The sequence below is a fragment of the Mya arenaria genome, chromosome 8 (genome assembly GCF_026914265.1).
Source record: "Mya arenaria isolate MELC-2E11 chromosome 8, ASM2691426v1".
Taxonomy (NCBI): Eukaryota; Metazoa; Mollusca; class Bivalvia; order Myida; family Myidae; genus Mya; species Mya arenaria.
This window is the reverse complement of record NC_069129.1, coordinates 1,963,164-2,107,342: the sequence shown is the minus strand read 5'-3', so window position 1 is coordinate 2,107,342 and position 144,179 is coordinate 1,963,164. Positions and strand designations below refer to the sequence as shown.

Below are 144,179 nucleotides of genomic sequence, written 5' to 3'. Positions count from 1 at the left end.
AACCCTGCCCCCCCCCCCTCCCCCTCACTTCACATCCACAATTCAATGCGGCACTTACAAAAGCGTCAAACAATTGGCAAAACCCTAGGTTTGAAATTATAATGTTTAGTATTATTAATAAGTACATTTACTGCATTAAGACCCTTCCCTGCAATGGTTTCTTGGTTCAATATTTATGCGAAAAGCTACAGAAACAAGAAGCAAAACGTTTAAACATAAACCCGGTTTAATGGCACTTGGTAAACGCCAAAGACATAGAACATAAAATCACAAACAAGAAATATGTAAGAACAGCACAAATCTCCACAAACAGCACAGTGCATACATACTATGTATTAAAAAACTAGGTGTGTATATCAAGAAGTGTTAGGTACCGCCTTGGAACGGTCAGTAAAATGTAAATTTACTGGGGGTTTAAACCAGTTAATGTACACAAACCTCAATCTTATCCCAACAATTCTAAATAAAGACAAAACGCAAAAGGTATATCTTATCAAAGTATGCATTAACTTGAGGAAACTTAACAATAATACAAATAATAATAAACTTACAGGTAAACCCTAAGTACTTCTAAGATAAGAGATCCCAACTCTATCTGCAGACGGAGGAATACAATTCAGAGCACCTAATGCAAAAACATTTCAAAGATACGATGCAGTCATTGTTTGAAACTATAAACATCACACACAGTCTGCATTATAAAATAACAGGTTTAAAACTGTGTGTTCATAGAGTTTCATAATAAAAAGCATCATTGTACTAAAACTGGAAACAAATAAAGAAACATTACTAAAAATAAAAGCGACATGTATTGGCTAATCTTTCCTTCCAAATGATTTGAAAAAGTAAAATATTTGAAGAAAATGAAGTCACATGCCAAAATACTCTCCGAGTCAGCCAGAAACGTTTTCGCCAAAAAAGGTTTTAAAGATAACATGAATTAGCTAAATCTTCATGAAATGAAAGGACTGAAAGCTTAGTTATGTAAGTATTCTATATTCAACCCTATATTTTGTTTCAGTAATTCATCTTTAAAAACTAGAAGCCAAGTGCTCTTCAAAATATTGCCTTTATATGACAGTGCACAATAATCAGACCATTCACATCAGTTGTCGACACTATTAAACATTATCAATACAATGAAAATCATGTTCTTTTATAATAAAATAATCTGAAACAAATTGATCCCACTTGAGTCATAAAGGTAAATGATTCCTTCTCATGAAATAACCGACCGTTAGCTATACGCAAGGCAGTGGATTTACATAAATGTAATATGTTAACCCAAATTGGTTATTTACATTACCAATAGAACTTGTGGACAATATATGGCACTGGGTAAACGCCAAAGACATAGAACATAAAATTCATAAACAAGAAACATGGAAGAAAAACACAAAACTCCACAAGCAGCACAGTGCATACATACTACATATAAAAAACTAGGTATGTTTATCAAGGATTGTTTGGTACCGCCTTGGAACGGTCAGTAAAATGTAAATTTACTGGGGGTTTAAAGCAGTTTGTGTGCACAACCTCACTCTTATCCCAATAATCCTAAATAAAATAAAAACGTAAATGGTTGAACGTCCCAGGTGTTTCTTAAACACTTGCTTTGTAGATTTTGCCATATCTCACTTAAAATAGGACTTCTTTAATTTTCTATTCATAAATAAAAAAACTAGGTGTGTTTATCAAGGACTGTTAGGTACCGCCTCGGGTACATAATCGTCTTTATCTATAAAAATGGTAAATCTATCACACACAATATAGTAACGTGTATTTCCCATTCTCGCATTCCAGTCGCCTGATAATAAAACTGCCTTGGGATTGAAAGTTCCCAATATCTTGTTGTAGTAAATCGAAAAGTTTGATATCAACAATATGATATGCTGGGAATTTTCTGGCCATATGTAAAGGCCAGCTTATTTTATACCTCTGTCCAAACATAATAAATCTTTAAATAGCTTTAACCACACAAAAGTATCGTGTCTATTCCAGACTTTATCAACTCCTTTGTAAATAGAGTTATTAATGAATAATACGAGACCGCCACTACATCGTTTAGCCCGATTCTGTAAAAGAATAAACATTTATTACCTGTAATATAATAGCATGAATCTAGATTTCCCCGTGATTAATATAAAAAAAATACATCATATTTGCACAGCTTATTAAAAAAAAATCCGAACCATTTAATTTATCACGTATAAGGCCATTTATATTCCATGACACTACATTCACACCTGCCCCCCCCCCCCCGCCCCCGCTACTCATCACCGTACCTAGGTTGGTGACCGTTTCTGTTGCCCTTTGGTTCCTGTCCCCAACGCATCGGATCAATGTTCATATGGTCGCCCTTACCTGAGTCGCAGCGCCCCATGCATGGTATTCGTCCTGTTGTCCCCGCATGCCTGGAATCCGCCAGTTCTCTCAGCCCTTCCCGCTGTGCTCGTCCCTGGTTACCGTCACTTCGGTCTATTCGTCTTGCTCCGCCACGCCCCTGGTTACCGTCCAAGTCAACGCAAGGGGTAAAGTATAATATAATCTACTATAAACAATACTTAAACATATACTGTGTGCTACGGCATAATGATAATTCATAAACATTAAATACAGTCATATATTGTAATATGAATTGTTTCATCATTATCAGATTTAAGTTTATTAGTCGTTAAATATAAATGGCATTGATAAACAAAACAAAACCTAATACAATATTAAAGATATGAGAACATGCCAATTATAGCGCCAATCGTTTTTATCGTATGCGATAAGCATTGTGCAACAAGCAAACACGCTAGGCCACATTAGACGCCCTTTATTTCAAGGTCGCAAGTTTGCCGATGAAAACTCGTTTTTCAGTACATATTAAATTGTAATGGACAATCCAGCAGAAGGTTTGCAAACAGCAAACACAACCGAATTGTCTGGGAAGTATCCAACGATGTTGAAGATAAATGTAATAACAACCGCCAAGAATAACAGAAGTTTTCGTCCATCGAACTCACATAGCTGCCAAGCCACGAGATTGCCCACCAGTATACCTGTAATAAATTGGGTCATACTCAAAAACGTTACAGTTCTTATTTAGTGTATAATCTAACAGCAGTACGATACATTTTATAGCATCCGATTAGTGCAGGCAAACAGGGGTATGCGATATGCATGTTAATGTCACTATCCACATAGCAACGGTTTAGTTAGCTATATATGAATATCATCTATTCAAACGGGTAAGAAAAGGTAAACATAAGTAATTTCAAAGTGACCAAAAGACTGGTGGAAGAAACAGACCAGCCTTTTTTTGTTATTTGGTCGACATCAAGGTTGAAGAAGTGATTACCAGAGCAAAACGTAGGAAATTTTAGTACTTGTTTATGATAAACACTTAGTAATGCGGCGAGGTTTCATTTTATTAGGCCAAGAACTTGCCACACCGGATTTGAGAGATCATAAAAATACATTTAGAATTTGTTCTTACTGTTAATTTCCATTTTTAAGTAAACACAATTATCCACAAAGGTAGTATTCTGTATTAAATCCAATTGTTCGTTAAAGTTTAAGTATATATTTTAAACACCTTTTTAATCCAATATAAACTGATAAATGTAAGTCCAATTAGTCCAGTAATATGATCTCTATGGTACAACTGCACGAGGATTGCTGATAACATGGAAGCACATGCTTACGGAGCAATGGCTCCGGTGAAAGTCGTTATGTTAAACAACGGTGCAAACATATAAAGTAAACATAACAAGTGATGGAAAAATACAACGGAGCAAAAATAAACATTATACTTTATTTTAGCTACCAAATATCAATGTCATAATTATTAAACATAATATTCAACATGAACTATAACTTATTCAAAGATATACATGTTTAAAAACATATTCGCCGAGATCGCGACTAGTAATGAAAATGATTTTTTAACACATAAAATTGAGATTTGGTGATATTCCGTGTATATTAGCGTATCAGAGGATAGGTGTAACCATACATGCATGGTTTGATCCGAATACAGTTTTTTTCTATTTAAGAAAAATACATACGCTTGAGGGTTATTAAGAATTGAAAGGACAGGCAAGTCAGCACCTGAATGTAATAATGTAAATAATAATTTTAATAATAATAATGATTTTATGCCAAACGGTTATATGCGAAGAAGTAATCAGAAGAGAATGAGTAATTAAGCAAAAAGTGGAAATGACATATTAAGAAGTATGTGGTAGTGGTTTATTTTAGTAAATGATGTTTATGAGTAAAAATATCTTGTCTTGTTGAGAAATGATTGAACACATATGAGTCACGTTTGTTTGGTCATTTGCCTCTCCTATCTCGCGTGATATATCGCACAATATGTGTCTACAATATTCATGTATGAACAACTATTAGCTTCCACCACCCATTCTTTTACGAATACCAAAATGCACCTTTTGCATTTGTTTGTAGGTCATTCATGTATAACCAGGTATACGATGTGTATATAGCGGCACTTAAACTGTCTCGCTATAGAGTTAGCTTTTATAGCGAGGCGGTAGAGACTCTGTCCGCCTGCAGAGCGAGAGGTCGTGGGTTATAACCCTGACAGGTGCACATAGCAATTTGTGCAGTCTGTTACATTTGGCCCCCAACGGGGGGCGCCAAATGTAACAGACTGCACAAATTGATATGGAACCCACGACCCCGAGATTAAGAGTCTCGTGCTCTACCGACTGAGCTAGCCGGGCCTCATAAAGTCACTGTGGCCATAGGAGGTCAAAACCTCGTGGAATTTCATATCAATTATGATGCTTTCGCCCTTGATGTCTCTGTGGGCGACGCCCTTATCTTGGTGATATTGAACGGCACAACTTAGCTGTCTAAAAATATAACTAGCCAGGGGCTCATCTAATTCGGCTGAATTTCCGAAAATCTCCAGGTCGATTCCAGGACCATGCCTTTTCAACGTTAAAGTACTGATGCGGAATCCAACATGCACACCTATTAGTTGTACAATGTTCGGATGTTGAAGATTCTTCAAAAATGGCAGCTTCGAGTGGCATTAATTTGCCATCAGTGACCCATCTGTGCACTTTTCTCGTATGGACAGTCTTTAGCACATCTTCCATGTCAACTGGTTCGGGTGCGAAAGATCTCATGTTCAATCCCGGATCGTGGCATTCAAACAACATTGGTACCGTAGCTCCATTATCTGGGGATCGGCAGTGGATGGGTAGTGTTTGGACAATATGAACTCAGCACTGTTTAAAAAATGGTAGATGTATCCCTTGTATCGATGATTTACACTAGGCACATAAAAGAACAAATGGTCTCTTTGAAAATGAACAATAGGGTTTAGGGAAAACCATTCCTGTATTACCTTATTGACTAGTTTAATATATGCGTGAGTTAGAGATGTAGACAGTGCATCTCACTCTGTTTCTGCAACTCTGTTAATATCTATCCGGTAATAATTTAAAGCTCATGCCACTGATGGCAATTATCTCTTTAATTAAGTCGTAATGGCGTCACGGCGGTTGTTAAGCCATTTTTCAGCCCATGGGCGCGGTCAGTCAAATGATTTACAGAACCACATTGCATATACGCTTTTTAAAACTTGTATTGCAAGCCCTCCTTAGTAGTGTGCACATTTCTCTAAAATATTTCTTATGAAGTACAATTGGACCGCTAATTCTCTTGATTTTCGTATGTGCATAATGTAGAGGGTCTGAGTTTATCAACGACACTTTTCGGGGTTCTGATTTTTTTATGTATTGTAATAATTGAAACCATAATGCTTTTTCTCATTGGTCGATGACACATTTCTCCATTTTAAATATTAATTAGATAATACAGATTTTTTTGTGCTTTTTCAAAATCTCTTTATTCATAATAAATGAGGGGAAAACTTTTATTACTGACATACCAAACATCAGTTCTGAAAGTTCAGCTACCAATATGGTTTCAAAATACGCGATTAATTCCTTTGCCTTTTGCAACTGGAACCATGGCATCGCGTTGAACCTACACAAAGCAACAGGCAAATCCCTTACAGACAAATAAACGCAGTTAATCCCATCATTTAGTTGGAGAAAGCTATTTTAATGTACATTTTGTCTGATGATGGTTTTTATACGCCCTGTGTCTCTCATCCAGTCTATTTTGGGCCCTCACATTGGCCTGTGTACACGGCTTTGATGCGATATATTATACTTAAAATATAAAACAGTTTTGTGATAGACTGAGTGTTATATAGAAAAATACTGTCAAACTTTAGAGGAAAATAGAAAGTTAGCTTGGTGCAGTGAAGATATAAATATCGAACAATAAAATTGTAAATTAAATATATAAAACTAGTATAAGACATCACCCAATACAGAACATTGTACAAACATGAAGATTACATGGACTGAACGAATCACAAGTCCATGGACAGTAAAATTTACAAAACAAAACGGACTGCTGGGGTGGAGTTGACCTGTCTACATTCTCCCCCACTTTATTTAAAATGTCTCCGACAATTCTAACTGTAAATTACAAATAAACGTGTAATGTGAAATGTATAATATTCTTAAGATTATGACGGGCTTTGAATTTGAAGTATCATAATAATGAATGTATGTAACCCTGAAAATAATGTTTTCAAACAAAAATGGCAAGTGAACTAATATCACACAAGTTTTACAAATAAATATAAGAACAACTAAATCAGAAATAGTTTCTCATTGAATTAAATGCATTAGAATGAATTATTTTGCAATTATTACTGAATACATCAAGTACTTTAATAATTCCATCGCTGGGTTGTAAGGCCCACGATGAACCACTGCCCAGGATTTCTGAAAAGACCTTTGTAGCAAAGAAATAGCAAAATCGTTGTACATGAGGTTAATAAATTAAAAGACAATGAAATAGTAGTTCAGAAAGTGCTACAAGTTTAAATAAACCATCTGCAATAATGGCATGACAATAACGTGAACAAGCTATTGAACAAGCTCTGTGTATGGTAAACTATTATTTTGCACAATGATTTGTTAAAGGGTAACCATGAGTCTTGACTTTTGACTTATGTTTATATTTAAGGCAGTTATACTTAAATGTTATTTTTTAAACTTCATAGACGTGTAAAGTAGTATCTACCTTCAAGTATTGCCAGTGGTCTAGCATATGCTTAGTGGTTTCTTCTCCAGGGCGGAGTTGCCCAATACCTGTCTCTCACGGAGTTCGCCAGTTCACCTGGTCAAGGAGGTCATACTTAAAGTAGCCTCTTTTTGCCCCTTGACGGATAGCATTGGTACATGTTTCGTTCTTTAAACCTCACTGTGAGGTTAAAGCCTCACCTGTAAATAAGTTGAAACCTTGGAGTGTTTGCTTATATTTATATTGTAAACAGTTTTAATGATTTTCTTTTATTGAAATTGTATACTTCAGGTTTATTTGAAATCATTGTATAATTTACACTCCTGATTTGAAACATGATTTATGGATAACCCTGTAACATATGCTGTCGACAATTACAGAAATAAAGTCATACATAACATGCTATTTAAGAAGCATGCTAATTATTACAAGGCTGGCTGAATTGTATTTCAAATAAAAGTCAGTTTAGAAATGAAAATGTTATTTATTTATTGCATAGTCACAAACTTCTGAGCTTGAGGTTTTATTTGACATTATAGTATCATAACTATATGATTAAACAAACAGGTTTAACTAAATTTATAGTGTTTCTTGCAGCACACTCATTTGAATGTGGGGTTCATTATTTTCTGATAAATATTGTTAATAAAACATTTTGTTAGTAACTGATATTACAAAGATGGACTCATTGGGGTAACATCGACTCCTGTAGCAACCGTTTGATTAACATTCTGTTATTTGTATAAAAATAATCATTTATGAGCATGATTATGTTTCGGGAGGCCAGAAGACGTGATGACAGAAGGTTAAGCAATATTGAAATGTATTCTTACCACTCAGAGTTGCCTGGGGTTACAGGAGTGGAGATGGTTGACATGAGTTTTCTTGCGAAGTTGACCTTCTAGGATGCTCCGATAACTGTATTAGTAGTTTGATTAATTGCAACAATTTCCTTATAACAGTTAAATAATGACTTATCTTTAGTTGTTTACACAATCCATGTTATTTATATTATAACTGTTCTAATATCGACCCTTATTTTATCTTAAATAACATTTTTATATACTATATGGTACATGTACACTAATTAAGCCCTTCGAGAAAGCCATTTAATACCTTTGCTGCGAAATCTGTTGATGGAGTCATCATGCAGTCGAATTCTGCGTGTGAATGTGGCTGCTGAAATATCAAGAAGAACGAGTTATTTCTATTTTATAAATTTATTTATTTTAAGGTTGTTGTTTTTTAAAGTGAGACGAAAACCATTATTCAAGCATGATGTAGAACTTTGTTTTTATTTATACGAACTTATTAAAATGAATATATTATATACAAACTCGACAGAGTACGGCAAGTTTCATTATGATAACACTGACAGCAACTACTCGGAAACTTAAGAAGAAAGCCGACGGTTAGTGCTGATAGCTTTTTCTTGCACATATGAATTTCTTTGTGAAGTTTAATGATTGCGAGATGCCACAGATAAAAAGGATAAACTAATGTTTTTTCGTGTAAAAATTATGTAACAAGGCAGAATATAAGTTAGAATGGTCGTAATAAACATGGAATGGATACCCAACAAAATATTTTGTAAAGCATAAAGCAACCGTTATCGCACAGAACTATTACTCGATTTAAATCAAACAAAATAGTTGTACAAGTGAGAATAGACAAACGTCAGTTCAGATGCTTAAGTACTGGTAAAACGAATAATAGAAAAGTTACCTCCATCTTTCATGACCACGTACCACTTCGAATTGTTGCTTTTGAGTATCCTCTTGTCTCACACAGCATATGCATTTTATTTCGCGATTCAAAATTTATAAGAATCCTCAAGTCCGCGTCATTTTCATCAATCACGGCTAATGTTCCATCTTTTGGAAAATACACACAACCGTACATTTATAACTATAACGTTAGTCAATCAAGTTCAAATGTTTTCTTGGTAGAAAAGTAGTGTACATGATGGTCTCGAATCGAATGGAAGTTAATGATGTATAGCCGATTGAATCGAGTTTAGTTCAATTGTTATAAGTGATTGATGTTGTAATATCTGAAGAAGTGTCATAAGTAACATTTTAAGTGGACTTTTAAAGTTCATGAAAACTGAGTGTAAATCATGGGGTCAAGTATATAAATACGCCCGTAATTTGTTTACGCCAAGAACTTCCAATAATTTTACGCCCAGAATCTACCAGAAACATGTATAGATATCGCGTGGATTAATGATTCCGTCCATACTTTAGCCGAAATTCACTGATTCCGTGTCGTTCCGCCTCGAATCCGCCCCTTTATTTCGTACGGGAAGTCACGAAGAAAGGATTTGACATCTTTCGACGTTACCTCATCCCTCCGACGAGAACCGGAATTAAGGATGGAAATGTCCTTAGCGATGTCTCGATCGCTCTTTCTTCCAGTCTACCGGGTTGGATGCTGGAATAGGATTGACAATCTCTTCACTGGCCAGTTGAGGAGCTGTCACAACAGATACACATTCAACAGGAGAAATAAAAACAGATACACCAAGACAAACAGCTTTTATCTCATCAGAGAACAAACAAGGTTTACGCCTTAACCCATCATATTCGGAATGAAGTTTGCCTGACTTATATATGATATCAAAATCATATGCAGACAGAGCAGCAACCCAACGATGACCTTTAGGATCTAACTTGGCAGTAGACAGGATATACGTTGACGGGTTGTTGTCCGTAGTGACTACAAATTAATAACCGAATAAATAGTCATGAATTTTGTCGGTTAGCGACCACTTAAGCGCGAGGATTCTAACATGTGTGCGGGATCGTTACGCTCACTACGACGAAGACATCGGCTTGCATAAGCAACGACTCTTTCGGTGTGATCTTCTTGCTCTTGGAGAAGTACTGCTCCCAAACCAGACCCACTTGCATCAGTATGGACTTTGAAGAAAGACAGCAAAAGCAAGAACGGGAGGAGAGAGTTTCTCCTTCAAAAGATCAATGGAAGACTGCTTGGGCTCACCCTAGACCAAGTCAACTGTTTTTAGCTCACCTGAGCACAAAGTGCTCAAGTTCAAGTGAGCAATTGTGATCGGTCTATGTCCGGCGTCTGTCGTTCGTCGCCCGTCGTTCGGCGACAACAATTGGTTATAATCATCTTTTTCTCCTAAACCCCTTGGACAATTTTAATGAAACTTCATAGGAATGATCCTTAGTTGGTGCTTTTTCAAAATTGTTCAAAGAAATTAATTCCATGCGGAACTCTGGTTGCCATGGCAACCTAAAGAAAAAGTGTCAACAATTGGTTATAATCATCATCTTCTCCTCAACCCCTTGGACATTTTTAATGAAACTTCATAAGAATGATTATTGGTTGGTGCATTTTTAAAATTGTTCAAAGAAATTAATTCCATGTAGAACTCTGGTTGCCATGGCAACCTAAAGGAAAAATTACAAGAATTATTTTGGCAAATACTATTGCTTAAATCTTTGGTTTGAACATTGTGGATTGGTTATCTACCATGTTTAATCACATTGGCCTCAACCCGTGGGCTACAAGTTCATTATAAATACATTTTGTTAAAATCTGATAGTTGGGTGGATGTGTGTCATATCAGGCATCAAATTTAGCATAATATAAGTATAGAATAATCAAATGGTGCAAAATGTGATTTTTAGCGTAAAATATTTGAAAAAAAAAAAAAGTGAGAATTTCTGGAATTTGCCAATAACTATGTCCAATTTTGCAAAATAATAACCTGAATTATTGTGTTTATTAGATAATAATTCATACTTTTGTTTACATTTTTTACCCGAAACTTCCTATTTCACAACAGATGATGTGTATATACATTATATATGCTATCGTGCTGTATACTCTCTAATAAATAAAGTTATTCTGATATTTCTATTGATATTTTTAATTGTTATAGACAAAATTTAATCCAAGCAAATCATTCTTTTGTTTACATTTTTTAACATTTTACCCCCAAAAATCACATTTAACAATATAGGATGTGCCTTAACATTAGGTATGTTATGATGCAGTATAATATCTATTAAAAAGAGTTATTTTTTGTTTTCGTATTGCTAAATCTAAATTTGATACAAATTCCAGAAATTCACAATTTGCACGGTTAGATTTTCCAACTTTTTTCCACATACAGTATATATCGAACAACACAAATATGAAAAAATAGTTTCTGTCAATGTGTTTACCCTTTTATTTGCATTTTCAGCCACAGGGTCACTGGACTATGAGTGCCAGTTAGCACAGACTTTACAACGTTTTGGCCAAACGCTGAGTTTCAAATCTAAATATTTTCAGCACCACTGTTCTTTAGGCACTTTCCAATACAGTTGAGATATATATTTTTCCATGTGGAATGAGCCCAAACAGAGTATACGATTGCTGAACTCTGATGAATTTGTCATTGTTACTTCTCAGGCGATATGATACACACCTTTATTGCAAGTACATCGCAAGAAATTGCTAATTGGTCTGCGTCAAATTGTTCCAGAATGCATTGGAAATTCTTTAAGACGTGTATATAGCTCTGTATTCAGTAACAGACCTCGGTATTAGTGGCAAATTTCCTACTATATTTAACTAATGTTTCCTGACATCACAACCGTCAAGTTAAATGTACTCTAAGAAGGAATTAGCTGGTCCTTATTTTCAATGCTAGCTGACTCATCTGCGATATGTGATAAATTCATTCTTGCAAACTATATCTTGTTTCTTAATGTCATATTTTTGTCTATTTCAGTTTGATACATATCAGCGCTCATTATGTAATCAGTTAGCAAACAAGGTTTCATGGCGGACTTTTGTACTAATAATTGCTGACATGGTAATTGCTCCTGAAATACTCTCCTCACATGGTGTATATTTATTTCAGATGTATTTGGTATCTTGGTTCTCTTGGGACAGGACAGATACAGTGTTATGACTCCCTTGTATTACTGACAGTGTCGTTCTTCATGATTTAAGTTATCGAAAGTTGCAATTGAAATATTTATGCAAAAAGCTACAGAAACATGCTCAGTAGCAAAAAGTTTAAACATAAACCCGGTTTAGTGGCAATGGGCAAACGCCAAAGACATAGAACACAAAATCACAAACAAGAAACATAGAACAGCACAAAACTCTACAAACAGCACAGTGCATAAAATTATATACATAAATATAATCGGTATTGTAAATTTTGTCGAGTCAAATTGGCTTGGAAGTGGAACTTGACCCTGCCTTGGTTCAGCAATCAAACTAGCCGCGTCAATGTGGTACTTTTGTGCTTCATTGTAGCTTATAGACATACCATAATGATTGCAGCTTGTAAAACGCTCTCTACTTTTGCATTTTTCATATATAGCTTGTGCATTCATCATATGGAGTGGAGTCCGTCTAGAGCCATTCTGAACAATGAAATACAGTATTTGGTGAAGTGCTTTCGTTTATCGCCTTTTTCTTCTGATATAGGTAGCTCGATGTCTAACAATATCATCCTGGCCACAATTTTTTTCATCTCAAATACCACTTTTCTAACCAATTCACATATCAGAGTACTACTACACATGCAAAAAATCAACGAAATATAGATCGACTGTTGAAAGAAGATAAGCAATATTTTGTACATGAAGTTATATTGAAATACCTATAGTTCAAAGCATTTTATACATACAAGAAAGTTTTATTTCTTCATCTTGCGTTTTAAAGGAAAAGTGTCTGTATTTTCTGTTATGGAAATATTATTTCAAGGGGTAGAAACCTTTTGAAGAAAAAATACTTTAGTTATTAATACTACAGTTTCAATTGCTTTATATTATTGTATACAAATATTGTTAAATTTGTTCTCCAGTATATAAAAACTTGCATTTTACTCTGGAGTTTTAATATTTTAGTATACTAGTATACAAGTACATGTAGATCTAATTATGATAAAAAAAAATCAAAAAGTGTAATAAAAATGTAAAATTACCATGTTTTCGTTATTATATTTGAAAAAATAACAATTAATTTTGATGCTAAATCATGTTGAAAATAAAGAAAAAAACATTTGTTAAGAACAACAATGTCCCTCAAGAGTGACGTGTCACTAATATCGAATAATTGAAATTCGGCCCATTTTCATGTCAAATTACCCCACCCACTTTTTTGGCTTTAAATTACAAATTTATATTAAATGTGGCCAAATATCGTCTCATCATTTACATTTATCTCATACAGAATAATAACTACTATTTAAGGATATATCTTGCAAGTAATAAAGATCTTTTGTCACCATTGTTACATTTTGGTGGCATTTTTTGGATAAAAATTGTAAGAATATATTAAAAATTGTATTGTTTTCCCACTTAAAGCATGATTCATAAGGTATCACCATGTTCTGCAAAGAAGTAAAATGATAAATAAACCTAACCTGTACAGAAAATGAGTATGTAAAATGCTGAATTATTGCTCATGCTGATCCTTCAAAAATCGGCGGCCATCTTGGCCGCCATCTTGGATTTCTCGGTTATGACCATGATGCGACACGATCACCCTCACTTTTTTAGCACCTGTGCCAATCCTCTAACAAATCCAGCAATACTATTGAGGGGTTTTCATGCACACAGAAACCACCTCAGGGACTAGACTATGAAGGTGTTGAATATGATCTGATATTGGATTTTTAGAGCTTAAGGCTGTCAATTGATTATATTGGATAGTGCACTGTTTGTTGTCTGTGTATCTATACTAAAAGTTATTTCAGTGTGCAAGCAATTTAACATAGTTTTGTCAGTGTGCAGGCAATTGAACAAAGTCCTGTCAGTGTACAGGCAACTGAAAAAAGTCCTGTCAGTGTGCAGGTATCTGTACCAAGTGCTGTCAGTGTGCAGTCAATTATCAAGTCCTGTCAGTGTGGTGCGCAGGCAACTGAACAAAGTCCTGTCAGTGTGCAGGTGAAAATCAAATTATGTCAGTGTGCAGTTAATCATCAAGTCCTGTCAGTGTGCAGGCAACTGAATAAATTCATGTCAGTGTGCAGTGTATCACCAAGTCATGTCTGTGTGCAGTAAACTGTGACAAGTCCTGTCAGTGTGCAGGCAACTGTGACAAGTCATGTCAGTGATTATCCAGGCAACATGTTTGACCAACATGTTTTTATGCCCCCGAAGGTGGGCATAATAAAATGGCACCGTCCATCTGTACGTCCGTCTGTCCGTCCGTCCGTCCGTGTGTCTGGCTGAATAACTCGTGTCCGTCCTGTAACTTTCTCTTGTATGGACAGATATTAATATAACTTGCCACATGTTTTCGACAAACCAAGACGACGTGTCGTGTGCAAGAATCAGTTATGGCTGAAGTTTTCTCAGGATCAGTGGCGATGCCTTGTTCAGAAATAATATGGCCAAGATATGTAACTGATGATTTAAAAAGCTCACACGTTGAACCTTTTAGCTTGAGACCTTGAAATGAAAGATTGTGAAAAACGTTGTCTATTCAGATCACATGCACATCGAAAGTCTCAGAAAATATCAAAATATCATCAACAAAAACAAGACATTCACGGAGTAGGAGATCTCCCATGGTTCTCTTTATAAACCGCTGGAAGCTCGCACCTGAATTTACTAAACCAACAGCCAAACGAATGCACTCGTAGAAACCGAGATTCCCCATGGAAAAAGCATAGAATTGCTTAGAATACTCTTCCATTTCCATCTGCCAATAACCTGAGCGTAGGTCAATTTTAAAAAAATAACTTTGAACCAACGAGAAGATGGACAGTGTCATCAAATCTTGGAAGCATGTATGATTCTTTACTGGTACGGGAATTCAGCATACGGAAGTCGATGCAAACATGCAGGGATCCATCTGTCTTACGAACAAGAACAACGGATGGCGCCATAATCCAACATATCTTTGATGTGCTTCCGAACTTCCTCGTTTGGTATTGCTGCTTGTAGGGTGTACCATCTGAAAAGACAATCTTATGCCGGGTGATGTTGGTGCAGCCAATGTCCACGGGACCAGTGGAAAATATGTTTTTCCAGTTCCCAAGAACCTGGCGAACACGAAAGAAGCTGATCGGAGGACAAGTTCTCTGTGTCAATCTTAACACCAAGATGATCAACAAAATTATCAGAGGGTGTAGATGAAGGAGAAGGAAAGAAGATGTGAGGTTATCTAAAACATTTACTCCATTGACGACGCAAACGTCAGACCTCGGCCGAATAAAATGGGCCTAGTAATCATGTTATTAACTCTGACAGGGATTTTAGCATACTTACTGTTCTAGGGGACAGAAAGTACTTGTGTTCTAACAAGATATGGAGAATCAATGTCACAGTTCTCTGTTACAAATTTCTGAATGTTGCTACAAAGACCTCTGACAATAACGTTGATGGTCAGAGTCTCATATGGTTTTTTCTCAATACTGTGCTCATTAGTGGACTTAACAGAGACAGGATGACAAACAAGAGTATTGAATTCAAATTGCCAAACTTCTGGCACAGTGTTCGCGGAGGCGGCCGCCACCGGCTGACAACACCGAATGATATTAGTTCCCAAGATAACAGGACAAGTTTGGTTACTCTCTGTATCTGGTACTTCTAAAATGGGAACTGGTAATTTTAATTCAAAATCAGGGATAGCAACTTCACTGTAGCCTAGTATGTCCACGGTATGACCACTGGCTACTGAAACGTTTACTGGCTACTGTGCCTCTTCTGACAACTGTTGTCGTGAGTTCTCTTCACCAGGAGTCTGCATACCTGGATCTGGGTCAGACATGGTTGAGAAAAAAATCAAAGAAACAACAAAATACAAGAAGAGACCGATCAAAGGGAATAAATGTGTGTAAATGTACAAAATATACTATACACAAGCACAGGGAATATGAATGATCTGGAATATAAATGAATGTTTTATTAGAAAACAGCTGAAATAGTATGTGTATTATATCATAGATATACATATATCTGTAAGATGTAAACACCTGCGCTGCTTCAAATCTGAAAACGATGAGGTTGATGTCAATCAACTTGAATGAGTAAAATAACAGTTTAAGGAATGTAACACTGTCTAGACAATTACGTTAAGCAGAACGATACGAAATAAAACAAGGAAAACGTCTAAACAATGACCACAAATATATGGTTATGTATACACAGATATCTACATGTACAAATATGTGTTACCACTGATATTTACTATTCAGTGATGGGTTCCTAAGACATGTTCTCATAAAACTATATGACTTGACAGATAAACACGAAAACATAAAATGAACAACAAATAAATAGATGTATATCACTCGCTGAGATATTCTCTCAATCACTTGAAAACAGTATTTAAAATAAGACGAAATATATTGCAGAATTTTACATGCGAAGGGGAAGGTAGAGACAAGAACGGAAGCGATGAGAATAAAATGTAAAACTTCACATTATTTTGTCACAACTATAGGTACACGTGTGAGTATGATCTTATCATTAATAAACGCTATACAACTAGCAAAAAATCAAAATTTCCAATAAACGCTATATCAGTAACTTAATTGTCAAATAAAACCATCTAATATTGACGAAACTAACTAAATATCCAGCAATATGTTATGTCACAACAAAGCAAAATATTTTAAATGAATAGTATTCAATATAGTCAAAAGATTCAATAAATTTGCATGTACTGTATTATTGTAAACATACTGTGATGATGCAATATTTAAAACAAATAAGGGTTTAAACAAATTTATATGCACTTTACTTAAAACAATAACAACCACTCAAAAACGAATGTGGAAACTCAAAGTAGGTCATGGAAATATATGCAAAAGTGAACGAATCGTCATTAACATGAAAAATAGACGTTTTTTTAACAAAAAATACATTAAATCTGCAACGAATACTATGAAATTGAATAAATTCAACCACAAACTTTGCTATCTTAATAGAAATTTAACTTTAAACGATGATAAACGTGTGTGTAACAATAAATCTAGATACTGACACGTTTTGGTTTTAAACTGACTGTGTACAAAAAATATAGGCGCATATGAAAAACAGCAAAAATCTATCAAATATCATGAAATAGGAAAATGTACTTACAGTTGTCCAATCCAAATAACCAATATTTATACAAATTACAATATGAGCTTACACAAATAGCACATTTTACACAAAATCCTTCCAGAATCACATTAACAGCCGATTTCTGTTTTTGACACAGACTTAATGTTTATAACTGTCCACAGATCGAGGAACTCGAGTATTAAAAAACATGTTTTTAAAATAGGGAAACGGGAATACAAGTATGAACATGGCAGTAATGGGCTCGACAGGGTTCGGGAATATGATGAGAGGGGGGGGTATACCGCTTCAATAGTGGTAGAGTGACCCGCGGAGTTGAATTGACGTCTTGCTGCTCGATATGGTGGACATGGCCAACAACATTCCCACCTCACCGGGTCTTGGATGAACTATATCCTGGCCCGCATGAAACTCTTGTCGGGAAGCCAATTTGTAGGTCTTAGTTTAGTAACGACACTTCTCCGGGTTCTGTTATTTGTTATTTAGTTTGGTAATTGAAATCAGGATATGATGCAATATACTATACTTAAAATATAAAACATTTTGTGATAAACTGAGTGTTATATAGAAAATACCGTCAAACTGTAAACCAAACTTTACAGTTTGACGTTTAGGTCATGAGGCTTTAGAGGAAAATAGAAAGTTAGCTTTGTGCAGTGAAGATATAAATATCGATCAATGAAATTGTAAATTAAATATATAAAACCTGTTTAAGACATCACCCCATACAGACGATTGTACATATATGAAGTTTACATGGATTGAACGAATGACAATTACATGGACAGCACAAGTGACAAAACAAAACGGACTGCTGACTTAGAGTTGACCTGTCTACATTAGATTTGCTGCTGTGCATGTTGATCTTTAAACTGTGTTTAGTCCTGTCAACCATTCAGATAAAATTATATTGATAGGTCATACGCACGTACAGCCGTGGTGTTGAAAGGTAATTAAGACTAATTATTGTATTCCATGATCTTGGACCACGGCTTACCCAACCAATGCTCAGCGGAGTCATCACAACGTATGTTAATACATTTTGTGAGGTAATGCAATCATGTTTTGTTTAATAACCCAGAATTCCGCGAATCGTATGTTTCGCCTATCGGGAGCGTCCTATCATATTTTGGTATAAACAACCATGACCTTTACCTTTGACCTACAACCGTTATATTAATATGGTCATCTGCTGATCAATTTCAATGTAGTTGACGATTGTACATCAAGTCGAAATTAATTTATCTGACGACAATGCCTGATGTAATTTTAACTCAAAATCGTCGACTAAGATAGAAAACAAATGAGGTATCATTACCTCTCATTCAGTCGACCATCTGCGAAAGTATTCAAAATAGTTGTAATATGTTTTCACCCAGGATAGACATATTTTGTACATATCACGATTAATTTTACGAAGTTTGCCTCGGATACCACAGCTCTACCTTTTCAGCCATTAGACATTTCTATAAATATATAACAAAACATTCATCTTATCTACACATGTAGCATTCAATCGTTTTGTTTTTTATCATTTCAATAGACATAATTACTCTTTAAGTCATAAGAATTACAAATTCCATCATATCTACGCATACAACATACAATCGTTTTTTATCATATTAGTACATTTACACCAAGGAATAAATATTCATATTGCATAAACAGTCGATTTTCCTTATAAATTCGAATTGTGAATCCGAAATAATGTTATGTTCATCACAAAACGTTTCATTGTTGTTGCTTTTACACTACAGAATGCTAAAATTGACAAAACCTAACGTCTTTACTTATAAGCGTCGTTTACACTTCCCTTTTTTGCAATTGCATTATAATACCTTAAATCCATTTGTCAGAATAAAACTCCGTTTTCAGAATACAATTCAATATATCACATCAACGTATGCCGCTAATACATGCATCATTTTAATAAAGTACTCATTTAGTAACTAATCACTATGAAGATCCTTTCGTCTTTTTGAAACACATAGCGACCATTACAATTTCGTGAATTTTAATGGTTTGATCAAGTGCTTGATTTGGTTTATTAAAATCATCATTTTTGCAAAACGTCTCCGGTCAATTGTACAATTAAAGACATCACTACTGAGACTTTAAATATTCAAGATAAGTATTAAAAGTTACGGTATTTGGCCTAGACTTATTATTAGTGTCGACGTAGCCCAGTCGGCATATATTTTTAATTAGGATCCGTTTGTGTAGAGTAACCACTGTAACAAATCAAAATATCCTAGATATTTTATTATAACAATAATGTGACTGGTCACTATAAAATCAGGAAGGCAAGTGCAAAGATTAACACACTCGACACCTGATGACCAATCACGCGTGACAGGTTAGTACGAACAATGGTAGAATAAAATGTAGAGTAAAATAATGATCACAGGACAGCTTGGGCGGAGTTTAGTTGGATCAAGGTAAGGACAAAAGTAGAAATATAGGAAATAAGAATAATACGAATATCGTGGATGTAATAAATACAAAGACTCCTGACTTAATGCAAATTTAATATATTTTATTAATTTATTCAATACAATCAACACACGTCCTGTGACATACTCCCCCTGCTTAATAAAAAGGCTCCTGACTTTTCCGTTATACAGCCTGAAATATATAAAATACTGAAAACATGCAAATTTAAAAGAATAGTAAGCACACAAATAAATCAATATGTGCACGCTGGCTAGGCTACCGCTCAATAATATGCACATTACCTAGAAGGTTAAGTATTAAACTAAACTAGAGTAATTGGGGAACCCAACAACTAGAGCAATCTCTACTACATACAGATCATACGGTAAATATGGACCTGTACGAAATGCAACTTATAACTACCCAAGGTAAGTATAAATATCTACTCATGCAGATCTAAGGGCGATCGACGGACAACTACCAAAGGTGAGTATCAACTACAGGTAAGTACTCTTCATACCATACTTAATACATCAGGTAAGTATTACAAAAGGTAAGTACCTTGTATCAAAACCTACCAAACTCATATCTTCTTCTAGATATGGGCTTGAAAATCACACATTTCCACAAATAACAATGACAACGTATAACATATGTCAACATTAGCAATTTACACGTATCACGCATACATGTTATCATTCACACCTTCTGCTAAAATAGTAAAGTTCTTTAAAATCTGTACTCCACTTAACACCACTCAAGGGTCACACATCACACTATCCAATCACCTGTAGTCATCCAGGTCGGCTTCTTCCGTATTCTCTTCGGTCTTGGGTTGATACCAATATCCTGTGGATGTTCTCTGACAGAGGTAGCAAATCTAGGTACGGAATCCACATCGTTGTCGTCATCATCATCCTGTACACCGCCATTATTATCATCTTCCCGTTCATCCACACAAACACTGACATCTGATGCCTCATTGTCATCCGCACTAACATCATCTACAAGAGCATCCCTGTCAGTGGTAGACATGAACGGAAGGAGTAGATTACGATGCAGAGTCCTAGACTTCTTATACCGTGCTCCTTCGCGTTTCACCTCATATACAGGTATGTCATCAATGGGCTTGTCGATGACAATATACGGATGTGGCTCCCATCTATCTGCTAACTTCTGTTTTCCCCTGATGGACACGTTGCGGACTAGAACACGGTCTCCTGGCAGTAACACAGAACTGCGGGCACGGCTATCGTAGGTGGCCTTGTTCGTCGACGAGGTCTTCGCTGCTACCTCCCGGGCCTTGGCGTAGGCGAACTGGAGACGGTCTCGCAGCTTACCAAGGTACTCCGAATGTGTGCTCGACGACAAGCTGTCAGTGGGGAGCCCAAGAAAAGCGTCAATAGCGAGCCTGGGGTGCCTCCCAAACATCAGAAAGTACGGAGAAAACCCTGTACTTTCATGGTGCGTGGCATTATAGGCGTGCACCAGACCCGATACATGAGACTTCCAGTCAAGCTTCTGACACTCCTCAAGGGTCCCGAGCATCTTGAGTAGCGTCTGGTTAAACCGCTCGACCATTCCATTACCCATGGGGTGGTAGGGCGTAGTGCGTGTCTTTTCCACACCTGCCAGGGCACACAACTCCTTGATGAGCGCAGATTCAAAATTCCTTCCCTGGTCACTGTGGATTCTTGCGGGAAAACCATAGTGCACGACGAAATTTTCAAACAATATCCTGGCGGTGGTCTTCGCAGTCTGGTTGCGTGTGGGGTAAGCTTGAGCATACCGGCTGAAATGGTCTGTCAATACAAGGACGTTCTCAAAGCCTCCCTTGGACCGCTCCAATGACAAATAGTCGATGCAGATAATGTCCATCGGAGCTGTAGACGTGATTGGGCACATCTCTGCCACAGATGCGCGGGACTTCCGGCGAATACAACGTCCACAGTTCCTGACAGCATCAGCGACAAAACTGTCCATCCCAGGCCAGTAGAATCGCTCCTTGAAGAGTGCAACCGTCCGGTCGCGTCCTTGATGACCAAGGTCATCGTGAAGCGCCTTGAATATCTCGGTACGGAGGTTCTCTGGCAACAGCAACTGGAGGCGTTCTTCTGTATGGAGGTTGGACTTCCGATACAGGACACCCTGAAGCACAATAAAGTGGTTCCACTCCCTCAAATATGTAGTCATATGTCGGTCCATCGGCGTAGCCGGTCGGGTTCCGCGTGATATATGGTCTGCAATCTGTGAGAGGGTCGAGTCCTGGGCTTGTGCCTTGTGCCAATCCGTAGAGGATAGACTATGGGCACTGAGTATATCATCTGGAATATCCACATGATGACTGGGTGGTGTCGATTCCGGATTGCGTACTGTCTCTGACAGCGGTACTGTCTCTGCTGTCGCAGCATGACTGACGGCGTGAATGACATCGGTCGGAATATTCCTACTGAGGCCATCAGCATCCTGGTTATTCGCTCCCTTCCGGTAAGAGATCGTAAAATCATAGTTGGAAAGCGCAGCGAGCCATCGATGTCCAGTGGCATCCAGCTTGGCAGTGGTGTTTACGTACGTGAGCGGATTGTTATCCGTCACAACCTCAAATCTCCCGCCATAAAGATAGTCGTGAAACTTTTCAGTGACCGACCACTTTAAGGCAAGGAATTCGAGTTTGTGCGCTGGATAACTGCGCTCGCTCTGCTTTAAACTTCTGCTGGCGTATGCTATGGGCCGCTCCTTCCCATCATGACGCTGGTACAATACGGCACCAAGACCAAGTGACGAGGCATCGGTATGCACCGAAAACGGCTTGCTGTAATCCGCGTAGGCCAACACTGGAGGGTTTGTCAGCTGTGCCTTCAGCTCCTCAAATGCCTTCTGCTGTGATTCTGACCATTGGAATGGTACTTTCTTGATCTTTCTCGGGGTCTTAGAACCCGTCTTCCTGTTGGTCGGTTGACCAATCAAAAGATCATTAAGAGGCCGTGCTATAGTCGAAAATCCACGAATAAAGCGCCTATAATAGCCGGCGAAACCAAGGAACTGCCGGACTTCCTTTGTGGACTTAGGCGTGGGCCAGTTCTTGACGGCTTCCGTCTTGATCCCCTCAGCTGATACAACGTGACCGAGGTACGTAGTCTCCTCTTTGAAGAACTCGCACTTGCTAGGCTTGATCTTCAGGTTATAGTCGGCAAGGCGTTGGAATACGGCATCGAGTCTATCAAGGTGGCTATCGATGTCCTGACTGAAGATGATGATATCGTCCAGATAGATTAGGCAGTCTTTCAAGTTGAGGTCTCCCATGCAGCGTTCCATAAGGCGTTGGAACGTCGCTGGCGCATTACAGAGGCCGAAAGGCATACGGTTCGCCTCATAGAATCCTAGACCCCAAACTTGAAAAGCTGTCTTCTCTTTATCATCTTCTTCAAGTTCCACTTGCCAGTAACCTGACTTGAGGTCAAGTTTAGAAAAATACTTCGCTCCCGACAACATATGTAGTGTGTCTTCGACGCGTGGAAGTGCGTAGGCATCCTTCTTGGTGCGGGAGTTGAGTTTCCGGAAGTCGATGCAAAATCGGATGGTGCCATCCTTCTTCCGAACGATCACGACGTTGGACGAAAAGGGGCTGCTTGATTCTCTGATCGCACCCATATCCAACATGTCTTGCAGGTGGTGTTTCACTTCCTGGAATAGTGAAGGAGGTACTCTTCTACACGCCTCTTTGAAAGGTTCTGGATTCGTCAGTACTATTCGATGTTTCACTGCTGATGTGTTTCCTAGATCGAGTGATGTTTTGGGAAATATCGACTCCCACTTGTCGAATAACTTTAATACCCTTTCCTTTTGCTCTTTAGATAAAGGAGAATCATTCATGTCAACGCCGTATTTGACCTTTATTTCACACTTTGTTTCATTATCTATGTTTTCTTTTTCAGGTGCGGTTTGCTGATGGACAGAGGCGGAGGGAACTTCAGAGGTAAGTATCTCATTTTCTTTTTCATGTTCTTCGGCGTCTTTCTTCTTTTCAAAAATTGGTGCTGATCTAAGCACTTTCACCTCTTGTAATTGACAGATAGGCGTCTTAGCCTTGATTTTCAAAACCTTTGCTGAAAGGTTACACACACGTACAGGCACTCTTGTAGTTTTTCCTGGGTTACTAAGTGTAACAACTCTTGGACCTATAGTGGGTTTATCTGGACCTGCATTATCGAAGTTCTCTGTTACAGCAGATTCTATCTCTGATGTTTTTCGTACCAAACCTGTAACAGTTCTCACTTCCATCGGCTGTAATAAAAAATCTTTGGTAGCCTTAACTACTCCGACACTAGAACAACACGACATTTCAAAGGCCATGCTCCATTCATCAGGAATGTCGTCTACATTCTCGCATTTACACCACACGGCACATTCACGAATAACATTCATGCCAACTATTGCAGGTACTTTTCTGTTATACTCTGTGCTTTTAACAATGAGCAGAGGTATTGTTAATGGTGGCATATCAGTGTTAGGTAAACTAACGTTGGCCTCAATGTAACCACTATATGGTATCTGTTGACCATTTGCTCCTGTAACGTTCAATTCAAACTCATCTAGGCCTTTCAATTTAGGCTTTTCATTCATGGACAAATAAAACTCTTCTGATAGTGTACTTATCATAGATCCCGTGTCTATCAACGCTTTAACTATCTGCCCTTCTATTTCAACAAAGTTCTCATTCGACTTCCCTACTAATCTCTCATGTAAGTTATTCTTTGAATTTCTGATGGGGCTATCTACTTTTTCGCTTCCATCGTGCCCCCCGATGAAAGCTTCTTCTCGTTTAAAGACTTCTCATTCTGCTCTGGTCCTTTTTCTGTTTCCTTGTTCTGCTCTTCTTTCCCATCGTCACTTCTACCTCTGAATCCTCTATTTCCACCTCTGTACCCTCCTCTAAAGGGTCTTCTGAAGTTACTGTTGTAATTATTTCCTCTATAACTAGTACTTTGCCCTTTCAACCTTTTCATTTCTATCTCCATGGATTTCAATCTTTCTAAGAGTTCTTTCATTCCACTTTCATCCCTTATCTGATTTACAGATGCACTACGCGTATTCTCTTCTCTGACTTCACAATTATCTTCCTCTTCTTCTGACCTAGCCTTTCTCCTTAAACATTCAAATGAGTCTTTACTTTCATATGCCACTCTAGTGGTCATTCGTAACTTTTCAGATCTCAATCCTCTCCAAAATCTTTCCTTCAACTTCTTATCTCGTTTCTCTTCATCAATTTCACCCTTTTCAACAGCCTGTTGAAACAATGTTTCTACTCTTACTCCCCAAGACGAACATGATTCTCCTTCTTTTTGCTTTGCTGAATAAAACTCCGTTACTACTCTATCACCTGTTTTCACATTACCATATACTTCTTTCAACTTATTCACTATCGTTTCAGCACTAGCAGTGGGTTTAAGAGTCAAGAGAACTTGTCTTACATCTCCTTGCAATGAGTTTCTAATTGCTTGTACTACAGCATGATCTGGATAAGCATTACTTTCTAGAATACTACAAACATCCACTTTCCACTGCTCAAAATGCTTTCCGTTAAAGTTTGGTATCTTTGGTGAACCAACTTTATACATAACGCTTTCAGCTTTATGTTCTCTACCTTTCAATCTTTCCTCTTTCTTTTTGTTTCGATCATTAAATTCAGTTTTTCTGTTATCAGCTTTATCCAGAAGCAACTGTTCTTTCTCTTTCAATAATATTAATCTATGATTCAATTCCTCTTCATGTTCTCTCCTCATTTCTAAATCTCTTTCAATTCTCTCATTTTCATTCCTTCTTTTATTCAGTTCCAACTCTTGTTGCTCTAATATTTTGATTCTTTCTACTAACTCATGTTCCGCTTTTCTCTTCATTTCCATTTCATAGTTCAATCTCTGTCTATTTTCCATCATAAATCGCTGCTTTCTATCCTCCTCCATTTGTAACTGTTTCAGTTTCAAACTTTCACGCTCATATCTACTAGACTGACTTTTAATTTCCTCTTGGTCCAATCTTAAACTTCTTATTTCAGTCTTTAAATCACGAGGACTTTCGTTTTGAACACTTTTGTGCTTTACATCTTTCATCACATCATACCTCATATCAAAATCTTTATAGCTACCTTTCAGTTTTGTTTCACTCAAATCGTCAAAGTGCCTGAGACGTTTAGCTTTTTCCATTTCTCCCCTCTCCCCGATGGAATTAGCCCTAATTCCATATTTACTCATAGGCTCGGTTGTAAGCTTCTGATCAAGCAAATCATCATCGTATCTAAGCTCTCGCAAAGTTTGCTCTAACCTTTCATAGTGATCATCAAGATATTTTAAGTTACTTTCATTTAAGTTTTCTTTCACTCTGGTTTTTGAATCCACACTTCTTTCCATGGCCCGTATCTCCATTGAAGTACTCTCGTGAAAATATTCATCAATCGTGTTCAAATCTGAGATGTCACTTAATCTATCCATTTCAATAGCATGTGCACCATGATCATATGCACCAACATAGCTTTTACTTTCACTTAAACGTCTCCTTACATCACTTTCGATATTCATTCTGTCAGGCTCAGCACTTAACTCTGTATCCCTCACTATGTTCCGACGAATCAATCTCTTTTCACGTTCACTTAACCCTTCAACCATAATTCACAATTTACACAACACTAAATGCACTTCAAACACAATAACTTTATTTCGCTGGTAATGTGTCTGTAAAATGTTAAGTTCATTAAAACACTATTCGGTCACTTAAATTCCACATAAATCCATTTGAATCACAGCACACAAAACACACAATAAAGATAATCACATACACGCAAATCAATCAATAATAATACACACAAAGCATATCAATATCAACACAATAATCAAAGTACACCGTGCAAAGTCACATAAACTAATATTTGAGACAATTAATGACTATATTAGAAACAAGGGAAGCAACTCACTATTATTGGCTATCATGATAATTTCACGTTATCTGTAGAGTTATCGTTCCTACCCACACCATAGCAATTAGTACATCATAGCACTAGTATTACTTAGAAGCTATCATTACATTTATACATACAGATTTCTGCAGAATATCTAACTACCAATTTTTTAATTTTCAACCTGTCTCTGGCCGGGGTCGAACTCATGAACTCAGGCTTACAAAGCTACCGTCTTAACCACTAGGCTATCGCTCCAGATGCTTTAAACAGATACAGGATACTACTAATTTACAACTATCGGCTAAATTTCCAGTACCTTTGTGTCGAAAGAAATCAATAATTTAAACCTCGGATACCAAATCCTTAAAATATATGTAAATTTTCCAGATATTTAAATCTGCAAACTTTTACAATATTTCAAGAGAACGCGAACTCAAAAATACCGTATGAAGGTTTCTGCGTATTTTGTATAAGTCTACCTTGCAAGGATTGTATACGCAATGATCTACTTCCAATGTAAAATCAGATATGAAATCACATTTGAAGTAAACTCAAACTTGTGATCTATTATTTGCTTTTCCACAAAAATGTCTTAATGCATGTACTTCTTACATCCAATAAGAGAAAAAAAAAATATTAAAAAAAATCAGAGAAAAAAAATGTAGAATGACAGGATTTCGAACCAAGGACCTCTAGACTGCGAGCTCTCAACGAAACCACAGGGCTATCGGGACTGATATTCAGACACAGGTAGATAAATGGATATGAATAGGTCAATGAGAGGAATGAGAAAATACAATGTAAGATTAATATGCTAGTTAGTATCGTGCAAGTGAACCTACATGCCTATTTATCAAACCTTAAGAATCTGAGGCAACAATTTAATTAGCACTTAAAAAATGAAACACTTAATCTAATAGCGAGAAAAAAATATATACTAATGCACGCGTAAATGAAAGACTAAGTCAATCAATTAACTCTAATATCAAAATCTAGCACACTTAAACTAAACAATATAAACACAAACATCTAAAATTGCATTTTATAATTAATAAAATAAATCTTACCAGTCTAATCCTAAATCCATACACAAATAAACACATTCACAACACAAACACACTGTCAAAGTTAAATGTCAAAGCACTCAATTTCACCGTAGGTGAAATATAAATCCAAATGTCTGTGGCACAATCCTGCGCGAAGAACCGCTGCTCCTCACGAAGTAAATCCAACTCGACGTCTCGAGTTAACCATGGAACAATGTTTAAACGGGCCCAAAAAAAATAACGTTGCGCACACGTGACAATGTTTATATCCGTAAAGGTATATTGGATACGATATCCCAAATATGGCAAGCCGCTAGAGGCTAATCCAATAGAAGCGATCTTTTTTCACGGCGGAAAGGTCGCCGGGTTAAATGCATAATCGCGCACTGTGACCGTCCAATAAGATACAATCCTCCGGTCAACGTGATGAAGTTCACCAGGTCAAGTGCATAATGCCGCACTGCTATTAACCAATGAGAATCCTTCTTTACAACACGACACTCAATTCGTGAATACTCATTAAATCCGAGTATTGGAAATATATGTACACACTGGACTGTCCAGGTAAACACAGGTATAACACGGATACACCTGTGTAATGTACACTGATGTACAAAATGTGGTTATATCTCAACAAATGTCCACTTCAGTCCAAGACGTTGAAGCTTCACACAAAACCAATCGTTGGGCGCCAATGTCGACGTAGCCCAGTCGGCATATATTTTTAATTAGGATCCGTTTGTGTAGAGTAACCACTGTAACAAATCAAAATATCCTAGATATTTTATTATAACAATAATGTGACTGGTCACTATAAAATCAGGAAGGCAAGTGCAAAGATTAACACACTCGACACCTGATGACCAATCACGCGTGACAGGTTAGTACGAACAATGGTAGAATAAAATGTAGAGTAAAATAATGATCACAGGACAGCTTGGGCGGAGTTTAGTTGGATCAAGGTAAGGACAAAAGTAGAAATATAGGAAATAAGAATAATACGAATATCGTGGATGTAATAAATACAAAGACTCCTGACTTAATGCAAATTTAATATATTTTATTAATTTATTCAATACAATCAACACACGTCCTGTGACATTAGTCTAAAACTAATTCTAAAACTATTTTGTAAAATAGAGTTCTCTATGTCGGACCTTTTGTTAAAAGCACGTTGATTTGTACGTGTGTTATTCGTACTATACATCTTGTGATCACATAAGTTTAATATTCGTTAACTGTTTTACTACAATTAAACAAACTTAAACCTTCTATATAAACATAACAATATAACGCTTGATATGAAAATAAGTATAAAATCTGTCGAAACAATAATTTCATTCATTAATCTTGATTCATTATGCCTTATCATGATAGTGACTCGTAATATTCTGTAAATTTGCATATTAATCGTTTGCATGTATGAGAAGTGCATCGTAAGTAATTCACGATATTAGCCTTGCAGTTGTTATTGCATTTGGTGTTTGGTAGCGTTAAGGTAGCATACATTTTGTGCTCAGAATAGTTTTAACTTGGACAATTAGTGTGATTAAAGGTAAGTACCGTTCTTTTTGAACAAATTGCAGATCATGTATGATTACAAAAAGGGACTTTTCAAAATATATAATGTATTAATGAAGGTCGTTATTTGAGTCAGTGTACAAACAGTTTACGATAAATATTCCAAACTGTATCTGAAGGTAAGAATCAAAAGCGTTTATTTGAATATTTATACAGACTGAAAACGAATTTAAGCCTCCAGAAATACGAGAAAATTAAAGTATTTCATTTTGCCAAAGACAAAAAATCAAAGATTCAGCATTCCTTAATGGAAATAGTAACATTACAATCGCATTTCACTCGCAGTCATAATCGCATTAAGTTCATCTTATGAATTCGTGCATTTGCTTATGCGGTTAAAATCGTGAATTTATAAAGGTTTACGTAAAAAAAACAAAGTTGCTAATTCATGACGTTGTAATTGTGTTATTCCCAAATTATGAAGTTGAACATCGTGTATGATGAAGCTGAAAGCGCGAAATTGAAATGTTGTGTCTGTTACGCAAGAGTTTCGATGTCATTTTTGGTGGTCATCAATAAAGGAAACGGAATACGCACACACTTCACGCATCGTGTATATCTTGCCGGCTACCACCTCATATGGTCGTAGAAGATGGCATTTTGGAGGAACAGGCTCACGTCATTGTGTTTTTAATGCCTAGTTACAGGCAACGAACTAAAACATACTACTGGCGCTTCGAATAACTCTTGTCACTTAAAGACGGAAAAAGAGTTATGTGTTAATTTAAATGTTTAACACATAATGTTAAATGTCGCATGCATATATGTATTTAAAGCTGCACTCTCACAGATTGAACTTTTTGACAACTTTTTTATTTTTGTCTTGGAACGAGACAATTTTTGCGAAAATCCACGGAAACCAGTGATATAAGACTGCTGACAAAAATCAGATCGCAGATATTTATATAAAAGTTCTAATATTCATGTTTTATGCATTTTTCTTAAACCGTTAGTTTTAGCCATAAAACATTAATTTTCGAACAGAAATATACAAATCTGCGCTCTGATCTTTTGTCAGCAATCTGTTATCATTGGTTTGCAGATATAATTATGCAAAAAATTCCTTTTTTCAAGACAAAAAATAAAAAAGTTATGAAAACGGTAAATCTGTGAGAGTGCAGCTTTAACGATGTAACATGTAATGATACCGTATTATCACACGTACATGTCATACCTTGATATTCTTACAGGATGGAAGATAAGGAACTCACTCCTGATGAAGTTATAGACGAGCTAGGAGGATGTGGACGATTTCAATGGCGGATCAACATAATTTCTCACCTTATGAAAACAATAATCTGCTTTAGTATAACTGGCATGATTCTCATATCGGCAACCCCGAGGTTGCGATGTGCGGACAACAATTTGTGCACGAATAACACTCTGATGGAATCATTTAACGAATCTATAGTTTCCGTTTGCCCGATTAAAACGTGTTCCATTGGAAACTCTTCATGCAAAACTATTCAGTTTGATGTTGGGATGAAAACTATGGTTACCGATGTCAGTTTGTACCATCGGCAATAAAGATTTCAGTAGGCCGATATAAAACCAGTTTGGGTCCGGAAACGGTGTGTGTGCTGCTGTTGTCCTGCTTTAGTAGCCATGGGTACATGTTCTTGATAAGGCTGAAATGTGATTCGTTACACATATACTACTGGATAAACCATTCATTTAAGAGTAGATTACCATTTATTATTGAATGTTTAATACCACTATTACTTGTATAACGTAACGTCAGTTTGACTATCATTTTATCTTGTTTTTTCATTCGTAGTTTGAGCTGGTGTGCGACCGAGACTTCATACCAAGTACAATAATGTCAATACAGATAGCAGGCACGCTTGTTGGCAATGTGGTAGCTGGAAAATCTGGAGAATTGTTTGGAAGAAAACGTCCGTTTTTCATAGCGGTACTTTTAACTATGGTCTTTAACGTCGTTGTTTTTTTTTCAAACCACTGGGTTGTGTTTGCTGTTTGCAGATTTTTTATTGGACTTGCTGCTGGTTGTTTCATGACAATGAAATATTCATTGTTGTGCGAGTTTTCTCTGGCGAACTGGCGGTCTTGGATAATAGGATTTCCTTCATGGCCTATCGAAGCGTGTATGTTTACTTTATGTGCATGGTTGATAAAGGACTGGCGTTATATTCAAATCATGACAGCAGCCATTGGAGTCCCTTGTTTGATAGCGTGGTGGTTAGTATGCATTTGTTCAGGTTCAATTTTTCTTATTTGGTTAATCATTTCGATTTATTAATTAGACAATCTATTTACTAAAATTAAAACATACTTATAACTTTAACTGTCAAATAAATGATTCTTGTAAGTGTTTTTATACAAATACTATGGACGTTAGCTGTCTGGACTAAACGTTTGACGGTCTGTATCTTGACCATGCATTAAAGGATTTAAAGAAACTTGCCATGAAAGTTATCCCACTATGATGAGACGGTGTGTCGCTCACAAGATTTAGGTCAGATCTGTCCTTCAAATGTAACACTATGAAATGAGTATAAGTGATCAGACAATAAATTGGCCAGGCCGCCCCTTGATCAACCATTTCAAGAGTTTCAATATTTTTGGCAAGACAATTTATGAAATAAAGTGGTGATACGCATGGATAAGTCCCAGATCTAAACCTTAGAGGTCGAGTCCGCATTTAAAGGTCAAAAGTTGTAATGAGTACAGTTCATAAGACTGGTTTTTACCATGGCCAGGCTTCATCTTGATTATGCATTGTAGGATTTTCCAAAAGAAATCGCGAAGGTTCATCATCACGAATCGGTGTTTTGCGCACAATACCAAAATGTCAAAGTGTCACTATAGGAAGACAAAATGAGAACTATTAAAAAAAACTCGTTCGGACGGAGCCTTGTCCGGGCTGAATTTTTACCATGCAATTTAGAACTTTCTGTGTTATAGGCTTTTTTTAACGGGCTCGATACCCTTTTGCCTCTAGTTAATAAATACAATGGTGTGTATACTATGTTTGGTTTTACGATTGTATTCACCATCCGGAATTAGTCGCCTTGCAAGATGGGCTTATTTCCCCTTGCCGTCATGTTCGCACGTATTTAATGTGTTTTTGTAAAAATTAATGACTCGATCGTAAATCGATTTGTAGAGTTATTTTTATAAAAGTTCAATATTTCCTTAAAACTTCAATGATGAAAAGCGAAGAAGTCTTCAACTACGTATTCCTTGTTTTTTTCCGGACTTGTTTTAGCTCACCTCAGCGTGAGCTTTTGTGATTGGTGTATGTTTGGCGTCCGGTATGCGTTCCAAGCCATTGCTTATAAATATCATCAACCGCCAGGATACTATTGATTAAACTTCAGATTAACCTTTTGCGTTTTATCTTTTTTAAGAATTGTTGGGATAAGAGTGAGGTTTGTGCACATAAACTGGTTTAAACCCCCAGTAAATTTACATTTTACTGACCGTTCCAAGGCGGTACCTAACAATTCTTGATAAACATACCAATTATATATATAGTATTTATGCACTGTGCTGTTTGTAGAGTTTTGTGCTGTTCTTTGTTACTTGTTTGTGAATTTGTGTTCTATGTCTTTGGCGTTTGCCCATTGCCACTAAACCGGGTTTATGTTTAAACTTTTTGCTACTGAGCATGTTTCTGTAGCTTTTTGCATATATATTCATAGGGATATTCCTTAGGTGGTGCCCTTTCAAAATTGTTCAAATAAATGATTTCATGCAGAACTCTGGATACCATGGCAACTTAAAGGAAAAAACTTCAAAGACATTCTTGCAAAATACCATAAAGCCTACAGCTTAGTTATTTGGTGTGTCCATCATGTAGAAGTACTCCACCTTGTTTATTCAAATAAAGCCCCATGAGACATTACTGACCACGCTCTTGGTTAACTTTTTATTTCAATTTTTAAAATATTTCCTCAAAAAAGTCAAAAAGTCAAATTTATTGAAACTTCTCAGGATACTTTGTTATGTGAACACCTACTTAAAATCAACAAGGCATCTCGATTGACATAAGACAACAGTCGATTCTCATTTATACGTTAAATAAATATATTTGTAGGTGCACTCTTACTCCCAAATAAAAATAAACTAATTTAATACAATTGTTTTAATATACCAAAAAGGATAAATAAAAGTGGAAAACAACGATGCTTATGAAGGATACCGAATTAAATTTAAAAGAAATGTGCAGAAAACACGGTATTGCTACCTTATGTGACCATAGTAAATCGCAGTAAATATTTACGCATTCACCAATCATTTAATATTTTTGCGTTTTCAGCTGTTAAATATACGGTTTTCATTTGTATATATTATTTTTTTGTAACAGGTGGATTCCAGAAAGTTTCAGATGACATGTAGCGCACGACAGGCAGGATATTGCAGAGGGCATTATTCAGCACGTGGCTAAAGTAAACAAGAAAAAACTAATGGCTACTGATCATATCTTACGTAACCCTGAGACGGGTGTAAAGGATCGAAAACACACACTACTTGATATGTTTGCCTCCAGAGAGCTCATAATAGTCTCTACTTTCAGCACTAAATTGGTATTTCGTTCAATATATGAATAATCTCTTGACTATACACATCGATTTCTTTTTATTATTTATTAAATTCTTAATTTAACTCACGGATTATTTAAAAATGCGATTGATGATGATATGAACTTATAAACATCAATATTAGCGTTATTATTTAACGCTGTATCCCATGCTCAGGATATAAATCAAAACTTTAAAACGAAAGCTTGGTTCAACGTTTAAAAGTAGCTTCACTACGTTTTCCCTTGTTCTATAGGTTGGCATTGGGTATCGTGTCTTACGGCATTTCGTTCGGGATTCAAGCTTTGTCCGGAAACATATTTGTCAACTTTTTTTCTGTTTAATGTAGTCGGAATCCCCTCTAAGGCCATAGCCATGTGGCTTCAAAACAGGTTTGTGTAATTTGTTTGTATTCAATTATAATAGTTGTTGTTTACAAGTGTATTCATCACAGATACATGTAAAAACTATAAACACAAATAAAATATACACATTCAGGTATTGCAAACAGTATACATTTTACCATGAAAGAAATATTCATTTATATAAACTCAAATGTTCCTTACATTAGTATATGATAGATTTAGATATTAACTTACGACGCATAACCCAAATATAGCATATACAGTCACAAAAAGGTTTCGAAGGAATGGTATATTATGTTACATTTTGAGAACTAAATTGTTTAAAATTTAAAGAGAAATAAGCGTATAGTCACTTATCCAGTAAATCACTGTATTCGATAGTACGATATAAATCTCTGGAATGCTGGAAACGTCATCTAAATGCAAACGTTTGGTTAACGCGCACTATATATCCAAAGTCGATAAAATAGTTTTGACTAAAGTTTTTGAAATCTATTCTTGTTGACAATAAGATATAGATGTGTTACGTCGTCATCACAAATGAATCCGGCTAAGGAAAAGGCGACTTTATATAGCTGATAAGCCTTTTTATCATGCAACCAATATTTTGATTTTTTTAACATAATCAGTTTTGTAATTGTATTTAAGCTGGTTTTTAGGAAGTATCACCTGGTTGAATTTGAGGGGGTTTTTTAAATACAAAAGTAAAATAATTTAAAGAAATAACTTTCGCTGACGAATTCAAATCATTTTTGTCCTTCTGCCATAGATTTGGACGGCGTATAACAGCAGTAATTTGCTTTGTAACGGTGGCCGTCGAAGGGCTCGTCGTAGGAGGTGTTCAATCAGCAGGTTGAAAAATTCGTTGTAAATCTACGAATATAATACATTTGTCTGAAGTTCAAAACAAACTTAACACAAACATCAACTTTATCAAACGAGTGAGATGCGGTATAAAATCTGCATTGGGAATACTTGTGTCTCAGATGTATTAAACATTCTGACGAATAATTTGTTTTTATAGCTAATATGGGCATTGTAACTTGTTGAAGTAGTATTGTCTTGTCATTACCATTCAGATGCACCTAACAAGGATATGTTGACGAACTTTTTTGCCTTGATAGCAAACATTGGCATCACTACAGCGTGGGGTCCAGTACAGACGATGACGATCGAAATGTATCCGAATGTTATAAGGTGAGAGCCCGGGTCCAGTACAGACGATAACGATCGAAATGTATCCGACTGTTATAAGGTGAGAGCCGGGGTTCAGTACAGACGATGACGATCGAAATATATCCGACTGTTATAAGGTGAGAGCCAGGGTCCAGTACAGACGATGACAATTGAACTGTATCCCACTGTTATAAGGTAAGAGCCGGGGTTCAGTACAGACGATGACGATCGAAATGTATCCGACTGTTATAAGGTGAGAGCCGGGGTTCAGTACAGACGATGACAATTGAACTGTGCCCGACTGTTATAAGGTAAGAGCCGGGGTCCAGTACAGACGATGACGATCGAAATGTATCCCACTGTTATACGGTGAGAGCCGGGGTACAGTTCAGACGATGACAATTGAACTGTGCCCGACTGTTATAAGGTAAGGGCCGGGGTCCAGGACAGACGATGACGATCGAAATGTATCCGACTGTTATAAGGTGAGAGCCGGGGTTTAGTACAGACGATGACAATTAAACTGTGCCCGACTGTTATAAGGTAAGAGCCGGGGTCCAGTACAGACGATGACGATCGAAATGTATCCGACTGTTTTAAGGTGAGAGCCGGGGTCAAGTACAGAGTATGACAATTGAAATATAGCCGCCTTCGGACTCCACACACATTGACCAACCCAATTGCGTTCATACCACGATAATGACATCAACCCCGCAATTCATTCCTTAAATACAGGTAGCTTGGGCCGGTTGTTGGGTGGTATATCAAGTCAGGTAAAATAGAGGTTTTTGTTGATTTGTGTCGTTTGGCATTGTTTGTCTTCTTGTTTCAGATGTTCCTTTATCCCACATGTTTCCTTTCGGTGCTTTCTTTGATTTGGTTGTCTTTTTCAAATTGTCTTTATATTGATTTTTGTCCTTAGCTATCATGTATTGTACGTGTTGGTGTTTCCTTCTCTCACTTGTTTTAGTTGATTTACTTTGTTGAGTTTCTTTGAATCTATTTTGCTTCTGGTAACTTTCAGTTTTCTTTTAATTTTTCTCTTTTCGGTCTTTCTTTGTCTGCCTGCTTTTCTTGTTTTCAGTTGCCACTACATTTGGTGAGTGAGGTCGCTTAATGTGCGTTTTTGAGATTGACTTTTCTTTAGAGTTAGATAGAGTGCGGATGGGATGCCGTCGCTATTACGATTTGCTCATCGTTAGTTGGAATTGAGGCATCTGTGTATCCGAAAGTATAACCCTTGGAGATGCTACAAGTGAAATCATTGGAGGATGTTTTTCAAAGTACTTCTCAAACCTTTCCTCAATTGAGGGTCTTGAAAGTGTAATTTTTCGTGAAGTGCACTTAAACTATTTACATTCCACTTATGGAACAGGTATTCACCAGTAGATCCAGTGTCTCCCGTACAGTTATTTACAAGCACAAATGAGGTTTCCCGACATTCGTGACTCCTGTAGGCACAGGAAACAACGGCGGAAGATAAGGTACATTTGTGTTTTAAACCAGAGTGTACTTCAGTGGTCTGCCTACTGAAAGCAGCGAATGACGCATAATAGTTAATGTCGCATATCTTGCATTTTTCCTAAAAAAAGACAAGACACAATTTTGTTACAGTGCGTTCATTCAAAACAAGAAAGAGTTAGTTATGTTGAGGTGCGAAATGAGGAAGATCAAGTGCCATTATACTTATTCAGGCGGTCATGATGAATTACTTTTTTAATCGAACGAGGGTTTGGCTGTATGCGGAAAGCTACACCATTGAAAGTTCCAACAACCGTGTATGGTATGAGCCAATTGCGCGAGAGTTTCCGACTAACACCTTGCCTAAATTGGTTATTGAATAACCACACAACACCAAATCACCAACACCATAAGCAGCAGAAACTCAACCATATTGTATTTTGAATGGTTTGAAAAGGGCATTAATTATCTTGAACATATATTTGACTATAGAACAAACATCAATTAAATGAGGTACCTTTACAATATAAAGGGTAATGATTTCGTAAAATATCAAACTCTTATTCGTTCATATTGTCATGTAATACAGAGGCGGAATTATGATACACGTGTGATGTTTTCTCTTTTTCACAAGGACACCCAAGAGCAAGATCCACGTGAAGATTGAACTCTCGCCCGAAAATAAAAAAGAAGGGGAATATCCAGTGCTCTCTTGTACACTCGAGATGTTTGCCATATGTATCAATGGAACAATGGTGTCCCGATTACGCTGATTGTCGGAAACAAATTTTGATTATATGATGTAATTCTATTCACCCTTTCCACAAGTAGGCTTGTGATCGAATTGATGTGGTTTGTTTTCTTCAACCCAGATGTTCGCACTTCTATGTAACCAACTGAGACGTGAATTTTTACCACGATCAGTATGGAGTTGTAAGTAACTCCAAAGACGGATAAAAAACTTTTCGGAAATGCACTTGCCACGGTTGCAGACTCCTGATTAGGTAGGGGAACGACTCCCAACCACTTAGTAAAATAATAACAAATCACTAAGACATACTTATGGCCATGGTCACTGGTTGGAAAGGATCCTTAAATTCATAGCGAATCTTTCTAGAGGAGCGCCATTTATATACCGTTTCATTATTGTCTTAGCCTTCTTGGATGAACCATTCTTGGCAACACACACATCACAAGTATTTAACATTCCTAACCAAAATAATCATTAAAGTGTTCTCTTTGCGCCAATAAGTCCCGCAGTAGAAGCATCGTGTAACTCGCGTAGAACTTGTTGCATTCCAGTTGGAAAGACGATCTGTTTAATATTAGATTTTCCCACATGTACCCAGTCATAGTATAAACCATCATCTTTTGACAGGACAAGATAACCCATCCGAGTCCAATAATACTTCAACTCAACAGACTGTGTCACAACTTTCTACCAGTCTGTTTTTAAAAGGGCTACTTGGCTTCATCCTATATTTACACTGGTTTTATTAAGGCTACTTGGCTTAACCATATATTTACACTTGTTTTAAAAGGGCTACTTGGTTTGACCCTTTATTTACACTGGTTTTGAAAGGGCTACTTGGCTTGACCCTATATTTACCCTGGTTTTGTTAGGGGTACTTGGCTAGACCATATATTCACCCTGGTTTTATAAGGGGTACTTGGCTTGACCCTATATAAAAAATATTTTGTTAGGGCTACTTGCCTTGATCATATGTGCCTACTTGTCTTGAGTATAGGTTTACACTAATTTTGTTAGGGCTACTTTACTAGACCTTATATTTACACTGGCTTTGTTAGGGCTACTTGGCTTGACCCTATATTTCTCTGGTTTTGTTACGGCTACTTGCCTTGGCCCTTTATTTACACTGGTTTTGTTAGGGCTTCTTGGCTTGATCATATATTTCACTGCTTTTTTAAGCGGTACTTGGCTTGACCCTATATCTACATTGGTGGTGCAAGGGCTTCTTGGCTTGACCCTATATTTACCCTGGTTTAATAAGGGGTACTTGGCTTGACCCTATATTAAAATGGTTTTGTTCGGGATGCATGCCTTGATCATATATTAACCCTGGTTTTATAAGGGGTACTTGGTTTAACCCTATATTAACACTGGTTTTGTAAGGGTTACTTGACTTGACCTTATACTTACACTGGTTTTGTTAGGGGTACTATGCTTGACATTATACTTACACTGGTTTTGTTAGGTGTACTTGGCTTGACACTATATTTACACTGGGTTTTGTTTTGGATACTTGACTTGACCTTTTACTTACACTGCTTTTGTGAGGGTTATTTGGCTTGACCCTTTATTTACACTGGTTTTGTTAGGGAACTTGGCTTGATCCTTTATATACCATGTTTTCAATAGGGTTACTTTATTGGCCATATATCTAACCCTGGTTTTATAAGGACTAACAATTGCCTTTGTACTATTAAAATACTTAAATCAATGATTTCATTTTCTCTTCAACACTGTTGGATACCGTATGGCAATTATCTCAAAATTGTTAAATGTTAATGCTATAGTTATCTATGTGTTACAGTAATGAAAGGAGACGAAATCGTTATATTGATGATACTAAAATCATCCACTCTTATAAACAAACTTTTTTCTAAGTTTTCATATCTAGTATTTATTGGTTAATGAATAATAGCAAGGTAAAAACTTCATCAATTCGGCAATCAAGCCAAACAATCACAAAAAACAGCAGTTTTAATATACTAATCCAACAATGTTTTAAGCTAATCAAAATTTAAAACATTTCATTTGCTCTGTTTTCCTTTGGTTCAAACTACTGCAATGATTTGATCACATGTCGTTTGTATGATATCATTCCACCAATCATAAACAGCTCTAGTAATATGATGGCCACGAGTCCATACACCGACAACCAGAAGTCCGACTCTTTCGTACAAACAGGATTCTTGTTCTTTATAACACCTAAAGAACAACAATAGTAATACACATACATTTAACTTAAATATACAACAACGAATGCATAAGGTTTATAGCGGTAATTAAGGAATGTACATACAATCGAACCATTTTGGCCTAAACTCGCAAGGACAGGCACAATACCTGGAGCCAAGCGGGATTTCTTACATTCAGTGGAAAAATCAGTCCTATCGAGTTGACGCCAACAAGGTTCGACTGTATAGCAAACCCTTTTTATATCACTTAATTTGCATGCCGCTTATATAAACCATGCAGGTTTATGCATCATGTTTTAAAAATGCCAATAACATAGTCCCTTAAAAAACATAAATATAATTATTTTCGTTCATAGATTCAAGCAAACAGGTAAATATAATACAAATATTTGAAAGTGAGCTATTTGCTTTGATATGTTTTTATTTTGCAGAAAGTTATAATAAGCGAAGCTCAGGATATGTATGGAACAAATATTTTCTAAGCAATTTACCTGAGTTTTCCTGATGATACTCCTGATAATTGCCTTCTTTGGTTCCGTTTTCGCTTATTCGAACGTGAACAGTTGCAAAGTGTTCAGAATCATATCCAAACGCGTCTCGCCTTTTCCTTCGCTTGTCGTCACACTCACTGATCTGTAAAAAATATATTTTAGGATTGAATTCACTGGTTTTGAGGTTCATTGGTGTATTGAAACATTGGGTCAGTGCATGTCTTCACAGCATATGTGCATTGGCTAACTGTTTTCATACACAGATGAAAAGTAATTCTTAAATATTCAATGTCGATATGTTAACTCGTTTTCTGCATTTCCTTGCAAGGATAGTTCCACTTCAACGGTGAATAATAACGAATCTTGTGTTAGTGTAATTCAATTTTACTACATAAAAGCATGGTCTGATTTAAATTCTTGCATGTTTTTATACTTTGTGATAAACGTTTTTCTCTGCGCATTTGTTGATAAATATATTTTGTCAATGTATGTCAAGGAAACGTCTTTCCAGAGCTAAAATACAATTGTACTCATATTGCTTATTTATCGTTGCGAAGAAAAATTTATCGTTACCTTTTATATATTAACAATTTCAAAGACATTGATATCTCTGATTTAATAAGAAAACACAAACAGGCAGTTGAATTATTTTAGCGACGGTTTCTTATATGATGCAGTATCTTCTCGGTAGAAATTTCGTATTAATAATTCACCAAGACAGTATGTAATGCCAACAATCTATTTGATAACTTACAGTGATAAAATCGACAGTTTTATTTAAAGATATACTTATGCAAAAACATAAAGATATCACAATAAACACACAAAGACAAAGAAACTTTTTCGATTTTTATTGATTGTTTAAATGCTTATTGCTGAAAAGTACTCCACTATGTTATCGAGATATTCCTTACTTTTGTGTTGCAATATAAATATATATTTTACTAATAAATACTTTAGTAATATTGGAAATTCTTCCTAAAAGAAAGAAATTTGTAGGAACAAATGTTATCATTTTAGTGTGTGTTTTAAGTAGCACTTAACAAGGAATAAGATAAAACGTGACCAAAATGACAGCAGCGTTACATGGAGACCTCAAGTCGCCTGAATGCTCATTGTTCCATAGAGTAAAAGGATAAACATCAACATAAAATACATTTACATACCGTTTCTTGAGCACATGTTGTCGGTAGATTTCCGTCATAACAAATATCATACACTGCTCCGAAAAACAGCTCTGATTCTGACGTTACCTGGAAAAGAAGGAGACAGCGAATTATTACGAGCATGTTCACTTCAGTTCCAAGCGCAGAAGCCATATAATTCACGAGGCCGATGAGAAAGTGCTTAAAAAGGCCTTACAATTAAAGAGAGACCTATAACGATACAAAACAGCAACGTCAGAATACATTTATTAAAATATCTTTCTTGATACTTCTTGGGTCACCACCTTAGAATAGTAAGGGACATTTTCGTATTCAACCTTATTTTAAATTTGAGTGAGGCTGTGGTCCTATGCATTTGTTGTTTGTGTTCGTTCCTCGTTTGCCTTATGTCATGATGTCAACTAAAAACAGCAAAGTGAACGTTTTCGCAATGGCCTTGTTCCTAAAATCTAAATAAAAAATGGGTACAAATATTTTCTGTTATAGAACAATGTTGTTGGATTTGAGCTTTGCGTAGATAAGAAAGAAAATGAAAATTTCGCAAATGAAATCGTTCAAATTGTTTTCCAGCCCCTTGCAGTTTGACATTTGATATTGAAGTGAAAGCGAGCTGAAATTAAACAAAAGATAAATATCAAAATTTTGTAACACAAATATCATTTTCATTTCACTGATACATAACTATGAATAACGGCAAAGTTATAGTAAATAGATGATAGTTGTTTGTTTTAGTGATAAATATTAATTTTATTCCATCGAGTGAGCACCACGAATAACATTTTCACTAATGGTGAAATCCCGAGTGAAAACATGAACATTGGTCATCAGGAGATAAAATGAAATCGATACTCGCTTAAACGAACATTTATTATCTATTTATTTGTGTGCTTTTAACGAAGTGATTAATTCTATGACATTGACCTACGGGTTGAATGCCTCTTAATCTTATTTTGAACGCATGACTGAATTAGTCATGTGCTTGCCAGTATAAAATAGGGCTTAATTGCAAAACACAGTTATTCGTAGCATGACATTTTATAAACACACCATAACCAAACAATAAACAGGAACACTACATACTGATCTTTATACAGGGAACTTTTTGGAATTGGTCGCAGAGCTTAAAACATCATCTAGGTTGTGATGAATGAATAAAATAATAGTGTGAGTCACGGAAAACTTGTCACATGCGTTAAGGCCAAAGAATTGGAATAAAGCCTACACATCAATGTTTAAAAGCGTATGCTGACTATAAACGTGGAAGTAAACAAGTTGCCACTGCTTCTTCTGTCGGAAATGATGCGGATTATTTTGTACTTGCGGGTTGGAGAGTGATCTAGTTGCAAGTCAGGCGAATGGCGAATTTCTGGTGACCGCAAAATGTATATGTTTTGCTGAAAATTAAAGTTGCGGGAATGTTTGATGCTGTAAATGATATCTAGCTGCTCGAATTTTTGTGAAGAAATAAGTGCATATAGTAAAATCAGGCTAAGGCCTAAAAAAATGTCTGTTTCCTTCTGAAAAAAGATGGGTCGGTAGGTAGGGATTTTTTTTTAATTCTTGATTTAGAATGTTAGATTGATCCAATATTTATGTTTATATCAGGTGAATTATTTTAAAAAGAACTCAGTGTGATATATAAATTCAAACTTTCTGCCATTAATAAACTTAAACTGCTAGCTTGACAGCCATTGTACATGTATTTCAGTTGTAGAATGCCTCCTTTTGAAGGGCAAGCCATGGGTTCGACTCCCAGCGGTGGCAACATTATGTGCAATTTCGAGCATTGTCAGTATGTTCACCAGGGAAGCAGTTCATCTATACACTTTTTAAATATTACCCAGTGAAAAAGTGAATCAAATAACATTTAGACAATTTATTTTTGGCACATGTATTAAACAAAACTTTCAAAATGCATACTTTTGTAGTGAAAAAATATGATATTATTGCACAAACTATCTTAAAATAGACTGTGTAATAATATCAAGTTGTATTACAATTAAATGTACATGACAACTATTATAAAATAAAATGCTGTTACACAAATGTACAACAAGGACTGGCAAGAATCTCCACAAAGCATATATTAATCAATACGTCGAATGACAAATGACTAGAATCAATGACTAAACCATTTAACTCCAAGAGTGCTGTCAGAATTGTACAGGTCTTTGGGACCATGGTCTACGCTGTTCACTGCGCGGACACATAAACCTTACCTACTGACTCGGCAGCGAACAGTGTAAAATGATATACTCGACTGGAATATGTTTAAATAGACTAGAATCAGTATCAAAAAAACTTAGACAAACTGATCAAAAAGTCATACCATTTTCTTTTATAAAACAGTAAAACAGCAAAACTAGTACACGTACAGTACCTTCATTAAATAGTTTCCACAACTTATTTTTTAACAGTTTCCAGTGTTTTAAAAAGATCTGCTGTATTAGATCCACTGTTAATTCTTTAAAAATCTCAAGCACGAGGAAAAATAATCAATATAACTTTTAATAGAATACCTTGTCTTATCTCCTTTTCTTGACTTGACTAGACTACTGTGGTTAAAAAAATCCCAGTGTCAAAATATGTTCTGACTCTGACGAACTTATTATTTAGTTAATGCATCTTGGTTATGTAACCCAATGCATCCTTGTCAAATTCCAATATGCACCAGCGATTGTTTAGTTGCAACGACATCTTTCTTACTTTAACTTTCACGTTTATCTTTTTTTCCGGAAGTAAACAAAAACATTCAACGTTCCTATTGCCAATATTGCAACATAGTATTTTTCATAAATGGCATAACCATAACCATACAATACTGTTTTGTTATAGAACTTAATTAATTTCATTGATTCGAAAAAAATAGCATTCTTATGTCAATTATGTCACGCTGATCCAAATATGAAATTTAAAAAAGTCTTTGACAACAGACTTTTATCGTTTATATCACAACCTATAAAAGCTCAGGGATTTATCCCTAATATATATAGAATACTAGGTAAATACGAACTCACATCATACTTATCAGAATTTTCTAAGTCTTCCGTGTTTCCAAACAAATTCGTTTGGAAAAGAATTTGCAAATCAGCCATTGATGAACATGTGACAAAATCGTGGAAAAGTAGAGTACACGATGACGAAAACCTCATACTATTCTCCCTTTTTCACTCCAATTATGAATTTTGTCTGATATGGCGATTTCTAAAAAGCTTCTCAGTCTATAAAAAGCAATGTTTCTCAATGTTCGGTTTATTATGCAAATTATTTGCAAGGAAATATTTCATTACATGCTATCATTGTAATGCAGTAACAAATGAAATTGTTCTGCATAAGGTGTTCTTTTGTCCATATTTTGAAAAATGAACGATGCCGGCCATGGCCCAAACTTATAAACCTCTTTGGTGAAGAACAATTTAGACGCTTGATTTTATTAAATCTGACCCATCAACTTGTTGAGATGTTAAGAGGATTCACCAATCTCGACATTACTGATGAATGTCGAATCCAGTGGTTTATTGTAGTGTCAAATTTTGCAAGAAATATAAATTGACAATAAATGCCATTGTAACCACAACACAATGGTAAACGTTTATTTCAATCAAACGATAAGCGTCAGTTCCTGTCAAATGACAGAGGCAATGTATTGTTTGTGTATATTGTAAATAACCTTATGCTTTATATGTGTCCATAACGTTTGTGTGTTTGTTTGTTTTTTGTTGTTATTTTATCTATGTCTATACTTTGTTTTGTATTGTATATATTTGTGTATATGAATATAAACTATACTTCTCTTCACATTTGGAGGATAAACAGAATAAACTAAACTGTTAACTCATTAAACACTCACAAGAATATTTTTTTAATTAACCGGAGATATAGTAAATCAACTTAAAATAAATGAACAAAATATATCTTTAAAATAGCATTGTTGTTTTCCAAAACCATCGCACTTAGCGAAAAAGCGGAAGGTATCCCTTAATTTGCATAATGGGATGAGTAAATTTTACGTCATTGATTTTGAGTGCTGCTAATTGACATGGTTACCGATCAGATTCCAGATCGATAATCACTTAACACAATTACTCTTGCGGTTTAAAGAAACATTCAGATCATGCATTAAGGCTCCTTCCAATTGATACCGACTCTCACACCGAAATATCCCGGGTCAAAACTGACGCATACTACAAATGTATGATGCGTCAATTTCGGGTAATTTACGATTTCTGTGCGTCAAAACCCGGGAGCTCGGGTCAATTGAAAGCCCTGTAGTTTAATGTCACAGACATTAAGAGTTTGCCATTGTTTTAACTTTTCAAACCAGAAACGTTTGTAACTATGCGTCGAGTTCGGACACTTCTAAATAATTTAAATTATCGTTGTCATCACAGGCCAGAGATCGCTAAAAATCTGACTTTTCGAATTTTGGGGCATACAAAAATTGCGGTCCGCGGTAAAAAATTAGGCCTTATGAATATTTGCTGGTTTCGGGCAGCTTGGTCTCCACTCCGGATTGATGATGACATTTACCAGTGAACGCGCTCTGATTGAAGGTCGGCTTTTGGGTTTTATCTTTATTAAGGATTGTTGGGATAAGAGTGAGGTTTGTGCACATAAACTGGTTTAAACCCCTAAGTAAATTTACATTTTACTGACCGTTCAAAAGCGGTACCTAACAATTCTTGATAAACATACCCATTTGTTATATATAGTATGTATCCACTGTGCTGTTTGTGGAGTTTTGTGCTGTTTTTCTATGTTTCTTGTTTGTGATTTTATGTCCTGTGTCTTTGGCGTTTACCCAGTGCCACTAAACCGGGTTTATGTTTAAACCTTTTGCTGCTTTTAGCTTGTTTCTGTAGCTTTTTGCATAAATATTAGATAAGAAATACTCTTTTTTTCTATAGCGCTTCTTGGAACATATATGGTGGTAATATTGAATTTTCTTGTAATATTACTTTTATAATCAAGAATAATTTATAGTCACGATGATTTTATGGATTACTTTCCGTTCAAAGTAAAAAAAAACTCATAATTTTATTTTGTTTATTTTTCTTTTTACGTTTTCCATCAAATGGAAGAAAAATGATATGCTAGTGTTCTCGAATTGACAAATTTTCAGACGACTGTTCTTACTCGACAAATACATGCCACTTTGACGGTCTCCAATCATTTCATGTATTTAAATGTTGTTTGATACCTTATGCAACTTTAGAATGTTCGCCTATAATATAAGAGATACCATTACATTATTCTAATGATAAGAAAATAAAATTTTACATTATTCGACGTGTCAAAATTTTAAGACTGGACAAATTGATGTCATTTTAGTTAAGTATGCATTAACTTGAGGAAACTTAATAATAATACAAATAATAATAAACTAATAGGTAAACCCCAAGTTTGAAACTATGAGCATCACACACAGTCTGCCTTAGAAAATAAAAGGTTTAAGACTTTGTGATCATAGAGTTCCATAATAAATAGCATCATTAGCTAAACTTCTCTTCCAACCTTAAACATGCTAAAGGCGTTGGTTTCAATAACCCAGTAGTCGTCAAAAACATCGCTCAGTGCTGTGTTCAGGGTGAAGTGGCCAATGTTTGTGGTTTTTGGTTCGAACGTTTGGCAACTGAAAAATATAACATGGTTAAAGAAATATTAGTAATAAGACAAAATGAAAAATACCTTTGAACATAATTTTAATACCTCCAACCAATACTCCAGTGTTAACGAAACAAGAAAACTATATCGTGTTTAATCACAATTTTGAAACATAAAGTTTAGTTAACTCTTGCAAAGCATTGTGAATATTCGTCGAAAACTTCACTCTGTACCGTGTTATGAGTGTGGTGTCCAACGTATGTTGTCTTTGGTGCAAACTATTGGCACTTGCATACAATTCGCAAGCTTTAAGTCAAAGATCATGTTTGTTGAATATTATGCTTAGTATAACCCTTACGTCTAAATCCTCCAAACAATGATAACAAGTCAAGGTACAATATTTATACGAAAAACTACAGAAACAAGCTCAGTAGCAAAAAGTATAAACATAAACCCGGTTTAATGGCACTGGGTAAACGCCAAAATTTAACCGTGATACAAGAAAAACCTTCCAAATGAAGCCAAACCCTGAAGCCAAACAATTAACCATAATCCAAAGAAAATTACAAGGACAAGCCAAGAAGAAGAAAAAACAACAACAAACATGGAATTGAAAGAAATACCAAGCAGTCGCTCTCTTTTGTTGTATTGTAAATAGAATACTTGACGTAAATATAAACCGCAATGGGTTGCCGTTGTTTTTTGAAAATAAAGTGATATTGTGGTCTGATTGGATATGCACATCGTTATTTAACCAATGGTATGCATAGTAGCAAGATCTAAGGTTTTTTTTTTAACAGACCAACCCGTTGCAAGGAACATATCATGTGTAGTATAAACCTTACTACATGTATATCGTGTAATTGGCCCAAGGATCAAATCATTTGTAGCATACATCTTACCCCTCTTTTAAAAAGTAACTCGGTTCATGAAAATTAAATGTATAGCATAAATCTTACCAATCGTCCATTCTGTATTTATTTCGACACAAGGTAAATGCTCATTTGAAGCATTTATCATACCTCTCCTCTCTAATGTAACTCGGTTCATCAAGAACATGTACTTTTAACAAAAATCCAACTCCTCGTCCATTATGTAACTCGGATTTTTTTATTGAAGCATAAATCATATCCTTCGTCCCTAATGTGACGCGGATAAGGAAAATGTACTTTATAGCATAAATCTTTCTCCTCGTCTATTATGTAACTCGGCGCAAGGGAAATAATACCTCTCGTCACTGTTGAAATTTGTAACACGGTTCAAGAACTTAATATCATAAATCTTACTCCGCGTCTATAATGTAACTCGGCTAAAGGAACATTTATTTTGTAGAATAAATCATACCTCTCGTCTCTTATGTAGCTAGGATCAGGAACATGTACTTTACAGCATAAATCTTTCTCCTCGTCTATAATGTTACTTGGCTCAAGGTACTTGCTCGTTCGTAGCATAAATCATACCTCTCGGCTGTAATGTTACTCGGTTTAAGACCATGTACTTATACCTCAAATATGACGTGTCTAATGTAACTCGGTTTAAGAACAAGTAGCATAAATCTTACTCATCGTCTACAATGTAACTCGGCTCAAGGAGCATTTATTTTGAAGCATAGATAATACCTCTCGTCTCTATTGCAACTCAGTTCAGGAGCATGTACTTTATTGCATAAAGCTTAATCCGCTTATATAATGTAACTCGGCTCAAGAAATATTTGTAGCATAATCCATATCGCTCGTCCCTAATGTACCTCGGCTTAAGAAAATTTCTTTTGAAGCATTAATCATATATCTCGTCTCTAATAAAACCAGGTTCAAGAACATGTTCTTTAAAGCATAATTCTTACTCCTCGACTATAATTTAACTCAGCTAAAGGAATATTTGTAGCATGAACTATACCTCTCGTCTCTAATGTACCTCGGCGCAAGTAAAATTTCTTTTGTAGCATAACTAAAACCCCTCGCTTCTAAGGTAGCTCGGGTAGCATAAGAACATGTATTTTATAGCATAAACCTTACTCCTCGTCTGATATGTAACTCGGCGCCAGGAACATTCCTTTTGTAGCATAACTAAAACCTCTCTCATCTATTGTAACTATAAGTCTATATATATCTTCTGTTGCAAAAATCTTCTTTAATGCAACTCGGTTCAAGAACACATTATTGATAGCATAAATCTTACATCTCGTCTTGAATGCAACTCGGTTTAAGAACACATCATTGATAGCATAAATCTGACCACGGGTCTATAGTTTAACTCAGCGCAAAACTTGTAGAATAACAGTACCCCAGTATACTATAACTCGATCCAAGGAACATATTTTTCATATAAGAAATATTACCTATGATCTCTAATGACACTCGGTCAAAAATCCATATCAATTTGAGCATAAACCTTACTCTTCGTCTTTTATGTAATAAGGCGAAATTAAAATAGCATTGGTAGCATTTATCTCTTCCCACAACTATAAAGAAACTTGGCCCAAGAAAATATTAGAAGAAGCACGACTATCACCTCTACAATAAATTTAATTCGGCCCAAAAATATACTTTTTGAAGCAGAACTCTCATCCCTCAATTAAAATGTAACTCGGCACAAGAACATAACCGTTGAAGCATAAATCTCACCCCTTACGTATACTGTTACCAGGCCAAAGTACATACCAGTTGTAGGTTAAACCTCATTTATCAAATATAAGTTATTAGGCCGAAGTACATATCAGTTGTAGCATAAATCTAACCCTTACCTGTAATGTTACTCGGCCCAAGTACATAGCAGTTGTAACATAAAACTCATTCCTAATGTATAATGTTACTCGCCCAGAGAACAGAGCTGTTGTAGCATATATCTTACAACTAATGTCAAATATTATCGGCAAAAGAACATAGCAGGTATAACATAAATCTTATCCCTCTCGTATGATTTTCCTCGGCCTATTGCTCATATAAGAGGTAACACTAATCGCATCCCTCACGTGAAATATAACGTGGCCCAAGGGTCAGGATCAGTTGTAGCATAACTCTAACCACTCACGTAAAACTAACTTGGCCAAAGGTACATATAAATTGTAGCATGAATCTTACCAATAAGGAGTAATATCCCTTGACAAAAACAATATTATTAGTCGCATACATCTCACCCCTCGTCTAAGATGTTAACTAGACCGAAGGGAATAACATTTGTAGCATAAATCTTACCCATATTGTATGATGTAATTCAGCCCATTGAAACCCGCGTCTATAGCATACACAAGCTCAACAGCCTTAATGCCTCGTTCTGAAAATAAACATCTATAACATAAGATATATACCCTAATGATGATGAAGTTTCATTTAATAACTCAAAGTTACTAAAACCTGATTGAAATAAATACATGCTAAGAATATGTTAGTAAACGGTAAGTTAATGTAAAGTAAATGTTAAGTAAATGTAACAAAAATTAAAGTAAATGTTAAGTTAATGCTTAGTAATGGAAAGTAAATTGTATCTTAATTGTAAGTAAATAGTAAATAAATTAAAAGTAATTGGTAAATAAAAGTTGAAAAATGTAAAGTACATACTAAGTAAAGGGTCCTTTTTTAATTAAAAGATATATAGAACAGAACTTTGACGTTTGCGCTTGATATTTTTTCTAGTTCATAATATCTAAACTCTATTATCTTATGTTCATTTACATAGATATATATAATGATACGAATTATTTTAGTTTACTTATTTCCTAAACTAGGCAGTTGGTTAAAGGGTACTCTCCGAAGAAATTTGTCACATTTTCAAATTCGAAATAGTGCATATAGAGCGATTTAATTCTTCTGATATTGACATAAAAAACATGGACGATTTAAAACGGCATTATCAAATAGGTATTGTCAAATTGCATGTTTTTTGCAAGATATTGTCATCAATTATTTGTTAAAGAAATATGCTTGGACACCAAATTAATGACAATGAGTACTTCAAGTACTTAAATCACTTACGAAACAATCCTGATCATTACAAGATACATGATAACCCTGGATAACAAATACAAATGGTATTGGAGGAAACATATTATTCATAAATGAAGGCACATATGGAAGGCAGTGCACATACCACGTCGTTCTTATATCATAGGTCAATTTACACTAAAATCTCGGATAATGTTTTAAACATGATCGATATTCACTAATGTCATCTCGCAGCGAAGCGAAGAAATTCGGAAACAAAGGTAGGTAAGTATTTGTTACTCGTGTTGGGGGCGGAATCTGGCGGAATAGAGGATTCGCCGTCAGCGGCTGCGTAACATAAGTGGTAAAGCATTGAACATGCACCCTGTCACCTTCGTACGCACATGTATTTTTTTCTATATGGTTTTCCGAGTGTATGATTGTAAGTGGGTGTTTAGGGTTCCGCCACCATTCTGGTAAGTTTGTTCTCCTATATTGATATACAAAAGATCACCCAAAAAGTGTTTAAAGGAGGCTATCACCAACGTAAGTGTGTAGACATATTCTTTCAGACATGAAAGATTAAACAAAAGATACATATCGAAGTTATGCATACACAACGTAGTGAATTCCGCGATGTGTAAACAGACTCGTGGTTGGAATTTCGGATTATGAAAATCATTTTAACAGACAGGATCGATAGCCATTTTTCTTTTTCCACAAATCAATTGCAATTTACAAACGTCATCAAATGATTACATCATAGATTTTTGGTGTATGTAGGTATATTCTGATTAAAGTCATCAGGGCTTGACCATGTATCCGCTCTTGAGGTATTGAAAAGCTTTGATAACTTTATAAATCGTATAGAAAAACAACAATAAGACCAGCCGACCGTCTTTAGGTCTCTGCCGACCGTCTTTAGGTCTCTGCCGACCGTCTTTAGGTCGTTGTCGTTTGCAAACGAAAACGGTATTGAGGCTTTGGAAAACAAACTGCTGAAAGAAAAGTAAGGAAAGAATACAAATGAAACACTTAAACATCAACATGTTTGAAATAATACTGACCATATATTTCCCTTAGAGCCAAATCTTCATCGATCTTACCATCTCCGTCATCATCTGAAAAAGATGTTTAAAGCATTGAACATTAAAACAGTCCTTGTATGATCCTGTCCGTAGATTAAATACTTTAAAATGTACAATATCACTACTTGTGCATTAGACACATCACCGTATGATTACAATCGTCTAGTATTTTGTTTAGGTAAAACCTGAGAGTATTACTTAAAATAAGACTAAACTTTCGTATTACAGGAGAAGGTCATAACTTTCATAGAATTAAACTTCCAAAATATCGATGCGTTCGCATACAATTTTGCGCGCTTTACTGACAAACCAAACATTATCTTTTTACTTTTAATTTTTATTTCGCATTTCACAAATATAAAAGTAAAAGTCTTTAAGGCCACAACAAATTGATCATTTGTTCTACGGATTTTGCCCAAAAAAAGTAGGAGCGAGCGAGCGAAAAAAAAATTAAATTTTTTTTTTTAAATTTAAGGCAATTCAGAGGCGAGCGCAAGGCGAAAAATAAAATAAAAATTAAAAAGTTTATTTCTTACTAAATTTATCATGCAATATGTCAAGAAATGTTTTTTAATTGCAAACATAGGTTCTTAGTTTAAATATAAATGAAAAGGTTTTGATTGTATCACATGAAAATCTGTCTCAATATATAACAAATGGCAATAAGATCCAGTGCTTTACTATTACTTAAGACACTGCAGATTAAATTGCGGGACAACACAATTGAAGCAGTATTAAACAAATCTGCAAATGTGGCACCGGTCATTATATAAGAGCAGGTGGTGGAATAAAGATGTTTCCCTTTCAAGACCTCGCCTCTACCACGAACCAATGGTTTATAGGTCCGTGCCTTGAAAAAAAAATCATGACACCCTCCATAGCTTCAATGCCCGTAAGAAACAGGCCACTTTAATAACAGGCCACTTTACTACAAATCGATCAAAGAAAACAAGTGGATAAGAACAAAGAATTGAGAAAATTAAAACAGTCATTTTACTTATAAAAGGTTTTATTTTCTGCCAACACGGGGGGGGGGGGGGGGGGGGGGGCATGGTTACAATTGAATGGTGCATAAATACAGACTGTTTCTGAAACATTTACAAGTCCTTCTATTTTTATCAATAACGAGTATAAAACTGAGAAATGCATTTTAGAATTTAAAAAATAACTCACGAATACATGTTCATTTGTTGTAAGTCGAGTGTCCGTGTATTTTAATATAAGTTTTGCACTCAAAATCTGATTTAGTTATTATTTAACATTAACTTTTGAGTACAAAACAATGAATTACTTAAAACACACATAAATAATTATTGCCTTCGACGCTGTGAAACTGTTGTTGTTTACTGAAGACTATAATCCATTGACTATGACACTGATTTTCAATTAAAAATGTGTATTTTACATTAACGAAAACTGAAAGTATCCTGCAAATTAATACCGGAAATAGATAACAACGGTGCGTCCTGCAAAATATTCCCGACAAAAAAGACTGTCAACAAATATCGGCTGTTTTGCGGTTACCCGGACCTGATTTTGTCCTGACACGAGGAAAGTTTGCTCGCGGAGAATGTAAAGCATGGAAATACCTTCAAAAAAAAGGCGAAGTCGACGTTGCAGGTTCAAATTTTAAGTAAAAAAACTTCAGAAAATAGAGGAAATTGAGAATTAAAAAAAAATAAATAATATGCGCGGCCAAATAGTAAGTGCGGGCGCAAAAAAAAAAGTTTTTTTGTTTTTTCGTTTTTCGAATTTTAGGTGCGGCAAATCCGACGAACAAATGATCAATTTGTTGTGGCCTAAGTGTCATATCGCAGTTTAATTCACCTCTTGAACTCATTATTGATTTTGTACTGAAATTTAATTATATCCTCTGTACCTACTTCGTTGCACCTTTGTTACAATCCTTACTGATAGGTGTAGGTCAAACTGGTCTGACTTAAAAAGTAAAGCTGTATATTTGGGGAAAAAACTAAGAGAGACGGAAAACATGTCACCGTCTTACCCACTCCATTCAACATCTCCTCGTCGGTAAATCCATCGCAGTCGTTATCTAAGAGGTCGCCTGGCTTCGTGGAGAAGGAATCCGCAAATTGGGGAGAAAAGGTATGATCGCTTGTTGTGTCTGTGCACTGTTAATTGTTGAGGGGGAGAATTATTTATTATGTCATTTATGTGTAAAGTGGTATTCTCGTGAACCAATTTAAAGTTTAAAACCCCTGGCTAGTGAACTCCGATTTTCGTTTACGGTTCAAAGCCAGTTACCTTAATAGTGTGTGTTTTTACGAAATATGCATTGTGTGTGTGTGTGTGTGTGTGCGTGTGTGTGTGTGTGTGTGTGTGTGTGTGTGTGTGTGTGTGTGTGTGTGTGTTAAAGTACCCTCACCTTTAAACAATAAATAGGTTATCGTTTGATTTGCGTATCTCTCCAGTTTAAACTGTATCGTTTACAAGATATACAAGATAAACAATTTGCAACAGTTGTCATAGAGAAATAAAATGAGTATAAAACGATCTGGGCGATTTGTATTTACATACAATGTGTAACGAGTTGGATAAATTCTTTTACCGAAAGACTTTCAATATGAAAATATTCCATATCGTTATGAAACTATTTATTTAGGCTGAAGCTACATTCATTGGAAAATCTTAATTTGAGGCCGTTATTTAAAATCAGTATATACTCACTTATATCAAGCATGAGTTTTGAGTGATGAGCCTTTAACTTCATACTTATTTATGCATTTTGGAAAATATTAAATACTGATTGTAACCATGTATTTAATAGGTGATAACGCACAAATATTAAATGACGGGTTTGTGTTAAACGATTAAAAGTGATAAACTATATTCTCATAAGGTAAGAAAACCGTGTTTTCTGCATCTCAAATTAAACACGGTATCCTTCGTACGAACCATTGTTTTCGATATTGATTTATAATTATCGGTATATTAAAACGATTGTATTCATTGGGGTACATCTTATTAGCGAGTAAGAGTGCATCTTTTAAATTAATGTTTTTAACAAAAGCATTAGAAAGAAAAGACTTGTCAATAATGTGTTCGTAAAATATATGTTTTGCTTGAAAACGATGTAGCGAGAAACGTGACTTCAATAATTACTTAACAATATACAAAAGAAAATACTAAACAAGCATTAGCATAATAATATGTTCCGTTCATCGAGATTGCAATAATAATGTTTTACTTTAAAATTGGGTAGACATCGATTAACACAAATAAACAAAATTATGATCCTTTGTACGCTTTAAAAGTCTGAGAAAAAGAAATTCTTCATGCGTTATGAATCAAGTTTTTTACAAGGATGAAACTGAGACCGGATAAATGAATTCGCTTTTTATTTCATACATCTCAGTTTCGTATATTATCATAGTGTGACGTAATGGACCAATATATGAATCAACTAGACTATGCAGGCTCAAAAGCAAGTTCGAGAATCCGTTATTAATAGATAATCCCTTCCAAAGGATTCATTGTCGGAATACGAATTGTTTCAAGAAACCAATTAAAGCAACATTTGACATTTTGTAATTAAATTAAAAACAAGCAACCACATGAATTGAGTTAACCCTAGTTCGTTTTTTCTTCATCATTTAACACTTACAGAGTTAATTGGTGGAAATCTTATACCGAAACCCAGGTAGGCTTCGTGCAGGACCCCAGATGAGCTTTTCTCGAAAATAATCAGCATAAACGGCATGTTAGGGGCGGCTGCAAGAAGGCACAATAAACAAATTTAACTAACACTCAGGTAAAGGGTTATTGCATTTAGTGATTGTTTTTACTGAAAATGGTTCAATGAATACCAAAATATACACCGTTCTGACATGCGTTTGTGGAGCGAGAAGCAATGGTAAACCGTTCTGACATGCGTTTGTGGAGGGAGAAGCAATGGTAAACTGTTCGTGATGCATTTTTCGTAGTTTTACCTACCTTGAAACTCGACCAGGCCACTTTCAGTCCGATAGTCGTCCGTGTTAGTTACTTCAAAATCTATATGCTCATAATATTCAAATCTTGTGCCGACGCCGCTTTCGCCTGACAAATATAAATACGAAATAAACACGGATATAGGGACACTATAGGCAAACAAGTTGTTTTAGTTTTTTGCATAAATATTAAAAAAATAGCCGTTGTTGGTTACACAAGCCTTTGCATTTTCATGAATTAAACGAATTATTTTCATGTTGTTTAGATCGAAAAAAAAATTGAATACGTTTTGACATAATTGTGTGATCTAAACTGTCGAATGCTTTTTTGTAGTCCAAAAATGTAAGGCCGTCCATATCTTCATCATTTACAAAATGAATAGCTCGTTCAAAGTATCATATTGGCAAATGTTTTAAACGTTAATTTATAATCAGTGTTTCGAAAAGAAATATCTATTAAGAATAAATAAAAAGTAAAGTAAAAAAAATAATAAAGTAAAGTTATTGATTATGTCCTTGTCGTTTTGGAATATTGTAATGACGCTTCATTTTTGTGGCTGAGTAAAATTGTCGTTTTTTAAAGAACCACTATATTGAGTGATTTTTTAATTCTATTTTCATTTCATTTTAAAAGTTCTATAATTCTGCAGTCGAAGGCCAGACCCTGGACTTTTGTTCCTATATCATTATGTTCCTATTATATTATTATTATGTTATATTATGTTCCTTGTTCCTATATTTAACAGTGCTATACCATTCAGCTTCCTTAAAAATAGTTGGGATAAGTTTTTTTTTGTCAGTAATAAGATTTGATAAGTTCGTCAAAAAACGTGATTCTGAGGATGTCCGTTTATTGTCATTTTGCTTGTTTGAAGTTTAAAAGTGATCAATTTCAATGATTTTTATCGATATACAATTATTACTTGTGCTCCATTCTGTCATTTTACAATTGTTCATCATTATTCATTCATTATCTCATTTAGCACCTTCGAAATTGTCTATACCATATTAAACAAACACTACGCAATATCGTTTATTTACATATTTTTTTTGTGTTCTGTTGTTATAATTTTTAGCCACAGGGGCACTGCACTACATCTCATGAACCAAGAATAAACAGAAGGAAACAGAAACGCCTTTGACGAAAAAAAATGACTTACTCTGTACCCGAGTTACTTCCGATGTTGCAAAGCCTGTTACGCCTCCCAAAGTAGAAACACCAAGTGACGTTGCGATAGTCCCAAGCTTGATCTTTAAAAAAAACGATTTAGATTTGAAAAATTAAGTTATGATGACAATATAGTTAGTAGTATAGTTGCTCGCCACTCAACCTTTATGTCAAAGGCAAATTCTCTTGTCCTCTTGACACAGTCAAGCTATCGTCTATTAAACACATCGCATAGTTTACAAAAATTTAACTACGATTGAAAAACATAACACATTCAGGCAGGGTCGAACTATCGCATTATGATTGTATACATAGCATTATGTTTTATTCCAGACCAATAAATAATTTGAGATTAAGTATTTGCTTTGCTCTCTTATTTACAACAGAGTTCAGTATTACAGAAGCATCTTTAGAAACAATAAACATATTTTAGCTTAAGTGTGAAATCTGGAATCGTTAAAATTCTTCTTTTTTTTAAGACTTTAATGAAATCCCTTTTATTTTCCCCGAAACATATGCGCTACCAGGGATCGGGGCACCCCTGGCAACTCTTACAATTTTACATAACAAATGAAACCAATTAGTGTTTCAACAAAGTTTACCTATATCAGTTACGGCTCACATTCAAGGGAATTGGTCAACGAGTTTTACCAAAAACAACAACATTAACGGCTTACAAGCAAGAGGATGAGTCATCGAGATTGATAAATTTAGTTACGGCGAACATGCAGGGGGTTTGGTCTATGGGTTTGGCTTATATCATTTATGCCTACATGCAAACGGATCCACGGGCTTAACCAATATTAGTAATTAGCCTACATGTAAGGGGACGGGTCTATGAGTTTTACCGATATCAGTTAAGCCTTACATGCAAAACGTTTCACGAGCTTTACAAATATCTGGTACGGCTTATATGCAAAAGACTTGGTCCACGAGATTTACCAATATCAGTAAAGCCATACATGCAAAAGGATGGGTTAACGGGATTTACCAATTTAAGACACGGCTCAACGGCAAGGGGATGGGTCCATGAGATTTACCAACATCAGTAACGGCTTACATGCAAAGAGTTTGATCTATGCGTTTTACCAATTCAGTTATGGCCCACATGTAATGAGATTAATCCATGATTTTTACCAATATTAGTAACGGCCCAAAGGCAATCGGATGGGTCCGTAAGTTTCACAAATATTACTAACGGCTCATAGGCAATGGGAGAGTGCGTGAGTTTCACCAATATTAGTAACTGCTTGCATGCTAAAGGCTTGGACCACGAGAGTTACCAAAATCAGTTTCGCAATTCATGCAAAACGATAGTTCAACGAGATTTACCAATATCAATTACGGCTCAACGACAAATGGATCGGTCCATGTGTTTCGTCAACATCAGTAATGGCTTACATGCAAGGGGATTGGTCCTTGAGTATATCCAATATCAGTTACGGCTAACATGCAAGGGAATTGGTTCACGAGTTTTACCAAAAAAAGTAAGAGGATCGGTCCATGACCAACATCAGTAAAGGCTAACATGCAAGAGGATTTGGCCATGCGATTAACCATTATTAATAACGGCGCACATGCAAGGGGATGGTTCTATGAGTTTCACCAATATAAGTAACGACTTACATGCGTAAGGCTTGGACCACGCGATTAACCAATATTAGTTACGGCGAAAATGGGAGGGTACATGGGTTTTACCAATATTAGTTACGGCTTACATGCCAAAGGCATATGGACCACACGATTTACCAATATCAGTTTCGCCATACATGCAAAACGATAGGTAGTCGAGGTTTACCAATTTTGGTTACGACTCACCAACAAGGGGATCGGCCCATGAGTTATTTTATCAATAGTAACGGCTTACATGCAAGAGGATTGGGCCATGCGATTAACCAATATTAATAACGGCTCACATGCAAGGGGATGGGTCAGTGAGTTTTACCAATATCAGTTACGGTTTACATGCCTAAGGCTTGGACCACGAGATTTACAAATATCAATTTCGCTATACATGTAAAACGATAGGTCAACGAGATTTACAAATTTTAGTAATGACTCGCCGACAAAGGGATGGGTCCATGAGTTTCACCAATATAACTTATGGCCTACGTGCGAGGGTAGGGGTCCATGGGTCTTACCGAATAAGTTTCGGCTTACTAGTATATGCGAAGGAATCGAACAAAAGTTACGGCTCAAATGCAAGGGGTTGGGACCACCTTGACCAACAATAGTAATGGCTCACAGGCAAGAAGATGGGTAAATGACTTTTTACCAACAACAGATACGGCTTACATACAAGGGGATGGGTCCATTAGATTTACCAGTATCAGTTAAGGCTCACATGCATGGGAATTTGACCACGATATTAACCATTATCGGATACGGCTTGTATGCAAGAGTGTTAACAATATCACAAACAAAGGAGTTTGATCTTGTATTTTACCAATACCATTCATTACCTTCTCAAATTGAATCGGACTACGAGTTTTACCAACATCATTTTCGTCACATATACTCAGTCTAAGAGTTTGTATCTATTTACGTCTTGAGACTAAGAGTGGGATTCAAGCTTTTGATAACATCATTTTAATTTTGTTGAAGAAATTCTATAACAAGAACTAACTATACTATGTCGAAATCATTATAAATCTGCAAACACTATTTTGTACAACCATGCCACATATATTTGAAAATGTGGTAATAAAAAGATGATTTGAAATATGCAAGCGCAGAATTTAAGAGTCAATAAATTCTGTATTCCCATAGTATTACGTATAGTCTAAAAATTTGCAAACATAAGAAAGTGTACTTTACACCTTCTAACCTTTATATTTGCCATGTTGCCTTTGTATGAGACGAAATGAAGGTCGTATTTCTTTCCCTCCTCCGCGTAAAAATATTGTCTTGGCGACCACTGTTCAATGGAGGGAAGGACAAAACCCGCACGATCATCCGCATCTTGTGATGCTGTTGCTTAAAACACAATTAACAGCTATTTAATTACGGACGGAATATATGACAAGAGTTATACTATGATAATGAATGGCATTAATATTAGTAAGAAATACTACAGAAAACAACAAAAACACGTCGAAATTATAAACATAACTCGCGTTTAAATGGCACATTGTCAACGATAAATACGTAAAACACAAAAAATAATCACAAACCAGAACCATGAAACCATAGCACAAAACTCCACAAACAACTCTGTACAACTATACTATATAAACAAACTATGAATGTTTATCCAGGGATTGTTAGGTACTGTCTTGGAATGGTCATTAAAATGTTGATTTATTTTGGGGGTTTAACAATCCTTAACAATCCTGATTGTGGAGTTTTGTGTTGTTCTTCATTGTTTCTTGTTTGTGAATTTTTGTTTTTATGTTCTATGTCTTTGGCGTTTTCCCAGTGCCATTAAACCGGGTTAAAACATTTTGCTACTGGGCTTGTTTCTGTAGCTTTTCGCATAAATATTTAAACTAGTTTGTGTGCACAACCAAACTCTCATCTTGAACATTCCCGAATAAGTTAAAACGTAAGTGACGGATATTTCCGTAGTATGCATTAGCTTGATGACACTAAATAAAACAAACACTCTTCACTAGGGCCCATATATCCCCAGTCTGAGTAAGAAATAGTGTTATACGTACGAATTTTCGTCATATTGCAATTAAAATATTTCTTTTTGCTTAAGGTAATTATATGTCGTATTGTTTAAGGTAGGAAAATGACATGATATTTTAAGTAGGTTATCGTTATGTTGAAAATAAGTATATGACACGATATTAGAGGTAGGATATCGTGTTGTTGAAGGTAAGAATATGACCTGATATTGGAGGTAGGTTATCGTCATGTTGAAGGTAAGAATATGCCATGACATTGACGGTAGGATAGGTAGGATGTCGTATTTTTGAAGGTAGGTATTTGACATGAAATTGAAGGTAGCTAGTCGTATTGTTGAAGGTAGGCATATGACATAAAATTGAAGGTAGGATGTCGTATTTTTGAAGGTAGGCATATGACATGATATTGAAGGTAGGGTGTAGTCTTGTTGAAGGTAAGCATATTACCTGCTATTGAAGGTAGGATGTCGTGTTGTTGAAGGTAAGTATATGACATGATATTAGAGGTAGGATGTCGTGTTTTTTAAGGTCAGTATATGAACTGATATTGAATGTAGGATGTCGTATTGTTGACGGTAAATATATGACATGATATTGGAGTTTAGGATATCGTATTGATGAAGGTCAGTATATGACCTGATATTAAAGGCAGCATGTCGTATTGTTAAAGGTAGGCATATAACTTGATATTGAAGGTAGTTTGTCGTATTGTTGAAGGTGAATATATGATATGTTATTGAAGCTAGTATGTCGTATTTTTGAATGTGAGTACATGTCGTCTTGTTGAAGTTAAGCACATGTTGTATTGCTGTAGATAAGGATATGTTGTCTTGTAATAGGTAAATAAATGTTGTTTTGTGGATTGTTTTATGCCTTTTGTAGTATGAATCGTCTAGTTGAGGGAATGTATATGTCGTCTTGCTGAAGGGAATATGACTCCTTTTGTAGAAGGTTGATATATTCCGTCTTGTTTAAAGCAAGTATATGTCGCTTTGTACAATTAACGTCCATGTCGCTTTGTAGAGTATATAGAGTAAGTATATTTCGTTCCCCTGAATGAAAGAATATATTATTGAAAGTTAGTATTGTCGGTTTGTAGAAGGTCACTTTTTGTATCACGTCGAGCTCGGAATGCGGGCTTTATACGCTAAACGAGACGTGATGCATGTCCTACACATAGCCGGCGTACATAAATACTTCCGATACTAAAATACCCGAGCATCATCATTTGAATTACTCAAATAAATAATACAATAAATCACAATACATGAATCTAAATATAAACAGTATCATGCAGAGGAAAACATTAAAATTAATAATAAAATAATTATGCAAGCACACTATTTCAATGTCCTAATTACTTCTTGACAAAATACCACTAATAATGATGGCATCTCAAATATAAGTGTTTTGTGATTTTAAGGTTAAGGATACGATAATATGTCAAAAATATATTTTACTTGGGACGACTGCTTGCACATGTACTGGGTTGGTCGACCTGATCTCTATCGCATCTGATGTACTTTGCAATTGTCCTTCTGTGAAAACTTGGCTGCCCTCTGTTCGTGTCACTGTTGAGCCTGCAATCATGTTATTTATATTGAACGGGCAGCACACGCAGGCAAAATTATCATTGTGACTTTAGTTCGTAAAAACGTTTACCATAGTGCCTAATGAATTTGTTCTAACTGTGATATATTGAATATTATGAATGTATTCTATTTAAGGTATTCCCTGCAAAACGATGTGAATGTTAATCGTTTAAATCCGATTGTATGTGGCTTGATTGTGGAAATTGTAATTATAGTCTTATTTGCAAGAACAAGTTTATAATAAATGTCAACATGGACGCATTTTATCTTATTCTTAAACAGTAAATGTTTTACTAGTCTACTGAAAGTTTGCAGAATTCCTTTCACATTGTTAAGAACGTCCCGTGAAATGACGTTTGAAAGCAGCGGACTGACGTCATGTATACCTCTTGTTCATGAAATTGCTCCAAGCAGCGTTGTTTAAATAGTTTTAAACGCGATTTACTATTTTCTTTTTACGGCACTTAAACATTTGTGTTACACCAAATGACAGCACAATCAATGCTAGAGTTAAAAGGCAAGTGCAAAATATAGCGAAAAAAGGAAAGTCATTTTGAAAAATAAATTTTCATACGGAATCTCCATGTCTATTCTAGAACGGCAATACTACATAAAGTCTGTGAACGAGAACCAAAGCTAATTATACAGCCATATACTTAAACTTCCATGCACTTGTTTGAATATTGCCGATTTCGAATGAATTTTTTTAGCGATAAGTAGATCCAAAAAAATGACCATGCTGGAATTTTTTATCTTGCCTAACGGCACAGATAAAACAAGTTTTCGTATGGAACTCCTTTTTCATTGTCATCACACAATTACCCCTGCTACAGGCCGTATATTTTATGGTTATGTGTGACCTGTACTTGTACAGTACGGTTGTAGTTTTCAGGAAGTAAGGTAGCGTTTTAACGGTAGTTGTACTTCCGATTCCGGTTTTCTATTGTAGAAGTTTTTCAAATTATAGACAGTAAATATATCTTATAGTATCGAAGTAAGTTTGCATCCTATTCATGTTTTTTTTTTTATATTTCATAAGTTGAAATGAATAATTGGTCTCTTCTTCCAAGTTTAAATAACGGTTCTATTTAAAATAATTATATGTTCATTTTTTTCGGAAACTTGGGCAATCGAATCTCTTAGTTTATCTTATGTCTCACAAAAACTTAAATACTGATATGCATGTTTGCAGCAAATAACCAGATAACCAGTTACAGAGTAACCATCCCTACACTGCCTATCACAGGGGAATAGTTTGAACGAGTCTGAAGGAGCATTTCCTAAGTAAGTTTGTTGACATTTCTGTCAGGGCCTTTTCCTTGATATATGTTGTATGTTTAAAGAACTATACGTGTATGATACATATATTGTTTGTTTAGGTTTTATTTTAATTCATTTAAAGAGTACATGTATATCAGGATGTCTATGCTTATATTATTTTCTGGATTGCACAGCCATTCCTAGTAATGTGTTAATAAGACATTTAAGGCATCTTATTATTATTTATTCCAAATACATATGTATAGACATTCCAAAATATATGTAAATTATGTTTCGCAATATATATATAATATGTGTTTCTTTTTTAAAATGTATTTATGGGACGAAGTCAGTCAGGTTGACAGTGGACACTTCAACAGTGATATGATATGTAATTTACACAATAAAACTGTAAAAACCACAACAGCGTTGCGTCTACCCAAGCGGCCGCTATTGTAACACTCTCCTTGTTAAAGACCGTTGCATGTAGCGCCATGGAAACATTGTTTGGTGGCAATAGTTAACATCTAAAATAATTCTTTCCAACTTTAAATGACACCATAAAAAGTGTTCACGTTGCATTCACCAAATAATTTTGCACTCTCCTCTATTTAAAGAACAATTTGACTATTAACATAATTTGAATCACTGCGCGTATACCCATGACAACCACGAATTTTCACATAATTAGGTATAGGCAAATTATTTTTACTACGCACACAAGAGTTCCAGCGTAAAGATACATTTCAACATGTTTTAATTAACTGAAATTGGGAAAAATCATCTGCCGTAGCCGCCCACAAAAATTAAACTTCGTTTTGAAACACAACCTATGTTCGGATTACGCTTTCGGCCTTCTTATCACATGTAAGGGAATTTGTTATAGTCTTATGTTTTTTAAACTGTTTCTTTCTCTGTATATAAAATACTCTCTTAATACACAATACGCTGATAATTGGAGACCAGAAAATAGAAAGTCAATGATATGTACATATTTGTACACCTTTAAATCATATAAAATTAAATAGAAAGGTTGCAACTTATCAATTAAACGTTGCAATAATCGTATTCTGTTTTATTTTAGCTAATTTGTTTAAGTAAGCTATAATGGTTTATACCACTAATGCCGTAGGTTGTTGGAGAGTGTCAAAGAATATTGAAACAAGGACATTAATATACATCTATTCCGATGGTGCAGCCAGTAAACGCACATCTTTGGTATTCTACCGTTCACGACATAGTACTACTAAAATGTTATCAGGTTAACAAATGGTTTAATATATAATCTTGCTTAGATTTCTTAACATTACAGTATTATAAGAATATGTTTTATTCGAATAGTCCATGTGTTATATGATAGTATTTCTTCTTTTACAATATCTTATTATCATATTTGAACGTATCTTACCTGAATTGGCGATGATAAAAACATTCGTCAATTTTCACGATTTGGCATTATTTGGCAAACAATCAAAAATACATAGCATCTTCATAATTGATTTGTTATTGCATACCTTTTATGTTTATATATCATGTAATATATGGAAACCCATTTAAAGTTTCTCCATTAGACAATGTTTGTTCGGATTTCATATACACAGTATCCTAGTGCGCATGCGCACGTCTCTTCCGAAATATTACACAGAAGAAAAAGGTCGTTCAAGAGCACATGAAACTGCTTTATTATTGAAAACATTGTTGTCTTAATTCAGCAATTCAAAGGGATACAGTCAACAGCTCAACAGACAATTATTATGCTTCCGATAGATTAATTTAATGCATTGTATCTTACCTGGAGTTTCAATTGTCAGCCCCTGGTCATTTACTGGGTCGTCAATAGTGTATATGAAATCGTACGTGTCTGGAAACGGAAGGACGTATCGTAGAGCGGCCGTGTGCTTAGGTAAGAACTGAAAACAAATATTGTGATGAAATTTGATTTTTTACAACAAATATCAAAAACTTATATTATAAATGAAAGCAAATATTTCCCTTAATAATTATTATACATGCTGCCAAATATTTATATTAATTCAGTCAATTGAGCATATTGGTTTTGAGGGGGTACTTGCAAAATAAAAAAATATGTAAGGAATCGTTCTGCCGGCATAACATCAATGATAAGAAGCAACCGTTATCAAATTTTGTTTTGCCGACAAAATATAAGATTACACGAGAAATCAAACGACAATATTTGTTATGCCGGCATAACAATTAAGCTCTCTGGTGTCATCAAGCCGTCCAGATTTCGCTTCAAGGCCTTGTCGCTTGTTTGCTAGGGTTGGTGGTTACCAAGCTAGGGAAGTGAGTTTCCATGTACTAGGGATTCCATTTTGACCGCTATACCACTTACCAAGGTAATAAATTTAACGTTGCTATTACCGTTTTATTAAGGACTATATGATGTATAGTAATCATTCCCGTCAAGCATTTCAAGTAATGAACATCGAAACCATGTAACTTTGTCAAGAATGTTTTATACATTAAATACATTTTATCTGTTTAAAAAGGAGACAGCGAGATGCAAATTGAAAAACAATTCGTGAATAAAATATGGCTCATATCAATTTGTGTCGCGTGGGTAATGTAAGAGATCATTTTGAAAGCTGATCAATGAGAAAGTATATTATACCTGGAGTCCAACTGCCTTATCCGGTGATGCGGTCGTAAAAATACCGCTTTCGACGAAAACACCAAATGGTTCTGAAGCAACAATAGAATACGTTCAATGAGGTGATAGTACATAATTTGTGTAAATAGAAATGTGTACCGATTCAAATCGTGGAGGCCGACCTTCTGACTTGTAAGGAACCCCAAAAAATGCTTGTTACATGTAGTAAGCATTGGTCCCATATTCATTTTACTATCGTCAATGCTAGGGTAATTTCGGATTATAGTTTGTAAAACGTTTGATCAATTTCATTTCATTCGTGGCTTAGCTTATCGGAGTACTTGCTATTAATAACTGACCAATGGAGTGAATGAAGTCTATGACGTTTGCCCATAATATTAGCTTAATTTTTATATCAGATATTGACCCAGATCCTATATTTACATTTGGCTTGGTACATATATGCATTATATGTCCCGACATCATCCACATTATCCCGACAGAAATCAACTGTAAACAGACGCTGACCTAAGATCTGGGCACAATATAGACACAATCAGTAAGAAACTGCAAGATTTGAATCGGAAACGGTCCTATCAAGGGCGGCAATAAACATTGTGAATGTGTGACTGAGGCCAAAAAGTGCTTATGAGATCGCCAACGGGGTAACTTTAAGTAATACCAGTTGATGAATTCATTTGAAACACAACATCCAAAGTTCGATAGCACTTGGCCAAAGCCAGAATCACCTTACACCAACTGACACATTCACAAACAGCACACAACAAGAATGTATAATTCTAGCATTGTTTTTCAAAATTTGACAATGTTTCGACTTTAAACGGCCATTGATAAATGATGGGACAAATACGAGGCAATACGCATATTTACAACTTAACTCCCATTAATCGACCAGGGCTTCAAAAAACAGTATTTGCCCGAACGTTCAAATAAGTACCCCTTTTCTTGATTAAATGAATGAAGGTTTTGTGGTGTTCATACGTTTTTGCATCTCGTCCAATGTCGTTTTGCCGTTTACTTTGTGTCTCCACACAGGGTGGTCATTGATTGTTCGGCTTTTCGGCTAGTCCCTGTTTTTTTTAATTGTATTATAGTAGAAGAAGTTATCTCTCATTGCTGCGAATTGCAGCTAAACGAGAGTGCAATTCCGTATTTATAACATGGTTTAATTTCAAGCCAATTTCCTTATTGTTTCCATTGACAGCTCAAATTCATAATTTCGTTGTTGTGTTTTTTCTTAATTCTATTGTTTTAGACGACTGGGATTACGTTTTCAAATTTGAACAAAACTGTTTCATGTTTCGACTACTGCTATGTACTTATTTAACGATTAACGATTAACGATTTAACCACTCAGTCAACTGTTGTTTCGCTAGTATTCATAAACTAGTAGTTAGGCCCAAAGTGCACACCTTGTCCTTTCTTTGACCTCAAAAAGAAGTCATTCAATAAAGGATATTGTTCATTAGATAAGTACTTTAAAACACTGTTTCGCTGTGTATGCAAATGCGGTTATCAAACTATTACAAATAAGGATTTATTTTGCATACACGTTTGACATGATCCTTGTGCCTCTTAAAACGGATATTATTACGTAGCAGCCACTTAGCTTGTTCCCAATTATATTTATAAATGAAATATTCTTTCAAAATGGACGGGCTTGTTCATCTACTCTCACTTTGTTACACCATTTATATGTATATAATATTTATACTGATGAAATAAGCATGAGTTTTTAAATGAGGGCAATCCAAGCCCTTGATAAAACATGTTTTGTTTCGTTATTAATAATTATCTAATCAATCCTCTGATAGGGGAGGGGCCAACCTTATGTTTAACTAGTGATCAAAGCTTAAAAAAGCATATGGTTTGTGTACAGTTAAAAAGATATTCGTAATTTTGGCTCTTTTTTCACTTTTTTACATAAAGACTAATATGTTTTAAACTGTACATCCATTTTCTGTGTTGATCACTAAACTAAACATTCAAATCAACAACATGTGTTAGCATAAACCTGTAGTGTGCTTATTTGATAAAGCGTTACAATGCCCCCGCAATACATGTTTAATTTCTTAGTATTCTGTTTTTAAGGTAAGTCATACATTAAAAAAGATGCAATACTGTTTAAGGGCATATCATAATTATTTCGATCTACTTTCTATGATTATATATAATGATGAACAATTAATTCTTTACTTGCATGAATAACGTTTGCAAATAACACCTTAATAAAGCTACTATTATGGTATGATTTATATAAGGGAGGTTATACATAAAATACTAACTGGACGTAATAAGTAAATCAATTGAATGATTTATTTAGCAGTTTTAATCGTTTATTTCTCTAGATACACAATATTTATATAGACATACTATTATATAAACTATTCCAGTGGAACTCCTATAAATAAACAGACTGAACATTGCATAAACGGTTTCAGTAGAATTGTTTCGTATTAATGAGGGATAATTTGATAATATTGCAAAATAATCCAAAGCCAAACAATCTAACACATTTTCCTAAAGTCCATGTTACTTATTAGTAAGTATACGAAAAACTCTATAGCGAGAAGGACCAGGACATTGGACACAGTTTCCCAACCTCCATATTTTACAGTTAAGTTGTTTTGCAAGCATATAATATTATTTATAAGTATGTACATAAATCTCTAAGCTTGAAGAACACATTCAACAAAGTTTCGTAACGTTCGTATTGCGTTATTTATTTGAGTGCGCACAAATCTTCTAGCGGGAAGAACCATTTTATATGCAAAATCCTTGTCATACATCTATGTTTTTATCATTTAGCGCTACTTACAATTATGCAAACAAAACTCCTAGATCGAAAGACCGACAGATTCAACATTGTTCCGTAAATTCCTTAATATACAGAGAAGTCTTGCTAGCCTATGGCGTTATTTATAACTATGCACAAAAATCACCTAGCGGAAAAACCCGGACATTGAACATATGTAACCTTCATGTTGTGCATCTTAGTTTTTCTAGCCTATGGCGTTATCTAATAGGTATGCACACAAATGGTCTAGCCGGAAAAGCCGACATATTTACCATAGTTTATCAACGTCATTGTTATGCATATTAGTAAGCGTTATTAATAAATATGTAGATCAATCTTTTTACCGAGATCAATTCACAAAGCCCCCTATTATAATGTACCAACGTTAAGTTTATAAATGACTTACTGTCTCCTTCCAGTATGATTTCATTGATGACGACACCTTTCACAATAACAAACACCTGGAACTCATTAAGAAAGACGTCATCGGATGAACCCTCTGCATTGACACCATTTATTTCCTGTTTCAATGAAAACCGAATGGGCTCTTATTAACTGTAAAATTAAACACATGCATACATTAACCAGTGTACATGCATTCTCAAGTGGCATGATGTTATATTTTAAGGATGTTGTTAATTTCGAATACTAAATTGTTTCCACCTGATGACTGAGCAAATTCAGGTCCAAGTTCTTTTGCATGATATTAACAATATTTTTATTGTAGCAAATAGTTCTCTGTAAGTTGCCCCAGCTCCATTGATGCACTGTATCACGGGATACATTCTGTAAAAATGCGTGACTGTGGTCCTATCCACATTTATGCCAATGCAGAATTATAATAAATTAATTAAATTCATAATACCAAATAGTTTCTTTAGCAAACATGTAGTAGCACCTACTTTATCTTAAGATAAGCATTTAATGGGGCAAAACTCGTTTGGTGAATATTGATGTTTTACTCTTTTCTTCAGTTTCCACATATGTTTCATAAAAAAGGAATGATATCAATTACTAAAGCTGTATAAAATATGAATCATGTGACAGTAGCACTTTACCAGGGCTGCGAATTGGGCATATTCATTGTAGTTTATTGTGATAGTAGTGGAGTCCTCAAAAGCAACTAGTCCAAATGTTGCAGTGTTAACTGAAATCAGAAGTATATAAGCTAATAACATACAAGTCAAGTGTAAACTACAATGAAAACAACATGGATACATTCAGTAGTCTAACATAAAAAATATACCCTTTTTAAAGGCAAAGGGTCCTTATTAACATCACATGAAAACATATACTGTTCTGTTCGTGTACTATAAGTTGTATCAATTATTTAAGTTTTCTTTTCTATTTTGCCAACACCTTTATAATAATGAGAAAATTTGTTTCCTGGGTTTCACTTAAATTTCCATATGAAGTGAAAGGGTATGGCTTACTAATTACTAATAAGTCCAGAATTGCCGATTTCGCAGAAAAGAAAAAGTAATTGCATTTTTTTTCTTTCGTTCCGTATTTAAACTGAAAATTGATGGTAGAAATAAAGTGGGGATTATAAACATGTGTTTGAGTTAAGTACATGTTCATCCTCTTCCGATCAAGTCCTGAAATAATGCCAGAACAAAATGATGGGGCGCTAAGCATCTCATCATTGTACAGATAATACTTCATAACTGCAAAGGCTTTTTTATTGTATGATGCATACCGTAAAAACTTATAAAAGGTTAAAAAAAACATTAAAATGTAAAATGTCGGAGGTAACCCCAATACATTCAATTAAATGTGCTCGAAAAAATATTCTGTTATTTTGTTGGTGATATTTTATGCTTTATGTATCTAGGTATATGTAAATGAATGTGGAAAAAGACGTGTAAATAAATGTTGACATTATAGTTGTATGTGTATTTGTTCTGATCGTTTGTGATGTGACTGAAAATGAGAACAAATCACTAACATTCCTTGGAGAGTGTCAGGTAACAATTCATATTTATATATTGTAATGTGTCTATGTATATATATATGTCTACTCACGGTTAGATATATGCAAACTATAGGCATATGTTGAACTAGAAGATAACGTCGCAATAGCATCGTCTGGTAGGACTATCCGGCCTGCATCGAGGAAAGTCCCAGGTCGTCTATGAATGACCTTTGTGAGAACATATACAAACTATTATTATACATCAATTTCATTTTCAATGCAGGGATCCCATACGGTATCGGCCATCTATGGATATACGTATAACTTAAATACTTTATTCCATCTATGGCAGGTCATGGTTATTATATTTAACCAGGGACAAAGGGTAACAAAAATAAGAAGCCGTATTGATTTAGCTATATTTAAATCTTTATCTTGAATGTATTAAACAGGCATTTGTTTATAGAGATAATTATAAGATTAAATTAAACGCCTTTCAAAATTAAAATATACAGCCGCCGAGAGGGAGAATGATTACTGATTAAAATTGATGGTTTACATGAAAATCTTCATGGTTACAAATGTCATCCTGTATTTAAAAAAACATAAACATCATTTTAATTTGTTTCGGTATAATAAAATGAATTTTAGATGGCTTATGAGCTATTAGTAAAATATTCAGCTCACGGAAACACTGACATGGCGATATGTTGGCAAATTTCTTTGAACATTGGACTTTGTGGCAAATTAGCTTTTAATTCAAAATATATACCTCTAAAGACTTAAATTACTCATAAGTAACAAAAAGCGTATGTTGTTTCGTTGATTTATTATGAAATTCGGATAAGTTAAATGAATTCAAATTAATACTTTTGTGAAAAACTACAGAAACAAGCTCAATAGCCAAACGTTTAAACATAAAACTCCTTTTTGCATATATCAAGTTCAGCCTTTTAAATGTAAATACATTTTTATGCATCAAGCTATATTATGCCCATTAAAAATATTCACGCTTTAACATTTTACTGACCGTTCCAAGGCGGTACCTAACACTCTTTGATAAAAATACCTAGTTTTTTTATATAGAGTATAAATGCACTGTGCTGTTTGTGGAGTTTTGTGCTGTTCTTCCATGTTTCTTGTTTGGGAGTTTTTTGTTTTTGTGTTCCATGTCTTTGGCGTTTACCTAGTGCAATTTAACCGGGTTTATATTTAAACTTTTTGCTACTGAGCTTGTTTCTGTAGTTTCACATAAGTAATAATATTTTGCTATTTTAAAATAAAAATTTAGCGATAGCACTTTTTAAGTAAAATTGATCGACTTAACTTACTTCGTTTTACACAATAACAAAGATCTTTTTATATGAGTGTTTAGTACTCATAAAGAGTCTTGCAAACTACCTTCGACTCGAATTAAACCTGAAAACTGAACGGAACTAACGTAAACAATTCGAACATATACAAAAGGTGTTTCTTATCCTCTTCAATATCTTGATATACCTTGACGCCTATTCGGTCATGGAGTGCCGTCACTTTTATTCCGCCGTTTGTAGTAACCCAATTGTTGAAACTAGCTGTAGTCTCATCTGCGTAAGCCTTTGGAATCTTTATTTCAACCTAAAATTAAGACGAAAAATAGTTTATTATTGTTCGGCTATATTATTCACATTCATAAGTAGATATTCTTTAATCAATAAAGGTTATACCCCCTTGGTTTGAGTATATTTAATTTTCACATATCCGACCCAGACAGTAGTTATATCTCTGATAACATTTACTTAAATGTTAATGTTAAATTTGAATGATGTTGATCCAGACTATTTGTTTTTGTTTCTTTCAAAAGGAATCTGTCCACTGGCTATAAGTATGTAAGATAAATGACCAAACAAACACATTACTTATAAAGTCCGAACAGATTGTATGTTTGTTTTTCATCTGAACTACACTACGAAGGATGACCGAATTTGAAGTCTTAAATATTATTAACAAAGCTTGTTTGCATCTGTTTGTTTTGGCAAGATGACGACATTAGATCTAGATTCAATATTTAATGGTTCGCTTGCAAAATAATACAAGTTTATATTGTTGAAAAGCAACTGTACATTTTTGCTTGTGTTTATTCTTTGAATATATACAATGTGATTAATGGAACAACTGATAATGCGAGTATCGCAGCAAAGTCGTTAACCTTATTGGCCGAAACATGTCAGATATTTGTAAAAATAATAACTTCATTCATCTTATATGGAAGATCGTCCTATGACTGAAGCAAAGGCACATTCAAATTTCGGGATACTTCATTTATCGAATATATGATTGTGCTTAGAGAAATGCTTAAATATCTTAATACGTTCGACATATGTGATGTTGACAGGCTTTTTTCTGATGGTCACAAATTACTCTTAACATTAAACTATGGCTTCTCAATATCTAATTCTAATTTAAGCTCCAGCTTCCGATTTCACCCAAAATGACAAAATGATAAAAAAAATAACCAATGTTGATACAAACAGTTCGCAAGTGTTAGATATGCATAGTTTGCTCTCACACGTTCATTCACTTAATAGTCTAGATGGAACAATAAATTCAGTAACCAGTAAATATCTAGTAATTTCTATAAATCATAATGCGAATATATTGTTAATGTAAACACTATTACTAAATTCGTCACTAGCCGACCTCGGTTAAGATAAGAATGTCGTATGGAATGAAATATGTATAACAAGGCCAAGGTCATTTATTTAAGTAACCTGACCGATACAAACAAAACCGAGCGTAAAATAGCGAGCACGGTTTACAAGAAAACAATGATTCCTGCAGTTCTAAATAAATAAGATTCATTTGCCGAGCATTTAATTTAAACTTTCAAATCACACTAGCCTTTCATTATATTCTTATTTCGCGTAGATATTCAATGCATTTAAAACAACAATAGAATATCACGATCACATATTAGATTTGCTGATCCATATGTTAATGTTTACTTCATATTTTTCTGCTTAGTTAAGCTTCTGTTTTCAAACATTCGGCGGTTTTGCATTAATATTAATATTACCGTAACATGAAAGGCAAAGTGTCCTATTCATCATTCGTAAACTTTGACCATGGTCCTCCTGCTTACTTTGTTGCGATTCACTTATTACCAAATATTGAGGCAACAACAATTACAGATACTTGTTTTGCTGTATATAATGTTTATATTTTTGCTCTATAAATAAATCATGTTTGTCGATTATGTAACCTGTAGGGTGTCTTATCTGTTGTGTTAAATTAAATAACTAAGTTTTATTGTAAAATTATGCGCTATAAAATGCCGTCTATTGTTCCGAAGTATAACTTGTATTCTTATTCCATATCGATCACAAAACGACTCATTATCATAAGGCAAGTACATAACTGTTTTTGTTCAGTATATGTAAAATGCCACACCTGAATTTTAATACGTATGAATGATTTCATTTAACCTCATTTAAAGTTATTCTGAATGATTTTACAATACTATATGAGCTAAAGGTAATTAATTAGTTTATTCATGTTGAATCTGTGTATGTTTGTTTTGATACCCTAATGTGATTAATTAAATTGTAGCAGTCATTTGCTATTGCGGTATTTTGATCGTCTATACATCAAAGTTAATTGTTGTTGTTTATAAGTTGAATAAGTAAACTAGGACTCATTTGCTACAACGGTAACATATGCGAAATAGCCTTAATATGGGAAACAATAAACCTCTGATTTTAAAAGATGTCATCACCATGGAAGCTTATGTGTCAAGGAATCGCCGATACTATTTATTAACAATAAGTTATCAAAATGCGTTGTGAAAGTTGGGATATGCTTTTGGTAATTCGATGTATTTGCTGGTATCATGAGACAGAATATATAATAAAAACATATTCCATCTTACCGCGTCATCCCTCTTCACCTTGGCGTAACAAGTAAACTCCTCCCCACTTAGTTGACCTTCGACCTTGACCTCCGTGCCTAGTCCGGGAGTGAATAATTGTAGCAAAAGTTCTGCATCAGGATCATTGTCCTTTGTGATTGCTGTGTGGAAAGTGTATCCCCAATTGTCAGGTCCTACAAATATGAAAAGTGTACTTTGTTACTTTAACACTTAATATTGACCATACTACGATTGTGAAGAAAGTTATGATAACTTATACTAGGTCACTCTCGTTGGCACGATGTTGCGCGAGGGTGTGGTCTTTTAGTGTTGGTAAAAGCGATGTAACCGGAGAAAACCCACTTGTCCGGCTTGGTGGCCACCAACCACTCTAACCACTGCGCTAATCGGACATATAACCGGACATATGAACGCTGCTGAGAAATTAATGTTTGCAGTATAGTTTGTCTTAAACAAAGCCCCGTTTAATGACACAGGGCTAACGCCAATGACATGACTGTGGCAACCCATCTACTGTATAAATACCCCCCTGTCTCCCAACACCGAGAATTTGTTTTGCCTAGGTTCATTTAGTCAATATAAACTATCGATGTGTAGGCCCAGGAAATTAATAATTTTATTTTATTATTCCTTGACGTTTATAACCCTGGAGCATATTTATCGAATATTCTTAATAAATGCAAGCTTTAGTAACTCTAACACGTAGCCAAATTCCTAAGTAAAGCTTGATTTAATTAAAGAATTTTGTGTTTATCTTAATAATAATAATAATAATAATAATAATAATAATAATAATAATAATAATAATAATAATAATGAAATAATACTCTTAACATATAGGAACAAACACAATGGGCTTTTATAATTCTTATAATAAGAAACAGAATGGCTTTAAATAATTTGGAGCCAGATACGAGTTTGGTTAACGTATGGTTACATACGTAAAGATAACGTACACTTGAAAAAAATAAGTTTACATAGCTACCGTCTTACGAACTGGATGGTATAATATGTTGTTTTCGTTATATTACTTCGCTGGTTCACATTTAGATTAATTATACGCTGGCATGATCTACCAGTGTAATTTAAAATACATTTCCGGAAAAGGAACTACTATTAGTTTTTCGGTGGTATTTTAATACTTCTACTACTTATATTATTATCAGGTTGGCATACTGAATTACGATAAGGTCATACTCTAGTACTATTTTTCAATGTAAAATAATTTATTTGATCACCAAAGATAAGTGTACTTACGGACATACAAATTTAATCACAGGTCATATTGACCTATTTCAAATATGTATTTCGTTATTTATTGCTTTTAAAGACACTTTCTTCTTCCTATGTTTACTTCGTGTTGCCAGCAAAAAGATCATATCACTAGATTCCGCTAACATGGTGAGGTGCTTGATAACGCTCACACCGACAAGTGATATCACCAAACATATCAACCGAATAACGATATATTTATTTTCTATATTGTCACTTGACCTTAATATACACCATCAACAAAACAAACTTTAACTATCAATCGGACAAAGATTTGCGTTCTGTCTTGTCCCAGGTTGGCAGCACTGGAGTAAAGGAAATATTATTGAACACAGTGTTTATGTCAAAAACTATTTATCCCATAAGTTTAATATCATTTTAAAGGGCATTGGATTCTGAATATAAACTTACACCGTAAATGACCGACAATGTGTTATCATGAATATAGTTGTTATAGCTGAAAATGTTAAATAAAATGTTAATTCGGAAGGAATGTGACCAAGTTTGGATTTTTTTCCAAGATAATTTGTCTTATTTGTAATATTATTTTCTGAACATAAAAGCCTTTCAAATTAATTCGTAATGAAATAGGGCCAACGTAAATCCAGATCCTACCCACAAAAGTGTGAGCTACGAATGCCTTATGACTCCTTATCCGTGGTATTATTAAGAAGGGTTTTGTGTCCAGAACATAGTTACCGACATACTATAAAAATAAGTTTTCCAAATTACTAAAAAACTGCATGAATGATGTATTTCTTGTAATTCTTCAAACAGTTATAATCAGCAATCAAATACCTCTTTAATAAAACCAAATATGTATGAGTCATCAGGCATCAAAACTGTTCATTCGAAATAATTCAATAACAAATCAAATGGAGCTTTCAGACAGGTAGTATACTTGTTGAACGGATTCCTTATATGTAATTCTATAAGGCTGAGCGGACACTTACCAAACTCCTCACCACCTTTATTTAGGATAAGTCTCAGCTTAATGTCCTGTCCGAGGTACACATTATTTGTTGGAACGTAGCTGCCGTCAGCCTCAACAACCTTCAAATAGAAAAAATGGCCGTTTCGTACATGTCAAAGACCCACTCGAAGCAGTGAACAAAAGAGCGAATAGTGTCGCAGACAAAGAAGTGTCAAACTGTTCTGAAACTTAATACTGATCAGTATGTACATAACGTTGTCATACAGAAGGCCATACGTGCGTTGGCTACTGAATGCAGCGTGGACACCTAGGAGGCACATAAGCACCACCTGATGTCCACTATCAACCGCTGCTCAGGAGACATGCACTGTTGCAACAGTTTCAGTTGCAGCACATTGTTCTCCTATTGGGGAAGACGTTAGCCCTCCTGGAGCTTGTCCTATCGTAGATGTTTGCCCTCCTTCAAGTATTATCAAATTTTACCCCTCTTTTGAGGCGGATAATTCTGAGCCTGTGGTTACATTTGACCCTTAGTCTCTTGACTCTGATTTAATACCTGGTCCCACCATTGAGCTATGCCCTCCAGAAGAGCTGGAATTCGACGGTAGAGAACACATCCAGCTCTCAGGCAAAAGGCAATTGTCCTCACCGACAATTTCAAAGAGGGATGCTCCCAACACCAAAAGAGTGTGCAATTGGTTGGACAACCAACCTCATCAGTTTGAGGAGAGCAAATCCTGTATTGAAGAACAAGCCTGTGTGAGTGCCAGTACGCTACTGGCAAACAACAACAGTCGATACGTTCTAGGACCCGGGAGTCAGAGGGTCAATTCTCTCACGACTGGTCCATTGGGATTGAATTGTCCAACACACTCAGGAAGAAGCCCATAATAACGGCAATAAGGGGGAATCTGCGACTTATGCCAGCATTAGTCGTTCGATGGAACGAATTGACGGAGTACTCCATCAAGGTTGTTATAATTTTGACTTAAAAAAATTTGAAGGTTCCAACATGTAAACCTTCAAAAAAATATTGTGAAATTAAATGGTTATGATTTGTTATATTGAAATTATTGTTATTAATCACATAAATATAGTCATATTAAAATAGAAATACAATAAAAGTTATAGTAAAAAATATGTTATTCATTTATTGTTAAGAATTATCCTTCAATGAAATTATTGTTATTGATTACACAAAAACTAATCATATAAAAATGCAATTAAGAAAGAGTAAACAAATAATATGTTATTCTTTTTCTGTTTCCCTTGCCAAGTCTGCTGGCCTCATCGTGGCGCAAGGGTGAACATATTATTACAAGTATGTGTCATAACTTACTAGAGCCTTTATAGCAGAAAACCTTTTTCATATACAAATGTTCTCAGAGTCATTATTGCATAATACACATCTGAGCCTTCGTACAACGCTGTAGCTATTATTCAACACTGATATTACAGAATTACCCGACTAGACCAAAATAACCACATACAGCTTTATGGAGGTTCTCATTGGAGCCTTTATGAAATACGAAGGCCTTTTAGTTATATCAAAATAGCCTCTATACAACAGTGAACCCATCATACAGCAAATATTATAAAAGCCGGAGTAAATATTAGAGCCTCTGTACGACACTAAATACAACGCTGGAACCATAATACATTACTTATGTGAAGTAATTACCCAACTACATTAAAACAACCCAAATTCTGCTCTATGGGGACTCTCATTAGAGCTTTTATAAAACACGAAGGTCTTTGTATATCGGAATAGCCTCTTTACAACAGTGGATTCATTATACAGCACTGATTTATGAAGGCTCTCATTGGAGCCTTTAAACAACATGTGGGCCCATGTAAGAAAGGGAATTTGTAGAGCACCAGGGCCACTGTAGTACATATGCACATGGAGCCATAATAGGACACGGAAACCTTTATAGCGCCAGTGACTGGAGCCTCTACAGCGCATCAAAGCCTATCAAGGACATATGGGTAATATGATATAAGCCTCAGTGAAAAGTAGAGCCTCTGTATGACACTGAGGCCTGAATACATCAGAATAGCCTCTATACAACAGTAGATCATTATACAGCAAAATTGATGAAAGCCTCTGTAGAACAATAGAGCCTCTGTACGACACTTAGGCCGAAATACAGCAGAAAAGACTCTGTACAACCGCGGATCCATTATAAAGCACGATTGATAAAGCCTCAGTAGAACAATAGAGCATCTATACGACACTTAGGCCTCTATACAACGCTGGAGCCATTATACAGCAGATATGTAAAGTAACTACCCCACTACACCAAAGTGAACCCTAGACTGCTTTTTGAGGCCCTCATTGGAGCCATTATACAACAAGTACGATGTCAGCCTCGATAGAACAACAGAGCCCCTGTACGACACTTAGGCCTTATACAGCAAACTGGCCAAAATCCTGTTGCCGAGAGCCTTTGTCTACTATATGGAGCCGCTGTAGAGCATACATAGAGTTGAAATCTCTATGTATGGTGTTCAATAAAGACCCTCGTTCTAAAAAGTCTCTGTATTGTTTTAAGAGCCGATAAGTAAAGGCTAGGGTAAGCTCTTTATGTGGAGGTTTGGTGTGAAAATATGTCTCATGATGCTTGACCTATAAATATTTGCCTCGACCTTGAACTTTCTCTAACTAGGTCACCGCACCCGTTATCGTTGTGTTATTTAAAGACAGCGTTCTATGAAGGCTCTGTACAGAGCCTTTATGAAGCATGTTTTATCACAATAACCATGCCCCACTGTCTGGGGTCAAATCCAAATTTGCATAGGTGATCACCAATTTTAGGAACATGACCTCTCTTCTATAATTAATAAGGTCAAGGTTAAGGTCACCGATGAAGGGGTTGGCGTTGAAAATGCAAAGTTTGTTCTACGGTTGCCCTTTAATTTTATCAATTCCCATAACTCTTGGGTTCGGTTGACATTTTCATGTGAATACTGATAGGTCTTATGAACCTTGAACCATAATAATTTTACTCGACCTTGAACTTCCTCTATCTAGGTCACCGCACCTGTGTAAAGGAGGTGTGCCGTTGTATGACAAAGAGATGACATTTGACCCAATAGTTGTACTAAATGACCTTGGTCAACCCTAGGAACACTTGATTCGTTAAGTTCAAGGTGGCTAACATTTTCTACTCCAAGGTCAGGAGGCTACTTTCTGTTGGTACCTACACAGTTTTTATCCTAACACTACCCCAAGTCAAGGTCTCGTAAAGTTGTACCAAGGCATGATTTCGAACATAGCATTTCGTTATCGGAAAGGAAAAGCTGGTTTGATGCATTGTGGTCTGTATTTGTGGATGTGCTGTTTACACGTTTATTTCCTTGTTCAGTGTCGTTTGGATTCTGCCTTCAGCAAATAAACAATGTATAGTTTAAAAGTATCGACTAATGTACTTGATTATGTATTTTAAAAAATAAAAAGTAATCGAATGTGATGTATTTCTAAGAACGTTATGATGCTAGAAAGTGGAATATTTAACACGTAAAACCTATTTGAAAAGGGAAACTCCTCACCAGTTGATTTCTATACTGAAAGATATGTTTATTTGAAACACTCATACGTGGACCTCTTTTATAAGCGCCCAAATTTAGAGAAGGGCAATTCTTCACTTATTGACATCAACTATGATGTCTTTGAAAATGAGAATATCTCACGAGCGCACCGCAATTGTTTTGAAAAGGGCAATAACTCACACATGGACATCAATTGTGAACAATATGAACTTGGGAGTCGGAGTATCATACACATAAACCACTATTAGTTTGAACACTATATACTTAACAACGATAGTTAAGAAAGTTATTATAACTAATACTAAGTCACTCTTGTTGGCATGATGTTGCCCAAGAGTGTGGTCTCGTGATATGGGGAAAACCGTACTACCCGGAGAACACTCACTTGTCCGGCTTGGTGACCACTAACCAAACTCACACCGCCCAGGCCGGATATCTAACCCGCCCGCGTCGTGTTGGTGGGAAATGAGTGCCCTAACCACTGTGATAACCGGACAACAGTAATTAAGAACGGTATTACTTTGATAAAGGAATACCACACACGTGTACCTTTGTAATGTACGATATAACTTTTAGAAAGATAACTACCCATTCTCGGACCTAAATTAAGAACGGTATGCCTATGCGAGGGGAAATAACCATCTCGTGGACCTCTAGTATGAACGCTATTGCTTTCAGAATGGAAAAGGCTAATATTTTATTTTACGATCGATATGATATTGAGACGACAAATACCTCACACGTGGACATCTATTTACAAAGATTTAATTTTGACAAGTGAAATAACTTGTGAAGTGGACCTTCATTATGAACGATATGACTTTGAGAAGGAAACAACTATATGGTTCATTATTATGAACAATTCGCCTTCGAAAATGGGAGTAGCTTTCACGTGGACCTTCATTATAAACGATAAGACTTGTGAATGGGAAAAAATCTCGCGTAGACCTTATGATGGACTTGCGAAATTCAAGAAGTGGTGAAACCTCTTTGTCGACCTATATTATATACAAAATGACCTTGAGAAGGGCAGAAAATATAATACTGGGACCTCCATTTAGAACGATATAACTGTGGTAATAGCTCACACGTGGTCCATGATTTTTAAAGATATGACTCCGAAACAGGAAACACCTCACACATAGACCACAGATATGAACGAAATGAATAAAGGAAGTGGAATAACTCACACATGGAGCACTGTTATGAACGACATGATGATTAACGCATCAGAGTGCTGTTACAAGAGTTTGTTAACGTGAGACGACAAATGATCAGGTTCGAGACCGCCATAGCTTTCTTATCATCAAACACATGATATTAAAATGTACTGTCAAACTTACGAAAGACTATACATAAAAAGGTTTATGTACGTGAGTTATGTTTGCTTTAGCAAAATGGATCAAGAATAACGTATCATGTTGACATTCCCTTGGTAAGTCAATGCAAAGGTTTGTTACTTTGTAAACTATCAATACCAAGAGAGCATGACAAGCTCATGAGTTGCGTTCGTGTTTATTTACTTTTAGATATAATGAGGCAAAGTTTTTAGCTTTTAAACTTACACCTTGAAAATTTAGATGTTTTTATTCTTTATTTTTAAACGTTATTCTATTAGAATAAATTCACTATTCAATTTAAACGACCATTAAAGATAAATTCTGGTATTTTCTTTTGATACCCTACGATGAGAACGCAGACGACAATTTTTGACAAGGTAAAACGTCTACTTGCCTGTAATTTGACATCCAGAGGGTTTGGTCGATGAAACAGATTAGCCCTCACAGCACTGAAATAGGAAAGAAATATACCGATGATGTTTTAGTATATGCTTTGAAATGTGATCGGTATTCAAATGACAAGACACTGGGCGGTCGACTCAGATGAAATCTATATGGCATCTTGCCTCATCATTGATTATGCTTACCGCTTCCCTGAAGGAGGGCATTAAATGGTACAATATATTGAATTGAACTACAATATAAGTGATACACTCAGTGGGTCTGCCCCGTTGGCAGGCCCCTAAATAAAATAAAGATATAAATTGCACCGAAAACGAAATGCCAATATACCTGATTAGGTTGAACCAATGTTCTTTTCAAATACTATTATATATATAATTAACATTGGACCTGGTAAATAGAGTGAATAATAATATAATAAACGCAATGGTAGCAATCACATGAATTGTACAGAATTAAGAATAAACCAAAATTATTGCATAAAATGAGTGTTTTCGGTCCGTTATCGTGGTGTGTTAAAACGCAAAAACCCGGGCGTTATCGGTAGAAAATGTGCATTATTCAGTAAATTCACGTGCCGTTAATGACCGGCTTTTTGTTTTACATAAGCGCTTTCAGGGCTCGCATCATAGCAATGGCGGCTGAGCGACCTGGTTTCTGGCCGAAAGTGGGTCAACGATGCCAACTTTTGCACAAAAACAATTTCAGCATATATAGCTCTATACATCAACAAATTAAATAAACCATATCTAACTTACATATTTTCTTCTGAGTTGTCTTTTCCTGGCAAGCTGATGTGTGTTTACTAGATAGTACTTTCTGCAGTTGTTTTGACTATTTGTTTGCTTTAAAAGCACTAAATTAAGTCTAAAACGTTCAGCTTCTCCGAACTTTAGTTTTTTCTGTCGATTTTATTCACAACAAACGACTTATATGGACATGATTCCATTACGTCGTATGCATTGAACGAAGAAATTTCTTCTTTTTTTCTCTGATGCTGATGATGATGTAGTACAAAATATCAATAACATATTTACAAATTTTCAGGCTTAAATTAGTTGTCAAAACAAATAATGGTTAAAGTAGGACTATATCGGTAATTAATCGATTACCAAATAGGTATTGAGTGTAAATAATCCCAGTAATCCACTCAATTTCCAAATAAAAAAACACTTTCCAAACGAATGAACACTGCAAAAAAATGGCGTCGAAACAAAAATGCAACTGCCGAGTTATGTTGCGGCCCGAATCGAGCTTAATGTAAAACTTTTTCAATGACATCACTCATGACGTCACACAAGCATCTGTTATGGGGGTTATTTTGAACTAACTGTTTTTGCATTTTCGTGACATTTAACAGCCTTTTTAAACACAAACGTTTCTCATGGTGTGTATTTTATGCAATAATAAAAACTTACACGGGCTGTAAACCATTTTGTGGGACTTTGCAGATAGTAACGACCTCAAAAAGGTGTATTAACCCTATACTATTTGTTACCGAGCTTCTCTGCGGATATAAGTCAAAATGTTTATATAAAATAAATTAAAAAAATCAAGCATTTTTCGACTGACGGGTGCCCGATAAAAATTTGAATTAATTCTTGTACAGTGGTCAAAAAGCACAAAGTGATATCTCTTTTTGGTTTTGTTTACTTTGATAGAATTTTCTCCTCAGTTGGCATTTCGTTAGCTAAAAACAAATAATGATACTACATTCAAATATTTTTACCACTCGGACCATGTTATGCAACTCGAACAGGGGTTTTAAATTATTTATCCTTATATTATTTGTTAAAAAACACGTGACATGTGAAAATAATCAAATCTCTTTCGGCCTTGTGTTTAAGAATCAGTACGATTTTATTTCAGTATTTTATAGAAGAACATTAATGAATCAAGCTCTGTTAGGTTTGAATTTGCTACATGGAATGGTTGGCCTGGTTATCAATAAGTACGAGGTCAGGTACTGGTTTATCATTATTATAAGCATGTACATACAAAAATATACGGCTTGATGGGACATTTTATTTTGTATAAGTATATGTCTTACAATTTTTAAAGATGCACTCTTACTCCCAAAAAAGATACACCACTATTGATACAAATGTTTTAGTTTTCAGAAAAGGATGAATTAATATCAAAAAACTGTTGTTTATAAAGAAAGAGACAATAGTGGATCACTGAAAATCTTTTAGAACCAGTCAATGATTAAATTTTTGTGCATTTTCGGAAATTCGATGAACGTTACATTATTGTTATCAGTAATTGGTATTCACAAAAAAATGCATTATCAAGTCAGTAGTTAAAGCTTAATCATTCAAAATTTGTGTTTGTTGACTTAAAACGGTTGTCACTTAACGTGTTTTTGTGGTTTACATTACATTCTGAAAAGCACCCACTAGCTGGGCCATGCACTGCGTGTCAACTGATTGACCGGATTTAAATCAATGTCGGCAGGCTGATAATCACCTGAAATGAATTTATTGGAAAACTGCATTCTAATTAAACACACTATAATGCTGACCATTAACCCAGCTTGTGGTAGTACATCATGAGTTTATGATTTGATTCACTCGCAAGGAACATGTTTTATAATAAAACTTAATTAACTGTTTGGTCCAGTTCCTAATACTGAATACATTTTTTTGTTTTGAACGAGAACTTTCTTAACTTTCTTACTTTTAGTTCGAGCATTGATTAATTTTCTTTATTCAGAAAATTGATTACCTAATCTTTTTTCAACACTCATAGGCTGACTTAGTTTTGAAAATTAATTAGATAACTTTGTTTCGAGCATTGATGCTGTATTGGCATCTGCACAATTATCTCGCATTGTGGTGTAACGGTAGGCGATTAATTGATTACGAACATTAATTAGCTTTCTTCGTTGCGAACACTTCTGCTGTGACGGGTCTTCCGACAATGTCTAAAACATGTTGCGATGGCGGTTGCCTACTTTTTCTCGTTCATAGATGCTGTTGCGGGAGAATATCTCCTTTGTTTTTTTCTTTGTTGTTACGCAAGTAATAGCCTTCCATGTTTTTTTACTGATGTTGCGTCGGCAGTTGCCTACATTGTATCGTTTACTGATGTTGCGGCGGTAGTTGCCTACTTTACATCGTTCATTGATGTTGCGGCGGTAGTTGCCTACTTTACATCGTTCATTGATGTTGCGGCGGTAGTTGCCTACTTTACATCGTCCATTGATGTTGCGGCGGTAGTTGCCTACTTTACATCGTTCATTGATGTTGCGGCGATAGTTGCCTACTTTACATCGTTCATTGATGTTGAGGCGGTAGTTGCCTACTTTACATCGTTCAATTATGTTGAGGCGGCAGTTGCCTACTTTGTATCGTCCATTGATGTTGCGGCAGTAGTTGCCTACTTTACATCGTTCATTGATGTTGCGGCGATAGTTGCCTACTTTACATCGTTTATTGATGTTGCGGCGGTAGTTGCCTACTTTACATCGTTCATTGATGTTGCGGCGGTAGTTGCCTACTTTACATCGTCCATTGATGTTGCGGCGGTAGTTGCCTACTTTACATCGTTCATTGATGTTGCGGCGATAGTTGCCTACTTTACATCGTTCATTGATGTTGCGGCGGTAGTTGCCTACTTTACATCGTTCATTGATGTTGCGGCGGCAGTTGCCTACTTTACATCGTCCATCGATGTTGCGGCGATAGTTGCCTACTTTACATCGTCCATTGATGTTGAGGCGGTAGTTGCCTACTTTACATCGTTCATTGATGTTGCGGCGATAGTTGCCTACTTTACATCGTTCATTGATGTTGCGGCGGTAGTTGCCTACTTTACATCGTCCATCGATGTTGCGGCGATAGTTGCCTACTTTACATCGTCCATTGATGTTGCGGCGGTAGTTGCCTACTTTACATCGTTCATTGATGTTGCGGCGATAGTTGCCTACTTTACATCGTTCATTGATGTTGAGGCGGCAGTTGCCTACTTTGTATCGTTTAATGATGTTGAGGCGGCAGTTGCCTACTTTGTATCGTTTAATGATGTTGAGGCGGCAGCTGCCTTTTATATATCGTGCATTGATGTTAGGGCGGTAGTCGCCTACATGATATCGTACATTGATGGTACGGCGGTAGTAGCCTATTTGATATCGTTTATTGATGTTACGGGGGTAGTCGCCTATTTGATATCGTTTATTGATGTTACGGCGGTAGTTACTTTTTTTAATCGTTCATTGACGTTACGGCGATATTAACCTACTTTATATCGTTCATAAATGTAACGGTAGAAGTTTCCCACTTTATATCGTTCAGTTATGTTATGGCGGTAGTTGCCTACTTTATATAGTTAAGTTATGTTACGCCGGTAGTTGCCTACTTTATATAGTTCAGTTATGTTACGCCGGTAGTTGCCTACTTTATATAGTTCAGTTATGTTACGCCGGTAGTTGCCTACTTTATATAGTTCAGTTATGTTACGCCGGTAGTTGCCTACTTTATATAGTTCAATTATGTTACGCCGGTAGTTGCCTACTTTATATCGTTTATATTTTTTAATGATGTTGGGGCGATAGTTGCATACATTATTTATTAATGTTGAGGCAGTTGTCCTACTTTATATCGTTTATTGGTGTTGCATCGGTATAGTCCTTCTTCATATCGTTCATTGATGTTGCAGCGGTAGTTGCCTACTTCATATCGTTCATTTATGTTACCATATATTGATGTTATGGCGGTAGATGCCTACTTTATATCGTCTATTGATGTTGCGGCTGTGTTGTCTACTTTATACCGTTTATTGATGTTACGGTGGTGATTGCCTCCTTTAAATCATTCATTGATATTGTTGCCTACTTTATATCGCTCATTTATGTTGCGGCGGTAGTTGTCTTTTTGTATGGTACTTTAACAATGCGGCGGTAGTTGCATACTTAAGATCGTTTATTTATGTAAAGGCAGTAGTTCCATGCTGTATAACGTTTTTTATGATGCGGCGATAGTTGACTACTGTATAGCGATCATTGTTTTTGCGGTGGTATTTGCATACTTAAGATCGTTCATTTATGTTGCGAAGGTAGTTGCCTACTTGATATTGTTTATTAATGTTGCGGCGGTTGTTTTTACCTTACACCATTCATAAATGTTGCGGCGGTAGTTGCCTACTTTATAGCATTCATTAATACTGCGACGGTAGTTGCCTATTTTATATCATTCATAAATGTTGCGAAGGTAGTTGCCTACTTTACATCATTCATAGGTGAAGCGACGGTAGTTGCCTACTTTATATCATTCATAAATGTTGCGACGGTAGTTGCCTATTTTATATCATTCATAAATGTTGCGAAGGTAGTTGCCTACTTTACATCATTCATAGGTGAAGCGACGGTAGTTGCCTACTTTATATCATTTATAGATGAAGCGACGTTAGTTGCCTACTTTATATCATTCATAAATGCAGCGACGGTAGTTGCGTACTTTTTATCATTCATAAATATTGCGACGGTAGTTGCCTACTTTATATCATTGATTAATGTTGCGACGGTAGTTGCCTACTTTATATCATTGATTAATGTTGCGACGGTAGTTGCCTACTTTATATTATTATATACTGCGGTGACGGTAGCCTCCCACTTTATATCGTTCATTTATGTTATGGCGGTAGTTGCCTACTTTATATCGTTCATTGATGATGTGGATGTAGATCCCTGCTTTTATATCGTTCACATATGTTGCGGTGTTAGTTGCCTACTCTTATATTAATCATTTCTGTTGTAGCGGTATTTGCCTACTTTATATCGTTCATTGATGTTACGGCCGTGATTGCTTTCTTTATATCGTTCATTGATGTCGCGTCGGTTGTGGTCTAATTAATATCGCTCTTTGGTGTTGCGGCTGTTGAAGCCTACTTGATATCGTTTATTGATGATGCGGCAGTAGATGCCCGCTTAATATTATTCATTTTGATGTTGCAGCGGTTGATGCCTTCTTTACATTGTCAATTGATATTGCTGAGGTTGTTGTTTACTTTATATTGTTCATTGATGTTAAGGCTGTTATTGCCTACTAAGTTTTTTACTTTTATGTTGCTGCTGTTGTTGCCTACCTTAAAGTGTTCATTGACATTAAGGCGGAAGGTACGGCGGTAGAAGCCTACTTTATAACGTTAATTGATGGTGCGGCGGAAGTTGCCATCTTAATTTCGTTTATTGAAGGTGCGGCGATAGATACCCTCTTTAAATCGTTCACTAACTTTGCGGCAGAAGTTGCCTACTTGTCTATTGATCGTTGATGTTCAGGCGTTTTTTGCCTATATGGTCTTTTAATTTAAGTTTGCCACGGTAGTTGCCTACTTTGAAGCGTGCATTGATTTTGCGGCGGAAGTTGCCTACTTTGAAGCGTTCAATGAGTTTGCGGCGAAGTTGCCTACTTTGTTTTGTACACCAATAATGCAGCGGTAGTTGTTTACTTTATAACGTTCATTGATGTTGAGACGATAGTTACCTCCTTTATATGGTTCACTGTTTTTGAGGCGGTATTTGCCTACTTTATAACGTCCATAGATATTCCGGCGGTATTTGCCCACTTTGTATTGTTCACTGAATGTTCGACGGTAGTAACTTACTTAATATTATTTATTGACGATGAGACGGAAGTGACTTACTTTAGATCGTTCATTGAGTTTTCGGCAGTAGTTGCCTTCTTTATTTCGTTATTCGATGTAACGGCGGGTTTGCCCACTTTATTTCGTTTATTGATGTCGAGGCGATAGTTGACAACTTTATTTCGTTTGTTGATGTCGAGGCGATAGTTGCCTACTTTATCTCGTTCATTGATTTTGCGACGGTAGTTGCCTACTTTTTGTCGTTTATTGATGTTGCGGCGTAGATTTCTTTTTTATATGTTTTATTATGTTGCGGCTGTAATTGCCTAATTTTTATCTTTCATTAATGTGCCATTACGGCGGTAATAACCTACTTTTTTATCGTTAATGGATGTTCCGACGCAGTTGCCTTCTTTTTTATTGTTGATTAATGTTGCGGCGGTAATTTCCTACATTATATCTTTCTTTTATGTTGTTGCGGTAGTTGCCTACTAATCTCCTTTATTGATGTACGGAGGTAGTTGCCAACCTCGTGTCGGGCAATGATGTTGCAGCGATAGATGTCCAATTTTCCTCATACATTAATTTTGTGTCGGTGGTTGTTTCTAACGCAATAGCTAAGTCAATTGTGTATGATATTTATATTGACACGGTAATTGAGCATTCTGTCTGTGGCTTTGATGTCGACATAATCGTTGAGTACTTTGTCTACGGCATTGCTGTTGACAAGATCGTTGAGTACTTTGTCTGTGTCATTGTGTTCGGCATGATAGCTGACTGCTTTACCTGTTTCATTAATATCGACATGATAGCTGAGTACTTTGTCTGAGACATTGATGTCGACATGATAGCTGATTACTTTGTCTTTGGCATTGATGTCGACATGATAGTTGAGTGCTTTGTCTGTGCTATTGATGTCGACATGATAGCTGAGTACTTTGTATGCGGCATTAATGTCGACATGATAGCTGAATACTTTGTCTGTGGCACTGATGTCGACATTATAGCTGAGCGCTTTGTGGCATTTGTGTCGACATGCTAGTTGAGTACTTTGTCTGTGGCATTGATGTTGACATGATAGTTGAGAACTATGTCTGTTGCATTGATGTTGATACGGTAGTTATGTAATTTGTCTGTGACATTGCTTAAACAAAGAAAGTCGTTTATTTAAACTCAGATTGCGATTTTTACGACGATGGTTACTTACTTGGTCTGGAACAGTGAGGATGCGACATTAGTCTTTAAAAGCTTTGTAGTGTCACACGATACTTTGTAGTACTGAATCGTCCCCTCCGCCCTAAAGATCATATCATATGGACCAGACTGTAATGATAATACAGTATGATTTTAAATATCTGATTATTCAATAAACACGCCAGTCATTTCAAACTGATTTATCAACTGTTCTGAGTTTCATTGATATTCAGTTGCATATCACTTACAAACGTCTATAATTCAGAAGAATTAACATGAATTTAATTAACATGATAGCACGTAATAACACACAAATATGCCACTCACTCCAGGGAAATATTAACGAATTCAACTGTTCTGAGTTTCATTGATATTCAGTTGCATATCACTTACAAACGTCTAAAATTCAGAAGAATTAACATGAATTTAATTAACATGATAGCACGTAATAACACACAAATATGCCACTCACTCCAGGGAAATATTAACGAATTTAAGTCTTAAAGTTGCACAATGGTTAATAACATTCATATTTTCCAGCATTTTGATCAACTCAAAACCTATTTCTGAAGAATTTTCAAACATAACAATAAGAAAATATCATGTTTTCGATTGTATTACAAACCAGTTTTGTACAAGCAGCGTTTTATTTTTCTAAATGTCTTTGTTAATTGTTGAAATTCCAATATTCTACTTACACCTGTGACGTCACAGTCTCCATCGTCTGTGCTTATAACCTCTGTGATTTGATACACGCCACCAGTTCTGACGGTCGTTTCACAGGTCGATGTAGCTGCAAAAAAGAAAGAAAAACACGAGCCTTTAGAAGCCGCCTGTAGACAACATATCACCATAGACATGTTGTTGTACCAGATATGATGAACCTAAGACGTATTCGTGTACCTGATTATAAGTATCTTCCATGGCCGAGAGTGTAAGGTTGGTTTTTCAACACCCTGCGCGAGGGTTGGGATGAATCTATCATACATGAGCGGCTCTGGTAAATGCTTTTTCTCCCACCTCAGTTAAAATTTAGCAAAAATGTATGTGCGTTGTGAAAATAAATGCGTATGGATATGTGATAATTAGTGGTTTCATGGATATGCGCGCAGTGATTCAGATTATGTTAATAGTCAATTCGGTCTTTAAATAGTTCGGATGAGAGTGAAGCTTTATTTTTTGATAGGTGCGTAAATACTTTTTATGGGGACATTTGAAGGGAGAATAATTAATTAGCATTCTAAATAATGCCACATGACAAGGTTTCTATCATGCTAAAGACGACAGAATAGGTGACCATTATAAAGGAGTTCAATACGGGTACTTGGTTTATCTTTGCCCGTGGGCAAGATAAGAATTTCTAGCATGGTTAAATTTGGATCTACTTTTCTGAGGTGGGAGAAAATGCTTTCCGGTGGTGTGAAGGTTCAACGAAAGGTCGGTTTGCTCAAGAGAGTTATCAATAGTGCTCGAGTTATCTGCATATGTGTCTTATTTGAGAAGTTAACATGCTAATTAGTAGTAATGACAACAAAATTAGGCATTTATTCAGGTAATAGTAAACAATACGTGTTATTGCGGCCATCTTGAGTTTCAGCAGTCATTTTATTCTGAGTCGCTCCTGAGCAAGTGTACGTATCAAAATATGAACTCAAAGTGCACAATTGTTCACGATACGACTGCAATATAGTAACGTATTCCTCGTACGTGTACCTGTGCCTGCCCGGTAAGATACCAATGACCGGAATGTTTTCCGACTTGTTTTTATGTAAAATCTAATAACATGTTGCAATTAAGGCCTAACAAAACATATGTCTGTTTCGGGTAACCCGACCCTTACTATTTTTTTTCCGTTTCTGAGCAAAAAAAATATTCGTTAGCGAATAGAGAGTTACGAAGGGCGGATAAATGCAGATTTTAATCAGAATTATTGTTTATATGATAAAACAAAGTCAGGCAATGACAGTAATGTAGGAAAGACTGCCATGTGCAAGAAAACACTCTGAACTTACGACAGATTTTGAAATAAAATAAAAAAAATAAAAAAAATCCCTACCTACTCTACCTAGAAATTTTGGGAAGGTTATCCTAAACAAACAATTTTTTTTTGCCTAAATATACCATCAAGTAGACACTCCGTGCATGACTTGTACTATAGGTTTTAAAATTATCAATAATACGATTCATAATTGAGTAAGTCTTAACTATAACTTGGCATGAACTGACAGTACCATTTTTTGTAATAAAATGCTTTGTTTTAGTTTTGTTTCAGAAGAGTTCTGTGATCTTATCTATTCGTGGTGCTGCGTTTATAAGGAAAAACAGCTTCCTGGCGGTTTCACATTGGGCAAGCGTCAACTTACGGCGTGAATTTGAACACATTTTTTCCAATTCCTCTGTATATTTGCTGCCATTAACAAGCCGTGTTCCTAATGTGTATTGTTTTGTAATGTAGTAGTCTATTATAATTGGAAGTCTAGTCTGTGGTGTCGGATTATTTATGTTGTCCGAGATATTGACTGTTTTGATTAGGGAATTTTTTTTTACTCACGACACAAGTGAGAAAAAAAAAATATTACTGAAACAATAAAATTACAATAATTATCGAACAGTACATCTCGATTTGAAGCACAAAAACCTGATGAGTAATATATAACAATTAAGAAAACTAGAGCTATCACTGAAGGTGATTAATACCCCGAACGCCGCCCTGATATGAAATTGCAGGCAACTATTTGGAAAGCCAACCTATAAATGACAACTTTATTTTATGGACTATCGTCAGTTATTCATTTTTTGATTATGTTTTTAAAGTTAGAAAAAAGGCTTTAAACAATTTCAGTGATGGTAATACTGAGATGTTAATACAGATATATTTGATGTTCTAAAGCACAGAATATACAGTTGCCTATGACCATCTATAAATGAGTTAAATTACTTTTTTTCAAGTTATACACCGGACAAGAAAAAAGTAACAAAGGGCAATAACTCTGTAATTAGCTGAAATAGAATTGCGGTTCCTGTACACTGCACTTCCTCTCATTTTGATCTATAACTGTATGAAGTTTTACTTAATTCCATCCAATAGTTTTCAAGTTATGCTCCGGACAAGAAAAAAGTAACAAAGGACAATAACTCTGTAATTGGCTGAAATAGAATTGCGGTTTCTGAACACTGCACTTCCTGTTATTATCATCTATCATTGTATGAAGCTTAATTAAATTCCATCCAATAGTTTTCAAGTTATGCTCCGGACAAGAAAAAAGTAACAAAGGACAATAACTCTGTAATTGGCTGAAATAGAATTGCGGTTTCTAAACACTGCACTTCCTCTCATTATGATCTATCATTGTATGAAGTTTTATCAAATTCCATCCAATAGTTTTCAAGTTATGCTCCGGACAAGAAAAAAGTATTAAAGGCCATAACTCTGTTATTAGCTAAAATAGAGTTATGGTTCATGTGCACTGCACTTTCTCTCATTGTGCTTTACCATTGTATGAAGTTTCAATAAAGTCCATCTAGTAGTTTGCAAGTTAATGTCTGGAAAAAAATTGACAGCAAAAAACAAATAAAGGGCAATAACTCAGTAATTAGCTAAAGTAGAGTTATGGTTCTTGAACATCGCACTTCCCCTCATTGTGCTTTACCATTGTATGAAGTTCCAATGAATTCCATCCAGTACTTTTCAAGTTAAAATCTGGACAAAAAAGTAACAAAGGGCAATAACTTAGTAATAAGCAAGAATAGAGTTATGGTACAATGCACTTCCTCTCATTATGCTCTACCACTGTATGAAGTTTAATCCAATTCCATCCAGTAGTTTTAAAGTTATGCTCCGGACAAGGTAAATTGCAACGGACAGACCGACAAACCAACAAACCGACCGACCGACCGACCACAGGGTGACTCCAATATACCCTCTTTAAACTTCGTTTGTTGGGGGTATAAAAATGAATTTTAAAAGACATTTATAAGGCTTACAATAAGTCATGTTGTTCACACTAAATATTACAACGAAATAATTAATTCAAACAATAAGAAATGTTATGTTAGGCAATCATTTCATTGGCTTATCCAGAGCAAACCGCTTCATCAATTAAACACCAATTCATAGAATACTGTTGCTAAACGTTCTGAACGTATATGTATCACTATGCTGAAGAACAATAACTCAAACGAAGAGTTACGAAACTTGCCAATCCAGGGGTTGTTTCGTTTCCCGTCATAAAGGTGCCATAGGCCAAAATGATTGACAGCTGAGCATTTGGATTTGCTAAACTTAGCTTTATTTGTTTTCAAATCAAATAAGAAAAATAACTTTTAAACTGACCTCGCTCTTTTCTAGACAGAGAATAGCCATACCTCAAAAGTATTGAAAGTTGAGTAATGGTATTCGTTAAATATAGCTTCATTTGTTTTCAAGCCAATCGAAGCAAATAATTTAGAAGTATTATAGGCCAAGGTAAGAACCTTGTCAATCATGGGGTCGTTCTTTCCAGTCAGAGAAGACCGATAGTTCAAAAGTATTGAATGCCAAGATACGGAATTTGCGAATCATGGAGTCGTTCTTTCTAGTCAATGAAGATTTATAGATCAAAAGTATTGAATACCAAGATACCGAACTTGCCAATCATTGGGTCGTTCTTTCCAGTCAATGAAGACTCATAGATCAAAAATATTTAATGCCAAGATACGGTATTTGTTAATCATGAGCTCGTTTGTTGTTCAGTCAGAGAAGAGCCATAGCTGAAACGTATTGTGGGCCGGTTTACGAACCTTGCTCATCATAAACATGTTTATTTTCTAGTCAGAGAATATAGCCATAGCTCAAAAGTATAAAGCTCGAATAACGAATCTTGCTAATCAAAATCTCGTTTATTTTCACGTCAGATAAAAGCCATAGCTCAAAAGTATGAATATTGCTAATTATGAATTAATTTTTACAAGTCATAGACGGCAAGACAAGACAAGTATCTCCAAATTATAGATGGTCATGTTACCGGCATTGCTATATATGCACAGAAGAGACCGACAACAATGACGCCAATGTTATAAAAACTTCTTCGACATTTTCGTTGTAAAAAACAAAATTAAAAAAAGAACATTAAGCACATTTTTAACGAATACATCATCACCCTCTTTATATGTAACTTACTAGCAACTAATTCACCACTGCCGTCATCGGCGTAGGCTTTAACTCCTGTTACATCAGTATTGCCCTCCCTGTCCAGACGGAGGACTAATTTGAAATCCCCGAAATCGGTCTCTTGGCAGGTGTAGGAAACTGTAAGTAAATGGGCAACGTCATTCCCTAAACTTTTTAACGTTATATAGTGTTTAGCACCTTAAACATCCTTATCACCTGTATGTAGAGCGTTGGACTATTTGGACGTCCCCGCCACCTGTCGCTTGACAAGTGTAGGACATTTTAAAAAAAGAACAGATTATGATAGTTTCCCCCTTAAATCATATAGCCAATCCTTCCACCATTGCATATATGTTCCATTACCATGGCAAAACCATCTTATGTTGCCAAGTGTTTCCACATACGTGGCCAATCCCTCCGTATTGCAAAGTTATTGCAAAGCTGAACAAGTTCTCGCAAATTTTGTTAGAATTTAATAAGATCTCACTTGTATCCATTTAACTCCTAGACCAATAATCTTTACAACTACTTTCCAAATAAGCAATATGAAAAACACGCTGTGAAATTAAAATGTCCATAAACCAACAAATGCGAAATATATGAATAATTGAATCGTTCCTTTTTATATCTTGTCTTTCTAAAATTAAAGACCAAAACAAATACAACAACAACAACAATAAAACAAAAATTGTAGTACAAGTAAGTACCATCATCATTCATCTTATGCATGATAGGATCCATCCTAGTAGTAAATCAGAATATTTAATTATTGTTTTGTAATAAGGGAACCGCGCCTGCTCGTATCACTTTATTTATGATTGTTGACACAATTGTTGATGAGTTATGACCAATAATGATGTTTGAAATAAAATTCTGCAAGTCATGACAATTTATGTCTGTACAATAACAGTTTGTCCTATTTCAGTACGATGATTTTGATAAACTACCAGTAAACCACAATTTAATCGAAATATAAACGTAATTCGAGTTTTATCGCCTCACATAACAAACTTGAAAGCGTAGTATAGTTAATGATTGGTTGGTTTCTCAACAGACCACACAAAACCTTACATTGATGAAAGTTTAACGATGTATTTATGGGTAGAGTTGTTTTTATGTTCACATTTTTGAAAGAATAATGCTAAATGTTAACATTACAGGCAACATTTTAAGTAAAAACACATATAAGTGAACCAATTTACTGCTAGTCGTCACCAAGCAAAACGAGTTGAAACAGGTTTAAAATGTTGCGGTTATTTATAGCGCTGTAAGAAGCATGATGGAGAATGATTGGCAGGGTGTGTCATTTGTTTGTGTCTAGGTTGATTTTCCTACTAGCGCCGTTAGTGGCAAAGATAGAGGTTATAAACATCATTGGCTATTTGCTTTGTTTAGGTTGATAATCCTACAATCGCCGTAAGAGCCATGGATAGCGGTGATAAACAGAGTTGGCTATTTGCTATGATCCCACTGGCGCTGTAAGAGCCATGGATAGCGGTGATAAACGGAGTTGGCTATTTGCTATGATCCTACTGGCCCTGTAAGAGGCATAGGCGAAGCTTGTGGACAGGGATTGTCGTTTGTTTTGTTTTTTGGTTGTTGATCCTATAAGCGCTGTAAGAGGTATAGGTGAATGTGATGGACAGAGTTGGCTTTTTGCTGGTTTTATGCTTGATGATCCTGCTAGCGCTGTGACAGGCATGGAAGGAGTGATGGGCAGGGATGGCTATTTGTTTGTATTTAGGTTGATGATCCTACTAGCGCTGTAAGAGACATGGGTGGAAGTGATGGACAGAGTTGGCTCTTTGTTTGTTTTATTCTTGATGATCCTACTAGCGCTGTTACAGGCATGGAAGAAGTGATGGGCAGGGATGGCTATTTGTTTGTTTTTAGGTTGATGATCCTACTAGCGCTGTAAGAGGCATGGGAGGACGTGCTGGACAGGGATGGCCATTTGTTCGTTTTATGCTTGATGAACCTACTAGCGCTGTGACAGGCATGGGTGGAGTGATGGACATGGATGGCTATTTGTTTGTATTTAGGTCGATGATCCTACTAGCGCTGTAAGAGGCATGGGTGGAAGTGATGGACACAGTTAGCTCTTTGTTCGTTTTATGCTTGATGATCCTACTAGCGCTGTTACAGGCATGGACGGAGTGATGGACAGGGATGGTTATTTGTTTGTTTTTAGGTTGATGATCCTACTAGCTCTGAGAGAGGCATGGGTGGAGTGATGGACAGGGATGGCCATTTGTTCGTTTTATGCTTGATGAACCTACTAGCGCTGTTACAGGCATGGGTGGAGTGATGAACAGGGATGGCTATTTGTTTGTTTTTAGGTTGATGATCCTACTAGCTCTGAGAGAGGAATGGGTGGAGTGATGGACAAGGATGGCCATTTGTTCGTTTTATGCTTGATGAACCTACTAGCGCTGTTAGAGACTGGGGTGGAAGTGATAGACAGGGATGGCTATTTGTTTGTTTTAAGGTTGATGATCCTACTAGCTTTGAGAGAGGCATGGATGGAGTGATGGACAGGGATGGCTATTTGTTTGTTTTTAGGTTGATGATCCTACTAGCTCTGAGAGTGGCATGGGAGGACGTGCTGGACAGGGATGGTCATTTGTTCGTTTTATGCTTGATGAACCTACTAGCGCTGTTACAAGCATGGGTGAAGTGATGGGCAGGGATGGCTATTTGTTTGTTTTAGGTTGATGGTCCTACTAGCGCTGTTACAGGCATGGGTGGAGAGATGGGCAGGGATGGTCATTTGTTTGTGTTTAGAGTGGTGATCCTACTGAGAGAGGCATGGATTAAATGATGGACAGGGATGGTCATTTGTTTGTTTTTAGGTTGATGATCCTACTAGCGCTGTTACAGGCATGGGTGGAGTGATGGGCAGGAATGGTCATTGGTTTGTATTTAGGTTGATGATCCTTTTAGCGCTGTTACAGGCAATGATGGAGTGTTGGGCAGATATGGCCATTTGTATGTATTTAGGTTGATTATTCTACTAGCGCTGTTAGAGGCATGTGTGGAAGTGATGGACGGGGATGGTCATTTGTTTGTTTTAAGTTGATGATCCTACTAGCGCTGTAAGAGGCATGGGTGGAGTGATGGACAGGGATGACCATTTGTTTGTTTTAGGTTGATGATCCTTCTAGCGCTGTTAGAGGCATGGGTGGAGTAATGGACAGGGATGGCCATTTGTTTGTTTTTAAGTTGATGATCTTACTAGCGCTGGTAGAGTCTGGGGTGTTAGTGATGGACAGTGATGGCTATTTGTTTGTTTTTAGGTTGATGATCCTACTAGCGCTGTTAGAGACATGGGTGGAGTGATGGACAGGGATGGCCATATGTTCGCTTTATGTTGATGATCCTACTGGCGCTGTTAGAGACTGGGGTGGAAGTGATAGACAGGGATGGCCATTTGTTTGTTTATAGGTTGATGATCCTACTTGCGCTGTTAGAGGCATGGATAGAAGTGATGGATATGGATGGCTATTTGTTTGTGTTTAGAATGGTGATCCTAATGAGAGAGGAATGAATTAAGTATTGGACAGGGATGGTCATTTGTTTGTTTTTAGGTTGATGATCCTACTAGCTCTGAGAGAGGCATGGGTGGAGTGATGGACAGGGATGGCCATTTGTTCGTTTTAGGTTGATGATCCTTCTAGCGCTGTTACAGGCATAGGTGGAGAGATGGGCAGGGATGGTCATTTGTTTGTGTTAAGAGTGGTGATTCTACTGAGAAAGGCATGGATTAAGTGATGGACAGGAATGGTCATTTGTTTGTTTTTAGGTTGGTGATCCTACTAGCGCTGTTAGAGGCATGTGTGGAAGTGATGGACAGGGATGGTCATTTGTTTGTTTTAAGTCGATGATTCTACTAGCACTTTAAGAGGCATGGGTGGAGTGATGGACAGGGATGGCCATTTGTTTGATTTTAGGTTGATGATCCTTCTAGCGCTGTAAGAGGCATGGGTGGAGTAATGGACAGGGATGACCATTTGTTTGTTTTTAGGTTGATGATCTTACTAGCGCTGTTAGAGGCTGGGGTGTTAGTGATGGACAGTGATGGCTATTTGTTTGTTTTTAGGTTGATGATCCTACTAGCGCTGTTAGAGACATGGGTGGAGTGATGGACAGGAATGGCCTTTTGTTCGTTTTTATATTGATGATCCTACTGGCGCTGTTAGAGACTGGGTGGAAGTGATAGACAGGGATGGCCATTTGTTTGTTTATAGGTTGATGATCCTACTTGCGCTGTTAAGGGCATGGATAGAAGTGATGGATAGGGATGGCTATTTGTTTGTGTTTAGAATGGTGATCATACTGAGAGAGGCATGAATTAATTAATGGACAGGGATGGTCATTTGTTTGTTTTTAGCTTGATGATCCTACTAGCTCTGAGAGAGGCATGGATGAAGTGATGGACAGGGATGGTCATTTATTTGTTTTTAGGTTGGTTATCCTGCTAGCGCTGAGAGAGGCATGGATGAAGTGATGGTCATTTGTTTGTTTTTAGGTTGATGATCCTACTAGCGCTGAGAGAGGCATGGGTGGAGTGATGGATAGGGATGGCTATTTGTTTGTGTTTAGAATGGTGATCCTACCAGCGCTGAGAGAAGCATGGATTAAGTGACGTACAGGGATGGTCATTTGTTTGTTTTTAGGTTGATGGTCCTTCTAGCTCTGTTATAGGCATTCGCATTCGTAAATATTATTTCGAAGTATAACTACAGTACCTTTAATAGTAGATCCGCTTTGTGCCAAGACTAGTAGAAGCAAGAACAGGCTTAACTTGCCCATCTGAAACAAACAATATATATATTTTCAAGCTTCAAAATATATAGTTCTGTCCAATAGTTCTTTTTGGCCTTAAATTATATCGTTTAAGTTGAATGGTTCTTAATAAAAAACAAACAACAGACACACAGGTTGCTGGTTTCAAAGGGTATTGTTTGCTGAATTGTTATGCATACAGTACATGATCGAATATGAATACCTATTAAAGTTACGCAGTTTGTATATGTATTAAACTGTGGTCTAAAAAATACCCTTTTTAGGGTTACCCGACCCTATCTACGGAATAGGCGCCGACCCTACCTTTTTATAGTCAGTTTGAAAAAGAAAATCAAAATACACCCGATTATACCTTAATACACCCGAGTATATCTTAAAACACCCGATTATAACTTAATACACCTGTTTATACCTTAAAACACCCGATTATGTCTTAATACACCCGATTATACCTTAAAACACCCGATTATGTCTTAAAACACCCGATTTTACCTAAAAACACCCGATTTTACATTAATACACCCGATTAAACCTTAAAACACCCGATTATGTCTTAAAACACCAGATTTTACCTAAAAACACCCGATTTTACCTTAATACACCCGATTAAACCTTAAAACACCGACTATACCTTAATACACCCGATGATACCTTCATACGCCCGATTATGTCTTAATGCAGTCGATTACACCCGATTTACACCTTAATGCATCCGACTATACCTTTATACACCTGTTTATACCTTAAAACACCCGATTATGTCTTAATACACCAGATTATACCTTTATACACCCGATTATGTCTGAAAACACCCGATTTTACCTAAAACACCCGATTTTACCTTAATACACCCGATTAAACCTTAAAACACCGATTATACCTTAATACACCCGATAATACCTTCATACGCCCTATTATGTCTTAATGCAGTCGATTACACCCGATTTACACCTTAATGCATCCGATTATACCTTAATACACCCAATTTTACCTTAATACACCCGATTATGTCTTAATGCAGTCGATTACACCCGATTTACACCTTAATGCACACGATTATACCTTAATACACCCGATAATGTCTTAATGCAGTCGACTACACCCGATTTACACCTTAATGCACCCGATTATACCTAAAAACACCCGATTATGTCTTAATGCAGTCGTTTACACCCGAGTTACACCTTAATGCACCCGATTATACCTTAATACACCCGATTATACCTAATACCACCTATTATGTCTTAATGCAGTCGATTGCACCCGATTTACACCTTAATGCACCCGATTATACCTTAATACACCCGATTATGTCTTAATGCAGTCGATTACACCAAATTTACACCTTAATGCATCCGATAATACCTTTATACACCCGATTATACCTTAATACACCCGATTATGTCTTAATGCAGTCGATTATACCCGATTTACACCTTAATGCACCCGATTATACCTTATTACATCCGATTATGTCTTAATGCAGTCGATTACCCCCGATTTACACCTTAATGCACCCGATTATACCTGAAAACACCCGATAATGTCTTAATGCAGTCGTTTACACCCGATTTACATCTTAATGCACCCGATTATACCTTAATACACCCGATTATACCTTAATACCACCGATTATGTCTTAATGCAGTCGATTACACCCGATTTACACCTTAATGCACCCGATTATACCTTAATACACCCGATTATGTCTTAATGCAGTCGATTACACCCGATATACACCTTAATGCACCCGATTATACCTTAATACACCCGATTATGTCTGTATGCAGTCGATTACACCCGATATACACCTTAATGCACCCGATTATACCTTAATACACCCGATTATGTCTTAATGCAGTCGATTACACCCGATATACACCTTAATGCACCCGATTATACCTTAATACACCCGATTATGTCTTAATGCAGTCGATTACACCCGATTTACACCTTAATGCACCCGAATATACCTCAATACACCCGAGTATGTCTTAATGCAGTCGATTACATTCGAGTACACCTTAATGCACCTGAATACATCCAAATAAACCCGTATACATCCGATTCTATTCAAATGCCCCCAAACTCGTCCGATAACAACCACATACACCCGAATTTACCCGATTAAGCGCGAATGCATCCGAAAAACACTCGAAAGGACAAATTCATACCCAAAAACAGCAAACACGTTAAAGAAAAAGGTTACCTTAACGAACAAAAACCTTCCTATCCGATATCGTTCCGTTCCATAGCAACTATACACAAGTCCCAACTTGCGAACTCAGATTGCATCTCCGTGAACGACAACTGTTAGATTCTCAATAACGTTCAATAGAGATTGAAGGAAATAAACTGTGATTAGTGTCTAAAGGTCATTTTTCATAGGAGTCATATATCATAGGAGATATAGTACTTTTGCGGTCGAGGACGTGTTATTTTCCAACGAGCAATAGAAATCTTGGATTAAAAATGTAGCAATGAAGATCTGTCATTTTCTAAATTAAAACGAATTTACAGTATATGTTTATGGAATTCGAAAATCTACAGTATAATGTTTTAATTTACTCATGGAATTTCTTCGATTTATCGCTAATAACTTGGTTTATTCCAGGAAAATTAAAGACTTTAAGAAAAAAAGCCCCTTTTTGTGACAATATCTGCAAACAAAAATTATGGAATACATCACAAAAAGCTTCAAAATGCATTTAACAATTTAAAATTTGTATAAATCATTTTCGACAATTTATAGTTATAGTGCATACTTTCATCAGTGATCACGTGGATCGGTGTATTTTTTGTGGGTGCGAAAATATAATTATTTTCAAAGTAAAGCGAAATGATGATTGTGATTTTTTTTTATATTAGAATGAGGTGTAAGTTTAGATAAACCAGTAGTATTTTAAATTGGAAGATCATCAAAAATGTACTTTTAAAATGCTTTTGCTACATCTAAATCAGATTATCGCTTGATGTCACATGTATGCGTCATATGACTTGCAGCCATGATTTTGAAAAACTGTAAATTGTATTAAAGATCGATAAACCCAACTGAATTCTCGCATTTGCAGAACAGAATTCCGACAAATAGCATGTTATAATTAATGGCCTTGTAAATTCAACTAAGTACTCATAAAGTTTTCACGAGAAAAGTCCACGAACTTCTTGAACATTCCTAGTATTTTAACATAAAAGGTATTCACTTAATAAGAAAGGGATATACTTTTTTGTGATCAGTCTTATATTACTGGTGTCCATGCGTTTTCGCGTGAATTCGCTCGTTCCAGGACATAAAAACGTTGTCAAAACGTTCAATCTGTGAGAGTGCATCTTTAAGACTAAATACTCAAAAACCAAAAACCCAATATTTATTATTATGAAATAAGAATCAGTGCTGATGATAAAAGTTCAAAATATCAAAGATATGGCTAGTTTTTTCCTTAAGTATTTTTTTTAAAAATGATACAAATGATTATTGTTTTAATTTTAAATTGACGTTTTGGAGTCTGATCGAACCTCTCAATTAAGAACTGCATATCAAGCAGATGCTATTTTTGACCCAAATGATTTGAAATACAGTACATCTGACTAAAACATATCCTTCATTGAGGAAATAATTTTATTGGCTTATTGAATTATTGATAATACTGACCGCCTCTTAACTATCTAAATCAGTCAATAAAAATCATACGTTATTGATGATACACGATAGTAATTTTAAACTAAATTGTCATTTATGAAATGTAGTTTTCTCCAATATGCAAATACATTTTTATAAAGCTAAAATTTACAAAACAGAAAAAAATATTCGTTCAATTGAAGGATAATATTTTTTTTTAAGAAAATAAAAACAACACTTTACTTACCATGTCAATTCCCGTTGACCTCCAATTTCACAATAAATGTTCATACTCAAGAGAACGTTCAAAGGCGCGGGGAATAAAGCCAATGAACCGTGTGGTAAGTGAACCATGGAAATTATATCCAATTTTTAATAAATTACCACTATCAAGTGACGCCGACTCCGTAACATAATGGATCGCTTTATATTATATTTTATTTTTTTAAGTTGTCAAAGGTGTAAGATCACTGAACAGAAAAGAACATTTTTATTACACGTAAACTTAACATTTTGTTTGTGTAACATTAATATATATAACTGTATTAACATAACAACTATACAATGCAGTGACCGACGTTTATAATCGATATATAAAGAATGAACTAAAACAGGTACTATTGCAAATCGACAATGTTAATATACAAGACGTATTTGATTAACGTTTAAAAATTGACCTTGAGAAATCTGTTTAGATATGCGACTTATATACATGACAAATAAAATTTCCGATATCTTAACGTGAAGGTAATTGATGACTGAAATGTTCTAATTGTTACCATAACAAATTATTTATAACGATGCATTAATTTACTTATCTTATTAATTATCTAATCTTATTAATTATGGCGTATATATTCGCCAAATAAACTATATCGAATCTTAAATGCATCCGATGTATATTCACCTAATATAAAAGAACGCATCGGAATCAGTTTGTTTATTAAACAAATCAAACGTAAAGTATATACTCAATACAAAAGCCATACATTTACGTTATATCAAACATATTTCGGTTAATAAAGTTTTAAGTGTTAATTCGGCTTTAAAGCTCTTCAGACCCACTTGTGGGTTCCAGATGAAAATAGTGTTACTAGATTTTATTCTTAAACGAACAGGGGCCACTCATTAGGTGTATGTAATACTACGGTCAAGTTTGGTTCTTTTATTTATTGATAAAAAATACAACGCATTTTGAAATGAGGTATAATTTTAACATAATAATGTGATAATTACAATCCTTCAAACATTTTTTTATCTTATACAAATATAAAGCATTATTTAAATCAATCTGGCTTTACCTAAATCTAGTGGCAATCATTAAACCAGAGAACATACTAACATATGAACAATACAATGATGTATAAAACGTTGCTAACGATATTTTAAAGTGTAGTACAATATATTTTTCTCACAAAACACGCGCACACAATTACGCCCTTACCATATTTAGAATGAAGTGCATTATCTGTCTCAACCAGGAAAGTCTATAATCAGATTCACACCGGTTAGCTGTAATAAGGATCATTAAAACATTGTGAACGCTGAATAAAAGTAAAATTAAATGATACGTCATCAATTAGTTTAGAATTTGCCGCCATCTCGAAGTTTTGGAAATCCATGTACAACGTGTGAAAAAAAAGCCAAATGCACAGTTAATACATTTAGAATAAATATCAACGCATTGCAAATATAGAATAGCTCATTGCATATAAATACAAATAATTTTTACTAAAAAGATGTCCAACAGCACCCCGAAAATATTAAAGATAACTGCATTATTAGCCGAGGGGCCACTTCCAAACCTTAAAAATGTCTGCGAACAGCTGATTGATAACGTGAACGAAATCGGCAGGAAAACCAAATACCTTTTTGACTAATACACATAGTCAAGAGACATAAAGTCGATAGCTATGGTCATAGTGAATGAAATTATCATACAATGCAAAATAATAAACCCTTTTACATGTATGTGACCTCCTAGCTTGGTAACAGTGTCAACGTGCGCTATGGTTTTCATAAACTGATTTTAATGGTCAAACCGAAATGTGGGTTCCAGACGAAAACAGTATAACTAGATTTTATGCTTGAATAACCAAGGGCCTGCATTGACTAACATCTTGAGCCTGGGTTTGAGACTTATGCTCAGTAAACTGAGTTATTAAATGCCACACTTTATCTTAAATGTATTTTTTTAACGAAAATGTATTAAAGATGCACTCTTACTCCCAAATAAGATTTAACACATTTAAAACAAGTGTTTTAATATACCAAAAAGGTGAGCAAATGTCAAAAACAATGGTGCTTATGAAGGATACCGAGTTTAATTCGAAAATAATGTGCAGAAAACACGGTATTTCTACCTTATGATAGGATAGAAGATCGCAGTAAATCTTTTAGCATTCACCAATCATTTAATATTTTTGCGTTTTCAGCTGTTAAATACACGGTTGTAATATTGTTATCAGTAATTAATATTTTCCATCAATGCATTATTGGGTAAGTAGTTGAAGGTATATCACTCAAAAAAATGTTTGTAATACATGTGTCTGTATTGATTTTGAATAAGTGTCACTTTCAATAAATGTTGAACATTGCATTTCTAACATGTATTGCCAGTTTAACCATCATACTCTATAAAATACTTTGGGATGCAGATTCGCAGTGTGGACTCAAACTCAGATTTAAAAGGTTTGTAAATACGGACCAGGAGGCCATGTAGTTAGACTCAAGTGGGCAAACTGCAATAATTCATTACGTCGAAACTGTCTTTCTAGTTGGGTTTTGATAGTATAATCATTCGATTTTTTTTATAATTATTCTCCATTATTGTTGTAAAACGAAAATAATAAAACTGATTCTTATTCATTAAATAAAGGTGCTTTTCTATGTCTGAGTCAAGACATGGACTTGATACTTGTCATCATTACCCCTGTGTTTCGGCTGGATTATTAAATATACAGACGGACAAATATCGATTCTTATTGTCGTAAATTAAACAGATTAAACTGATTTTTGCAAGGTAAATCAATTGTAGATGAAACATTAAGTAGGGCATTGACATAACAAATTCGTAATGTAAAACATACCAATATACTTGCTATTTACTTTGATAATTTAAAGCCCCGTGCTTATGACCAATTCTAGAATATACGAATGTATATACTTGTTAAGATTGTATAACTGTCTGATTACCTGATTTTAAGGAAAAAAAATATATTTATTTTAAATTGATTGAAAAAACTTGATTGAAATCATAAAAAAATGTTTCTTTTGCTGATAAAAAACTAACGAGAAAGTAAGATTGATTTGTTAAAGAAAGTTATTTAGCTTTTCTTCCGTATAACGAATATAGATATTCCTCGAAAAGAAACACTAATTTATATTAACAACAGTGCAGTCGAATCATATCTGAATACTGATTAAGCAGGAAAAAGTGTGTAGACCTTGCTGTTAGATTGTTGAAATTTCTATAACAAATTGTTTAGTATCATAACTTTCACCCATTGTTTTAATCAAAATGTATATATATAATTATTTTGTATCATTTAATTGAAGTGATAATACGTTTGATATATATTATTCAGGTTTATTGTAATATTTCAGTAAATCAAATAAACGATCGTGCAATCCAATTGTCTAGCTTGATTGACCCTTCTTTTTTTTACTAATTTATACTTGCTAAAGGGGAATATTTTAAGCCATTTTCTTACAACGAATATATACTGCGGCGTTTCACATATGCACAAACAATACATGTTTTTGTAGATATAAGGACAACAGACAATTAAGGATATAAATATATATATATATAAGGACAATTTCGGGTTCCATTTAATCAAAGCTCAATAAACGTATACCAAGTGTGTCATTTCGCTCAAGCGTAAACTGAAAATAGGTAATAACGCAATGGGTGTAACATTCTACTCCCGACATGGGTGATGCTCCACTTATTTTGCGTCGCCTGCCATTGAACACGAATGGCGTTTTGTATCACAATGATTGTAAAGAGGACATGTTGATGATCTAGTTACAGACAAGGATTTTACTTTACCCTGAAGTTATGTGTTTTTTATTACAGGATACATGGTTGAATGATGATGGGTAATAAGGCAAATGTATATGAACAATCATATTTTATGTTAATGATTCTTCATTATCAGAAGATTTAAAGCATGTTATTGGTTTCATTTGTAAACTCTTTGAATCATGACTTCTCGTTTAGTTCATTTGAAATAAACGCATTTAGTGCACAATCACAAATGCTAGTATATCGCTGTTTTAAAACTTTAGCAAATGCTGAATGGATGACTTATAAGGAAATTTAAATTGGTTACACAAGTGTTGTGTGCTGTTGGCAAAACAGTTGTTATAGATTTTAATTGTTATAAATGCCCATATATGACACCGCTGATGTTAATTATCTTATGGTGTTAAAGTTGTATTTAGAAAAGTTCAATCCTGGGTCATGTAGAATATCGAAAATCAGACACCTCTCCCGGATCGTCCTACGTCCGTTCATTCAACATCTTCGCTATGTTAACCAAAAAAAGTGGAATGGAAATTATTCGATTTTGTTAAGAATAATCGGAAAAAACACTGCTGTTTTTTCGAGATTATTTAAACTTAAAATGGGGAAGTTCAGAGACTATTGTTGGGGAAAAAAACAGGGTTCGAAGCTCGTTTTCTAAAAATAAATTTACAAGGTATTCCGATTTGAATAACGTAACATAACTGAGCAGTACAAGAGCAAGGGGGTTATTAGTCGGCATAGAAAATAAATAACTGAAAAAGAATGGTGAACTTAAACATTATATTTGATGAAATTCTTGTTTGTGATTTTATGTTTTCGTGTTCTATGTCTTTGGCTTTTACCCTGTGTGTTTTGGTAAGGTAAACTTAATGACGTGTTTGAAAAGCTTCATAAACAAGCTTAGTAGCCAAAGGTTTAAACATAAACCCCGTTTAATGGCACAAGGTAAACGCCAAAGACACAGAACACAAAATCAACAAATCACCATCAAGAAACATGGGACAACAGTACAAAACTCCAAAAACAAAACAGTACATAAATACTATATAAAAAAACTAGGTATATTTATCAAGGATTGTTAGGTACCGCCTTGAAACGGTCAGTAATATGCAAATTTAAAGTGTTTAAACCAGTTTACGTGCACAAACCTCACTCTTGTCCCAACAATCCTGAATAAGGTAAAAACGTTAAAGGTAAATCTTATCTCAGTAAGCATTAATGTGAGGAAACTTAATACTTAAACAAATAACAATAAACTAATAGATAAACGCCAAGTACTTTAACAATAATGGATACCAACTCTATCAGCAGAAGATCGAATACAATTCAGAGTACCTAATGGAAAAACTTTTCAAAGATACGATGCAGTTATTGTTTGAAACTATGAGCATCACACAGTCTGCCTTAGAAAATAAGTTTTAAGACTGTGTTATCATCGGGTTCATTATTAAAAACATCATTGTACTTATACTGGGAAAAATAAAGAGATCATTATTAAAAATAAAAACTACATGTATTAGCTAAACCTTTCTTCCAAATGATTACGTATGTAAAATATTTGAAGAAAAAGACGTCACATGTCGAAAGATGATTGTAGGTCACATAGTGTGTTATCCCTTGGTATAAACAAAGCAACGACCTACACAGAGTGACCCCCTAAGTATATACAGAACAACGACCTACACAGCGTTAACCTCATAGTATGTACAGGACAACGACCTACACAAAGTTATCCCCTTGGTATATACAGAACAACGAACTACACAGAATAATCTTTTTAATGCACTGAACACAAAATGTTAATATAAATGGTGTAAATAATACATTTGTATGTTATAATTTCTGTCACTGCGTTACCATGTAAAATGAGTGCTTCACTAAAATATGTCAACTATTCTGTTCATTATCTTATTACTGTGGTCATACATTTTACAACCAATACTTTTCATGCTTGTTAAGTATAAGTTTAATTTATAGCTTCGTAACATATACACTATCTTAGTGGTTGAGATCTCACGTAAAACCGTTTATTAGATTTCTACAAAACGAAAGGAAATGTATTTACTCAAATTAAAATGAAATAATGAAATATAGTTTGAATCAAACTGTAGCCTTTATATTACAAAAAAACCCCAGCTCTTTCGATAATTGAAAGCAATAAGGCGTATATGGTTATTTTAAAAATCATCTTAAAACATCTTTCGTTTGCATCTAAATACTAGTAAAATCGTATAGCAATTCAATGCGTAACAAGTCGAACGCAGCGAAGCGACGCGATTAGAGATATACTTCATGAAATAACCAGTGAAGCGATAGTATAAGATATGTCTCATGCCGTTTAGTTTCAACCATGCGATACGTTCATATATTTTGTTTCAGTCGGTGAGCACAGTCGTTAACTGACTAAACTACTATCGAGTCCGCTTCCCAGGTAGAAAACAAGCCCTGTCTTTATACGTATACAGCATATTTTCGTTACCTCTCCTAAGCAAAAGTTCTGTCAACCTGCGGTCATATTTAAAGAGCATATTTTCGTTAATGCTTCTAAACAATGACTTGAAAAAACTGATTTTAACTTCTCTCAACCTGCGGTCATATTTAAAGAGCATCTCTTCATACTGCTTCTAAGCAAAGCTTTGAAAAAAGATTTAAATTTTCGTCAACTTGCGGTCATATTTATAGTGCATCTTTTCGTTACTGGTTCTGAATTAAGCTTGAAAAACTGATTTAAACGTCTGTTAACTTGCGGTCATATTTAGAGCATCTTTTCATAACTGTTTCTAAGCAAAGCTTTGGAAATTGATTTAAACGTCTGTCAACTTGTGGTCATATTTAGAGCATCTTTTCATAACTGTTTCTAAGCAAAGCTTTGGAAATTGATTTAAACGTCTGTCAACCCGCAGTCATATTTAGAGCATCTTTTCATAACTGTTTCTAAGCAAAGCTTTGGAAATTGATTTAAACGTCTGTCAACTTGCGGTCATATTTAGAGCATCTTTTCATCACTGTTTCTAAGCAAAGCTTTGAAAACTGATTTAAACTCCTGTCAACCCGCAGTCATAATGATAGGGCATCTTTTTTACAGCTTCGACAAACAGCTTTGAAGATTGCTAAAATTAACATCGGTTGCTTTAAATAATTCAGAATACGGCCCCTTTATGGAAGACCAATAGAAAGCATCTCATGTGATACTAAGTCATACACTACTTCGGTGGTTGACAATCGTTACAACTGATCCATCTCAGGACAGTCCCTTTTAGATATACGAATGGCAATAAACTCAATGGTCATTACGCTTCGTAGATCCAATCCATTACGTGAACAATTTACAGAGACGACTTATTTTGATTCATGGCTAAGTCAGGTTTTGGATGAACATGAATTTGACTAAAATAGCAACGGTATAATAATAATACCACTCCGCTCTAAAACATTAAATTATGTAAATTAGATGCGGAACACAATTGCGGTTTGTGATTGTATTTTGGTGTTTTGAAGGCTATTTTGACCTGGAATGTAAGTTAATATCACTATTATCGCAATATAAACACGCCTACCCTGAGGCCAGTAAGCTTCTCTCTTTTACCACCTCTTTCTAGAGGCTCAAACAAAAAAAATGAAATAATAGGCTTAATAATTCCTTTTTTAACTTGTTATTAAGTGTTTGGCCCACTTGCAAGGAGGGGAAATATTAATTACAGTAATTACTTTTCAATACATATACGTATATATATATCGTATTTGTAGGTTCCATAATTGCGAATGATTGTAATAAGAATTTTACGAACTTTTGCTGGATGCATGGTTATCTTTAAGACCGTTTTCTGGTTCAATTAGTCTTGTTATATCCCGTGACCTTGCGACGGTCAACTATAACTTCTATTCAACTTTATTTGTTGTCACCTTGGGGCATATACTTGCGTGCCTTAAATCATGGCTTAAGGCTTCTTACCCCCTTCACCCGAACAATGTCTCCTGGGCCCATTGTCTTCGGTCTAAAAATAATGCTTTATGTTAAGTTTTATCATACATGTTTAACAGATCTGTACAGATATTGGCTTAAGTATGTTATTATCTTTGTTAGTGGGTGAAACCTCACATACAGGGATTCTTTCTGGCTTATAAGTTCCCTACCGGTTTCACCGCAGGGGCCCTAAGGTTTACCCTACGGCCGCCTGACTCATGAGATGGTAGTTGTGAGTTGCAGTTTCGTAGAAAATGAATTTCTTAGTAACACCTTCATCGTCAATGCCGTGGGAAATGATGGCCAACACCTGTGTGCATAATCAAAGAACTTGAGGGAATGATCGGTAGGAACTTGCGGATGAACCTTTATTTGGTATTTTCCCTTACTCTATATATTTAAAAAATGTTCCAAACTAGAACTCGAGCATACGGTCTGCATGCCAACCCATCCATGTTTTCTGCAATTTAAGAACCATGACTGAGTGATTTGAATAATTATCAGCATAATGTCAAACCGAGTAATACAGCCCACAATGTTTTTTTCTACAATTCAAAAGCTAAAATGCAAAACACTACACGCTAAGTTTTCTTCTGATTTTTATTTGGAATAGAAAACCCCCCGGTGAGAACAGCAAACAAACACGCACAAACTAGAAATTTTGTTTTCAACGCTCTGGAAAATTATGTGTTCTTGGACAGACTATTTTGTGTGTACAGTTCTATCCAATTCGTACCATTTGTTTCAAAGATATGCATTGTAGACTATTTTTGGCAAGAGCTGTCGTAGGACAGCGCGCTCGACTTGACGCTACTTTGTCTTTGAAAGTTATGTAATAATGATGGTGTATGTGCCTGTCAAAAAAAGACCATGAACAAAAAAAGTCAAGCATAGTTCATAATAGGGTTAATATGGATTTATGTAACCCAATTGTGTGATTACCGTGAACAACTGTGTGAAGTATGAAGTTGAATGATCTGAGTTATACTATCAAGTTGCCCTAAAACTTAAACTGAAACTTAGGTCGATTAAGGGCCATAATTTGTACTTACGATAACATGGACTTACGTAACATAATTGTATGATGACCATCAACAATTGTGTAAAGCATGAAATCCATTGAACGAAAGAATAGAAATTTTTATTGAAAATCTCAAATAATAATTCCAAAACTTTCCCCAAAAGTTTAACCGGACACAATGTGCCTTTAATCCTTAAGTTAATGAACCTAAATTCCTAATTCAATCAGAGGCCATAATTTGGAATGATATGGAGTTGTGTAACCTCATTGTGTGATGGTACTGAACAACTTTGTGAAGTATGAAGTAAATTTGAATAAAGAGTATTGGAGTTATAAGTGAAAATGCCAGCTTGCCCTAAAATTTGAACCCAACGTCGACGCCGGGACGAGTAGTATAGCCCTCCTTAATCTCCGAACAGGCGAGCTAAATATGAGATAAAGTACAAGGGGAGATAACTCGGTTACATTGTGACCAAGAGTTAAAATGCTGCTTTGTGCGCAATTACACATTGCAATCTATCAATGTCTTAAGAAGTTTCCAAGTTATAGTTTGTATAAACATCTTTAACAATCTAAAGAGGATAACTCGGCAATGAATTGACTAAGAGTAAAAAATAAAATAATAAAGCCCAAATACGGAATTTGCACCATCATCTCTCGACTATACAGCCATCTATGCAGTATTGATTGGACTTAATTACTTTACTGAAAATAATATGCAACAAATGTGAAATTATTATCGAAACTAAACTGCTTGCATTGTTTAAAGCCTCCAACTGAAGTGAAGCCAATAATGTTAATCACATGTTGATAAAAATCAAATATATCAATAAAATGATCATGATTTAACAGCTGAACCTGCCTGCTTTCTGATGCATATACAGAACCGACCGAAAGCTACCTGAATGATACAATGCAAACTACAGTCAAAAGCTCAAGTCATTTTTATCTTTAAATTATAAGTCTTGTTTATTTTAAAACAAACAAGGTTGTGTGAAAACAGGCAAAGGAAATAGAATCTTACAGAAATTAAAGTGTAAATAATAAAATGACCAGTGAGGTACTTGAATTATGAATATTAGATAAATTGATATATGTTTTAAATGGCGGCCCTCTCCTAGTAATCCTAGATACATTCTACCATGCTGTCCTATTAAAGGATGTGGATACGATTGTCAAACAACATTTTTTACCAAAACCAAACTAAATTTTCATATATACTTCATGAATGTTGTTTGTGCTGCTAACGGACCTCACATCCAGAATGTATATTTATATTTGGAAAGATTAATGGACCAAGATCTTTTGCTTATTATATGAATTGTGATATTAAAATACATAACGTACAATGACATTACCATTGATCAATCAAGCATGGTGATGAAATTTAAAATACATCAACATAAAAATATCATAACATTATGAAGAAAAGTATTAAAAAACTTAATGGTTGGAAGGCGACGAGTTGATAAGATCATCATGTTAACTACACACACCATTATCTAGATATTTTATCACACGTGATCGAGTATTTTCCTCTTCATTTAAAAGCTTGATATAAATGATTCGCAATTTTGTTTATGACATTTACATTTGTTTGCTAACAATAATGCTACAAATTTGGCCAATATATATGCAAAAGCTACAAGCTATAGCTACAAAAAGCTATATGCAACTCCTATAATACTTAGGCAAATTATATATTCTTAGGTCACGCTAAAATGGACATCTAAGTTGGAAATATCTTTAATTTTCAACATGATTAATAAAGCTTTTAGTACATATTCTATGTTTTTACCTTTAATATTTCTATTTTTTTCATGTCTTTCGATGAAATATGGGGTTTTATCAGTGAAATAACAACAGTGAAAATTTCACTGCAAAATAAAGAGTGAAAATATCAACTTCCAGAACTGCTTTTAAAATCCTTTGTAGTAACTTCCCCTTAATCAAAACAGGACACTTCACTTTGAAGCAGAAATTGTTTGCAAATTTAAAGAAATGTTTTATAAATTTAAATTAATATATATTTGGAAATTTACAACTTACCGTTTATTACCGGTTATCCCGTTTTTCACACGGTTTCTTGATCTTGAAGCTAAATGTTCGAACATGTGCTTTCATACCAAACAAATTACAGACGAAAACAACAGTTCGAATATAAAAAGAATGTTATATCATCGTTCAAATGTCGTTGTAATACGTAAAACGAGCTTCCCGGAAAATACAAACAACAATTTACAGATAATCTGCTATTTTTTACCCCACCTACGTCTCAAAATATGTCAACAAACAAGCGTGGTCCTCATCATTACCTTGAAAACGACCTGTCTTCAAACAAAACAGACTGGTCTCTGACAATAACATGACTGAATTTCCATGTATCATGAAACACACGTTCTAAAACTAAGAAAAATGTTTAAAATCCATGATTATCCGCATTTGTTTGCTAACACATTTGACCTTTCAAATTTTAATTCAAATCGCGGCGTAGTAATCTGGTTATGTATTCATGCCCCACTTAAAATAAAAGTGTTTTCGTTATTTTTTGGAACATATGTGCACTTATTAAACTTCATTGATTACTGTTCATAAAAGCTGTGCACTAAAAAATGAGCGAATAATAAACTATAAGAATGAATAGCAGAGAACTTTTTCTCAAAAAAAAAACGGAAATAGAAAAGTTGACAGCTATAATTTTGCCTGAGGGGCGCCCTACGGGTAGCGGCGTAAATAACACCCTTTTCAAAAAGGGGGTAATTAAGAAATAAATTAAAAAACTAATTAAACTCCGAAAATAAGCATAAAAGAAACAGAAAATGTGTTTATTTCAGTTTAAGACCGTATTTAAGTTCACTCGTGATCATAGCAAAAAATGTTTTCACTCGTGGCTTCGCCAATCGTGAAAATATTTTTTTCTATGACACTCGTGAAATAAAATACGATCTTACACTGAAATAAACAAATATCCTCTTTATCTTCTTTCATATATCAATAAAATATGTGTTGAACACCTCGGCATCATCATTCTATTATTATCATATTTTATGTATACAAGTTAATTGATTTCAATAAACTGTGTTGAAAACTCTGAATCTATATCACTTTTGGGATGAATTGATACAATCACAACAATCTTATGAATTATAACTATCATTTATTCGTCTAACAACACTGGCTCGTGATATAATATTGCGTGTAAATAAGAATGAGTACAGTCCCAATTGCTGTACACATAAATACCATGTATTAATATACTAACCAAGGCCTTTCTTCGTATTGTTATCTGGGTATACAAATAAATTATAATTGCCCTGTTCAGATATTCGTGAAGATGAATGCACGTGACCATACATCTTATATTTGCCTGCGCTAAGACTGTATGTTATGTACATAGTTTAACATTAATGATAATAAGAAGTATGTAGTTTTTCATTGCCACCGGTTACGTTTTGTGTATTCGTCAGCGATGTGTCAGGTAGAATCTAACCTTTCGAACTGCTATGACACTACTCGTTATGTGGTAAACCGGTAGTAATTTTCATATTTTACTGGCGATAAATGGACTTTTAACAGGCTGCATTTTTTTGGACAAATTACAAATGAAATGTGTAAAAAAATAAAAGAAGCCTACATTAAGCATATTTCCAGAGCAAAATATCGATAGTGCATTTAGCAAACGAAATCAACGAAACAAAGGTGCATTTATTTTAAAACATCATTTTATTAACAAAAAATCGGGTTCCAAGAAAATTGATCTATAAACATATTTGTTCACGAAATCATGACCAAGTTACGCGCTTGCAATGCCACCTTTGATATATGTTCACCACTTACAACGATACAAAACTTAATGTAAATATGTATCAAATACCCTATTGTGCACATATCGTAGTCGCCTGATGATGCCTTCAATATTTTCGGCAATCATTCATCAACATTTAACATTGTGATATTTGGCTTCCGGAAATGACCAGATTCATTAACATGTATATCGAACACCTAAATTCAACAATGTACTACCGTGTACAGGGTTAAACAAGCCTTGATATTGACTATATAATTAATGCAGTGTCTTGACAACCTGGCATCCAGTAGTAAGTACATCATTGCAAACGACCTTCATTATGCTAAGTCAGATGTCTCTCATGATAATATGGATGTCTTCTCATGCGGTCTCATAAATAAAGCTGTTTTCTCTAATATGCCTAAAATAATTTGTACAAAACTTTGTTTCTTTTGCGATTCGGTAACAAATATATATTATTGAAATGTGATTCGACATTGTCTTCATATATTACAACTGGATATATTTGTAAACGTAATGACACCGGCTTGTAAAATGAAAAGCGACAAGTGTTACGTCTGAATAAAATAATGATGTTTTATTCATAAAAATATAAACATAGCAAACGGATCAAAAGTCAATGCATATGTATATAAATCCTAAATATTTGCATGTATTAAACAATACAAATTAAAGCGACAATCCTTAATAAAGGCACACTTGTCTCCACGAGCTTTTAAACATCCAAATGTTTGGCTACTGGGCTTGAGTAAAGTATTTAATCATAACAATATATCAAAACTTACAAAACAGTACGTCGTTCATTCATCTAACAGTTAACACTGAGTCCTGCTTGACAGATATACTAAGATAGATGAGAATACAAACATGGTCTCTTTTTGGACCAAATTACAATCAAAATGCATTCATAAAGTATCATTACAAATGACATGTTCGTTACTTTACTTGTAATAACTTAACGCTTAGTGTCCGATAGCATTTTGTCTAAGCATTTGCCTAAGTAAATTCGATATGAATAACGCAATTGAATGAAAATCTGAAAATGTGGCTGAATGTTATCAAACTACATTGTTAGTTTCAGATTTTTGTGAAACTTTATTATTTGTAGCAATTTTATCGGCCAAATCCATACCCATGGTTTCAGGGAGCTTAAGGCTGCCTATTGCACAGATGAACCCGATGGCTCCAATCACATGGTACATAACACCAGGTACCTTCGAGTCCTGGAAAAAGAAGCAAGCTCTTTTTTATGTATATACGAAAAATGGATTATCAATTTTCATTTAGTATTCCCATTTTTATTAACCCTTATATAACCTTCAAGACACAGTTCCCGCAATGTCCTTACCAAATATACTAGCTGTGGTCCCACCATCGCCGCCACACGGCCAAACACACTCAGTGTACCAAATCCGATCGTTCTGTAGTGTAAGGAACAGATTAACAAAATAATAGACACTACGTTGCCACTGACCCTACTTAAATTCATATAGCTATTGGGCAACAGACAATAAACACTGAGCACGCATGCAGTAAATAAAAATATCTCAATCGATAATTGTAAGGTCACGTTATTTAAACAGTCTAAATTTTTAGTTCAAACAATTTATCTTAACTGGTTAATTTAGCTGTAGAATTAAGGACAACATTGCTGGTAACGTATACATGTCGGCATAAGGAAAACTTTGATTGTCGGAACTGGAGCCCAACTCTCACTTTATAACAGTCGGATACGTTTCAGTTGCCTTCGTCTCTACTTGACCCCAATTCTCCCCTCGAGAATGTATTTCAGTGGTAATCGATCGTATTTGACTTTGACTATCATGATATTACAGATAGGTATATTTCAATAGTCATTATCTATACTTGATCCAAGCTCTATCCTAACAGTCAGATACAGTTTAATGATCATTGTCTTACGTGAATGTCGGCTCTCACTTTATAACACTCAGATACAGTTTAATGATCATCGTCTTACGTGAATGTCGGCTCTCTCTTTATAACAGTCAGATACAGTTTAATGATAATCGTCTTACGTGAATGTCGGCTTTTACCTTATAACAGTCGGATACAGTATAATGGTCATCGTCTGCACTGGACCTCGGTCTTACCTTATGACAGTCGGATACAGTTCAATGGTCATCGTCTGTACTGGACCCCAAGCTGTTGTGATGCCAATGTTTGCTATCAAGGCAAATATGTTCGTCAACATATCCTTGTTAGGTGCATCTGAATGGTTATGCCAAGGCAATATTATTTTGAAAAGTTATAAAAGGATACCTTATATTATACCTAATAACATATACTATTATTATTAGTTCTAACTTCCGGTCAAAAAGAAATGGCGGTTTTTTTGTGCGCTGCTGAAAAAATGTGAAAAAATCAAAGGATTACAGTAGCCGGTTGCAGAAATATTGGTATTTTTGTAATGTAGTACATCCACAAGTAATCATTTAATTGCTAAGGGGACTTTTGTGACTAATTAATTCGTGCAATCATTTTTGCATAAGGCAAACATTAAAATTACCCCTCCCACTAGCTGATGAAGTGACCAAATGCCCGCGAAAGGACATAGGCGAAAGAGAAATAGATCATCCCCAAATCAAAAACCCCTTAATTTACACGTCTACAAGCGTCACAGAGTAGGAAATCCTTTGAGGGAGTCGACGGACGCAGGAAGCCTGAGTGACGCGAGTTACTACAGTGTAGATTCGGACATAGACTCGGACTCAGAGGTAAACATGTGCACAAGGAAAGACCTGGAAGAGGTAGCAAGCCAGATGGTTGAAAAATTTAAGGAACAGCTTTTGATCGACCTGAAGGATGAATTCACCAAGATTGTCGACAGTAAATTTCACGATCTGAAAACAGAAATTTCAGAAATACGCAAAGAAAACCAACACTTAAAAGAGTGTATCGCGTCCGCCAACGAGGCAAGAGACGAACTCGAGCAATATGGTCGTCGTTCTATGTTGGAGATTCATGGTATTCAAGGGGATACGGGCGACCATCATGAGAACGTCACTGCCAAAATCATGAATCACGCCAAAAAGTTGAATCTTGATCTGACACCTGCCGACATTGACAAAGCCCACAGACTAGGCCGATTCCGCACTGATTCTACTCGGAAAGTCATAGTTAAATTCACCAATTCAATAGCGAGAGAAACAATGTACAACGCAAGAAAATCCCTTGGTGATCGTATATTTGTCCATGACTCTCTGACAAAGTTAAGGCAGAAATTAGCATATGAGGCCCGGAAGTTAAAACGCGAAGGATCCCTCATAAATACATGGGTCTCCGGAGGCGTCGTATATGGCATCATGACTGTAGCCGGTGTGGATAAGAAAATACAGATTAGAAATATGAACGCTTTGAAGGCTGTGCATGATGGTCAACTTCCCGTGTACCCGGACCCGACCTTCCCGTGAGTCCAGCCGCCACCTCTGTCTGAACTGTCTCACAAACTCTTTCATCCATTATGTGTGCTGTTTCCTTATGGTGACATTGATGATATTTTACCCATTGATAGGTGAATTGAATTCATATGTACATATTTGACACGTACTATATGGCAAATATCCTACCTTTAACCTGTATTCCTGTTGAAAGATAGACTTAGTGTAGATTGCTGCAAATGTATTCTTTAATTTTTATCTCGAATTGTCAATGAACACACTTGCATGGAATATATTTCCCTTTTCCCATATAAGTTTATTAAAACTGTTATAAGTTCACTTTTACTCCCACTGATAAATCCATCACTGGCCTATACACTGATATATATATCCATACGAGCCGAACACATGAGCACGAATGTCAAAGTAAAGTACATGTCCAGAAGTCTAAATCCATAAGGACATGCAAAACTTCTTATATGTGCTCTATACTGTATTCGCTCACAATTTAAGGTTACTCGATGAAAGTATACATTTTTTCTTAAAAGCTTGCTAAGGTTACATTACCAAAGACAAACGTCAATATAATCAAGCAATCTTTATATTCATTGTCTCCATTAACTAACCATGATTTTCATGCTTTGATTTGTCCCTTATAGTGGAATGTGTTAATGTAATCAATGTTGGCGAATTATTTGTTTTATTAATTAGAACATTACTCACAAGTTAAAGCTTTATTATAGTTTACCTAACTGGATAGCGAAATATCCATCAAATTACCATTTTAACTTATTATATATCGACCAGAGTTATTACTTTAAACTAATAATAGTATTTGCATTCCCTATAAACTTGGGGAGTTGAATTTTACCACAATAATCACGATTTTTGGCAGGGTCAGCGAGCTGGTCACCTTGCTATTTATTGAATGTATATGTAATTGTTCGATCAGCTTAGCAGAGTAAACCGTAAATAAACCATCGTGGTAATTCAAAGTTTGAAAAATGTATCTGTTCACTTTCAGTTAAAATAAGTCAGCTTATATAGATTAACAACGACTTTTAAATACCTGAACTTCCTTCACTCAGCGAAATTAACTTTGCTTTTTTACTGCAAGGTTTATTATATGCATTACATTGATTATCTGTTCAAGAGAACTGGTACTGTGTACCCACTGTTCTATGACAGGATACTGTACCTATCCACTGTTTTTTTCTTATTCCTTCCATATGTTATGTTTCTTTAGATATGTGTCGCCACTCCCCCTTTGTTTTAATGTTGAAATCCCCACAGTTCAGCTTGCCATGTACCTGACGCAGATTATCTTACCAAATGGGTAATGATTTGATGTCATGGCGGGCAGCTGTGGGATTAATTAATTATAGTAGACAGCTAAGTAAAGCTGTTAGATGTGCGTTCAACCTAGTATTCATTATATTTGAAATGTTGCTTTTGCTACTAAGACGCGTAAATCAGGTGAATCGTTATAGATATCAAATTCATACTCTTTTACACAGCATATTAGTTACCACTCTAATTTGTCAATATCAGTTAAGTGATCGTTACAGTTGCAAATACGATAACCATGGCATAGCTTCTGCCTTAGATTTTTGGCACTTTTTCTTACTTTTTTTGCTGTTATACCGTGCTGGCGATGTTGAACTTAATCCAGGACCTATAGTTCACAATGAACACTGTTTATCTATTCTGCATCAAAATATTAGAGGTATTCGCAACAAATTAGAGTACATAAAGAACAATTTCCTTGACTTAGACATACTTTGTTTTACTGAAACTAAACTGGATATTAATATATCAGACAGCATATTAGATTTAGAGGGGTTCCAGTACATGTTTAGAAAAGATGTTACATCGCATTCAAGTGGCTTCCTTACTTATGTTTCCGGACATCTAAGACCAACTCGATTACCAGATTTAGAAACATTGCTTCCTGAATCTTTATGGATTAGAATTCATGATCGTAACAATAGCTACTTAATATGCACGATATACAGACCGCCCCATTATACAGTTGACTTCTGGGATAAACTTAATGTGTGTTTAGATAAAGCATCAGAACACGTAAGTCGAGTTATTATAGTTGGGGATATAAATGAAGATCAATTAAATAATCGCAACCATAAATTTCGTGACATTTTATCGTTAAATAATATGACAAATTATATTAATGAACCAACGAGAATAACTACCAACACTCGCACCCTTCTTGACCCTATAGCTACCACAAACAATATTACAGTATGCGATTCGGGAATTTACGAAACACCTTCAGACGTAAGTGATCATTACGGTACCTACATAATAACTAAAATTGACTTTATTGGGCCCGTGCCATACAAAAGACGCATATGGAGATACAAAAAAGCAGATTTTATTAAACTCAACAATCTTATAAGAAATACAGATTGGTCATTTATTAATGAAATAAGTGTACAAGAAGCAAGTGAATTGTTTACCTAGACATTTCTCGATTTGGCTAAGCTTTGTATACCTACCGATTTTATAACAATAAGACCAAACGATAAGCCGTGGTACAATTCTCAAATAAGAAAATCCTCACGTGACAGAGATAGACATAAGAAAAAAGCGTTGATTTCTAACAAAGTTTCTGATTGGAAAGTCTATAAACAATTGCGTAACAAAGTCAATAATATGAAAAAGCATGCTAAAGAAACATTTTACAACAATATAGAAAATTTCTTAAACGAAACATGGTCAATTAGTTCGAAACAGTATTGGAAAACCGTTAAATTATTGATTAAGGATAACTGTAACAATAAAGTAGAAATACCACCGTTGTTAGGCAGTGATGGAACCTACGCGCAAACAGACGAAGAAAAAGCAAACGCACTAAATGACTACTTTTCATCTATATCTAATGTAAATGACTCAAGTAGTACATTACCTCGTTCTATTTTAAAAACAAATTATTGTTTAAATGAACTTACCATAAACGAACAGGAAGTCATTGACATTTTAGAAAACCTTGACGTAAACAAATCAACTGGTCCAGATCAAATAAGTCAAAGAATGTTAAAAGAAACGTCAAAAACGCTGTGTTTTCCCCTCTGTATGCTCTTCAATCGTTCGATAAATACTGGGGTTTATCCAGAAATTTGGAAACTTGCACACGTAATGCCGTTATTCAAAAAGGGCAATAAAGAAGAGCCTGTCAATTATAGACCTATATCACTTATAAGTTGTGTCGGAAAAGTCATGGAACGAATAATTTTTAAACACGTTTATAATTTCTTGCATTTTAACAGTCTTATTTACTCCAAACAGTCTGGTTTTTTACCAGGTCACTCGACAGTTTATCAACTAATCGATATATACAATCAAATATGTACATCATTTGACAAAAAAGAATCTACATGTATTGTATTTTGCGACATTTCTAAGGCTTTTGATAGAGTCTGGCACAGAGGACTGTTGTTTAAACTCAAAGAAAATGGAATCGGCGGGAAAATTCTCGTTTGGTTAGAACAATACATAACAAACCGTAAGCAAAAGGTCTTTATCAACAATTCTTTTTCTGACGCCAAAATATTACACGGCGGGGTCCCTCAGGGTTCGGTGTTAGGCCCTTTATTATTTTTGGTATATGTAAACGATATAACGGAGTCACTCAATAGCGTTACCAGACTCTTTGCTGACGATAGCTCATTAGCAGTATCAAGTAAAGATACCCAGTTAATTCAAGAGACATTAAATCATGATCTTGATATTATTCTTCAATGGTCCAAACAATGGCTTGTTAACTTTAATCCATTAAAAACCGAAGTCATGTTCTTTTCATTTTGTCAGAGAAACTTACCAAAACTTACCTTTGATTCTACAGTTCTCACATTTGTTGAATTCCACAAACATTTAGGAGTTACTCTTAGCCAGGACGGTTCATGGCATCATCGCATCACTAACATGGTAGCGAATGCCTCCAAGATACTAGGCTCTATGAAAATGCTTAAGTTTAAAATAAAAAGGAATTCATTAAATCATATTTATACTTCTTTTCTTAGACCACATCTAGAATATGCGTCGCTTTTATGGGATAATTGCACTCAATATGAAAAAGAAGAAATCGAGAAAATTCAATACGAAGCCGCAAGAATTGTTACGGGCTTAACGCGATCCGTCTCCATCAATAACTTGCTTCAAGAAATCGGGTGGGTTTCATTAACGGACAGAAGGAAACTCCAAAAGCTTATTTTAGTTTATAAGGAGAAAAACAATATGCTACCTTCGTATTTAAGTCAACTTTTCCCGCAGACAGTTCAAAATACTAGCAACAATTCATATTGGTTAAGGAATTCCAACAATTATCAGTCATTAGTTCGAAGAACAGAAATATATGCCACATCAGTTATTCCCTCAGCTATAAGTATTTGGAATGATCTTGATCAGGCAACGAGAGACTCGGATTCCTTATCAGATTTCAAAACGAAAATTAAAATATTATATAAAGCACCAACAACACCAACATATTACACAAAAGGTGAACGATTTGCTTCTGTTCACCATGCACGTATGCGAAACAAATGTAGCAATCTTAACGCTGACCTCCATTATAATCACTTAAAGCAAACTCCTTCATGTGAATGTGGAGCTGATATTGAAGACGCCGAACACTTCCTGTTCCAGTGCAAAAAACATTTAATAGAACGTTTAATAATGTTTAGGGAAACCCGTGCCTTCCATCCACTTAATGTCGACAAACTATTGTTTGGCCTCGACAATCTAACCGATCAACAAAATGAGTTTATTTTTATACAAGTTCAAAAATACATAAAGAATACTAAACGATTTTCGTTATAGCTGTCATTCCAGTAAATTAAAAAGGGGGTAATGGCGACAAACTTTTTTTCTTTTTTTCCCTTTTCTCTTGCATTCTTTCATTAACATCGTATCATAATTGAACTAAGCTCATTTAAATTTAATTTGTATACACCAGAATTTTCTAAACATAGCAGTTTGTATCACAGTGACAATTTTAAACTGTTATGCCATTTCTTTTTGTTGATATAAGCCTGACAAAACGGGGAGGGCCGATTTCTAACGTTGTAATAACTTGTGGCCCAACCCTTTTGTATATTTATACATATGTGCTGAAATATTTGCATTTAAATGTGCTATGTTAACTTGTTTATATGCAATAAAATATGATTAAACTAAACTACTATTATTACCGGTGTTCACACTACCATGTTTTAAAAACGGTAACGAAAACAACACATGTCATAATATATATAGGTTAATATTATTAACATGCTGAAAAATTGTTCTTAAATATACAAAGTAGAATAAAATGAATAACAGTGTGTTTCGAATATATCCTACATGTATCACATTGTATACTAGTAGTTTGACTACAACCTGCAGACTGAACACCTCCGACGACAAATCCTCCCACGGCCACCGCAATAAAGCAAATGACTGCAGTTAGGCGCCGGCCAAATCTGTAGCGGAAATAACATAATTACATGCAACGTGTTTTAGTTCAACATACTAAAAATAAGAATATAACATCATGATAAATCGTGATGGCAGTTGTAACATTAAATACACGTGGCAGTCTAGTATGCTGTTTAGAAATGATTTCTTAACATCAAAGCATTATGTTGGCTTTCATTGAAATCCCTATTTTAACATGCCACTCTTAACAATACTATGCAATGTAAGAAACACTCTCAAAAACTCATGTGATTTCAAACATATACGTAAGTTGCCATGCAGAGTGCAATATTTAAGTGAAAAGCTTCAGAAACAAGCTCAGTCGCAATACAAAATATAGAAGAAAACCTGTTTTGGAGCCACATTGCTATTGCTTTGGAAGGGATTCCGACCAAGGAAAACAGAAAAAGGTTGAAAAAGATATTTCCGGACAAAGCTTGGATTCCAAAAGCTATGCCATATGATACAATGCCCAACGCTATCCTGAAATTAAATAAAGTAGTAGATGCAGCAATCCAGTTAAGTTCTCTTAGTGTGTTCCTCGACTGTAAAGAGAAACGTTGTTTTGTAATGAAATTGTATATAGGCCAATATAACAATAACAATTTCATTTAGTCGTAATTTGTCAAATTTAGAAAATATGTCTTAGTAATGACACATCGTGTTTCACTCATGTGCCGACAAAGTAAGAGGCTCGAATGTATTCAAATTGGTTTTGCATTATAATTTAATACCAAAACATTTGAGAATAAGTGTAGATCAGAAACACATACTTTGTAAAGGTCAGCACAAGAATTATAAACAAATAGCCTTACCAATTCAGTGCTAGAAGTAGAGAGACCACTATGAGCTTCCTGGAGGCAAAGAGGTCAAGGACGGTGTGCTTCTTGTCCTTTTTATCCGTCTCTAATTTGCGTAAAATATGATCAGTATTCGTCAGCTTCTTTTTGTTTACTTTAGCCACGTGCTGAATAATGCTCTCTGCAACATCCTGTCTGTCGTGCGCTACATGCCATCTGAAACTTTCTGGAATCCACCTGTTAAAGAACAATATCTATGTATGTTAGAATATGTTGTTTTTATTTCGATCTGTCTCTGGTGTACGTAAAATATTCTTTATTCTATTCTAGATGTAAGGGTCTTTTTGTTTACTTTAGCTTCGGGCTGAACAATGCCCTCTGCAACATCCTGTTTGTCGTGCGCTACATGCCATCTGAAACTTTTTGGAATCTACCTGTTACAATGAATGTATAAATAAAAGTAGTTTCTGAGATACTTAAACTAAAACCTACAAGCGGTCTAGCAATCAAATAAAAAATACAATAGTTATTAACGAAGAAACATAAATAAGGTATGTGTATCACAAAAAAAGCCAACTGTACACACGTGCCAAGTAGAAGTTTTGGAAACTGTAATCGCAAAAGAGCTATAACCGGGTTTGCGCACTTAGGATTAACTCGAACTATGTCAAATTGTTTAGACGGGGACAAGCGCAGAAGTCAAGCAGTTAAGGAAGACACTGTTACCAGGCTCAAGGTTTAGTCGTAACAGACAGCACGAGCTACAAGACATTAGAAACAGGAAAATCAATTACACATGCATAAATTTATCTGTATTTTTAATTGGTTGTGTAGGTGCCTTGGAACAGTCAGCCAGACGTTTCAATATGGGTGAGTACTCAACTCCACACCTGTGTTTAATTCGTTATCTTATCAAACCACAAACGTCCTATATCGCACACACACAACGGTTGTCCGGTAAGAGCAGTTCTAAGGCTTCCCGGGTTCGATTCCTGGCTTGTCGAATGTGAGTTTGGTATTGGTCACCAAACCGGTCAAGTGGGTTTCCTCTGGGTCTCCGGAATCCCCCACAGAATAAGATTACACTCTCGTATAACAACGTTCCAACAAGAGTGAGTAATATAGTGTCAAAATAACTTGATTCATGGTCATTGTTAAATAAACAAGTTTAAACTAAATGCCAAACTTTGGTTTGAAATAAATATCATAATTAGAATGATTTAAATATACGGGATTAGTATACGTTCGTTAATACAGGCACTTTAGTGTTCGAATCTCATTCAAACAAAATTATGTAAAACATACCACCATCCTATCAAACATGGAATTCCAATGGCTGCTGTCATAATTTGAATATAGCGCCAGTCCTTTATGAGCCATCCAAGGAAAGCCAGTACACACGCTTGCATTGGCCAAGAAGGAAATCCTATTATCCATGCTCGCCAGTTCGCCAATGAAAACTCACACAATAATGCGTATTTCATTGTCATGAAAGAGCCAGCAGCAAGTCCAACAAAGAACCTACAGACAGCAAACACAATCCAACTGTTTGCAAAAAATCCGATGACGTTTGCAATTATAAGGATAACGACCGCAAAGAAGAACGGACGTTTTCGTCCGAATATTTCTCCTAACTGCCCAGCAATGACATTGCCCACAAGCGTTCCGGCTATTTGTATTGACATTGTGGTACTTGGTATGAAGTCGCGATCACACACCAGCTCGAACTACGAATTACAACATTAAGTGTGAAATAACATTTTACCAAGGTCATAACAGTAAACTAACAAGATTCATTGAATGGTCTTTTACATTCAATTATTATGTGGTGTATCATAAAAGTGCTAACAATCGATTTCAGGAACACACTTGGCTCCATGTTTAAGTAACGCATTTGGCACAGTCGTATTGCCATTCAAAATTATTAAAAGCGACATACTGATTCCTATTCATACAGGAGACGTACTCAAAAATGGTTGGTATTAACGTAGTACTCTGCTCACATGTGAGCTTGAATTCATAAAGTATTACCTGAGTATAAACTTACTTCAGTAACAATGGTTTTCAGACCTTCATCAAATTGAATGTTCTTGCATGATGAATTTCCTATGGTACACGTTTTCGTTGGGCAAAAGGAGGTTGATTCATTGTAAGAGTTGATTAAAGTCAAATTTGTGCACTCTTTGCTGTCCGCACAACGCCACGTTGGGGTCGCCGATATGATTATCATGCTACTTATACTGAATGCCACTATGGTTTTCATAAGGTGTGCCACGACATTGATGCGCCATTGAAATCGTCCACATCCACCTAACGCGTCTATAACCTCATCTGGGGTTAGTTCTTTCTCCACCATTCTTTAAGGAAAAACATCAAGGTATCCGATACATAAATATGTGTATGTTTGAATACATGAAGACCCTATATTATCATTAGAAATGGCTTCATGTGCAGAAAATGAATATGTGAAATAAGACAGAAAAAATATAAAAGCAACAACAAGACATTTTGGCCTCTAACAATTGCAAAATAGGTCATTTTACGTCAGATTTTGATATGAAAAAAGCGCAAAAATACGTACTATGATAACTGTATTTATAATACAGGTTTGGTCATTTACCTCTATTAGCTATCAGAAAACAATACTATTTTATATTTTACCAAATATTTACATCGAACACTATCTATATGAATTTGCCCATATTTTATGCTCATTTTTAGGAATTAAAACGCACTGTTGCATTTTTCATAAATAGAAGGATACAGTTTCATATAAATAGCCTCATCAATCATTCACCCTTTTCATAAATAAACATAAGTGTATGAAATCAACCAAAAATCTAAATTAAATGAGTCGTTAACATCATCAAGTTTCTAAAAAGTAAACAAAACAAAAAGTAGTACCAAGAAGTATACTTCTGATGGCTAAACCACAAGTATTATTAATTGTGTAAAAATAATTTTAAACCTCCTTTAACGTTTTCCTGGTTAATATTATTATGCAACTAAGTAGTTGGAAAGCATGCAGAAAACGTAGTTTACTGAACTCGAGTAAGTAAAGAATATGATTATTTTATACCATTATATTAGGCAAATTCATAAAGGTACTCATAGGTTCTTACATAAGGGCACCAGAAAGGGTATTCAAAATGCAACTCAAAGTCAATCTAATGACCATACATCATTAACTTCATTCATCGGGTTGGTCCGTTGTTAATACCACGCGCTCCGATTAGCTACATTGTTCTTAGATCCTGGACAAATGCAAACAACACAAACAGACAACATATTCATCTAAATAGCTTTACTAAATCATACTGTTTTAACAACACGCCAAATACAAATAAGTACGACGAATACACATGGCAGTCTGATAGGATCTCTATTATGATTGATTTTTTAAAATATGTTCTTAACATTGAATTAGCCAATTTTGTTTGCTGTGCATAAGCATTTTCTGAACATATTTAACAATAATAAAACTAACTTTATTGTTGTAAAATTGAGAACAAGCATCAGCATTAAACAAATTAATTCCTTTAGGACACAATTGCAATATGGTGTCGTCTGTTTACAGATCAATATATTAATTTTGCAAGATGTTCGATCACTCACCTTATTGAAATGTGTCTTCCTCAAATGCGGCTTATCACTCCAAGGAATGTCTTTTTTATATTTAATGAAAGAACAAAATCGCACACATATAAATCATGTACAATTGTCAAACAAATACGCAAACATTACTGTTATGTACAAACGTTTAAATGCGTTAATAAACTCTGGCCTTGTTCGGTATGAATGCACATAAGACAACAGCCTCGCACAAAGATTGATATGCAAATTTCCAGAACACTAACCTCATAAGCGTGATTAAGACTAGATACAACTTAATTAATGAACATAGGTATTATATTAACTTTATCCAGACATGAACTACATTATAAATACTAACTTAGGGAAATAAACGAAAGAATCATTTGTAATGCTTATTTCAATTATTTAATTACAATACTTAATGGAACAAAGTTATTTTGGGTTTCCTCATTGTCTTGCTTATTAAAAGAACATGAATAAAAAAATATTATGTTATCCATGTGAAGTTTAAAGGTTTAAATAGTATTTGTTATTAAAAATAAACTAAACTTTGTAGTATTGTAAACGTCCCAATAAACGGTCTGGTCTCTTTTGTTCTAGTCTGTTCGTATGTCGATTACTGTCATATGCAAACGTTTACGATACAGAGTTCGTTTTATGATTTATAAAGTAAATACTGCTGAATGGGCGGTTCTTATAAATTGTAATTTAAGATAATATTATTTCTTAGCCTGATTACATCTATTATAGTTGAATTTCAGTTTGGGGGACTTCTCATGTATTCAGTGTGTGTTATGAGTTCGCAAATTAGCCTATTTGCGAAAAGTAGCTTTAAAAGTAAGCAATAATTACGAAAGGAATCATTTCAAAACATCTCCAGTCTATCTGAAAACAACAATTACACTTATATATATGTTACAAATATATGACTACTTCAGCATATTTTATCAGTCAGCATACGAATAAAATAACACATACTTTAAATGCAAGGTCTTGCCTGTGTGCACGTATACATGAATATAGGACAACGTCGCACAACTGATGGTCCATCTTTCAACAAATACCTATCGTAGATAGGTTTATCTTATTGTTCATCATGTTTGAAAATATATAATAAACAATTTAAGTTAAGGAATTTGTTGTTATAGGCATCTGCTTAATACAAGCGACTATATAATTCTAATACTTTTCCACTGTGCTCTCTAAAATGTAAATAAGTATATACTATATATGTTGCAAGTATAACTCTGAAATATATTTCCATATACAAGAGCTATTATTATTATTGGGGAATGTTCAGAAGATCGAAATCATTGTTTCATGCACGGGTTGTTTGATATATGTGGACCTTTTGATCCGCCTTCATTATTGTGGTATTAAGCCTATATTGCCAGCTTACCAAAAACAAGAAAAATTATACGTCTAATAGCAATGGATTGTTTTTCTGTAAAATAAGGGTATATGTCAGATAAGTTGAGAAAATTCATATACCTAAAATATTGACAAATTGACAGAAAATATAATAGAGTATATTCAAGCTCAATATTCATGGTATGACTAATCAAAATGGTTAAACAATTACATAAAGCATACCCTCAAAATGTTATCCGAGGATTTGTTTCCATAGTTATAACGCAATATGTGTCCATACTGATCATACGTGTATATAAGCCACACCAAATTGATGTTGCGTTCCGCGGATTTACCGCTCCTAGTTTTTTGAAAAAAGTATTTTAATTTCTTTTGGGCGCCCGTTCCTATATTTTAATTGCCAACCAGATTTTTTGTTAGGATATTTTTAAAAGGCTGAAAAAATAATCAATTATAATTTTTCTACGTTAGTTTTAGTGATTTTGTAAAGGGAAGTAATCGATACGTGGTGTTTTATTCTGTCGATCGGTTTAGCATTGGTTTCAAAAATTCAATCAAAATGGCGGCTTCCGGTACAGACACTGTGGCTCGAATTTTGGAAATTTAATATTATTCTTGATAAAAGATGTGTTTTGACCAAGCTGGAAGTCATTGTTCATCGTCTCATGCATTAAAAGATCATTAATTGAATAAAATAATTATGCAAGGAAACATGCGTACAGTATCTGATACTGGTAGCTATAATATTGCGTTATAAGTAATTGTTTTTGTATGGAAATCGGAATGATAAACAATGACTCAATTACGTATTGCTTGATTCATGTCATTATACAAGTGACCATAATTTTACCTTATGACGACGATGTTGAAGAAGACCTTCACTTAACAGGTACATGGTTCATTGTTTGGTCCAAGTTGATGTATCAAAATCGTTTTCGACCAAATTCTGACAAAACAACAGTTTCGAACAAATATCTTTTCACAAATACTATTATACTATTTAGTTTGTAGCGATATTAACCCGGATAGACCAAATAGGTAATCCTAACCATAGTTTATATCCTTAAGTTCTATTTTCTTTTACATCATAATCCAGGGTTATAAAAACATCTCGCTGACCATAAAAGTCCTCTGAACATACCCTTATACTTTTCATTTCGATAAGCACATTTACTGTGATAATCAAAAGGAAATTAAGCAAGAAATTTAAATGTATATGGAGTCTGATGTTTAATGATGCCAGCGTAAAACATCATGTTTTAAAGAACTGAAATCAATCATAATGAATGTCTAAATACAGTTTGCAAATGATGTTAAAGTGATTTAGGTATGTTTATATCCGTCGTTTTAAACGTTTTTCTTAAGGAAGCATTTGTTTTTATTATGAATGATCGTTATACTTCAAATATTTTTGAAGTATATTAGAAATGTTGTTCATCCTTATACAGTGTGTACTAAAAACGGATGAATAAATATTATGTATTCAGAAAAATACCAAAGGTCCATTAGAACAATCTTTCTCATTTATATTGATTATAAGAAAAAACATTTTTGCTCTTCGCTCGCTTCAGGTTTAATGAAAAATGACAGAGCATTTCTTCGTTCGCTCGCTCTAATTGTTTTTGGCAAAAGTCCGAGGATAAAAACATTAATTTGGTGTGGCCTAATGATATACACGTCAAAGCCCTGTTTCTTATGGAGCACTTGTGTAAACAACCAAATTTGCTTGTGGATGTGTGTACAAACGTGCCTTTTTGGACATAAAATACTCACAATTGCAATGTTATGGTGAACATTTTATGAGGTATGCCTTTTGAATATAAAACGGTAGCCTTGTGCATAGTTAAGCATTCTTTAAAGGCGCACATTATAGGTGGATGGTGTGGTTTTAAAAAAAAAATCAATGCATTATCGTGTTTAGTTCGTTGGCTTATTTTCTGAACTTAATTCACATGAGTTTTTGTATCATATTTAAACATGATTAAGCATTAAAGATTGAAATTAAAATCGCATTAACCTATATTTTGCGCCTTCAAAGGTGTTGTCTGCCCCATTTCTAGGATTTCGTGTTGACTGCTACCAGTAAAATGATAATGTTCATCGAATTCTAGTGTGTTTTGTCATTTAATTGCAATGTTATGGGTAACATTATTGAGGTTTACACTTTTAAAAAGGCAGCTCTGTGAATATTTCAGCATTCCTTAAAGGTGTTGTCTGTCCCATTTCTAACATGTTGTGTTGACTGCTCTTATTGACATATATATTTTATGTTGTTGTGAAAAAGCAGTCTGCTTGCAGAGTTTTGGCGCAAGATTTCGGTAAAGTCTATTCGTTCACAGTATTTCAAGCAGCTCTTTAAGTAGTTTAGTGTGTATGTAGATGTAGATGTCATGTTAGTTTTGTTGTTGTTGCCATCACTGTTATATCTTTGTATGGAGTGCCATTTATATCATGAGTGGTTTATAAATACGGGCCACTAAGCAATGCGAAAAGCTGCAGAAACAAGCTCAGTGGCACAAAGTTTAAACATAAACCCGATTTAATGGCACTGGGTAAACGCCAAAGATATTGAACATAAAATCACAAACAAGAAACATGGAAGAACAGCACAAAACTCCACAAACAGCACAGTACATACTATATATAAAAAACTAGGTATGTTTATCAAGGATTGTTAGGTACCGCCTTGGAACAGTCAGTAAAATGTAAATTTCCTGGGGGTTTAGACAAGTTTATATGCACACACCTCCCTCTTATCCTAACAATCTTGAATAAAGTTGACACGTAAAAGGTAAATCTTATCAAAGTATGCATTAACTTGAGGAAACTTAACAATAAAACAAATAATAATAAACTTATAGGTAAACCCCAAGTACTTCTATGACTCTATCTGCAGACGGAGGAATACAAATCAGAGCACCTAAACTAATGAAATGTTTATTTTTCATTGGTGCATATTAAAAAGTTGCATAACATGAGCCATGACCGGCTTGTCTTAACCATTGTCTTAGCCGTTGTATACAATGACTATTAAACGACCTAAATAATGGTCAAGGTTTAAGGTCAAGCCATCATATAAGCAATACATGAAATATTGTGTTTGAATGTACTTTCGTCAGATTGCATGTTCAAGCTATTCTTGTACCTCTGTGAAGCTCTTTCCATTACAAAAGAACTGACAAGACAATAATTCTATATCTATGCTTTGTTATTGTCATAGCTCACATATAGACATTATCGAGTATGCCCTTGTTCTGCTGAAAAACACGCGTGTGTATTTCGTTATGTCATTCTAAAAGGTCATGTTGTTACTTTCAAGTAATAGTTCACATTTAATTGCAGCACTTTTTGTTGAAATCGTAATATTTTAAAACATTATAATAATACGGTTTGTAAATATTTTCTTTTCAGTGGGACCCAAATATATTAGCTTCATTTTGTGCGACCATTTTCGTCCAACACACTAACCTTGATACTTAACAGATTCCTAACCGCGGTTACTTCCCTTTGCAGAACAGTATTCTTCTCAGCTCTTCAAGGGAGATCACAATCGGAACAACTCGGTCTATATCCAAATAATACGGGTGTTTAAAAATAGTCTATCATGGCGGCGCCCATATTGAGAATGTGATTTCAACCTTCAAGGGACATAGGAGGAGAGGTAATGACATCTAATGGTCGTGTAGTTTAATTTTCCCCAAAGCGTTTTTAAGACACTAGTTAAACGTGTTTATTTCAGTACATTGGTTACTTTATCGAATGGGTCTACTTAGAGTCATGATAATTGAGTTAATCGCTGGCGGCCTCATTAAATTTCCGATTTATTTAAAGCCTATTTACGAGGTCTACCCTGAAGCATGCCGAAGACGGTCGAGCTGTTAGAATTGGGGAGATCACAGCATAGGCACTTCAGTGTCCTTTGAGAAAGGTTTAAACATTTGATTATCACTAAAATATTGCTGTCAAACTATGTTTTGTTTCTTCATTTTTCTAATTATTTTTTAATCCAAAGTCTGCCCAAGAGCGGATGCGGATTATTGTTGTCTTGCTTGTTTTTTACTCGGCCTGTTAAGCCAGAGTGTCCATTTGTACCTGGTACAAATTAAGTCGTGAACTGAACAGTTATTCACAAAATATCGGGGTTTACTGATCCTTTTCTTCTACATTAGGGGTCTTTCACCAAAAAAATTTTGTTGTGAGTTTCTAGACAACCGGTTAAATAAAAATCTTAAATTTGTTAAGATGATTCGCTTAAACTTATAGCTCATTTAGGTACAAAAGACTTGTTGGATTTAAGATTTATAAGTATATGCCTACTCAGCTTGCAGTTTTTTTTTACTTTGGTGAACTCTCGAATTTAAAAAGATCTAATGCGAAGATTCTGACTGGTTGTGCAGAAGTCTTTATTTATTGTAGTAAAACTGATCAGCGAAAGGCTTTTTATATCTTGTCTTCTTTAATTTTCTCGATATATATCTCACTGAAGCCTTGATTAATGGAAATTAAGGTGATTATATTTTTTCGTAATATCAGCTACGTTAATTGAACAAACATATCCTTTGTTCGGGTAAAACCATTTCCTACAATAAAGCTAGGGAAATTTGAATTGCAAATCTTAAAGTTGCTGGTAATTGATAGTAAACAATACGGTATTCATTCCTTTAGTGCTGACGGAGCTACAGAAGCTGTTGTAAATGGCGTGTCTGATAGATTGCTTAAAAACACAGACGTTGGAAGTCAGACAGTGCAAAGGACAGATATATATAGATTTGGTAACTCGTGCGTAAACTAGTAGTTTTCCTCGTGCATCAATAGTTTTGAATTGGTTATTCGACGCTTAGACGGGATAGCATAAGCTTCTGTCAATTTTGTCAAATTTTTATATATTACGGAATGTCTGTTGCGAGTGTTATTCTTTAATAGTGTCTCATGCATATCTATCTTTCCAGTTTGGTAATTTTCTGTAACCATGTTAGTGCAAGTGATGTTGAGTCTGAGAGTAGATGCAGCAGTGGTTCTGAACACTTTATGACTGTCACTAGCGGATCCTTAAAATTGTCTTCTTAATTGCCGTTTTGCTTGATGAAATATATTAATGCTTTCTATTTCATTAACTGTTCACAAAATGTAATTGTGTTTCGCTAGGCTGCATCTAGCAAGAACAGAACACAACAACTGAGGCCAAACAAAAATAAAAGGAGAAACCTTTGGAACAAAAACATACTTATTATACTGCATCATAGCGTACTGTAACTACATCCTCTAAGATCATTTACATTTTAATAATACAAATGTGCAAGCGTGACAATACATTAGCATCCGTTTTCAAATTAACTTGGTGGAAATTGTTTGTTTTCAATTCATTTACATTTCAAATGAAGCTCGATCGCTCTGTCATGTTGCCTTGAAAATTAGGTACATTTCATCGCAGTTTCACCATTTCTTAATGCTTCGTCTGTTACTGCTCAAACCGTTCCGGCGTTATTTATATCTATTGTTTTATTGGGTAGTTCAAGTGAAACCAATGCATATTGTACATGTATTAATGTTTGAAAACGCATAAGCCTGCCGCTCCAGTAGCCACTTAGTAATAAGTTGATTGGTTAATTTAAAACACTGACGTATTAGTTTTAGGTTAATATATACTATAACTCGATATTTAACAAACTACACTACACTATATGTAAAAGTTACCAAACCTGATAATTTACGGGGCGGAGTAATAAATGAGAATTAGGGTATTTTAACAAAATACGAATACATATATTTGTAACACTTTTATTGAAATATAAAAGTCACACCCTATGACACATCCCCCCCTGTTAAAAAATGTCGTCCCGACATATGACAAATATAGAAAAGTCATATATGAACGGAGTAATTATAACAAAATCAAACATGATTTTATATAGTGAAAACACACTAAAGTTTAATCAGGATAATGATTACAATATTCAAACAAACTTAATATCCATCTTATCATCTTACAAACACAAGACCATACATCAGCATTCATGAGCATTCATCATCATCATCATCATCATCATCATCATCATCATCATCATCAATAATAATCTTCATCATCATCATCATCATCATCATCATCATCATCATCATCATCATCATCATCACCACCATCATCATCATCATCATCATCTGCAGATGTTTAGTCTTCTTGGTGGGCGTCGTACTCGCTGTGAACGTCGAACAACAGGTAAGTTATCGTCGGACAGCATGTCATCGTTGTAACCAAGTCGACGTTGTGGTATAACGTACCTGGGTGGTTCCAGAGAGGTTTCTTCGGACTCATCTTGCAAAGTTGTTATGTCCCGTGAAAAGCGCAACGGAAGCAATAAGTTGCGATGAAGACGATGAATCTTCTTTGCGTGCGGTACATCTCGCCTGACATCAAACACAGGTATGTCTTCATTCGGCTTGGAGAATATCACATACGGTTGTTCCTCCCAACGATCAGCAATCTTTCTCTTGCCTCTCTGGGTGACGTTTCTGACGAGCACCAGATCACCAGGCTGAAGTTTTGATGCATGTGCTTTCTGATCGTACTGATTCTTTTGTTTTGCAGCAGAAGACATCGCAGTTTCCCTCGCCTTCTTGTATGCATGTTGCAGTCTTTCATGGACCTTCCTTCAATATTCCTTCTGGTACTTAGCACTTATATCGTCAGGGTGCAGTCCAAGAAGAGCATCTAATGCAAGCCTTGGTTGGCGGCCAAACATGAGGAAATATGGCGAAAATCCGGTACTGCCGTGTATCGTCACGTTGTATGCATGGCAAAAGGGTGCAACGTACGACTTCCAGTCGGACTTTTTCTCTTCATCAAGTGTCTCTAACATCTGGATAAGCGTTTGATTGTATCGTTCAACCATACCATTACCCATGGCATGATATGGTGTGGTCTTTGATTGATCTATTTCTGCTATTCGACATAACTCGGCAATGAGATCGGACACAAAGTTTGGACCTTGGTCGCTACGAATTCGCTCAGGAAATCCATAGTGAACGAAAAACTTCTCCCAGAGTATACGCGCAGAGGTCCTAGCTTTCTGGTTGGTTGTTGGAAACGCCTGAGCATGTACATATATTGTCCTGGTACAATTTGGATTTGAATACCTACAATACGTTCATCATTTATATTCAATGTTGAAATAAAATGGTCAAACCGTTTTTGCCACAATATAGAGACACCGCCCTTTCCTACCCCACATTGCTTACGAGTTTTATCACAACATGTATAATGATTGTTATCACTTGATATCGAGTTCATGAAATGCGAGTTGGATGGCAGCAACCAATGTTCTGATATACCACAAATGTCTATATTTCCCTGAGTTAATACATCACAAAGATAAGATGCACTAGACATAATTCCCGAAACATTCCATGTAAATAGATTAAGATTGCACAGACTCATAAATATAGTTAAAAATATAAGTATGGTTCGCATAATCATAATTACAATCACAATGCTAACTATAAATGACTTATGAACGCTCTCGATGAGGTAATCCGATTGCCCCACTCCCGGCGGACGCCGGTACGCCCATCCGGTCTTGAAGTTACCGACCCATTCCTTGGTTCCAGGAGCGACCCGTGTGACCGCCTCGGCTCACATGTAAGTTTGTTCATCTGACGCAAGAGTTAGCTTTACCAGTACCCGCTTTGCGTTTTTCCTTAAAGGGAAAACACGGATGCCTTTTACAGAAGGCCCCTTCGTCGATATGACAGTTGATAAAAGTTTCGTATTTACCTCACTACTAAGTCCAAGTACACAGAAATGTTTATTACCGCGCTTGCATTGCACAACATGAAAGTCTTCTAGCTCGGTGACCCTAACCGGAATAGGGTGCGATTCCGTTTCAATGTACGTGGTGTTGTTGTTGCCGCCGCTCATAAAGGGGTCTGGCCCCGCCTCCCATACACGTCTATCACGTTGTTCGCCGTCATCATATTGTAACGTTTCAGATGCTGCCATCTGAAACCCCACAGTAGAGTCTCCATTTTCAATGGTCCCAAAACTGTCAGACGGCACCGCCGCTAATGTAACAATATGCTCCGTGTCAAGAAAACTCTCAAGGCTCCGTACCCTGTCTTCCATCTCTGTAATTCTTGCTACACATGAGCTAGTAAGTTCAGTCATTTTATCTACAGACGAGCTTGCAGAAGTTTTTATTGCACTTTTACACTCTAGTATATCCACACTTATACTTTGCAAAACGTTTCTGGTGAGGCCCAATTGTTCAGATCAGTTTGTCATTTATATGTAACGACTGTTTAAGCAATATAAAACCTGCCTGTAACGATGAAACAGTGTCCTTTAGCATGCTTAACTCAATAGTACAGATACATTTCTCTGGCTGTTGCCCTGTATTTTGAATTTTCAATGCCTTTTGGTAAGCGACTGAGCTTTTACGGCCCTTGCCGGTGCTGATCATGTTTTTCAGTACACTAGGTTTCACCGCCCTCTGTTACCTCTATAATGTTATAAATGTCCCTTGCTAACCGAATTGGTAACGGGTCTCCACTCCTAGTGAACACCCGCCGCTTCAGTTCAGCAGTTTGGCCGAATGGAAATGTTTCATCAATGTGTTTAAGATGCTCAAAATAATGGCAACGCAGTCTTTCAAGATCACTTTCGCTCGACGCATAATCACGCATGATCTGTTGTACACACATTTCCTTCGGAAGTTCTCTGTAATGCTTAACTAGAGTCCGATATTCTTCAATTACCCGGAAGTCCTCGTCGTCCACGTCACTCAAGTCATCTTCGGTTCCATGGCAACTGTCCTCATCACATGACAAGTCACATGCTATATCACCTTGCCGTTCACCTGACAAATCATCTGACCGAGTTCTTTGCGTCACTGATTCTTGTTTGTGCACGCCGTTGCTAGGCAACATAATGTCTCTTAAGCGTTCTACATCTTAACATTCGGCAACAGGAACTTTAACATCCGTGTTGTCGTTCCCCATGCATGGCTCGTATTCTATACGGTATTTCACACCGACCTGGGCCATCGTAAGTAGTTACTGGCGGTGCACAATAGGGCCTGTCATTCACAACTGAGCGAATATCACAGATCGCCGCCGGCCACTACACTATATACAAAATACTATCCAGTAATATCCCAACACAATGAATGTAATTCTTTCCTAATTGCTGATTTTCTATTGTTCTCCAGAAAACCCTGAATAACTCACTTGTCACTGTATATTCCAACACGAAATATTATCCATCAGATAGAGCTCCATAAATCCTTCAACACAACATAAATTTTGTCCATTTACATATACATCAACTATAATAAATTTACTTTTTAACAGAGCAAAGAAAAACGTGACCGTTCCCTTTGACTGTTCAAGTACTCTTTGTTTATTGATATGTTAGTGGAAACAAGGAACTTAGATAAAAATTAATTCTACAAAAACATCGAGCAAGTTACACTTGTTATTGCTAGTATATTGCTACCTTGTCATATTAAATATCAATTTGGCTGAAATTGAAACCTGATTTAGTCCTCATATTATATTGCTTTTCGAAATAAATTGGAATAACTGATAATCAACGTATCAAAAGAAACATTTCTTAGGTAATTGTAATATTACTTCTTTTTCTTTTTAATATATTTGGATGACAATATTGCCCTAGCGCAGTTGATTGCCTAGATTTTGTGATTTGAAAAGTAATAACTTCTACGAATTAAGCAATTTTGAATAATATTAAATAAAACAAAACATTTATTTAAATTGGAATGGACCAAGATTATATAAAAACACGTATAATTTAAAGTCAAGAAATACTATGTAAAAACATACAGAAACAAGCTCATTAGCCAAACGTTTAAATATAAACCCCGCTTAATGGCACAGGGTAAACGCCAAAGACATAGAACACAAAAACAAAAAAATCACAAACCAGAAACATGGAACAACTGCACAAAATTCCACAAACAACACAGTGCATACATACTATATATAAAACACTAGGTATGTTTATCAAGGATTGATAGGTACTGCCTTTGAAAGGTCAGAAAAATGTAAATTTACTAGGGGTTTAACCAGATTACGTGCATAAACCTCACCCTTATCATATCCATTTGCAAGCGTGTTTCGCCTGTAGATCGACTTCCATTCCAAAGTCACAGAAAGCGATTGGCGTATATTTGTATGCATAACCTAAACGAGTGGTTAGAGAAGAGTGGTTTGAGAAAAGTGGTTAGAGTGAATAAGGGGCCCCACCAATATTTGCTTTACTAGTTAACATAAATACGTATTTATCCCACATTGTAAGCGCTTGGATTCTTCATCAACCATTGAGGACCGTTGAGGAAACTACACCAAAGTGAAATTTATAGTGGATATATTAACTTAACTATATACATTAAATTCAATATTGCATTGATTTATGTTGTGTGATTTATGTTTCATGTTGTGTATGTATTGGTTATGCATGTGATATATAGATAATTTTAATATATACTGTATATTTTTTGAGATAGTCCCATTACTAGATTTTTATTTTCGATAATCATCAATATATAGGTCAAATTTAGGTCAGCACCTGTTCAACTGTCAAATAATCAGTGACCCTTATACTAACATAACAAGGTGACATACAGTAGAGGTATACAATAGGATTATCAGTATAGCGTAGTCATGTAGATTTAGATCAATACCTGGGGAAGCTTTTGATTATATTTTACCTGCACATTTGTTCCTTATGATTGAAATTTGTGATGTTAAACACAAAACCCGTATGTCTGTCTGCTAGATCACGATAAAGGAATATAGCAATTAAGAAATCCGAGTTCGTTTTCAATAATTTAGGAGTGATCAACCTAGCTTATTGAGAACGACATTTGCGCGAACGATATAAACGCGTGTTTTTCCGAGTACGTTATACGCAACGCATACCGCTTACCATTCTCGTACAAAACCGTTATTTTTTAATTGGTATACTGATGACATTATCGGATTTGTCCCCGATGAATCGATGACTCTTGTTATATTGGTTATTTTGTCCCAAATGTTACAACGGTCTCAGTAGCTCAGTGGTGTAAGTGTCTGCAATTAAATTTGTAGTGACCAGGCTGTTTGAGTTCAATTCCAGATTTCGGCACAATATTTTTTAAAAGGAAATTATCAGTGTCTGTGCATATGTTAGTCAGTGATGTGACTGTTAAATTGTCTGATAATTGTGAATCGATGTTGAGCAAGAAAAAAATATAATAAAAATAAAATCAGGAAAATTAAATTAAGAATTTGAAAATTGAAGTCTGTGATGGTACACTTGAATAAAATTGATGTAAAAAGATGCTAAGCCATTTATAAGGTTGAGCAGAGACAAGGGAAGTTATCGGTACCATATATGTTTGAGGTTACATGATACCATAATTTACTGCTTAAGATGAATAGATGTGGTGTTGTTTGAGTCTTATGATATAATTGATGACATGTTATATGCATAACATTGTATGATTGAATAAGATTGTGTTCTTATGTTGTGAACTGTTTTGCCATTAGTTAATTGTGTGGTTTGCTATAACATTGTGTTGATGTGAATATTGTGTATATGTGAAGTGATTATGTTTAGTGAAATGTGACTTTGTGTATGAAATGAATTAATTGGTTACCTTGTTAAGAGAAGTGCCAAGTAAACTGTGTCTTGACATAAATAAAGTGACTTTAATACAATGCTGATTAAAATTAGAGATGGCTCATTACATGTCTGAGAGAGAGCTTAGAAAGATGAAAAGAGAAATTCAAAAGGAGGAAAAAGAAATAAAAGAAAGAGAAAGAAAGGAAGTAAGAGAAAATGAGAGACTTGAATTAGTCAGATTAAGAGATGAAAAAATTAAGCAGCAAAAGTTGCAAATGCTGAAGGAAAAAGAAAGAGTTGAGAGTGTAAAGGGGGAAAAAAAACAGTTAGAACAACAGTTGAAGGAGCTGTCATTTATTGATAAGGATTCTGATATTGAACATTCGGATAACGAAACTATGTCAGATGAATTTGAAAGTAAATATGTACATACAGAAGGACTGAAAGTGAAAAAGAATTTTAGTGAAGACGAATTAGATTACATTGAGTATGGTGAAGTTGATATTGATCACTTAAGCTCGATCAAAGATCAAGAACAGGGTCAGTTAGAGAAAGAGAAAACAGGAAAGGATACATTTAAAAAGGAAATGAGTTGGTTGCAAAAGAGGTATGATACACTAATGGAACGAGATATTTAAGACAAACTTGAAAGTAATTTTGGATATGTAAAATCGGAAGAAAGTTTGGTTGAAGAATTTTATATAGCAGTACAGGGAAGAGAAGAAGATGTTGCAAGTTGGGGTACACGATTAGAAAGTATTTTTCGAAGAGCTGTAGTAAAAGGACAAATAGATGAAGATAGAAAAGAGAGCATATTAAAGACAAGGTTTTGGAGACATTTGAGTAATACTGAACTAAGAAATGCAACCAGAATATATTATGAGACGAACATATTATTGAAGAATTTAAGAGGAAGGTTAGAAGAGAGGAACAAGAACTTGAAACACTTGAAGCAGAATGAAACTAAAGTCAATGTTCAGTAAACAAATGACCAAGGCAACTCCATGAAAGAAATGTTTGAAATAATGACCAGAATGGAAGCAAAGATTAATGAACTATCGAAAAAGAACTCCGATGCAGAGCCAAGTCGCCATATTGAATCATATGGAGGACGAGGACGATATCCAACTCGAAGAAATAACTATAGAGGATCAGAAGGAAGAGGTAAGAGTTTTGCACCATCAAGAGGACGATACCAAAACCAAGGCGATTACCAACAACAAAACAACACAAATACACCTGCAGGACATTTAAACGGGCAACTGCTCTGATCACAGGGACTGATGAGAGTGGCAAAGCAAACCAACGCCCCAAAATAGTAGCTAATTTGCTCGAAAGAATGGTTGGGAATGCAAACGTATCAAACATTAAATTTGAAGGGATCGAAACAAAAGCATTGATTGACAGTGGTTCCCAAATTAGCACAATTACGGAACAGTATTATAATAGCA

General features: G+C 35.3%; 3 protein-coding genes across 3 annotated transcripts; all 3 read right to left on the bottom strand.

Moving 5' to 3' along the window:
• Positions 1-24,385: 24,385 nt before the first annotated feature.
• On the bottom strand, positions 24,386-26,272 carry LOC128242951 (trichohyalin-like). Its single transcript, XM_052960402.1, has one exon. It carries the CDS (start codon positions 26,270-26,272, stop codon positions 24,386-24,388), a length of 1,887 nt encoding a protein of 628 aa, XP_052816362.1.
• Positions 26,273-39,373: 13,101 nt separating this feature from the next.
• On the bottom strand, positions 39,374-103,930 carry LOC128244700 (uncharacterized). Its single transcript, XM_052962742.1, has 26 exons — positions 103,898-103,930; positions 99,974-100,037; positions 95,235-95,363; positions 90,775-90,869; positions 90,090-90,205; positions 82,293-82,347; positions 77,026-77,125; positions 74,801-74,973; positions 72,394-72,510; positions 71,004-71,121; positions 70,037-70,125; positions 69,385-69,499; positions 66,182-66,252; positions 65,342-65,459; positions 62,158-62,277; positions 59,893-60,041; positions 57,058-57,148; positions 55,902-56,006; positions 55,573-55,679; positions 53,953-54,079; positions 51,927-51,980; positions 50,134-50,212; positions 46,850-46,967; positions 41,336-41,422; positions 40,170-40,311; positions 39,374-39,688 (listed from the first exon to the last, which is right to left on the bottom strand). Exons 1-26 carry the CDS (start codon positions 103,898-103,900, stop codon positions 39,540-39,542), a joined length of 2,691 nt encoding a protein of 896 aa, XP_052818702.1. The 5' UTR covers positions 103,901-103,930; the 3' UTR covers positions 39,374-39,539.
• Positions 103,931-117,038: 13,108 nt separating this feature from the next.
• LOC128242083 (organic cation transporter protein-like) lies at positions 117,039-129,918 on the bottom strand. The gene is made up of 9 exons (XM_052959122.1): positions 129,762-129,918; positions 128,194-128,503; positions 127,452-127,873; positions 126,162-126,383; positions 125,695-125,829; positions 125,269-125,351; positions 118,588-118,705; positions 117,825-117,897; positions 117,039-117,699 (listed from the first exon to the last, which is right to left on the bottom strand). The coding sequence occupies exons 2-9, from the start codon at positions 128,500-128,502 to the stop codon at positions 117,535-117,537; spliced, it is 1,527 nt and encodes a 508-aa protein (XP_052815082.1). The 5' UTR covers position 128,503; positions 129,762-129,918; the 3' UTR covers positions 117,039-117,534.
• Positions 129,919-144,179: the final 14,261 nt, after the last annotated feature.

Coding starts and splice junctions, on each gene's coding strand:
- LOC128244700 (XM_052962742.1), bottom strand. Junction 57,149..59,892: donor GCAACATGGCAAATATAAAG/GTTAGAAGGTGT, acceptor TTTTTTTTAAAG/ATCAAGCTTGGGACTATCGC. Junction 46,968..50,133: donor AATTACATCATACAATATGG/GTAAGATTTATG, acceptor TATATTTTTCAG/TTGCCAAACGTTCGAACCAA.
- LOC128242951 (XM_052960402.1), bottom strand. CDS start 26,272: ATGGTTGAAGGGTTAAGTGAACGTGAAAAGAGATTGATTCGTCGGAAC.
- LOC128242083 (XM_052959122.1), bottom strand. CDS start 128,502: ATGGTGGAGAAAGAACTAACCCCAGATGAGGTTATAGACGCGTTAGGT. Junction 125,352..125,694: donor GCAATGTGGCTCCAAAACAG/GTTTTCTTCTAT, acceptor TTTCCGCTACAG/ATTTGGCCGGCGCCTAACTG. Junction 117,700..117,824: donor GACCACAGCTAGTATATTTG/GTAAGGACATTG, acceptor TTCTTTTTCCAG/GACTCGAAGGTACCTGGTGT.